Raw genomic sequence first — 144,179 nt, forward strand, 5'->3', positions numbered from 1 at the left:
TGCAAAGATATTTGCAGCACCTCTTCCTGCATTGCACACGCCAACTCATTATAACTAAGCCATTATACTAGCAAACACTCAGTGTACCTAGTGGCATCCTAAACGTGGCTATTGGACTTTTGTCTAGTCCCACTAGTGCAAAGATATTTGCAGCACCTCTTCCTGCATTGCACACTCCAACTCATTATAACTAAGCCATTATACTAGCAAACACTCAGTGTACCTAGTGGCATCCTAAACATGGCTATTGGACTTTGCTATAGTCCCACTAGTGCAAAGATATTTGCAGCACCTCTGCCTGCATTGCACACTCCAACTCATTATAACTAAGCCATTATACTAGCAAACACTCAGTGTACCTAGTGGCATCCTAAAGGTGGCTATTGGACTTTTGTCTAGTCCCACTAGTGCAAAGATATTTGCAGCACCTCTTCCTGCATTGCACACTCCAACTCATTATAACTAAGCCATTATACTAGCAAACACTCAGTGTACCTAGTGGCATCCTAAACGTGGCTATTGGACATTTGTCTAGTCCCACTAGTGCAAAGATATTTGAAGCACCTCTTCCTGCATTGCACACTCCAACTCATTATAACTAAGCTATTATACTAGCAAACACTCAGTGTACCTAGTGGCATCCTAAACGTGGCTATTGGACTTTGCTATAGTCCCACTAGTGCAAAGATATTTGCAGCACCTCTGCCTGCATTGCACACTCCAACTCATTATAACTAAGCCATTATACTAGCAAACACTCAGTGTACCTAGTGGCATCCTAAACGTGTCTATTGGACTTTGCTATAGTCCCACTAGTGCAAAGATATTTGCAGCACCTCTTCCTGCATTGCACACTCCAACTCATTATATCTAAGCCATTATACTAGCAAACACTCAGTGTACCTAGTGGCATGCTAAACGTGGCTATTGGACTTTGCTATAGTCCCACTAGTGCAAAGCTATTTGCAGCACCTCTGCCTGCATTGCACACTCCAACTCATTATAACTAAGCCATTATACTAGCAAACACTCAGTGTACCTAGTGGCATCCTAAACGTGGCTATTGGACTTTGCTATAGTCCCACTAGTGCAAAGATATTTGCAGCACCTCTGCCTGCATTGCACACTCCAACTCATTATAACTAAGCCATTATACTAGCAAACACTCAGTGTACCTAGTGGCATCCTAAACATGGCTATTGGACTTTTCTATAGTCCCACTAGTGCAAAGATATTTGCAGCACCTCTGCCTGCATTGCACACTCCAACTCATTATAACTAAGCCATTATACTAGCAAACACTCAGTGTACCTAGTGGCATCCTAAACGTGTCTATTGGACTTTGCTATAGTCCCACTAGTGCAAAGATATTTGCAGCACCTCTGCCTGCATTGCACACTCCAACTCATTATAACTAAGCCATTATACTAGCAAACACTCAGTGTTCCTAGTGGCATCCTAAACGTGGCTATTGGACTTTTGTCTAGTCCCACTAGTGCAAAGATATTTGCAGCACCTCTTCCTGCATTGCACACTCCAACTCATTATAACTAAGCCATTATACTAGCAAACACTCAGTGTACCTAGTGGCATCCTAAAGGTGGCTATTGGACTTTTGTCTAGTCCCACTAGTGCAAAGATATTTGCAGCACCTCTTCCTGCATTGCACACTCCAACTCATTATAACTAAGCCATTATACTAGCAAACACTCAGTGTACCTAGTGGCATCCTAAACGTGGCTATTGGACTTTTGTCTTGTCCCACTAGTGCAAAGATATTTGCAGCACCTCTTCCTGCATTGCACACTCCAACTCATTATAACTAAGCCATTACACTAGCAAACACTCAGTGTACCTAGTGGCATCCTGAACGTGGCTATAGTCCCACTAGAACAAAGATATTTGCAGCACCTCTGCCTGCATTGCACACTCCAACTCATTATAACTAAGCCATTATACTAGCAAACACTCAGTGTACCTAGTGGCATCCTAAACATGGCTATTGGACTTTTCTATAGTCCCACTAGTTCAAAGATATTTGCAGCACCTCTGCCTGCATTGCACACTCCAACTCATTATAACTAAGCCATTATACTAGCAAACACTCAGTGTACCTAGTGGCATCCTAAACGTGGCTATTGGACTTTGCTATAGTCCCACTAGTGCAAAGATATTTGCAGCACCTCTGCCTGCATTGCACACTCCAACTCATTATAACTAAGCCATTATACTAGCAAACACTCAGTGTACCTAGTGGCATCCTAAACGTGGCTATTGGACTTTTGTCTAGTCCCACTAGTCCAAAGATATTTGCAGCACCTCTTCCTGCATTGCACACTCCAACTCATTATAACTAAGCCATTATACTAGCAAACACTCAGTGTACCTAGTGGCATCCTAAACGTGGCTTTTGGACATTTGTCTAGTCCCACTAGTGCAAAGATATTTGCAGCACCTCTTCCTGCATTGCACACGCCAACTCATTATAACTAAGCCATTATACTAGCAAACACTCAGTGTACCTAGTGGCATCCTAAACGTGGCTATTGGACCTTTGTCTAGTCCCACTAGTGCAAAGATATTTGCAGCACCTCTTCCTGCATTGCACACTCCAACTCATTATAACTAAGCCATTATACTAGCAAACACTCAGTGTACCTAGTGGCATCCTAAACATGGCTATTGGACTTTGCTATAGTCCCACTAGTGCAAAGATATTTGCAGCACCTCTGCCTGCATTGCACACTCCAACTCATTATAACTAAGCCATTATACTAGCAAACACTCAGTGTACCTAGTGGCATCCTAAAGGTGGCTATTGGACTTTTGTCTAGTCCCACTAGTGCAAAGATATTTGCAGCACCTCTTCCTGCATTGCACACTCCAACTTATTATAACTAAGCCATTATACTAGCAAACACTCAGTGTACCTAGTGGCATCCTAAACGTGGCTATTGGACATTTGTCTAGTCCCACTAGTGCAAAGATATTTGAAGCACCTCTTCCTGCATTGCACACTCCAACTCATTATAACTAAGCTATTATACTAGCAAACACTCAGTGTACCTAGTGGCATCCTAAACGTGGCTATTGGACTTTGCTATAGTTCCACTAGTGCAAAGATATTTGCAGCACCTCTGCCTGCATTGCACACTCCAACTCATTATAACTAAGCCATTATACTAGCAAACACTCAGTGTACCTAGTGGCATCCTAAACGTGGCTATTGGACTTTGCTATAGTCCCACTAGTGCAAAGATATTTGCAACACCTCTGCCTGCATTGCACACTCCAACTCATTATAACTAAGCCATTATACTAGCAAACACTCAGTGTACCTAGTGGCATCCTAAATGTGGCTTTTGGACTTTGCTATAGTCCCACTAGTGCAAAGATATTTGCAGCACCTCTGCCTGCATTACACACTCCAACTCATTATAACTAAGCCATTATACTAGCAAACACTCAGTGTACCTAGTGGCATCCTAAACGTGGCTATTGGACTTTTGTCTAGTCCCACTAGTGCAAAGATATTTGCAGCACCTCTTCCTGCATTGCACACTCCAACTAATTATAACTAAGCCATTATACTAGCAAACACTCAGTGTACCTAGTGGCATCCTAAACGTGGCTATTGGACTTTGCTATAGTCCCACTAGTGCAAAGATATTTGCAGCACCTCTGCCTGCATTGCACACTCCAACTCATTATAACTAAGCCATTATACTAGCAAACACTCAGTGTACCTAGTGGCATCCTAAACGTGGCTATTGGACTTTTGTCTAGTCCCACTAGTGCAAAGATATTTGCAGCACCTCTTCCTCCATTGCACACTCCAACTCATTATAACTAAGCCATTATACTAGCAAACACTCAGTGTACCTAGTGGCATCCTAAACGTGGCTATTGGACTTTGCTATAGTCCCACTAGTGCAAAGATATTTGCTGCACCTCTGCCTGCATTGCACACTCCAACTCATTATAACTAAGCCATTATACTAGCAAACACTCAGTGTACCTAGTGGCATCATAAACGTGGCTATTGGACTTTGCTATAGTCCCACTAGTGCAAAGATATTTGCAGCACCTCTGCCTGCATTGCACACTCCAACTCATTATAACTAAGCCATTATACTAGCAAACACTCAGTGTACCTAGTGGCATCCTAAACGTGGCTATTGGACTTTTGTCTAGTCCCACTAGTGCAAAGATATTTGCAGCACCTCTTCCTGCATTGCACACTCCAACTCATTATAACTAAGCCATTATACTAGCAAACACTCAGTGTACCTAGTGGCATCCTAAACGTGGCTATTGGACTTTTGTCTAGTCCCACTAGTGCAAAGATATTTGCAGCACCTCTTCCTGCATTGCACACTCCAACTCATTATAACTAAGCAATTATACTAGCAAACACTCAATGTACCTAGTGGCATCCTAAACGTGGCTATTGGACTTTTGTCTAGTCCCACTAGTGCAAAGATATTTGCAGCACCTCTGCCTGCATTGCACACTCCAACTCATTATAACTAAGCCATTATACTAGCAAACACTCAGTGTACCTAGTGGCATCCTAAACGTGGCTATTGGACTTTTGTCTAGTCCCACTATTGCAAAGATATTTGCAGCACCTCTTCCTGCATTGCACACTCCAACTCATTATAACTAAGCCATTATACTAGCAAACACTCAGTGTACCTAGTGGCATCCTAAACGTGGCTATTGGACTTTGCTATAGTCCCACTAGTGCAAAGATATTTGCTGCACCTCTGCTTGCATTGCACACTCCAACTCATTATAACTAAGCCATTATACTAGCAAACACTCAGTGTACCTAGTGGCATCCTAAACGTGGCTATTGGACTTTGCTATAGTCCCACTAGTGCAAAGATATTTGCAGCACCTCTGCCTGCATTGCACACTCCAACTCATTATAACTAAGCCATTATACTAGCAAACACTCAGTGTACCTAGTGGCATCCTAAACGTGGCTATTGGACTTTTGTCTAGTCCCACTAGTGCAAAGATATTTGCAGCACCTCTTCCTGCATTGCACACTCCAACTCATTATAACTAAGCCATTATACTAGCAAACACTCAGTGTACCTAGTGGCATCCTAAACGTGGCTATTGGACTTTTGTCTAGTCCCACTAGTGCAAAGATATTTGCAGCACCTCTTCCTGCATTGCACACTCCAACTCATTATAACTAAGCAATTATACTAGCAAACACTCAATGTACCTAGTGGCATCCTAAACGTGGCTATTGGACTTTTGTCTAGTCCCACTAGTGCAAAGATATTTGCAGCACCTCTGCCTGCATTGCACACTCCAACTCATTATAACTAAGCCATTATACTAGCAAACACTCAGTGTACCTAGTGGCATCCTAAACGTGGCTATTGGACTTTTGTCTAGTCCCACTATTGCAAAGATATTTGCAGCACCTCTTCCTGCATTGCACACTCCAACTCATTATAACTAAGCCATTATACTAGCAAACACTCAGTGTACCTAGTGGCATCCTAAACGTGGCTATTGGACTTTTGTCTAGTCCCACTAGTGCAAAGATATTTGCAGCACCTCTTCCTGCATTGCACACTCCAACTCATTATAACTAAGCCATTATACTAGCAAACACTCAGTGTACCTAGTGGCATCCTAAACGTGGCTATTGGACTTTTGTCTAGTCCCACTAGTGCAAAGATTTTTGCAGCAACTCTTCCTGCATTGCACACTCCAACTCATTATAACTAAGCCATTATACTAGCAAACACTCACTGTACCTAGTGGCATCCTAAACGTGGCTATTGAACTTTGCTATAGTCCCACTAGTGCAAAGATATTTGCAGCACCTCTGCCTGCATTGCACGCTCCAACTCATTATAACTAAGCCATTATACTAGCAAACACTCAGTGTACCTAGTGGCATCCTAAACGTGGCTATTGGACTTTGCTATAGTCCCACTAGTGCAAAGATATTTGCAGCACCTCTGCCTGCATTGCACACTCCAACTCATTATAACTAAGCCATTATACTAGCAAACACTCAGTGTACCTAGTGGCATCCTAAACGTGGCTATTGGACTTTTGTCTAGTCCCACTAGTGCAAAGATATTTGCAGCACCTCTTCCTGCATTGCACACTCCAACTCATTATAACTAAGCCATTATACTAGCAAACACTAAGTGTACCTAGTGGCATCCTAAACGTGGCTATTGGACTTTTGTCTAGTCCCACTATTGCAAAGATATTTGCAGCACCTCTTCCTGCATTGCACACTCCAACTCATTATAACTAAGCCATTATACTAGCAAACACTCAGTGTACCTAGTGGCATCCTAAACGTGGCTATTGGACTTTGCTATAGTCCCACTAGTGCAAAGATATTTGCTGCACCTCTGCCTGCATTGCACACTCCAACTCATTATAACTAAGCCATTATACTAGCAAACACTCAGTGTACCTAGTGGCATCCTAAATGTGGCTATTGGACTTTGCTATAGTCCCACTAGTGCAAAGATATTTGCAGCACCTCTGCCTGCATTGCACACTCCAACTCATTATAACTAAGCCATTATACTAGCAAACACTCAGTGTACCTAGTGGCATCCTAAACGTGGCTATTGGACTTTTGTCTAGTCCCACTAGTGCAAAGATATTTGCAGCACCTCTTCCTGCATTGCACACTCCAACTCATTATAACTAAGCCATTATACTAGCAAACACTCAGTGTACCTAGTGGCATCCTAAACGTGGCTATTGGACTTTTGTCTAGTCCCACTAGTGCAAAGATATTTGCAGCACCTCTTCCTGCATTGCACACTCCAACTCATTATAACTAAGCAATTATACTAGCAAACACTCAATGTACCTAGTGGCATCCTAAACGTGGCTATTGGACTTTTGTCTAGTCCCACTAGTGCAAAGATATTTGCAGCACCTCTGCCTGCATTGTACACTCCAACTCATTATAACTAAGCCATTATACTAGCAAACACTCAGTGTACCTAGTGGCATCCTAAACGTGGCTATTGGACTTTTGTCTAGTCCCACTATTGCAAAGATATTTGCAGCACCTCTTCCTGCATTGCACACTCCAACTCATTATAACTAAGCCATTATACTAGCAAACACTCAGTGTACCTAGTGGCATCCTAAACGTGGCTATTGGACTTTTGTCTAGTCCCACTAGTGCAAAGATATTTGCAGCACCTCTTCCTGCATTGCACACTCCAACTCATTATAACTAAGCCATTATACTAGCAAACACTCAGTGTACCTAGTGGCATCCTAAACGTGGCTATTGGACTTTTGTCTAGTCCCACTAGTGCAAAGATTTTTGCAGCAACTCTTCCTGCATTGCACACTCCAACTCATTATAACTAAGCCATTATACTAGCAAACACTCACTGTACCTAGTGGCATCCTAAACGTGGCTATTGGACTTTGCTATAGTCCCACTAGTGCAAAGATATTTGCAGCACCTCTGCCTGCATTGCACGCTCCAACTCATTATAACTAAGCCATTATACTAGCAAACACTCAGTGTACCTAGTGGCATCCTAAACGTGGCTATTGGACTTTGCTATAGTCCCACTAGTGCAAAGATATTTGCAGCACCTCTGCCTGCATTGCACACTCCAACTCATTATAACTAAGCCATTATACTAGCAAACACTCAGTGTACCTAGTGGCATCCTAAACGTGGCTATTGGACTTTTGTCTAGTCCCACTAGTGCAAAGATATTTGCAGCACCTCTTCCTGCATTGCACACTCCAACTCATTATAACTAAGCCATTATACTAGCAAACACTCAGTGTACCTAGTGGCATCCTAAACGTGGCTATTGGACTTTTGTCTAGTCCCACTAGTGCAAAGATATTTGCAGCACCTCTTCCTGCATTGCATACTCCAACTCATTATAACTAAGCCATTAAACTAGCAAACACTCAGTGTACCTAGTGGCATCCTAAACGTCGCTATTGGACTTTTGTCTAGTCCCACTAGTGCAAATATATTTGCAGCACCTCTTCCTGCATTGCACACTCCAACTCATTATAACTAAGCCATTATACTAGCAAACACTCAGTGTACCTAGTGGCATCCTAAACGTGGCTATTGGACTTTTGTCTAGTCCCACTAGTGCAAAGATATTTGCAGCACCTCTTCCTGCATTGCACACTCCAACTCATTATAACTAAGCATTTATACTAGCAAACACTCAGTGTACCTAGTGGCATCCTAAACGTGGCTATTGGACTTTGCTATAGTCCCACTAGTGCAAAGATATTTGCAGCACCTCTGCCTGCATTGCACACTCCAACTCATTATAACTAAGCCATTACACTAGCCAACACTCAGTGTACCTAGTGGCATCCTAAACGTGGCTATTGGACTTTGCTATAGTCCCACTAGTGCAAAGATATTTGCAGCACCTCTGCCTGCATTGCACACTCCAACTCATTATAACTAAGCCATTATACTAGCAAACACTCAGTGTACCTAGTGGCATCCTAAACGTGGCTATTGGACTTTTGTCTAGTCCCACTAGTGCAAAGATATTTGCAGCACCTCTTCCTGCATTGCACACTCCAACTCATTATAACTAAGCCATTATACTAGCAAACACTAAGTGTACCTAGTGGCATCCTAAACGTGGCTATTGGACTTTTGTCTAGTCCCACTAGTGCAAAGATATTTGCAGCACCTCTTCCTGCATTGCATACTCCAACTCATTATAACTAAGCCATTATACTAGCAAACACTCAGTGTACCTAGTGGCATCCTAAACGTGGCTATTGGACTTTGCTATACTCCCACTAGTGCAAAGATATTTGCAGCACCTCTGCCTGCATTGCACACTCCAACTCATTATAACTAAGCCATTATACTACCAAACACTCAGTGTACCTACTGGCATCCTAAACGTGGCTATTGGACTTTGCTATAGTCCCACTAGTGCAAAGATATTTGCAGCACCTCTGCCTGCATTGCACACTCCAACTCATTATAACTAAGCCATTATACTAGCAAACACTCAGTGTACCTAGTGGCATCCTAAACGTGGCTATTGGACTTTGCTATAGTCCCACTAGTGCAAAGATATTTGCAGCACCTCTGCCTGCATTGCACACTCCAACTCATTATAACTAAGCCATTATACTAGCAAACACTCAGTGTACCTAGTGGCATCCTAAACGTGGCTATTGGACTTTGCTATAGTCCCACTAGTGCAAAGATATTTGCTGCACCTCTGCCTGCATTGCACACTCCAACTCATTCTAACTAAGCCATTAAACTAGCAAACACTCAGTGTACCTAGTGGCATCCTAAACGTGGCTATTGGACTTTTGTCTAGTCCCACTAGTGCAAAGATATTTGCAGCACCTCTTCCTGCATTGCACACTCCAACTCATTATAACTAAGCCATTATACTAGCAAACACTCAGTGTACCTAGTGGCATCCTAAACGTGGCTATTGGACTTTTGTCTAGTCCCACTAGTGCAAAGATATTTGCAGCACCTCTTCCTGCATTGCACACTCCAACTCATTATAACTAAGCCATTATACTAGCAAACACTCAGTGTACCTAACATGAAAAAATCCAGTTTTTCATTTTTAATGAAGATATTTTTTATGCTAACTCCTTTAGAGACCTTAGAATGATAGAGTTGGAGTAATTACACATATTTATATGATACAAAAAGATATATTTTATTGATACAAAATTACACTCATAATAAACCCAATTAAAAAACATTTAAAAATTGAAGTATTACAGCGTATGATGCACACAAAAATGGAGGAAAAACACCGCGGTTAAACCTCTGATTTCACCTAGGTACACTGAGTGTTTGCTAGTATAATGGCTTAGTTATAATGAGTTGGAGTGTGCAATGCAGGAAGAGGTGCTGCAAATATCTTTGCACTAGTGGGAGTATAGCAAAGTCCAATAGCCACGTTTAGGATGCCACTAGGTACACTGAGTGTTTGCTAGTATAATGGCTTAGTTATAATGAGTTGGAGTATGCAATGCAGGAAGAGGTGCTGCAAATATCTTTGCACTAGTGCGACTAGACAAAAGTCCAATAGCCACGTTTAGGATGCCACTAGGTACACTGAGTGATAGAGTTGGAGTAATTACACATATTTATATGATACAAAAAGATATATTTTATTGATACAAAATTACACTCATAATAAACCCAATTAAAAAACATTTAAAAATTGAAGTATTACAGCGTATGATGCACACAAAAATGGAGGAAAAACACCGCGGTTAAACCTCTGATTTCACCTGTGTTGATTACAATAGGGTACACATAGTTGTCATGTCATGGATCTTTAATATAAAAAGAAGTCAATGTATGATCAGGACTGAAGTTCACACCCCAAAAAATATCTTAAAGTATCTATAATGTTAATACATTAAAGCATATTAGCTATTTGTGAGCTGTCACTACACATATAAAATATTGGGGCAATGAAAAGAAGCCCAGTCTGTACAGCCATGCTGATACAACTTGCCCACAAACTAGTTTTAGAGTTATTGAAAATTATAACTGAGTAGCAGCAGAAAAATCACACACTCCTGTTTAAATCGTATACAATGATTGTGCTCTATAAACACATATTCAACAGCCTTAATTATAACAGGGTGACATAAGGCAGCAACTCTAAATGTAAAAGAGGCAGTGATTCCATTACAATTGTGGCAGGCAAGGCTGAAATAACACTAGGTGTGTCCGTTTCCCAGAGACTGGATTTCACTGCAGTGTGAGGGACTCCGATCCTGAACAGTCAAATGCAGTCAAATGCAATACAAATGTGAAGAAGTCCCTAAAACACATAAGATCTACTTGATTGTATTCATGTGAAATCAAAAGGGTTATACCATACCCATGTTGGTGTATAGCAGGTGTCCCCTCCTATGCCCCGATGCGCATTTCACATCGAGCTTCCTCAGGGGGCTGCTGGTTAATCGGAACTCCTCGTCTTATGTAGCCACCATATTCCTATCAGATCAGCTGTAGTTCATTAGCGGCGCGCGCATGCCGCCGTCCGCCCACCGCCCCAGACCCGCCGCTAGTCAGCGGTGAAGGCATGCACGCGCCGACCATGCTTGGCCAGCGCGCACACGCCGTCCCATAGACAGCAGCGCAGCTCCGGGCGGGAGGCGGAGTGCGGCAGGCACGCGCACAGAGCCACAGTGACTTTACAACCACCGTACCCCAGATCATGGCACATGCCCACTAGTCCAGCGAATAGAGACCACAGGTAACGTTAACCCTGTGTATAAATATACAGGTAAGAGTCCATAATGGGCAAATTTACAAACACCAGGGTCAACAAAAGTATACTGGATACCACTGTATAGGCACTCACATGTGACAATCAGAAGTAAAGAGAAATAAGGCTCATATTACATATTTGTACTATATTGTCCATGCATCCGGCATTACTAATCACTTGATTGGGTCGCATATCCCATCATGGCACAAATATATACGGTTCCTCAATAGGTGCTCTGTTCACTGTATTCTTGAACGGCAGAAGTCACTAATTGACATAGGGAGTTATATCCAGTCCGCAGTGGGTAGTCAGCGGGGGTACGGAAAAATTGTGGGGGATGACAGAAAACTGCAATAAATATGAATAAAAAGGCGTGTTAAAAACCGATTAAAAACATGACAACAGAAAACAATAGAGAGATTACGCAGCGGATTCAGATACTAAACATGAAACACTGGTATGAAAAAATGGTAAGTGTTGAACAGGGGGTCATCTAGAGAAAACAGGCAAAGGAGTTTGTTTCATTGAGTCCCAGGGGAGACATAGTCCCCAGCATTGTGATCCATTTACATTCTTGCTGGAGCAATTTCCTTTTGATATTGCCCCCTCTGGTGCCCATAGTTACATGTTCTATTCCGATAACTCGGAAAGATCTAGGATCACAATTATGTTTTAATTTATAATGCCGAGGGATAGTTTTCAATTCATCAATGTTTATAACGTTCTTAGCGGCAATGATATCCCTGACATGTTCCCTGGTCCTTACTCTCAATTGTCTGGATGTCAATCCTACATATATAAGGCCACAGCCACACGTAGCATAATATATCACCTGTATGGTTGTACAGGTGATATATTGATTTATTTTGAACTCTTTGTCCCCTCCAGATGACCAAAAAGTTTTAGCTCTAGACATGTTGGCGCAGGCCATACAATCTCCACAAGGGAAACACCCCTTCACTGGTGGGCCTGTACCCAGAAGCCTCTGGGCTTTAGCCACATAGTGGCTCTTAACCAACATGTCTTTAAGGTTCTTTCCCCTCCTATAGGTCATCTGGGGGTAGTTCAAAAGATGACTCTGTAGGCTGGGCTCAGTTTGTAGTATAGGCCAGTGTCGCTGCAGGATTTCCTTTACCTTATTACATTGCGGGTTATAAGAAGTGATAAATCTAATGTTATTACCCTCATTTTTGGGCTTAGGAGAGGGTTGAAGGAGTGACTCACGTGTTGATTTCTTCGCCCTATTGTATCCCTGTTTGATGGACCTTCTACTGTATCCTCGTGACTCGAACCGTTCCCTTAATTCATTTGCTTGATGTTCAAATTTTTCCAGGGTGGAGCAGATGCGTCTCGTCCTCAGGTATTGCCCAACTGGGATGGCTTTGATGGTACTATAGTGATGGCTAGACCCCGCATGCAGCAGGGAATTGACTGCGGTGGGCTTCCTGAACAGGTCCGTCTGTATCCGTCCATTGGTATCGACCTCAATCCTAATGTCCAGAAAGTCCACCACCTCCCTGCTGCACACATGGGTCAATTTGATGTTTAAATTGTTCATATTAAGGTGCTTCATGAACTGCCGAAGTCCATCCTCACCCCCTTGCCAAATAAACAAAATATCATCTATGTATCTTATCCAGAGGGGTACATGGTCAGCGGCCTGTGCACCCTCGCCCCCCCACAAACCCCTCTCCCAAAACCCCAGGAAGAGGTTTGCAAACGAAGGCGCACAGGCCGCCCCCATTGCTGTACCCCTCCTCTGTAGATAATGTTGTTCCTTGAAAGTAAAATAATTATGTGTGAGGATGAACTCCAGCAGTCCAAGCACCAATTCACATATTGAGCCATCCCAGTTACTGCCACCGAGGAAGAAACGCACCACTTCCAAACCCTGTCCATGATCAATACACGTGTAAAGGGATTCCACGTCCGCTGTCACGAGGTACATGTCCTCCTCTAGATGTATCCCATCAAGCCTAGCCAGCACGTCCGTGGAATCACGGACGTACAATGGTAGGGCCTCTGCCAGGGGCTTCAGATAGAAGTCCACAAATTTACTTACTGGGTCACTGAGTCCTTCCAAACCCGACACTATGGGCCTCCCTGGTGGATCTATAGAATTTTTGTGGACTTTGGGTATGAAGTAAATTGTCGGTGTCCTAGGGTGTTTAACAGTGAGACCATCATAGATATTTTTGGGGATTATCCCCTGTGTGAAAGCATCATACAGCATCAAGTCAAGTTCTGCTGCATATGCTGCCGTGGGGTTACCTGACAGCTTTGTATAAGTTGTCTTGTCTCTAAGCTGCTTTAATGCCTCCCTTTCATACAGCAACTTGGGCCATAGCACGACGTTCTCTCCTTTGTCTGCCGGTTTTATTACTATATTATCCAATGATTGCAATTCGTGGAGAGCTCTACGTTCTGCTTTTGAGAGGTTATCTGAGCGTTTTGTCGCTGAGATTTCCCTTAGGTCACGTATGACCAAGTTCGTAAAGATCTCCACAGCTGGACTTAATGCCAAAGGAGGGAACGTCTGTGATTTGGGGTACAAATGCTTGGGGTAATTACCTCTACTTGTATAGTCCTGCTCGTCCAACAGAGAGTTCAAATTCCTGAGTGTTTCCTCTTCTATAGAGGCTTCTGATGTAGTTATGGATCCCTCGGATTTCTTATGATGCAGCTTTTTTAGGATTAATTTTCTTGAAAAAAGATTAACATCCTTTATGGCTGTGAAGAGATCAAAGCCGTTAGTAGGGGCAAAAGTTAATCCCTTCTCAAGTAGCTGTTTTTGGGCATATGTTAAGACATGCTCAGATAGGTTAATTACCTGTAGTTTATTCTGGTTATTCCTCCTATACCCCTTTCGCTGTGTCCCACCAGCCATGCTTTTATCCACATCATTGTATCTCCTGTCCATAGATCTCAGGACCACGCCATTGCTTGTTGTAGATTCCTGGTTAGTTGAACTCTCATTGGACGTACAGGACGTGAGGGAGCCTGTTCTAGATCTCACATTCTTCCATTTACCTCTCTGCTTCCTTTGCCATCTGTACATGTTGTTTTGATTGCGATCTAGTGTATCCCTTTGAAATTTTTTTGTTTTTATATCACTAATCTCTTTTTCCCACTTGCTCGAATCCTCCTCAATTTCCATGTTGAGTTTGGTTAATGCCTCACTGGATAAACTATCCTGCAATTTTTTCTGTACCGCCTCTATCTCAGTGTCCATTTCACTGACTGACTGTTTATCGTGCTGTATAAGCAATTGCATAAATTCCCTAGAGCAGGAAGTGGCTGCTTCTTCCCATTTGGTCTTAAAGGATTCCTCCGAAACCTCAAACGCTGGGAATACTTGAATCCTTAACCCCCGTGGTATGAGTTTTTTCTCTAAATATTTCTCTAGGAACGCCCTGTTCCACCAGATTCTCATTCTTTTCCGTAATAATTCCTTGTATCTGAATATAGACTGCTGTATCTCTCCACTGCTCTCCGCTGTCAATGTTGTGGGCTCATCGCTGAACACTTCGTTCATTCTTGAAAGCCATACTTTTTCTCTGGCTCGGTAATCCATTTTATTCTTACTGGTTGCTGTGGATAACACAGTATAGATTAACAAACATGAAAAAATCCAGTTTTTCATTTTTAATGAAGATATTTTTTATGCTAACTCCTTTAGAGACCTTAGAATGATAGAGTTGGAGTAATTACACATATTTATATGATACAAAAAGATATATTTTATTGATACAAAATTACACTCATAATAAACCCAATTAAAAAACATTTAAAAATTGAAGTATTACAGCGTATGATGCACACAAAAATGGAGGAAAAACACCGCGGTTAAACCTCTGATTTCACCTAGGTACACTGAGTGTTTGCTAGTATAATGGCTTAGTTATAATGAGTTGGAGTGTGCAATGCAGGAAGAGGTGCTGCAAATATCTTTGCACTAGTGGGACTAGACAAAAGTCCAATAGCCACGTTTAGGATGCCACTAGGTACACTGAGTGTTTGCTAGTGTAATGGCTTAGTTATAATGAGTTGGAGTGTGCAATGCAGGCAGAGGTGCTGCAAATATCTTTGCACTAGTGGGACTATAGCAAAGTCCAATAGCCACGTTTAGGATTCCACTAGGTACACTGAGTGTTGGCTATTGTAATGGCTTAGTTATAATGAGTTGGAGTGTGCAATGCAGGCAGAGGTGCTGCAAATATCTTTGCACTAGTGGGACTATAGCAAAGTCCAATAGCCACGTTTAGGATGCCACTAGGTACACTGAGTGTTTGCTAGTATAAATGCTTAGTTATAATGAGTTGGAGTGTGCAATGCAGGAAGAGGTGCTGCAAATATCTTTGCACTAGTGGGACTAGACAAAAGTCCAATAGCCACGTTTAGGATGCCACTAGGTACACTGAGAGTTTGCTGTAAAGTCACTGTGGCTCTGTGCGCGTGCCTGCCGCACTCCGCCTCCCGCCCGGAGCTGCGCTGCTGTCTATGGGACGGCGTGTGCGCGCTGGCCAAGCATGGTCGGCGCGTGCATGCCTTCACCGCTGACTAGCGGCGGGTCTGGGGCGGTGGGCGGACGGCGGCATGCGCGCGCCGCTAATGAACTACAGCTGATCTGATAGGAATATGGTGGCTACATAAGACGAGGAGTTCCGATTAACCAGCAGCCCCCTGAGGAAGCTCGATGTGAAATGCGCATCGGGGCATAGGAGGGGACACCTGCTATACACCAACATGGGTATGGTATAACCCTTTTGATTTCACATGAATACAATCAAGTAGATCTTATGTGTTTTAGGGACTTCTTCACATTTGTATTGCATTTGACTGCATTTGACTGTTCAGGATCGGAGTCCCTCACACTGCAGTGAAATCCAGTCTCTGGGAAACGGACACACCTAGTGTTATTTCAGCCTTGCCTGCCACAATTGTAATGGAATCACTGCCTCTTTTACATTTAGAGTTGCTGCCTTATGTCACCCTGTTATAATTAAGGCTGTTGAATATGTGTTTATAGAGCACAATCATTGTATACGATTTAAACAGGAGTGTGTGATTTTTCTGCTGCTACTCAGTTATAATTTTCAATAACTCTAAAACTAGTTTGTGGGCAAGTTGTATCAGCATGGCTGTACAGACTGGGCTTCTTTTCATTGCCCCAATATTTTATATGTGTAGTGACAGCTCACAAATAGCTAATATGCTTTAATGTATTAACATTATAGATACTTTAAGATATTTTTTGGGGTGTGAACTTCAGTCCTGATCATACATTGACTTCTTTTTATATTAAAGATCCATGACATGACAACTATGTGTACCCTATTGTAATCAACACAGGTGAAATCAGAGGTTTAACCGCGGTGTTTTTCCTCCATTTTTGTGTGCATCATACGCTGTAATACTTCAATTTTTAAATGTTTTTTAATTGGGTTTATTATGAGTGTAATTTTGTATCAATAAAATATATCTTTTTGTATCATATAAATATGTGTAATTACTCCAACTCTATCACTCAGTGTACCTAGTGGCATCCTAAACGTGGCTATTGGACTTTTGTCTAGTCGCACTAGTGCAAAGATATTTGCAGCACCTCTTCCTGCATTGCATACTCCAACTCATTATAACTAAGCCATTATACTAGCAAACACTCAGTGTACCTAGTGGCATCCTAAACGTGGCTATTGGACTTTGCTATACTCCCACTAGTGCAAAGATATTTGCAGCACCTCTGCCTGCATTGCACACTCCAACTCATTATAACTAAGCCATTATACTACCAAACACTCAGTGTACCTAGTGGCATCCTAAACGTGGCTATTGGACTTTTGTCTAGTCCCACTAGTGGAAAGATATTTGCAGCACCTCTTCCTGCATTGCACACTCCAACTCATTATAACTAAGCCATTATACTAGCAAACACTCAGTGTACCTAGTGGCATCCTAAACGTGGCTATTGGACTTTTGTCTAGTCCCACTAGTGCAAAGATATTTGCAGCACCTCTTCCTGCATTGCACACTCCAACTCATTATAACTAAGCATTTATACTAGCAAACACTCAGTGTACCTAGTGGCATCCTAAACGTGGCTATTGGACTTTGCTATAGTCCCACTAGTGCAAAGATATTTGCAGCACCTCTGCCTGCATTGCACACTCCAACTCATTATAACTAAGCCATTACACTAGCCAACACTCAGTGTACCTAGTGGCATCCTAAACGTGGCTATTGGACTTTGCTATAGTCCCACTAGTGCAAAGATATTTGCAGCACCTCTGCCTGCATTGCACACTCCAGCTCATTATAACTAAGCCATTATACTAGCAAACACTCAGTGTACCTAGTGGCATCCTAAACGTGGCTATTGGACTTTTGTCTAGTCCCACTAGTGGAAAGATATTTGCAGCACCTCTTCCTGCATTGCACACTCCAACTCATTATAACTAAGCCATTATACTAGCAAACACTCAGTGTACCTAGTGGCATCCTAAACGTGGCTATTGGACTTTTGTCTAGTCCCACTAATGCAAAGATATTTGCAGCACCTCTTCCTGCATTGCATACTCCAACTCATTATAACTAAGCCATTATACTAGCAAACACTCAGTGTACCTAGTGGCATCCTAAACGTGGCTATTGGACTTTGCTATACTCCCACTAGTGCAAAGATATTTGCAGCCCCTCTGCCTGCATTGCACACTCCAACTCATTATAACTAAGCCATTATACTACCAAACACTCAGTGTACCTACTGGCATCCTAAACGTGGCTATTGGACTTTGCTATAGTCCCACTAGTGCAAAGATATTTGCAGCACCTCTGCCTGCATTGCACACTCCAACTCATTATAACTAAGCCATTATACTAGCAAACACTCAGTGTACCTACTGGCATCCTAAACGTGGCTGTTGGACTTTGCTATAGTCCCACTAGTGCAAAGATATTTGCAGCACCTCTGCCTGCATTGCACACTCCAACTCATTATAATTAAGCCATTATACTAGCAAACACTCAGTGTACCTAGTGGCATCCTAAACGTGGCTATTGGACTTTGCTATAGTCCAACTAGTGCAAAGATATTTGCAGCACCTCTGCCTGCATTGCACACTCCAACTCATTATAACTAAGCCATTATACTAGCAAACACTCAGTGTACCTAGTGGCATCCTAAACGTGGCTATTGGACTTTGCTATAGTCCCACTAGTGCAAAGATATTTGCAGCACCTCTGCCTGCATTGCACACTCCAACTCATTATAACTAAGCCATTTTACTAGCAAACACTCAGTGTACCTAGTGGCATCCTAAACGTGGCTATTGGACTTTGCTATAGTCCCACTAGTGCAAAGATATTTGCAGCACCTCTGCCTGCATTGCACACTACAACTCATTATAACTAAGCCATTATACTAGCAAACACTCAGTGTACCTAGTGGCATCCTAAACGTGGCTATTGGACTTTGCTATAGTCCCACTAGTGCAAAGATATTTGCAGCACCTCTGCCAGCATTGCACACTCCAACTCATTATAACTAAGCCATTATACTAGCAAACACTCAGTGTACCTAGTGGCATCCTAAACGTGGCTATTGGACTTTGCTATAGTCCCACTAGTGCAAAGATATTTGCAGCACCTCTTCCTGCATTGCACACTGCAACTCATTATAACTAAGCCATTATACTAGGAATTGATGCTGCCAGTTTAAGGGCCGTAGTTGCATTGTCAGGGATATTTATTCTTTATTATTCTGCTGTTAAGAAAGCTAGACCACCGCTGCAATCTACACCACCTCTCAATTTTTACTACCACATTTTCAGTGCACAATCTTGTCGCAATCAACATGAGTGGCAAAATGACAAATGCTGGTGGAAAGGGGAAGAGGCGTGGTGGAAAAGGGAAAAAAGGGTTTGTCCGTGGGGAAGGTGGCAAAGCTCCATTATCATCTGCTGAAGAGAGACCATCTACCAGCAAAAGTAAGATGTCTACTACTTACCGTGGACAATCCGATGTGCTCCCTTTTTTACGGACACGAACAACAGGAACAAAGGTAGATGATGGCCAAAAAAGGAAAATGCTTGAATGGATCTCAAGTGGTCCAACAAGTGCCCTCTCAGCCACTTCAAGTACCGCATCCAAAAAACACCAGTCCTCTGAGTTGTCATCCCAATCAAACTTGCTTTCTCCCAGCTCTGAAGTCTCCATCAGCCCTGCACAGTATGGTGGAACTGAGATGGCTGAGTCTGCAGAGCTGTTCAGTCACACTATAGCCTGGGAATCAGAGGTCTGCTCCCAAGCTACAGTGAGTACAGAACAGGAAATGGTCTGCAGTGATGCCCAGAACCTTTGTGACTCTGATTCAGGCCGTGAGAACCACGTTTCTGAGCATAATGTTGACCCTTTGTCACAAACTGTAACACCTGTGGTTATAGACAATGAGGAACATACTGATGAAGATGAGACGCAGATACCCGATTGGGATGACAACTTAAATATTCGGCCAGGGCAAGAAGAGGCTCGGTCTGAGGGGGAGGGGAGTGCAAACACAACAATTGATGATGAAGTTCTAGATCCCACCTACTGTCAACCCACAGTCAGGCACTCGAGGAGGTCAACAGAGGTGGTGGAGGAGGATGCAACTGATGACGAAGTTACCTTGCGCCTTCCTGGACACAGTCGGAGTACAGGTAGCACGTCTACAACTGCATCCTCAGCCACCACTCTGCCTCTGAGCATTATTCGGGGTGGATCAACAGGTCGCATGGCCTCTAAGCCTTGCCTAGCCTGGTCCTTTTTTGACATAGAAAAAGATCGCCCAAATTATGTGATCTGTAAAATTTGTCATGGTTCTCTTAGTAGAGGTCAAAACCTCAGCAGTTTGACAACTTCTTCCATGAATCGTCACATGAATAAATATCATATGTCCCGGTGGGAAGCTCACCGTGCTGCAATGCGGCCTAGCGGAGCGAACCATCCACCGCCTGCCCCTTCCAGTGCATCCGCGCGCTCTTCATCTTCTAGGACTGTGGGGACAGCTGTCACACCTGTTTTTCCACCCACAACTTCCACCACTGTAACCGCAACAGGCAGTTTGCTTGGTAGGTCATCAGTTGGTTTGGAAGGGGAAACAAGTGAGTGTGTACAGCTCTCTCAGACATCGATAGCACCAACGTTGGATGAAGGCAACATCATGTCTCCGCCTGCACTTTCCTCACAAACCTGCATTTTTCCAGGGACACCCTACTCAACACCGTCTACACACAGCAGCCAGATCTCTGTCCCTCAGATGTGGTCAAATAAAAGGCCACTTCCTGCGACCCATGACAAAGCTAAGAGGTTGACTCTATCGCTCTGTAAGCTGTTGGCTACCGAAATGCTGCCTTTCCGCCTAGTGGACACACAGGATTTTAGGGACCTTATGTCTGTCGCTGTGCCCCAGTACCAGATGCCTAGTCGCCACTACTTCTCTAAGAAAGGTGTGCCCGCGCTACACCAGCATGTCGCACACAACATCACCGCTTCCTTGAGAAACTCTGTGTGTGAACGGGTGCATTTCACCACCGATACTTGGACCAGTAAGCATGGACAGGGACGTTACATGTCGCTGACTGGGCACTGGGTAACTATGGTGATAGATGGTGAAGGGTCTGCTGCACAAGTCTTGCCGTCCCCACGACTTGTGTGTCAATCCTCTGTCTGTCTAAGTTCCGCCACTGCTTCTGCATCCTCCACCTCATCTGGGTCCTCCACCTCCGCCCCAAGCCTGCCTGGTCAGGCCACCAGCGTTCTCACTGCGCAGAAGGAATCACGCACCCCTCATTACTATGCTGGCAGCAGAGCGCAACGGCATCAGGCGGTCTTTAGCTTGACATGTCTTGGGAATAAGAGTCACACAGCTGAGGAGTTGTGGTCAGCTCTGCGGTCCGAGTTTAATAAATGGTTGTCTCCACTCAACCTGCAGCCTGGTAAGGCCGTGTGCGACAATGCTGCAAACCTGGGTGCGGCCCTTCGCCTGGGCAAGGTGACACACGTACCTTGTATGGCTCATGTGTTGAACCTTGTCGTCCAGCAATTTTTAACACACTATCCCGGCCTAGATGGCCTTCTGAACAGGGCACGAAAACTGTCTGCTCACTTCCGCCGTTCAAGCGCCGCAGCTGATCGACTTGCATCGCTCCAGAAGTCTTTCGGCCTGCCGGTTCATCGCCTGAAATGCGATGTGGCGACACGCTGGAATTCAACTCTCCACATGTTACAGCGACTGTGGCAGCACCGCCGAGCCCTTGTGCAATACGTCATGACGTATAGCCTGGGCCAACGAGATGCAGAGGTGGGTCAGATCACCCTGATGGAGTGGTCTCAGATCAAGGACCTATGCACCCTTCTGCACAGTTTCGACATGGCGATGAATATGTTTAGCGCTGACAATGCCATTATCAGCATGACGATTCTAGTCATCTACATGCTGGAGCACACGCAAAACACTATTCGGAGTCAGGGGGTGGGACAACAGGAAGGGGATGAACTACAGGAGGATTCATATGCGCAAGACACAACAACATCACCAAGGTCCAGACGTTCATCATCACCAAGGCGCCAGGCATGGGACCATGGGGGACAGGGATCAAAAAGGGCGCATGGTAGCAGACGAGATGTTGAGGAAGGTGCAGGAGAACATGAAGAAATGGAGGACGAACTGTCCATGGACATGGAAGACTCAGCAGATGAGGGAGACCTTGGTCAAATTTCAGTTGAAAGAGGTTGGGGGGAGATGTCAGAGGAAGAAAGAACGGTTAGCACCTTTATGCCACAAACACAGCGTGGACTTGGTCCGCATGGCTGCGCAAGACACATGAGTGCCTTCTTGTTGCACTACCTCCAACATGACCCTCGTATTGTCAAAATTAGAAGTGATGATGACTACTGGCTTGCCACACTATTAGATCCCCGGTACAAGTCCAAATTTTGTGACATAATTCCAGCCATAGAAAGGGACGCACGTATGCAGGAGTATCAGCAGAAGCTGTTACTCGATCTTAGCTCGGCTTTCCACCAAACAACCGTGCAGGTGCAGGGAGTGAATCTCCCAGTTGTAACTTGACAAACATGGGACGGTCTCGTCATCTTCAACAGTCTACCCATACCAGTAGGACCGTATCTGGTGCTGGTAACAGCAATTTTATGGAATCTTTTCATAATTTTTTTAGACCCTCTTTTGCAAGGCCACCAGAGACAACAAGTCTGACACATAGTCAACGGCTGGAGAGGATGATACAGGAGTATCTCCAAATGAACATCGATGCCATGACTTTGCAAATGGAGCCTTGCTCCTTTTGGGCTTCAAATCTAGAAAAATGGCCAGAGCTCTCCAGTTACGCCTTGGAGATTTTGTCGTGTCCAGCTGCCAGCGTTGTCTCTGAACGTGTCTTCAGTGCTGCTGGGTGTGTGCTGACAGATAAGCGCACGCGTCTGTCCAGTGACAATGTGGACAGACTGACGTTCATCAAAATGAACAAGTCATGGATCCAGAAGGAATTTACTACCCCTGTGTCATCCTGGGGAGAGTAAATGCTTGTGGATTTGGAATGTGCTTGATGCAAATCAAAACATCCTGTTTGCAACTAGGGCACAACTGCTGCCACTGAAGGGGTGGGTGTGTGTGGGGCCCAATTTTTGGAAAAAAGGGAGACTCCGCTTGGAGTAACCCTTGCTTACATTGTTTTTAAAAGAAGCCAAGATGAACAGAGCTGGGATCAGGAAAGACTTTGCTACCTACCCTGGTGTCATCCTGGGGATGGTTAATTATGGCGTATTTTTGAATGTGCTTGATGCAAATCTAGCTGTGAAGTGTACAACTGGGGCACAACTGCTGCCACTGAATGGGTGGGTGTGTGTGGGGCCCAATTTTTGGAAAAAAGGGAGACTCCGCTTGGAGTAACCCTTGCTTACATTGTTTTTAAAAGAAGCCAAGATGAACAGAGCTGGGATCAGGAAAGACTTTGCTACCTACCCTGGTGTCATCCTGGGGACGGTTAATTATGGCGTATTTTTGAATGTGCTTGATGCAAATCTACCTGTGAAGTGTACAACTGGGGCACAGCTGCTGCCACTGAAGGGGTGGGTGTGTGTGGGGCCCAATTTTTGGAAAAAAGGGAGACTCCGCTTGGAGTAACCCTTGCTTACATTGTTTTTAAAAGAAGCCAAGATGAACAGAGCTGGGATCAGGAAAGACTTTGCTACCTACCCTGGTGTCATCCTGGGGACGGTTAATTATGGCGTATTTTTGAATGTGCTTGATGCAAATCTAGCTGTGAAGTGTACAACTGGGGCACAACTGCTGCCACTGAAGGGGTGGGTGTGTGTGGGGCCCAATTTTTGGAAAAAAGGAAGACTCCGCTTGGAGTAACCCTTGCTTACATTGTTTTTAAAAGAAGCCAAGATGAACAGAGCTGGGATCAGGAAAGACTTTGCTACCTACCCTGGTGTCATCCTGGGGACGGTCAATTATGGCGTAGTTTTGAATGTGCTTGATGCAAATCTAGCTGTGAAGTGTACAACTGGGGCACAACTGCTGGCACTGATTGGGTGGGTGTGTGTGGGGCCCAATTTTTGGAAAAAAGGGAGACTCCGCTTGGAGTAACCCTTGCTTACATTGTTTTTAAAAGAAGCCAAGATGAACAGAGCTGGGATCAGGAAAGACTTTGCTACCTACCCTGGTGTCATCCTGGGGACGGTTAATTATGGCGTATTTTTGAATGTGCTTGATGCAAATCTAGCTGTGAAGTGTACAACTGGGGCACAACTGCTGCCACTGAAGGGGTGGGTGTGTGTGGGGCCCAATTTTTGGAAAAAAGGAAGACTCCGCTTGGAGTAACCCTTGCTTACATTGTTTTTAAAAGAAGCCAAGATGAACAGAGCTGGGATCAGGAAAGACTTTGCTACCTACCCTGTTGTCATCCTGGGGACGGTCAATTATGGCGTATTTTTGAATGTGCTTGATGCAAATCTAGCTGTGAAGTGTACAACTGGGGCACAACTGCTGGCACTGATTGGCTGGGTGTGTGTGGGGCCCAATTTTTGGAAAAAAGGGAGACTCCGCTTGGAGTAACCCTTGCTTACATTGTTTTTAAAAGAAGCCAAGATGAACAGAGCTGGGATCAGGAAAGACTTTGCTACCTACCCTGGTGTCATCCTGGGGACGGTTAATTATGGCGTATTTTTGAATGTGCTTGATGCAAATCTAGCTGTGAAGTGTACAACTGGGGCACAACTGCTGCCACTGAATGGGTGGGTGTGTGTGGGGCCCAATTTTTGGAAAAAAGGGAGACTCCGCTTGGAGTAACCCTTGCTTACATTGTTTTTAAAAGAAGCCAAGATGAACAGAGCTGGGATCAGGAAAGACTTTGCTACCTACCCTGGTGTCATCCTGGGGACGGTTAATTATGGCGTATTTTTGAATGTGCTTGATGCAAATCTAGCTGTGAAGTGTACAACTGGGGCACAACTGCTGCCACTGAAGGGGTGGGTGTGTGTGGGGCCCAATTTTTGGAAAAAAGGGAGACTCCGCTTGGAGTAACCCTTGCTTACATTGTTTTTAAAAGAAGCCAAGATGAACAGAGCTGGGATCAGGAAAGACTTTGCTACCTACCCTGGTGTCATCCTGGGGACGGTTAATTATGGCGTATTTTTGAATGTGCTTGATGCAAATCTAGCTGTGAAGTGTACAACTGGGGCACAACTGCTGCCACTGAATGGGTGGGTGTGTGTGGGGCCCAATTTTTGGAAAAAAGGGAGACTCCGCTTGGAGTAACCCTTGCTTACATTGTTTTTAAAAGAAGCCAAGATGAACAGAGCTGGGATCAGGAAAGACTTTGCTACCTACCCTGGTGTCATCCTGGGGACGGTTAATTATGGCGTATTTTTGAATGTGCTTGATGCAAATCTAGCTGTGAAGTGTACAACTGAGGCAAAACTGCTGCCATTGAAGGGGTGGGTGTGTGTGGGGCCCAATTTTTGGAAAAAAGGGAGACTCCGCTTGGAGTAACCCTTGCTTACATTGTTTTTAAAAGAAGCCAAGATGAACAGAGCTGGGATCAGGAAAGACTTTGCTACCTACCCTGGTGTCATCCTGGGGACGGTTAATTATGGCGTATTTTTGAATGTGCTTGATGCAAATCTAGCTGTGAAGTGTACAACTGGGGCACAACTGCTGCCACTGAATGGGTGGGTGTGTGTGGGGCCCAATTTTTGGAAAAAAGGGAGACTCCGCTTGGAGTAACCCTTGCTTACATTGTTTTTAAAAGAAGCCAAGATGAACAGAGCTGGGATCAGGAAAGGCTTTGCTACCTACCCTGGTGTCATCCTGGGGACGGTTAATTATGGCGTATTTTTGAATGTGCTTGATGCAAATCTAGCTGTGAAGTGTACAACTGGGGCACAACTGCTGCCATTGAAGGGGTGGGTGTGTGTGGGGCCCAATTTTTGGAAAAAAGGGAGACTCCGCTTGGAGTAACCCTTGCTTACATTGTTTTTAAAAGAAGCCAAGATGAACAGAGCTGCGATCAGGAAAGACTTTGCTACCTACCCTGGTGTCATCCTGGGGACGGTTAATTATGGCGTATTTTTGAATGTGCTTGATGCAAATCTAGCTGTGAAGTGTACAACTGGGGCACAACTGCTGCCACTGAATGAGTGGGTGTGTGTGGGGCCCAATTTTTGGAAAAAAGGGAGACTCCGCTTGGAGTAACCCTTGCTTACATTGTTTTTAAAAGAAGCCAAGATGAACAGAGCTGGGATCAGGAAAGACTTTGCTACCTTCCCTGGTGTCATCCTGGGGACGGTTAATTATGGCGTATTTTTGAATGTGCTTGATGCAAATCTAGCTGTGAAGTGTACAACTGGGGCACAACTGCTGCCACTGAAGGGGTGGGTGTGTGTGGGGCCCAATTTTTTGAAAAAAGGGAGACTCCGCTTGGAGTAACCCTTGCTTACATTGTTTTTAAAAGAAGCCAAGATGAACAGAGCTGGGATCAGGAAAGACTTTGCTACCTACCCTGGTGTCATCCTGGGGACGGTTAATTATGGCGTATTTTTGAATGTGCTTGATGCAAATCTAGCTGTGAAGTGTACAACTGGGGCACAACTGCTGCCATTGAAGGGGTGGGTGTGTGTGGGGCCCAATTTTTGGAAAAAAGGGAGACTCCGCTTGGAGTAACCCTTGCTTACATTGTTTTTAAAAGAAGCCAAGATGAACAGAGCTGGGATCAGGAAAGACTTTGCTACCTACCCTGGTGTCATCCTGGGGACGGTTAATTATGGCGTATTTTTGAATGTGCTTGATGCAAATCTAGCTGTGAAGTGTACAACTGGGGCACAACTGCTGCCACTGAATGGGTGGGTGTGTGTGGGGCCCAATTTTTGGAAAAAAGGGAGACTCCGCTTGGAGTAACCCTTGCTTACATTGTTTTTAACAGAAGCCAAGATGAACAGAGCTGGGATCAGGAAAGACTTTGCTACCTACCCTGGTGTCATCCTGGGGACGGTTAATTATGGCGTATTTTTGAATGTGCTTGATGCAAATCTAGCTGTGAAGTGTACAACTGGGGCACAACTGCTGCCACTGAAGGGGTGGGTGTGTGTGGGACCCAATTTTTGGAATAAAGGAAGACTCCGCTTGGAGTAACCCTTACTTACATTGTTTTTAAAAGAAGCCAAGATGAAGAAGTCATGTTTCAGCAAAGACTTTGCTACCTACCCCGGTGTCATCCTGGGGACGGTTAAGAATAGCATATTTTTGAATGTGCTTGATGCAAACCTAGCTGTGAATTGTCTAACTGGGGCACAACTGCTGCTACTGAATGGGTGGGTGTGTGTGTGGCCCAATTTTTGGAAAAAAGGAAGACTCCGCTTGGAGTCACCTTGCGGTGTTTTATATGATTTTAGAAGGGCGTGCCATGCCTATATCTGTGTCTCCTCCTCTTTTTCCTTGTCCTGCTCTTTTGTTTTCACATGAGTATATGTCCTTGTCACTTTCTCATGTGTTTGTGTTGTGTTGTGAGTTGTTTGTCACCTTTTGGACACCTTTGAGGGTGTTTTCTATGTGTTTTTATGTGTTTGTGAATGCCTGCCATTGTTTCCTATGCGGTTCGAGTTCGGTTCGTCGAACGTTCGACGAACCGAACTCGAACGGGACTTCCGTTCGGCGAACCGACCTCGAGCCGAACCGGCTCATCTCTAGCCTCTTCTTCTGCGCCGCCCGCCATTCCGGTCACGGTCGGGCGGGTTGCCGGGGCAGACACCATCCCGCGGCAGGTGGGCCGCTGTCAGCTGCCGCGCGGGTAATTACTACCGCATTCTCGGGTCCCGCGGCTTCTGCGACCGGAGCAGGGGCTGCAGCCATCTCACCATCCTTTGCCCCCGCGGGCGCCGCCACTCCATCAGGCAGTTCGGGACTAGCATCAGACCCGGGAGCCGACATCTTCCATCCCGTTCCCCCTTAGTCTCTTTCCGGCTCCTATTCTACAGGGGTGGGGTTTTGGCCTTCGCGCCTCTACTACTCGAGGAGACGCTCAAGCGGGAATTCTTCGCGCCCAAGATGGCGGCTTCACAAATTTTTCGGCCGGACACCTCCGGTGGTCACACAAGGCGCACTTCCACCAGTTGGTAGAACGGTAGGATCCTGTTCATGACGCCAAGTTGTCGCGGGCGGAGGAGGGGACGCTGCGCTCTCCCACTGCTCGGGTCCAGCTGCTGCTGCGGCTGTTCGGTGGTGGCTCGAGCGGTGGGCCAGATCCCGGGGACTCGAGCGGCGTTCCTCGCCCGTGAGTAGAGATGAGCGAACCGGTCCCGGTTCGGCTCGAGGTCGGTTCGCCGAACGGAGGTCCCGTTCAAGTTCGGCTCGTCGAACGTTCGACGAACCGAACTCGAACTGCATAGGAAACAATGGCAGGCAATCACAAACACATAAAAACACCTAGAAAACACCCTCAAAGGTGTCCAAAAGGTGACAAACAACTCACAACACAACACAAACACATGGGAAAGTGACAAGGACATATACTCATGCGAAAACAAAACAACTGGACAAGGAAAAAGAGGAGGACACACAGATATATGAGTATATGCAAGAAAACATCGATTCCATTATTGTGCAACTTGAGCCCTGCTCATTTTAGGCTTCCAATCTTGATAAATTGCCTGAGCTCGCCACGTACGCCTTGGGGATCTTGTCGTGTCCTGCAGCCAGCGTTCTCTCGGAACCTGTCTTCAGTGCTGCTGGGGGTCTGCTGGCAGATAAGCACACGTGTCTGTCCACTCACAATGTGGACATGGCTCTCAGAGGACTTTTCTTCCCCTGGCTCAGCTAGGGGAAGCGAAAGGCACGCGTATTTTTGAGAGTGCTTCATGCAAAGCATCTTTTTCTTTTTTCAAAAGGGGGCTCAACCGATGCCAGTCAAGTGGGGTGTGTGTGGCCCAGTTAGTGGAAACGAGGGAGACTGTGGTTGGAGTCCCCTCGCTGTGTTTCTAAAAGAACCAAGATGAACAAGTCATGGCTCTCAGAGGACTTTTCTTCCCCTGGGTCAGCCAGGGGACGGGAAAGGCACACGTATTTTTGAGAGTGCTTCATGCAAAGCATCTTTTTCATCTTGAAAAGGGGGGCTCAACCGATGCCAGTCAAGTGGGGTGTGTGTGGCCCAGTTAGTGGAAACGAGGGAGACTGCGGTTGGAGTCCCCTCGCTGTGTTTCTAAAAGAACCAAGATGAACAAGTCATGGCTTTCAGAGGACTTTTCTTCCCCTGGGTCATCCAGGGGACGGGAAAGGCACGCGTATTTTTGAGAGTGCTTCATGCAAAGCATCTTTTTCTTTTTCAAAAGGGGGCTCAACCGATGCCAGTCAAGTGGGGTGTGTGTGGCCCAGTTAGTGGAAACGAGGGAGACTGTGGTTGGAGTCCCCTCGCTGGGTTTCTAAAAGAACCAAGATGAACAAGTCATGGCTCTCAGAGGACTTTTCTTCCCCTGGGTCATCCAGGGGACGGGAAAGGCACGCGTATTTTTGAGAGTGCTTCATGCAAAGCATCTTTTTCATCTTGAAAATTGGGTCAACTGATGCCAGTCAAGTGGGGTGTATGTGGCCCAATTTTTGGAAACAAGGGAGACTGTGGTTGGAGTCCTCTTACTGTGTTTTACATGCTTTTAAAAGGGCATGACATGGCTTAGAGGTTGACTTTCAGCATCTGGAAACTGTTGGCTACCAAAATGCTGACTTTCCAACCTTTTTAACCGAGGATTTTCGAGACCTTATGCCCATCGCAGTGCCCCAAGAGCCGATGCCCAGGCGCCACTCCTTCTCCAACAAAGGCGTGCACGCGCTACACCAGCATGTCGCACTAAACATCACTGATTCCTTGAGAATATCTGTGTGACAGGGTGCATTTCACCACAGATAATTGGCCCAGTAAGCATGGACAGGGGCGTTACATGTCGCTGACTGGGCAATGGATTACTGTGGGGAGAGATGGAGAAGGGTCTGCTGTACAAGTCTTGCCGTCCCCACGAGTTGTTTCAATCCTTCTTCTGTATGTAGAAGTTAATACACTGCTTCTGCCTCTACAACCTCGTGTGGGTCCTCTACCTTGGCGCAAACCCTGTGTGGTCAGGCCACCCTTCCTTGTAACTGCGCACAAGGAATACCACACACCTCCTTACTATGCTGGCAGCAGAGCTCAATGCCATCAGGCGGTCAAAGGTTTACTTTGAAATGTATGGGAAATGTGAGTCACACCGCTGAGAAGTTGTGGACGGTTAGCTCTGGAGACCGAGTTTCATCAATGGTTGTCTCCACTCAACCAGCAGCCAGGGAAGGCCGGGTGCGACAATGATGCAAACATGGGTGCGGCCCTTCGCTGTGACAATGTGACACACGTGCCTTGTGTGGTTCACGTGTTGAACCTGGTTGTCCAGCAATTTTTAAAGCACTATCCTGGCCCACATGGCCTTCTGCAGAGAGCACGGTGTAACGCCTTCCTTGATCCACACACTCAGATGGGCTGTAAATGATAGGCTAGAGGGAAGCCACTCACCAAGCAGGACCCCTAGAACCCTGAAACCCTTTAACCCCTATACAGGGATTAGGAATTACACAGGGCCCAAGGTGATTAATACCTGTGGAAGGCTGCAGTTCCAGAGAATAGTAGTCAGGCAAGGTCAAAACATTAATTGAGGAACAGGAACAGAATGGGACGGCCAGGACTTAATCAGAAAACAAGCAGAGGTGAAATGCGGATCGGCCAACAAGGTACATAAACAGCAAGCAGGAAAAGTAGTCAGGTAACAAGCACACAAAATCATAAAACTGAACTGGGGGTAAAATTAACAAGAGGTTCATAGCTATGTCTGGCAGTGGTCTGCAGACAGGATGGGCATAAAAAAGGGTGTGGTGTCTTCCCATTGGTTGTAGCTGAATGATGGTACTTCATCTGTGAGATACCCACCAGCTACATTCAGCCAGAGATTCTGCATCTGTCAAGGTAATGCAGCCCAGTGGGTGAGCATAACCTGCGTCCACCTGCGACGCTGGCATCGACTCCTCTCCCATCATCAGCACTATGCATGAAAGGAACACGTTGTCACCTGGCGACCGGAGTACAAATTGACGGAGCGTACTCCGTTGGTGACTTAACAGCCGTGTGCGGCAATGATGCAAACCTGGCTGCGGGCCATCGTCAGGGCAATGTGACACACGTGCCTTGTATGGCTCACGTGTTGAACCTAATTCTCCAGCAATTTTTAAAACACCATCCCGGCCTACATGGCCTTGTGCAGCGGGCACGCTCGCTATGTGCTCACTTCCATCGTGCGCACACAGCAGCTCAACAACTTTCGTCGCTACAGAAGTCTTTAGGTCTGGTGGTTAAACGCCTGAAATGCGATGTGCCGACACGCAGGAATTTGAATCTGCACATGTTGCAGCGTTTGTGGCAGCACCGCCGAACCCTGCTGCAATACGTTATGACATATAGCCTGGGATAACTTGATCCAGAGGTGGTGCAGATCACGCTGCTGGAGTGGTGTCAGATCAAGGACCTATGCACCCTGCTACACAGTTTACAAATGTCGACGAAGATGTTTAGCACTGGCAATGTCATTCTCAGCGTGACAATTCTGGTCATCTACATGATGGAGCACACTGTATGCATTATTCGGAGTCAGGTGTTGGGACAAGAGGAAGGAGAGGAAGTACAGGAGGAGTCATATGCGGAAGGGATAACAAGATCTACGAGGTCCAGATGGTCAGCGGCACCTATGCGGCAGTCATGGTGAGGGAGAGGGATTAACAAGGGCGCATAGTATCAGCAAAAAGTGTTGAGGAAGGTGCAGGAGCCCATGAAGAAATGGAGGACGAACTGGCGATGGGCATGGAAGACTCAGCAGATGAGTGAGAGCTTGCTGACATTTCGGTTGTGCGAGGTTGTGGGGAGAGGGCAGAGGAAGGAGGCACGATTCTCACCTCTCTGCCACCAACACACCAAGGACTTGGTCCTCCTGGATGCACAAGACACATGAGCGCCTTCTTGCTGCACTACCTACAACATGACCCTCGGATTGTACGAATTCAAAGTAATCCGGAATACTGGGTTGCCACACTGTTAGATCCCCGGTACAAGACAAAATTTGGCGAAATAATTCCTGCCATAGAAATGGACGCACGTATACAGGAGTATCTGCAGAATGTGGTACGCAATCTTAGATCTGCTTTTCCACTGAACACCAGTGCTGCACAGAGTGAATCTCAACGCTTTGTCATGGATAGGAGGAAATGGTCTTTTACTTGTCCACATCTGAGGGACCGAGGGCTGGCTGCTTTGCTGAGATGGCGTTGAGTACGGTGTCCCTGCAGAGTTGCACTTTTGGTCATATACCAAAATGAGTTGAAAAAGGACAGATGCTGGTGGAAAGGGGAACAGGTGTGTTGAAAAGGGGAAAAAAGTTTTGGTCCGTGGATTTGGGGGTTAAGCAACAGTAACATTTGCTGAAGAAACACCATCTGTTACAGTGGGACTGGCAGATTTGGATAAGGTGGTATATACTATGTTACCGCTATATAACGAAAATTAATAAGAAAAGAAAGAGAAAGGTATATATCCCCATCAGCAGTCAGTGTCCACCGTGCTCCCAGTTGGAAAAGGAGAGGTTGGCAACTGGAAGGTTTGGTGGAGGATACAGAGCTGTGTGGCTATGAAACTAATAGTAGCCTGAACCGAGTTAGACGCCATTCGGATTTGGAGACTGGGAGCCCTGTTAGCGTCACAGGGTCCACATGCCCACCCAGCCCAGGAACTCCCTGTTAACAACACAGGGGCCATTGAGTACACTGACCGTGTGCGTAGGGGCCACACCTGTGGACAGCAGGTGCATCAGCAGCAGCAGGCCTGTTAATGCCACTGGGCTGCACAAGCAGGACTGGTAGGACAGGAGCTGGTCTTAACCGTTCTGCGTTACCAACTGTGGTGGTGGCCTGCATCGACACCCTATCCCTGCCTACCTCTGGCCTAAAGCCGCAATGGGTTCAACACATGGAGGTGTGCTCTTTCGGAGCATAATAGAAGACTGCGCACCTCCTTGTTGGCTCCAGCCCCTTTTATAACCTGGGTCCGCCCCAAACCAGGGTGAACCACAATGCACCTCCTGGAGACAAAAGTAGAGTGACACGTCATGAGTGGCATAACTAGCGTCCTATTTGGAACCACAACTTCAATGATGACCTCATGGCTGCCATGACCCAAACACCTCACCAGTCATCGTCTGACCATCAATAATGCGGTGACAAGTCATAGGGGTGGGCCTCTGCAAGCCATTTGGGAGGACACCTGATGCCCTGTGGTCTATATGGGTCCCCCACATCAGGGGCAGGGCCAAAGAGTTCATTACCGGACCTAGTCTCTGATGCAGTAAGTGCCTGAGCATGCTCAGTAGCATGAAATACAGTCTCTGAAAAAAGACTATCAGCTTTAGCATGGTGTCTAGGCACAAAACAGGACTTAGACCCGGCACGGAATGCAAGTACCTGTGCAAAGAGGCTTTTCACACTTTGTGTGGGAGCATGCGCTGTATCCCGAAATGAAGACTTAGCGTCAGGAATGGCACAGTCAGGCTGAGCATACTCACTAGGCGAAACACTGTAGTTAGGCTGCAGCTGGGGTAAATCGGCACACGCATGCGCACTAGCTGCCTCTCCACACTTAGACGTGGAGGAGAAATTGCTCTTCAGGTGTGGACTTGGAGATGCTGTCTATGAACAGAAGGAAAAGCTAAAGGAAGCCTCACTTTCTATCCCTCCGAATTATCAAATGCAGCAATGAATTCCCTGAGTTTGCTATAACATTAGCGTAGCAAAATGTGCATGAGGGTGTCATGCACAGGTGCTAGAAATAGCTTGGCACCAGTGGGGCACTAATGGAATACAACAGCCAGTTCTATGATGCCACTAAATGGCAGTATTTTTTGCTATCATTATAGCTTATTAAAAACAGAGCAGGAGGGTGTCATGCAGAGGTGCTGCACATAGATTTGCACTAGTGTGAGTAGACAAAAGTCCAATAGCCACGTTTAGGATGCCACTAAGTTTCCTCAGTGTTTGCTAGTATAATGGCTTAGTAACAATGAGTTTAAGTGTGCAATGCAGGCAGAGGTGCTGCAAATATCTTTGCACTAGTGGGACTATACAGAAGTCCAATAGCCACGTTTAGGATGCCACTAGGTACACTGAGTGTTTGCTAGTATAATGGCTTAGTTATAATGAGTTGAAGTGTGCAATGCAGGTAGAGGTGCTGCAAATGTCTTTGCACTAGTGGGACTATAGCAAAGTCCAATAGCCACGTTTAGGATGCCACTAGGTACACTGAGTGTTTGCTAGTATAATGGCTTAGTTATAATGAGTTGAAGTGTGCAATGCAGGTAGAGGTGCTGCAAATGTCTTTGCACTAGTGGGACTATAGCAAAGTCCAATAGCCACGTTTAGGATGCCACTAGGTACACTGAGTGTTTGCTAGTATAATGGCTTAGTTATAATGAGTTGAAGTGTGCAATGCAGGTAGAGGTGCTGCAAATGTTTTTGCACTAGTGGGACTATAGCAAAGTCCAATAGCCACGTTTAGGATGCCACTAGGTACACTGAGTGTTTGCTAGTATAATGGCTTAGTTATAATGAGTTGAAGTGTGCAATGCAGGTAGAGGTGCTGCAAATGTCTTTGCACTAGTGGGACTATAGCAAAGTCCAATAGCCACGTTTAGAATGCCACTAGGTACACTGAGTGTTTGCTAGTATAATGGCTTAGTTATAATGAGTTGAAGTGTGCAATGCAGGTAGAGGTGCTGCAAATGTCTTTGCACTAGTGGGACTATAGCAAAGTCCAATAGCCACGTTTAGAATGCCACTAGGTACACTGAGTGTTTGCTAGTATAATGGCTTAGTTATAATGAGTTGAAGTGTGCAATGCAGGTAGAGGTGCTGCAAATGTCTTTGCACTAGTGGGACTATAGCAAAGTCCAATAGCCACGTTTAGGATGCCACTAGGTACACTGAGTGTTTGCTAGTATAATGGCTTAGTTATAATGAGTTGGAGTGTGCAATGCAGGCAGAGGTTCTGCAAATGTCTTTGCACTAGTGGGACTATAGCAAAGTCCAATAGCCACGTTTAGGATGCCACTAGGTACACTGAGTGTTTGCTAGTATAATGGCTTAGTTATAATGAGTTGGAGTGTGCAATGCAGGCAGAGGTGCTGCAAATTTCTTTGCACTAGTGGGACTATAGCAAAGTCCAATAGCCACGTTTAGGATGCCACTAGGTACACTGACTGTTTGCTAGTATAATGGCTTAGTTAAAAAGAGTTTGAGTGTGCAATGCAGGCAGACGTGCTGCAAATATCTTTGCACTAGTGTGACTAGACAAAAGTACAATTGCCACGTTTAGGATGCCACTAGGTACACTGCCTGTTTGCTAGTATAATGGCTTAGTTAAAAAGAGTTTGAGTGTGCAATGCAGGCAGACGTGCTGCAAATATCTTTGCACTAGTGTGACTAGACAAAAGTACAATAGCCACGTTTAGGATGCCACTAGGTACACTGACTGTTTGCTAGTATAATGGCTTAGTTAAAAAGAGTTTGAGTGTGCAATGCAGGCAGACGTGCTGCAAATATCTTTCCACTAGTGTGACTAGACAAAAGTACAATAGCCACGTTTAGGATGCCACTAGGTACACTGACTGTTTGCTAGTATAATGGCTTAGTTAAAAAGAGTTTGAGTGTGCAATGCAGGCAGACGTGCTGCATATATCTTTCCACTAGTGTGACTAGACAAAAGTACAATAGCCACGTTTAGGATGCCACTAGGTACACTGACTGTTTGCTAGTATAATGGCTTAGTTAAAAAGAGTTTGAGTGTGCAATGCAGGCAGACGTGCTGCAAATATCTTTCCACTAGTGTGACTAGACAAAAGTACAATAGCCACGTTTAGGATGCCACTAGGTACACTGACTGTTTGCTAGTATAATGGCTTAGTTAAAAAGAGTTTGAGTGTGCAATGCAGGCAGACGTGCTGCAAATATCTTTCCACTAGTGGGACTATAGCAAAGTCCAATAGCCACGTTTAGGATGCCACTAGGTACACTGAGTGTTTGCTAGTATAATGGCTTAGTTATAATGAGTTGGAGTGTGCAATGCAGGCAGAGGTGCTGCAAATTTCTTTGCACTAGTGGGACTATAGCAAAGTCCAATAGCCACGTTTAGGATGCCACTAGGTACACTGAGTGTTTGCTAATATAATGGCTTAGTTATAATGAGTTGGAGTGTGCAATGCAGGTAGAAGTGCTGCAAATGTCTTTGCACTAGTGGGACTAAAGCAAAGTCCAATAGCCACGTTTAGGATGCCACTAGGTACACTGACTGTTTGCTAGTATAATGGCTTAGTTAAAAAGAGTTTGAGTGTGCAATGCAGGCAGACGTGCTGCAAATATCTTTGCACTAGTGTGACTAGACAAAAGTACAATTGCCACGTTTAGGATGCCACTAGGTACACTGCCTGTTTGCTAGTATAATGGCTTAGTTAAAAAGAGTTTGAGTGTGCAATGCAGGCAGACGTGCTGCAAATATCTTTGCACTAGTGTGACTAGACAAAAGTACAATAGCCACGTTTAGGATGCCACTACGTACACTGACTGTTTGCTAGTATAATGGCTTAGTTAAAAAGAGTTTGAGTGTGCAATGCAGGCAGACGTGCTGCAAATATCTTTCCACTAGTGTGACTAGACAAAAGTACAATAGCCACGTTTAGGATGCCACTAGGTACACTGACTGTTTGCTAGTATAATGGCTTAGTTAAAAAGAGTTTGAGTGTGCAATGCAGGCAGACGTGCTGCATATATCTTTCCACTAGTGTGACTAGACAAAAGTACAATAGCCACGTTTAGGATGCCACTAGGTACACTGACTGTTTGCTAGTATAATGGCTTAGTTAAAAAGAGTTTGAGTGTGCAATGCAGGCAGACGTGCTGCAAATATCTTTCCACTAGTGTGACTAGACAAAAGTACAATAGCCACGTTTAGGATGCCACTAGGTACACTGACTGTTTGCTAGTATAATGGCTTAGTTAAAAAGAGTTTGAGTGTGCAATGCAGGCAGACGTGCTGCAAATATCTTTCCACTAGTGGGACTATAGCAAAGTCCAATAGCCACGTTTAGGATGCCACTAGGTACACTGAGTGTTTGCTAGTATAATGGCTTAGTTAAAAAGAGTTTGAGTGTGCAATGCAGGCAGAGGTGCTGCAAATATCTTTCCACTAGTGTGACTACACAAAAGTACAATAGCCACGTTTAGGATGCCACTAGGTACACTGACTGTTTGCTAGTATAATGGCTTAGTTAAAAAGAGTTTGAGTGTGCAATGCAGGCAGACGTGCTGCAAATATCTTTGCACTAGTGTGACTACACAAAAGTACAATAGCCATGTTTAGGATGCCACTAGGTACACTGAGTGTTTGCTAGTATAATTACTTAGTTATAATGAGTTGGAGTGTGCAGAGGACAGGAGTGTACAGTGCTAGGATTGTGGGGCTCTGGGTAGAGGAATGGAAGCCTGCCTTTCTATTCCCTCCTAATGGGGAAATGCAGCGACGAAATCCCTGACCTTGGCTACACAGACGCTGTCTCTGTTTTCAGGACCTGTCACATATGGCTCTGACCCTGCCGGTACGAGCCCTTAAAAGGACTGATAGAAAGTGCTATCCCTAAGCTGTCTAGCGCTGTGTATGGAGCGCATACAGCAATATCGGCGATAGGACAAAGGACGGAGCTGCGCCAGTGATGTCTGACACCAAGGACGCAGAAGAGATAATGGCGTCCTGGAGGAAAATGGCCGGTTTTATAATGCAGGGACATGTGACATGGACATCCTATCACACATGCCATTGCTTCTCTGGCTAAAAGTCCACTTAGCTGTGTGTGTGTCTGGGATTGGCTGACATGCTGGCCCGCCCCACAAGACGCGCGCGCTTAGGGAAGGAAGACAAGGAAAAAAAAAAAAAATGGCGATCGCCATTATACAAACAGCAGTGATCTGAAGGCGCTGTTCCCGCACATTATACACTGAAATGTCATAATAGTGTGAGTCACAGAGTGACTTACACTATTACAGCGGAAAGCCAGCTAGGAATTAGCTGTTTTTTTGCTGCTTGAACCGTTCTCGAACGTTTCTAGAACTATCGAGCTTTTGCAAAAAGCTCGAGTTCTAGTTCGATCTAGAACAGGCCCCAAAATCACTCGAGCCTAGAACTGGAGAACCTCAAACCGCGAACCGCGCTCAACTGTACCCGTGAGTGAAAAGGGGAGATTTTGATTGTGGGGATTTGATTATTGTCCGTGACTCCACCCACGGTTGTGGTGAAGTTAGTGACTGCACCGCTGCTCTGGACGGGGATCCCGGGAGCGGTGACAGGGAGCAGCTTTGATGTTAGTTCTCCCCTCCGTGGGTAGGGGGGTTGGTTGTCCCGGGGCCCGGTGATGGGGGTAGGGATGGATGACAGGCGGGTTACAGGGCCTGGAGAGGTGCAGGGTCGCGGGGGCAGCGCTGTGCCGCACGGCACGGTGGTACTCACTCAGCCAATGATGAGGACACAGTTCTCGGTAAAACACACGGCTGGATGGACGGGTCCCACAGACGGCGTCGGTGTTGTTTCTCCCGGCAGGTTGATGATGACTGCCTTTCCCTGCAACTATGTACGGTAGATGGTTCCAATGGGTTCCCACCGGTAACCTGCTCCCCAGCTTGGATATGGGCTGGAGGAGCCCCTTTTGCCCGCAGGCTCTGGCCCTGGGAAACGGTTGCCTTGGCGGTGGCGGTGTCTCCCTCTCTTGGTTGGACTGTTGCCTTCTGTCAGGACTTGGCTGCTGGGAAACGCAGGAGGTTCCCTTCACTAACGAATTCGGCAAATTCACGGCGACTCCTAACCTTGCCGGGGTCCGTAAGCCCCTGCCAGATGGTGCTGGCTTCTCTTTGCGTACCGGTCCGGTACCGCTTGGCCACCGCCCATCCACGGTCATTACGGTAAGCTCAGATAGGCCACTCCTGCAGACGGTCACCACCGTCTGCCAACCTTGCTGCTCCGTCCGGGCCACACACCCGGACCAACTTCAGTCTGCTCAGCTGCAACTTCACTCCTCTCACTTTCGCTTCCTAAACTGATCTCCTCACTTTTCCCGCCTCCAGGACTGCGAACTCCTCGGTGGGCGGGGCCAACCACCTGACCCACCCCCTGGTGTGAACATCAGCCCCTGGAGGAAGGCAACAAGGGTTTTGTGTCTGACTTCGGTGTGCCTGACCAGGAGTGTAGGGTGTGTGGGTGTTGTGCTCTGTGGCCCCTGGCTTGTCCAGGGCGCCACACCTCCACTGCACGTTGTGATGGGATGAGGCTGGGCTGTGTGTTATCACCCACACCCACTACTGTTTCTTGCGCCAACTCATCGCGCTTCGCCTGCAATGCATCATGTTTGTTTTTGAGCAGAGACCGTTTTAGAAGGCAGAGAAGCGGTATGGTGACGCTAATAATGGCGTCATCGCCGATCACCATCTTGATGGGGTCCTCAAAGTTTTGGAGGATGGTACATAGGTCGGACATCCATCTCCACTCCTCCGGTGTTATGTGTGGAGTTTGACCCATTTCCCGACAGCTTAGGTGATGTAGGCACTCAACAACTGCCCTCTTCTGCTCCCATTTCCTGACCAACATGTTCAGAGTTGAATTCCAAAGCGTGGGGACATCACACACCAGTCTGTGAGCCGGAATATGCAAACGGCGCTGAAAGCCGGCAAGGCCGTCTGAAGCAGTAGGTGACTTTCGAAAATGTGCAGACAGGCGGCGAACATTTACCACCAGATCAGACAGCTCTGGGTATGACTTTAGAAACCGCTGAACCACGAGGTTGAGCACATGGGCCACGCATGGAACATGTGTCAGCTGGCCTCGCCTCAAAGCCGCCACCAGGTTCTGGCCATTGTCACACACGACCTTTCCTGGCTTTAGGTTCAGAGGTGTGAGCCAGTGATCTGCCTGCTGTTTCAGAGCTGTCCACACCTCTTCTGCATTGTGGGGTTTGTCACCTATGCAGATTAGCTTCAGCACAGCCTGTTGCCGCTTCGCCGAGGCAGTGCTGCAGTGCTTCCAGCTTGGGACTGGTGTGGAGGGTAAAGTGGATGAGGATGCGCAGGAGGAGGAGGAGGCTGAGGAGCATGACATTCCGGAGCTGTAGAGTGTGGGTGAAACCCTGACTGAGGTAGGGCCTGCAAACCTTGGTGTGGGAAGGACGTGTTCTGTCCCTCGCTCAGACTGGGTCCCAGCTTCCACAATATTAACCCAGTGTGCCGTCAACGAGATGTAGCGGCCTTGCCCACAAGCACTTGTCCACGTGTCTGTGGTTAGGTGGACTTTGGCTGAAACAGCGTTGTTCAGGGCACGTGTGATGTTTCGTGACACGTGGTTATGCAATGCGGGGATGGCACACCGGGAGAAATAGTGGCGGCTGGGGACCGAGTAACGTGGGACAGCTGCCGACATCAGGTCGCAGAATGCTTCTGTCTCCACCAGCCTAAAAGGCAACATTTCCAGCGCAAGCAGTCGCGAAATGTTAGCATTTAGAACTGTAGTATGTGGGACGTTGGCAGTGTATTTGCGCCTGCGTTCAAAGGTTTGCTGAATGGATAACTGAATGCTGCGCTGGGACAAGGATGTGCTTGATGATGGTGTTATTTCTGCGTGGGCAACTGCAGGTGCAGGGCCGGAGGAGGCTTGTTCGCGGGCAGCATGGACAGGGGATTGGCTCGCATGCACAACAAGCGAAGACATAGCAGTAGAGATGAGCGAACCGGTCGCGATTCGGCTCGAGGTCGGTTCGCCGAACGGAGGTCCCGTTCGAGTTCGGTTCGTCGAACGTTCGACGAACCGAACTCGTACCGCATAGGAAACAATGGCAGGCAATCACAAACACATAAAAACACCTAGAAAACACCCTCAAATGTGTCCAAAATGTGACAAACAACTCACAACACAACACAAACACATGGGAAAGTGACAAGGACATATACTCATGCGAAAACAAAAGAGATGGACAAGGAAAAAGAGGAGAAGACACAGATATATGAGTATATACAAGGAAACATCGATGCCATTACTGTGCAACTTGAGCCCTGCTCTTTTTAGGCTTCCAATCTGGATAAATTGCCTGAGCTTGCCACGTATGCCTTGGGGATCTTGTCGTGTCCTGCAGCCAGCCTTCTCTCAGAACCTGTCTTCAGTGCTGCTGGGGGTCTGCTGGCAGATAAGCACACGAGTCTGTCCACTGACAATGTGGACATGGCTCTCAGAGGACTTTTCTTCCCCTGGGTCAGCTAGGGGAAGCGAAAGGCACGCGTATTTTTGAGAGTGCTTCATGCAAAGCATCTGTTTCATTTTGAAAAGGGGAATCAAGTGATGCCAGTCAAGTGGGGTGTGTATGGCCCAATTAGTGGAAACGAGGGAGTCTGTGGTTGGAGTCCCCTCGCTTTTCAAAAAAGAACCAAGATGAACAAGTCATGGCTCTCAGAGGACTTTTCTTCCCCTGCGTCAGCCAGGGGACGGGAAAGACACACGTATTTTTGAGAGTGCTTCATGCAAAGCATCTGTTTCATTTTGAAAAGGGGGATCAAGTGATGCCAGTCAAGTGGGGTGTTTGTGGCCCAATTAGTGGAAACGAGGGAGTCTGCGGTTGGAGTCCCCTCGCTTTTCAAAAAAGAACCAAGATGAACAAGTCATGGCTCTCAGAGGACTTTTCTTCCCCTGCGTCAGCCAGGGGACGGGAAAGACGCGTATTTTTGAGAGTGCTTCATGCAAAGCATCTTTTTCTTTTGCAAAAGGGGGTCAACTGATGGCAATCAAGAGTGGTGCGTGTGGCCCAATTAGTGGAAACGAGGGAGACTGTGGTTGGAGTCCCCTCGCTTTTCAAAAAAGAACCAAGATGAACAAGTCATGGCTCTCAGAGGACTTTTCTTCCCCTGCGTCAGCCAGGGGACGGGAAAGACACGTGTTATTTTGAGAGTGCTTCATGCAAAGCATCTTTTTCTTTTGCAAAAGGGGGGTCAACTGATGCCAATCAAGTGGGGTGCGTGTGGCCCAATTAGTGGAAATGAGGGAGACTGTGGTTGGAGTCCCCTCGCTTTTCAAAAAAGAACCAAGATGAACAAGTCATGGCTCTCAGAGGACTTTTCTTCCCCTGCGTCAGCCAGGGGACGGGAAAGACACGCTTATTTTTGAGAGTGCTTCATGTAAAGCATCTTTTTCTTTTGCAAAAGGCGGGTCAACTGATGCCAATCAAGTGGGGTGCGTGTGGCCAAATTAGTGGAAACGAGGGAGACTGTGGTTGGAGTCCCCTCGCTTTTCAAAAAAGAACCAAGATGAACAAGTCATGGCTCTCAGAGGACTTTTCTTCCCCTGCGTCAGCTAGGGGATGGGAAAGACACGCGTATTTTTGAGAGTGCTTCATGCAAAGCATCTTTTTCTTTTGCAAAAGGGGGGTCAACTGATGCCAATCAAGTGGGGTGCGTGTGGCCAAATTAGTGGAAACGAGGGAGACTGTGATTGGAGTCCCCTCGCTTTTGAAAAAAGAACTAAGATGAACAAGTCATGGCTCTCAGATGACTTTTCTTACCCTGGGTCATCCAGGGGACGGGAAAGGCACGCGTATTTTTGAGAGTGCTTCATGCAAAGCATCTTTTTCTTTTGCAAAAGGGGGGTCAACTGATGCCAATCAAGTGGGGTGCGTGTGGCCAAATTAGTGGAAACGAGGGAGACTGTGGTTGGAGTCCCCTCGCTTTTGAAAAAAGAACTAAGATGAACAAGTCATGGCTCTCAGATGACTTTTCTTACCCTGGGTCATCCAGGGGACGGGAAAGGCACGCGTATTTTTGAGAGTGCTTCATGCAAAGCATCTGTTTCATTTTGAAAAGGGGGATCAAGTGATGCCAGTCAAGTAGGGTGTGTGTGGCCCAATTAGTGGAAACGAGGGAGACTGTGGTTGGAGTCCTCTCGCTGTGTTTTACATGATTTTCGAAGGGCATGACATGCCTAAGAGGTTGAGTTTCATCATCTGCAACTTGTTAGCAACAGAAAAGCTGCCTTTACACCCTTTTGAGACCGAGGATTTTTGAGACCTTATGCCCATTGCAGTGCCCCAAGAGCCGATGGCCAGTCGTCACTCCTTCTCCAAGAAAGGCGTGCCTGCGCTACCACAGCAGGTCGCACACAACCTCACCGATTCCTTGAGAAACTCTGTGTGTGACAGGGTGCATTTCACCACAGATACTTGGACCAGTAAGCATGGACAGGAGAGTTACATGTTGCTGACTGGGCACTGGGTAACTTTGGTGAGAGATGGAGAAGGGTTTGCTGTACAAGTCTTGCCGTCCCCACGACTTGTGTGTCAATCCTTCCTCTGTATGTACAAGTTCCTCCACTGCTTATGCCTCCTTAACCTCGTGTGGGTCCTCCACCTCGGCCCAAACCCTGTAAGGTCAGGCCACCCTTCCTTGTAACTGCGCCCAAGGAATCCCACACACCTCCTTACTATGCTGGCAGCAGAGCTCAAGGCCATCAGGCGGTCAAATGTTTACTTTGAAATGTAGGGGAAATGTGAGACACCGCTGAGGAATTGTGGACGGTTAGCTCTGGAGAGTGAGACCGAGTTTCATCAATGGTTGTCTACACTCAACCAGCAGTCAGGGAAGGTCGGGTGCGACAATGATGCAAACCAGTCTGCGACCCTTCTTCAGGGCAATGTGACACACGTGCCTTGTATGGCTCACATGTTGAACCTGGTTGTCCAGCAATTTTTAAAACACTATCCCGGCCTACATGGCCTTCTGTAGAGGGCACGGTGTAACGCCTGCCTGGATTGACACACTCAGATTTGCTGTAAAGGATAGGCTAGAGGCAAGCCACTCACCAAGCCGGACACCCAGAACCCTGAAACCCTTTAACCCCTATACAGTGATTTGGAATTACACAGGACCCAAGTTGATCAATACCTGTGGAAGGCTGCAGTTCCAGAGAATAGTAGTCATGCAGGGTCAAAAACATTAATTGAGGAAGAGGAACAGAATGGGATGGCCAGGACTTAATCAGAAAACAAGCAGAGGTGAAATGCGGATCGACCAACGAGGTACATAAACAGCAAGCAGGAAAAGTAGTCAGGTAACAAGCACACAAACTCATAAAACTGAACTGGGGGTAACAGTAACAAGAGGTTCATAGCTTTGTCTGGCAGTGGTCTGCAGACAGGAGGGGCCTAAAAAAGGGTGTGGTGTCTTCCCATTGGTTCTAGCTGAATGATGGTACTTCATCTGTGAGATACCGACCACCTACATTCAGCCAGTGGTTCTGCATCTGTTAAGGTAACGCAGCCCAGTGGGTGAGCATAACCTGCGTCCACCTGCGCCGCAGGCATCGACTCCTTTCCCATCATCAGCACTATGCACGAAAGGAACACGTTGTCACCTGGCGACCGGAGTACAAATTGATTGAGTGGACTACGTTGGTGACTTAACAGCCGTGTGCGGCAATGATGCAAACCTGTCTGCGGCCCTTCGTCAGGGCAATGTGACACACGTGCCTTGTATGGCTCACGTGTTGAATCTGATTCTCCAGCAATTTTTAAAATACCATCCCGGCCTACATGACCTTGTGCAGCGGGCACGCTGCTATGTGCTCACTTTCATCCTTCGCACCCAGCAGCTCAACAACTTTCATCGCTCCTGAAGTCTTAGGGTCTGGCGGTTAAACGCCTGAAATGCGATGTTCCGACACGCAGGAATTTGAATCTGCACATGTTTCAGCGTCTGTGGCAGCACCGCAGAGCCCTGCTGAAATATGGTATGACGTATACCCTGGGCTAACTTGATCCAGAGGTGGTGCAGATCACGCTGCTGGAGTGGTGTCAGATCAAGGACCTATGCACCTTTCTACACAGTTTACAAATATCGACGAAGATCTTTAGCACTGGCGATGCCATTCTCAGCGTGACAATTCTGGTCATCTACAAGATGGAGCACACTGTATGCATTATTCGGAGTCAGGTGTTGGTCCAAGAGGAAGGGGAGGAAGTACAGGAGGAGTCATATGCAGAAGGGATAATAAGATCTACAAGGTCCAGACGGTGAGCGGCACCTAAGCGGAAGTCAAGGGACGGTGGGGGAGAGGGATTAACAAGGGCGCATAGTTTCAGCAAAAATTGTTGAGGAAGGTGCAGGAGCCCATGAAGAAATGGAGGACAAACTGGCGAAGGGCATGGAAGACTCAGCAGATGAGTGAGAGCTTGCTCACATTTCGGTTGTGCGAGGTTGGGGGGAGAGGGCAGAGGAAGGAGGCACGATTCTCACCTCTCTGCCACCAACACACCAAGGACTTGGTCCTCCTGGATGCACAAGACACATGAGCGCATTCTTGCTGCACTACCTACAACATGACCCTCGGATTGTACGAATTCGAAGTAATGGTAACTACTGGGTTGCCACACTGTTAGATCCCCGGTACAAGACAAAATTTGGCGAAATAATTCCTGCCATAGAAAGGGACGCAAGTATACAGGAGTATCTGCAGAAGGTGGTACGGATTCTTAGATCTGCTTTTCCAGTAAACACCAGTGCTGCACAGAGTGAATCTCAACGCTTTGTCATGGATAGGAGGAAATGGGCTTTTACTTGTCCACATCTGAGGGACCGAGGTCTGGCTGCTGTGCTGAGATGGCATTGAGTACAGTGTCCCTGCAGAGTTGCACTTTTGGTCATATACCAAATGAGTTGAAAAAGGACAAATGCTGGTGGAAAGGGGAACAGTTGTGTTGGAAAGGGGAAAAAAGTTTTTGTCCGTGGGTTTGTTGGTTAAGCAAAAGTAACATTTGATGAACAAACACCATCTGTTACGGTGGGACTGGCAAATTTGGATAAGGTGGTATATACTATGTTACCGCTATATAACGAAAATTAATAAGAAAAGAAAGAGAAAGGTATATATCCCCATCAGCAGTCAATGTCCACCGTGCTCCCAGATGGAAAAGGAGAGGTTGGCAACTGGAAGGTTAGGTGGAGTATACAGAGCTGTGTGGCTATGACACTAATAGTAGCCTGAACTGAGTTAGACGCCACTCGGATCTGGAGACTGGGAGCCCTATTAGCGTCACAGGGTCATCACGCCCACCCAGCCCAGGAACTCCCTGTTAACATCACAGGGGCCATTCAGTACGCTGACCGTGTGCATTGGGGCCACACCTGTGGACAGCAGGCGCATCAGCAGCAGCAGGTCTGTTAATGCCACTGGGCTGCACAAGCAGGACTTGTAGGACAGGAGCTGGTCTTAACCGTTCTGCGTTACCAACTGTGGTGGTGGCCTGCATCGACGCCCAATCCCTGCCTACCTCTGGCCTAAAGCCGCAATGGGTTCAACGCATGGAGGTGTGCTCTTTCGGAGCATAATAGAAGACTGCGCACCTCCTTGTTGGCTCCAGCCCGTTTTATAACCTGGGTCCGCTGCAAACCAGGGTGGACCACAATGCACTTCCTGGAGACAAAAGCAGAGCGACACGTCATGAGTGGCATAACTAGCGTCCTATTTGGAACCACAACTTCAATAATGACCTCATGGCTGCCACGACACAAACACCTCACCAGTCATCGTCTGACCATCAATAATGAGGTGACAAGTCATAGGGGCGGGCCTCTGCAAGCCATTTGGGAGTGGCCTGGCCACATCGTCAGGACACCTGATGCCTTGTGGTCCATATGGGCCCCGCCACATCAGGGGCAGGGCCAAAGAGTTCATTACCGGACCTAGTCTCTGATGCAGTAAGTGCCTGAGCATGGTCAGTTGCATGAAATAGAGTCTCTGAAAAAAGACTATCAGCTTTAGCATGGTGTCTAGGTACAACACAGGACTTAGACCCGGCACGGAATGCAAGTACCTGTGCAAAGAAGCTTTTCACACTAAGTGTGGGAGCATGCGCTGTATCCCGAAATGAAGACTTAGCCTCAGGAATGGCACAGTCAGACTGAGCATACTCACTAGGCGAAACACTGTAGTTAGGCTGCAGCTGGGGTAAATCGGCACACGCATGCGCACTAGCTGCCTCTCCACACTTACACGTTGAGGAGAAATTGCTCTTCGGGTGTGGACTTGGAGATGCTGTCTATGAACAGAAGGAAAAGCTAAAGGAAGCCTCACTTTCTATCCCTCCGAATTATCAAATGCAGCAATGAATTTCCTGAGTTTGCTATAACATTAGCGTTGCAAAATGTGCATGAGGGTGTCATGCAGAGGTGCTAGAAATAGCTTGGCACCAGTGGGACAATAATGAAATAAAACATCCAGTTCTATGATGCCACTAAATGGCAGTATTTTTTGCTATCATTATAGCTTATTAAAAACAGAGCAGGAGGGTGTCCTGCACAGGTGCTAGAAATAGCTTGGCACCAGTGGGACAATAATGAAATACAACATCCAGTTCTATGATGCCACTAAATGGCAGTAATTTTTGCTATCATTATAGCTTATTAAAAACAGAGCAGGAGGGTGTCCTGCACAGGTGCTAGAAATAACTTGGCACCAGTGGGTCAATAATGAAATACAACATCCAGTTCTATGATGCCACTAAATGGCAGTATTTTTTGCTATCATTATAGCTTATTAAAAACAGAGCAGGAGGGTGTCCTGCACAGGTGCTAGAAATAGCTTGGCACCAGTGGGACAATAATGAAATACAACATCCAGTTCTATGATGCCACTAAATGGAAGTATTTTTTGCTATCATTATAGCTTATTAAAAACAGGGCAGGTGGGTGTCATGCAGAGGTGCTGCACATAGATTTGCACCAGTGGGGCACTAATGGAGTACAACAGCCACTTCATGTATGCCACTAAGTTCAATCAGTGTTTGCTAGTATAATGGCTTAGTAACAATGAGTTTGATTGTGCAATGCAGGCAGAGGTGCTGCAAATATCTTTGCACTTGTGGGACGATACAGAAGTCCAACAGCCACGTTTAGGATGCCACTAAGTTCACTCAGTGTTTGCTAGTATAATGTCTTAGTAACAATGAGTTTGAGAGTGCAATGCAGACAGAGGTGCTGCAAATATCTTTGCACTTGTGGGACGATACAGAAGTCCAACAACCACGTTTATGATGCCACTTAGTTCACTCATTGTTTGCTAGTATAATGGCTTAGTAACAATGAGTTTGAGTGTGCAATGCAGGCAGACGTGCTGCAAATATCTTTGCACTTGTGGAACGATACAGAAGTCCAACAGCCACATTTATGATGCCACTAAGTTCACTCAGTGTTTGCTAGTATAATGGCTTAGTAACAATGAGTTTGAGTGTGCAATGCAGGCAGAGGTGCTGCAAATATCTTTGCACTTGTGGGGCGATACAGAAGTCCAACAGCCACGTTTATGATACCACTTAGTTCACTCAGTGTTTGCTAGAATAATGACTTAGTAACAATGAGTTTGAGTGTGCAATGCAGGCAGACGTGCTGCAAATATCTTTGCACTAGTGAGACTATACAGAAGTCCAATAGCCACGTTTAAGATGCCACTAAGTTCACTCAGTGTTTGCTAGTATAATGGCTTAGTAACAATGAGTTTGAGTGTGCAATGCAGGCAGACGTGCTGCAAATATCTTTGCACTTGTGGGACGATACAGAAGTCCAACAGCCACTTTTATGATGCCACTAAGTTCATTCAGTGTTTGCTAGCATAATGGCTTAGTAACAATGAGTTTGAGTGTGCAATGCAGGCAGACGTGCTGCAAATATCTTTGCACTAGTGGGACTATACAGAAGTCCAATAGCCACGTTTAGGATGCCACTAAGTTCACTCAGTATTTGCTAGTATAATGGCTTAGCAACAATGAGTTTGAGTGTGCAATGCAGGCAGACGTGCTGCAAATATCTTTGCATTTGTGGGACGATACAGAAGTCCAACAGCCACTTTTATGATGCCACTAAGTTCACTCAGTGTTTGCTAGTATAATGGCTTAGTAACAATGAGTTTGAGTGTGCAATGCAGGCAGAGGTGCTGCAAATATCTTTGCACTTGTGGGACGATACAGAAGTCCAACAGCCACTTTTATGATGCCACTAAGTTCACTCAGTGTTTGCTAGTATAATGGCTTAGTAACAATGAGTTTCAATGTGCAATGCAGGCAGACGTGCTGCAAATATCTTTGCACTAGTGGGACTATACAGAAGTCCAATAGCCACGTTTAGGATGCCACTAAGTTCACTCAGTGTTTGCTAGTATAATGGCTTAGTAACAATGAGTTTGAGTGTGCAATGCAGGCAGACGTGCTGCAAATATTTTTGCACTTGTGGGACGATACAGACAACCAACAGCCACTTTTATGATGCCACTAAGTTCACTCAGTGTTTGCTAGTATAATGGCTTAGTAACAATGAGTTTGAGTGTGCAATGCAGGCAGACGTGCTGCAAATATCTTTGCACTTGTGGGACGATACAGAAGTCCAACAGCCACTTTTATGATGCCACTAAGTTCACTCAGTGTTTGCTAGTATAATGGCTTAGTAACAATGAGTTTGCATGTGCAATGCAGGCAGACGTGCTGCAAATATCTTTGCACTTGTGGGAGGGACGATACAGAAAACCAACAGCCACTTTTATGATGCCACTAAGTTCACTCAGTGTTTGCTAGTATAATGGCTTAGTAACAATGAGTTTGAGTGTGCAATGCAGGCAGACGTGCTGCAAATATCTTTGCACTTGTGGGACGATACAGAAGTCCAACAGCCACTTTTATGATGCCACTAAGTTCACTCAGTGTTTGCTAGTATAATGGCTTAGTAACAATGAGTTTAAATGTGCAATACAGGCAGACGTGCTGCAAATATGTTTGCATTTGTGGGACGATAAAGAAGTACAACAGCCACTTTTATGATGCCACTAAGTTCACTCATTGTTTGCTAGTATAATGGCTTAGTAACAATGAGTTTGAGTGTGCAATGCAGACAGAGGTGCTGCAAATATCTTTGCACTTGTGGGAAGATACAGAAGTCCAACAGCCACTTTTATGATGCCACTAAGTTCACTCAGTGTTTGCTAGTATAATGGCTTAGTAACAATGAGTTTGCATGTGCAATGCAGGCAGACGTGCTGCAAATATCTTTGCACTTGTGGGAGGGACGATACAGAAAACCAACAGCCACTTTTATGATGCCACTAAGTTCACTCAGTGTTTGCTAGTATAATGGCTTAGTAACAATGAGTTTGAGTGTGCAATGCAGGCAGACGTGCTGCAAATATCTTTGCACTTGTGGGACGATACAGAAGTCCAACAGCCACTTTTATGATGCCACTAAGTTCACTCAGTGTTTGCTAGTATAATGGCTTAGTAACAATGAGTTTAAATGTGCAATACAGGCAGACGTGCTGCAAATATGTTTGCATTTGTGGGACGATAAAGAAGTCCAACAGCCACTTTTATGATGCCACTAAGTTCACTCATTGTTTGCTAGTATAATGGCTTAGTAACAATGAGTTTGAGTGTGCAATGCAGACAGAGGTGCTGCAAATATCTTTGCACTTGTGGGACGATACAGAAGTCCAACAGCCACTTATATGATGCCACTAAGTTCACTCAGTGTTTACTAGTATAATGGCTTAGTAACAATGAGTTTGAGTGTGCAATGCAGGCAGACGTGCTGCAAATATATTTGCACTAGTGGGACTATACAGAAGTCCAATAGCCACGTTTAGGATGCCACTAAGTTCACTCAGTGTTTGCTAGTATAACGGCTTAGTAACAATGAGTTTGAGTGTGCAATGCAGGCAGAGGTGCTGCAAATATCTCTGCACTTGTGGGACGATACAGAAGTCCAATAGCCACGTTTAGGATGCCACTAAGTTCACTCAGTGTTTGCTAGTATAATGGCTTAGTAACAATGAGTTTGAGTGTGCAATGCAGGCAGAGGTGCTGCAAATATCTTTGCACTTGTGGGACTATACAGAAGTCCAATAGCCACATTTAGGATGCCACTAAGTTCACTCAGTGTTTGCTAGTATAATGGCTTAGTAACAATGAGTTTGAGTGTGCAATGCAGGCAGACGTGCTGCAAATATCTTTGCATTTGTGGGACGATACAGAAGTCCAACAGCCACTTTTATGATGCCACTAAGTTCACTCAGTGTTTGCTAGTATAATGGCTTAGTAACAATGAGTTTGAGTGTGCAATGCAGGCAGACGTGCTGCAAATATCTTTGCACTAGTGGGACTATACAGAAGTCCAATAGCCACGTTTAGGATGCCACTAAGTTCACTCAGTGTTTGCTAGTATAATGGCTTAGTAACAATGAGTTTGAGTGTGCAATGCAGGCAGACGTGCTGCAAATATCTTTGCATTTGTGGGACGATACAGAAGTCCAACAGCCACTTTTATGATGCCACTAAGTTCACTCAGTGTTTGCTAGTATAATGGCTTAGTAACATTGAGTTTGAGTGTGCAATGCAGGCAGACGTGCTGCAAATATCTTTGCACTTGTGGGACGATACAGAAGTCCAACAGCCACTTTTATGATGCCACTAAATTCACTCAGTGTTTGCTAGTATAATGGCTTAGTAACAATGAGTTTGAGTGTGCAATGCAGGCAGACGTGCTGCAAATATCTTTGCACTTGTGGGACGATACAGAAGTCCAACAGCCACTTTTATGATGCCACTAAGTTCACTCAGTGTTTGCTAGTATAATGGCTTAGTAACAATGAGCTTTAGTGTGCAATGCAGGCAGAGGTGCTGCAAATTTCTTTGCACTTGTGGAACGATACAGAAGTCCAACACCCACTTTTATGATGCCACTAAGTTCACTCAGTGTTTTCTAGTATAATGGCTTAGTAAAAATGAGTTTGAGTGTGCAATGCAGGCAAACGTGCTGCAATTATCTTTCCACTTGTGGGACGATACAGAAGTCCAACAGCCACTTTTATGATGCCAATAAGTTCACTCAGTGTTTGCTAGTATAATGGCTTAGTAACAATGAGTTTGAGTGTGCAATGCAGGCAGAGGTGCTGCAAATATCTTTGCACTTGTGGGACGATACAGACGTCCAATAGCCACGTTTAGGATGCCACTAAGTTCACTCAGTGTTTGCTAGTATAATGGCTTAGTAACAATGAGTTTGAGTGTGCAATGCAGGCAGACGTGCTGCAAATATCTTTGCATTTGTGGGACGATACAGAAGTCCAACAGCCACTTTTATGATGCCACTAAGTTCACTCAGTGTTTGCTAGTATAATGGCTTAGTAACATTGAGTTTGAGTGTGCAATGCAGGCAGACGTGCTGCAAATATCTTTGCACTTGTGGGACGATACAGAAGTCCAACAGCCACTTTTATGATGCCACTAAATTCACTCAGTGTTTGCTAGTATAATGGCTTAGTAACAATGAGTTTGAGTGTGCAATGCAGGCAGACGTGCTGCAAATATCTTTGCACTTGTGGGACGATACAGAAGTCCAACAGCCACTTTTATGATGCCACTAAGTTCACTCAGTGTTTGCTAGTATAATGGCTTAGTAACAATGAGCTTTAGTGTGCAATGCAGGCAGAGGTGCTGCAAATTTCTTTGCACTTGTGGAACGATACAGAAGTCCAACACCCACTTTTATGATGCCACTAAGTTCACTCAGTGTTTTCTAGTATAATGGCTTAGTAAAAATGAGTTTGAGTGTGCAATGCAGGCAAACGTGCTGCAATTATCTTTCCACTTGTGGGACGATACAGAAGTCCAACAGCCACTTTTATGATGCCAATAAGTTCACTCAGTGTTTGCTAGTATAATGGCTTAGTAACAATGAGTTTGAGTGTGCAATGCAGGCAGAGGTGCTGCAAATATCTTTGCACTTGTGGGACGATACAGACGTCCAATAGCCACGTTTAGGATGCCACTAAGTTCACTCAGTGTTTGCTAGTATAATGGCGCACAGCCATGGATTACCTCTCCATCCACATCTTGTATTCATGATCCTTCAGCCTCCTGATGATCCTTGTATCCTGGAAGGGGAAACGCGTCGAGGCGATACAGAGCATGTAATTAAAGGGAAGTAACCATCATCTCTTTCCTCTGAACGTATCTTGTTCATCTTTATATGCTTGGCTTATTAACTGTTTATTTGGTTGTCCTTGGACACTGCACTGTTTGTATACACTTTGCCTAGATTGGGGTTGTGCAGTGTCTACTGAGATAATTCATGTTTATGATGAGTGTTTCCATGCATGATGGCCACAATGTATCAGGACAAAGGAGGGAGTAGAATCACCATCTGATGGAACGGCACACATTGTGTTCAGTTGTGATTCTCCTCTTTTTGGTCCTGTTTAGTTGTTTTCAACTTTTTGGAAGTAATTTATAGTCTGACACACATAGAAAATTGTCATTTTTTTCTTCCAATTTTTTGGAAGCATTCTGTAGTCTGACATATATTGAAAATTACCAATATCTTGTATGCATGATTACTAGTGTGTGACCACCAAGAGTGTAATTTATATTAAATTCACTAATTAGTTAGGGCATAGTGAGGGACAGCCGACGTGGAACGGGGGCGCCCAAAACAGTTACAGGGTCAAACCCTCCATTGGCAGGTAGGAGCAAGGTCCCCTTAGGGAGTTGTAGGGACCCCATACATTTCAGCTCCCCCTCTTATGTGACCCTACGTGTGCAATATCACTGGGTGTTCTTTTCATTTTTTAATATATATCAATAAAGATAATCATTTTAATTGGAATTTGAGGTTATTCCGTTTACTTACATATAATGGCTTAGTAACAATGAGTTGGAGTGTGCAATGCAGGTAGACGTGCTGCAAATATGTTTGCACTTGTGGGACGATACAGAAGTCCAACAGCCACTTTTATGATGCCACTAAGTTCACTCAGTGTTTGCTAGTATAATGGCTTAGTAACAATGAGTTTGAGTGTGCAATGCAGGCAGAGGTGCTGCAAATATCTTTGCACTTGTGGGACGATACAGAAGTCCAACAGCCACTTTTATGATGCCACTAAGTTCACTCAGTGTTTGTTAGTATAATGGCTTAGTAACAATGAGTTTCAGTGTGTAATGCAGGCAGAGGTGCTGCAAATATCTTTGCACTTGTGGGATGATACAGAAGTCCAACAGCCACTTTTATGATGCCACTAAGTTCACTCAGTGTTTGCTAGTATAATGGCTTAGTAACGATGAGTTTGAGTGTGCAATGCAGGCAGACGTGCTGCAAATATCTTTGCACTTGTGGGATGATACAGAAGTCCAACAGCCACTTTTATGATGCCACTAAGTTCACTCAGTGTTTGCTAGTACAATGGCTTAGTAACAATGAGTTTAAATGTGCAATACAGGCAGACGTGCTGCAAATATGTTTGCATTTGTGGGACGATACAGAAGTCCAACAGCCACTTTTATGATGCCACTAAGTTCACTCAGTGTTTGCTAGTATAATGGCTTAGTAACAATGAGTTTGCATGTGCAATGCAGGCAAACATGCTGCAAATATCTTTGCACTTGTGGGATGATACAGAAGTCCAACAGCCACTTTTATGATGCCACTAAGTTCACTCATTGTTTGCTAGTATAATGGCTTAGTAACAATGAGTTTGAGTGTGCAATGCAGACAGAGGTGCTGCAAATATCTTTGCACTTGTGGGACGATACAGAAGTCCAACAGCCACTTATATGATGCCACTAAGTTCACTCAGTGTTTGCTAGTATAACGGCTTAGTAACAATGAGTTTGAGTGTGCAATGCAGGCAGAGGTGCTGCAAATATCTCTGCACTTGTGGGACTATACAGAAGTCCAATAGCCACGTTTAGGATGCCACTAAGTTCACTCAGTGTTTGCTAGTATAATGGCTTAGTAACAATGAGTTTGAGTGTGCAATGCAGGCAGACGTGCTGCAAATATCTTTGCACTTGTGGGACGATACAGACGTCCAATAGCCACGTTTAGGATGCCACTAAGTTCACTCAGTGTTTGCTAGTATAATGGCTTAGTAACAATGAGTTTGAGTGTGCAATGCAGGCAGACGTGCTGCAAATATCTTTGCATTTGTGGGACGATACAGAAGTCCAACAGCCACTTTTATGATGCCACTAAGTTCACTCAGTGTTTGCTAGTTTAATGGCTTAGTAAAAATGAGTTTGAGTGTGCAATGCAGGCAGAGGTGCTGCAAATATCTTTGCACTTGTGGGACTATACAGAAGTCCAATAGCCACGTTTAGGATGCCACTAAGTTCACTCAGTGTTTGCTAGTATAATGGCTTAGTAACAATGAGTTTGAGTGTGCAATGCAGGCAGACGTGCTGCAAATATCTTTGCACTTGTGGGACGATACAGACGTCCAATAGCCACGTTTAGGATGCCACTAAGTTCACTCAGTGTTTGCTAGTATAATGGCGCACAGCCATGGATTACCTCTCCATCCACATCTTGTATTCATGATCCTTCAGCCTCCTGATGATCCTTGTATCCTGGAAGGGGAAACGCGTCGAGGCGATACAGAGCATGTAATTAAAGGGAAGTAACCATCATCTCTTTCCTCTGAACGTATCTTGTTCATCTTTATATGCTTGGCTTATTAACTGTTTATTTGGTTGTCCTTGGACACTGCACTGTTTGTATACACTTTGCCTAGATTGGGGTTGTGCAGTGTCTACTGAGATAATTCATGTTTATGATGAGTGTTTCCATGCATGATGGCCACAATGTATCAGGACAAAGGAGGGAGTAGAATCACCATCTGATGGAACGGCACACATTGTGTTCAGTTGTGATTCTCCTCTTTTTGGTCCTGTTTAGTTGTTTTCAACTTTTTGGAAGTAATTTATAGTCTGACACACATAGAAAATTGTCATTTTTTTCTTCCAATTTTTTGGAAGCATTCTGTAGTCTGACATATATTGAAAATTACCAATATCTTGTATGCATGATTACTAGTGTGTGACCACCAAGAGTGTAATTTATATTAAATTCACTAATTAGTTAGGGCATAGTGAGGGACAGCCGACGTGGAACGGGGGCGCCCAAAACAGTTACAGGGTCAAACCCTCCATTGGCAGGTAGGAGCAAGGTCCCCTTAGGGAGTTGTAGGGACCCCATACATTTCAGCTCCCCCTCTTATGTGACCCTACGTGTGCAATATCACTGGGTGTTCTTTTCATTTTTTAATATATATCAATAAAGATAATCATTTTAATTGGAATTTGAGGTTATTCCGTTTACTTACATATAATGGCTTAGTAACAATGAGTTGGAGTGTGCAATGCAGGTAGACGTGCTGCAAATATGTTTGCACTTGTGGGACGATACAGAAGTCCAACAGCCACTTTTATGATGCCACTAAGTTCACTCAGTGTTTGCTAGTATAATGGCTTAGTAACAATGAGTTTGAGTGTGCAATGCAGGCAGAGGTGCTGCAAATATCTTTGCACTTGTGGGACGATACAGAAGTCCAACAGCCACTTTTATGATGCCACTAAGTTCACTCAGTGTTTGTTAGTATAATGGCTTAGTAACAATGAGTTTGAGTGTGTAATGCAGGCAGAGGTGCTGCAAATATCTTTGCACTTGTGGGATGATACAGAAGTCCAACAGCCACTTTTATGATGCCACTAAGTTCACTCAGTGTTTGCTAGTATAATGGCTTAGTAACGATGAGTTTGAGTGTGCAATGCAGGCAGACGTGCTGCAAATATCTTTGCACTTGTGGGATGATACAGAAGTCCAACAGCCACTTTTATGATGCCACTAAGTTCACTCAGTGTTTGCTAGTACAATGGCTTAGTAACAATGAGTTTAAATGTGCAATACAGGCAGACGTGCTGCAAATATGTTTGCATTTGTGGGACGATACAGAAGTCCAACAGCCACTTTTATGATGCCACTAAGTTCACTCAGTGTTTGCTAGTATAATGGCTTAGTAACAATGAGTTTGCATGTGCAATGCAGGCAAACATGCTGCAAATATCTTTGCACTTGTGGGATGATACAGAAGTCCAACAGCCACTTTTATGATGCCACTAAGTTCACTCATTGTTTGCTAGTATAATGGCTTAGTAACAATGAGTTTGAGTGTGCAATGCAGACAGAGGTGCTGCAAATATCTTTGCACTTGTGGGACGATACAGAAGTCCAACAGCCACTTATATGATGCCACTAAGTTCACTCAGTGTTTGCTAGTATAACGGCTTAGTAACAATGAGTTTGAGTGTGCAATGCAGGCAGAGGTGCTGCAAATATCTCTGCACTTGTGGGACTATACAGAAGTCCAATAGCCACGTTTAGGATGCCACTAAGTTCACTCAGTGTTTGCTAGTATAATGGCTTAGTAACAATGAGTTTGAGTGTGCAATGCAGGCAGACGTGCTGCAAATATCTTTGCACTTGTGGGACGATACAGACGTCCAATAGCCACGTTTAGGATGCCACTAAGTTCACTCAGTGTTTGCTAGTATAATGGCTTAGTAACAATGAGTTTGAGTGTGCAATGCAGGCAGACGTGCTGCAAATATCTTTGCATTTGTGGGACGATACAGAAGTCCAACAGCCACTTTTATGATGCCACTAAGTTCACTCAGTGTTTGCTAGTTTAATGGCTTAGTAAAAATGAGTTTGAGTGTGCAATGCAGGCAGAGGTGCTGCAAATATCTTTGCACTTGTGGGACTATACAGAAGTCCAATAGCCACGTTTAGGATGCCACTAAGTTCACTCAGTGTTTGCTAGTATAATGGCTTAGTAACAATGAGTTTGAGTGTGCAATGCAGGCAGACGTGCTGCAAATATCTTTGCATTTGTGGGACGATACAGAAGTCCAACAGCCACTTTTATGATGCCAATAAGTTCACTCAGTGTTTGCTAGTATAATGGCTTAGTAACAATGAGTTTGAGTGTGCAATGCAGGCAGACGTGCTGCAAATATCTTTGCACTAGTGGGACTATACAGAAGTCCAATAACCACGTTTAGGATGCCACTAAGTTCACTCAGTGTTTGCTAGTATAATGGCTTAGTAACAATGAGTTTGAGTGTGCAATGCAGGCAGACGTGCTGCAAATATCTTTGCACTTGTGGGACGATACAGAAGTCCAACAGCCACTTTTATGATGCCACTAAGTTCACTCAGTGTTTGCTAGTATAATGGCTTAGTAACAATGAGTTTGAGTGTGCAATGCAGGCAGAGGTGCTGCAAATATCTTTGCACTTGTGGGACGATACAGAAGTCCAACAGCCACTTTTATGATGCCACTAAGTTCACTCAGTGTTTGTTAGTATAATGGCTTAGTAACAATGAGTTTGAGTGTGTAATGCAGGCAGAGGTGCTGCAAATATCTTTGCACTTGTGGGATGATACAGAAGTCCAACAGCCACTTTTATGATGCCACTAAGTTCACTCAGTGTTTGCTAGTATAATGGCTTAGTAACGATGAGTTTGAGTGTGCAATGCAGGCAGACGTGCTGCAAATATCTTTGCACTTGTGGGATGATACAGAAGTCCAACAGCCACTTTTATGATGCCACTAAGTTCACTCAGTGTTTGCTAGTACAATGGCTTAGTAACAATGAGTTTAAATGTGCAATACAGGCAGACGTGCTGCAAATATGTTTGCATTTGTGGGACGATACAGAAGTCCAACAGCCACTTTTATGATGCCACTAAGTTCACTCAGTGTTTGCTAGTATAATGGCTTAGTAACAATGAGTTTGCATGTGCAATGCAGGCAAACATGCTGCAAATATCTTTGCACTTGTGGGATGATACAGAAGTCCAACAGCCACTTTTATGATGCCACTAAGTTCACTCATTGTTTGCTAGTATAATGGCTTAGTAACAATGAGTTTGAGTGTGCAATGCAGACAGAGGTGCTGCAAATATCTTTGCACTTGTGGGACGATACAGAAGTCCAACAGCCACTTATATGATGCCACTAAGTTCACTCAGTGTTTGCTAGTATAACGGCTTAGTAACAATGAGTTTGAGTGTGCAATGCAGGCAGAGGTGCTGCAAATATCTCTGCACTTGTGGGACTATACAGAAGTCCAATAGCCACGTTTAGGATGCCACTAAGTTCACTCAGTGTTTGCTAGTATAATGGCTTAGTAACAATGAGTTTGAGTGTGCAATGCAGGCAGACGTGCTGCAAATATCTTTGCACTTGTGGGACGATACAGACGTCCAATAGCCACGTTTAGGATGCCACTAAGTTCACTCAGTGTTTGCTAGTATAATGGCTTAGTAACAATGAGTTTGAGTGTGCAATGCAGGCAGACGTGCTGCAAATATCTTTGCATTTGTGGGACGATACAGAAGTCCAACAGCCACTTTTATGATGCCACTAAGTTCACTCAGTGTTTGCTAGTTTAATGGCTTAGTAAAAATGAGTTTGAGTGTGCAATGCAGGCAGAGGTGCTGCAAATATCTTTGCACTTGTGGGACTATACAGAAGTCCAATAGCCACGTTTAGGATGCCACTAAGTTCACTCAGTGTTTGCTAGTATAATGGCTTAGTAACAATGAGTTTGAGTGTGCAATGCAGGCAGACGTGCTGCAAATATCTTTGCATTTGTGGGACGATACAGAAGTCCAACAGCCACTTTTATGATGCCAATAAGTTCACTCAGTGTTTGCTAGTATAATGGCTTAGTAACAATGAGTTTGAGTGTGCAATGCAGGCAGACGTGCTGCAAATATCTTTGCACTAGTGGGACTATACAGAAGTCCAATAACCACGTTTAGGATGCCACTAAGTTCACTCAGTGTTTGCTAGTATAATGGCTTAGTAACAATGAGTTTGAGTGTGCAATGCAGGCAGACGTGCTGCAAATATCTTTGCACTTGTGGGACGATACAGACGTCCAACAGCCACTTTTATGATGCCACTAAGTTCACTCAGTGTTTGCTAGTATAATGGTTTAGTAACAATGAGTTTGAGTGTGCAATGCAGGCAGACGTGCTGCAAATATCTTTGCACTTGTGGGATAATACAGAAGTCCAACAGCCACTTTTATGATGCCACTAAGTTCACTCAGTGTTTGCTAGTATAATGGCTTAGTAACATTGAGTTTGAGTGTGCAATGCAGGCAGACGTGCTGCAAATATCTTTGCACTTGTGGGACGATACAGAAGTCCAACAGCCACTTTTATGATGCCACTAAGTTCACTCAGTGTTTGCTAGTATAATGGTTTAGTAACAATGAGTTTGAGTGTGCAATGCAGGCAGAGGTGCTGCAAATATCTTTGCACTTGTGGGACGATACAGACGTCCAATAGCCACGTTTAGGATGCCACTAAGTTCACTGAGTGTTTGCTAGTATAATGGCGCACAGCCATGGATAACCTCTCCATCCACATCTTGTATTCATGATCCTTCAGCCTCCTGATGATCCTTGTATCCTGGAAGGGGAAACGCGTCGAGGCGATACAGAGCATGTAATTAAAGGGAAGTAACCATCATCTCTTTCCTCTGAACGTATCTTGTTCATCTTTATATGCTTGGCTTATTAACTGTTTATTTGGTTGTCCTTGGACACTGCACTGTTTGTATACACTTTGCCTAGATTGGGGTTGTGCAGTGTCTACTGAGATAATTCATGTTTATGATGAGTGTTTTCATGCATGATGGCCACAATGTATCAGGACAAAGGAGGGAGTAGAATCACCATCTGATGGAACGGCACACATTGTGTTCAGTTGTGATTCTCCTCTTTTTGGTCCTGTTTAGTTGTTTTCAACTTTTTGGAAGTAATTTATAGTCTGACACACATAGAAAATTGTCATTTTTTTCTTCCAATTTTTTGGAAGCATTCTGTAGTCTGACATATATTGAAAATTACCAATATCTTGTATGCATGATTACTAGTGTGTGGCCACCAAGAGTGTAATTTATATTAAATTCACTAATTAGTTAGGGCATAGTGAGGGACAGCCGACGTGGAACGGGGGCGCCCAAAACAGTTACAGGGTCAAACCCTCCGTTGGCAGGTAGGAGCAAGGTCCCCTTAGGGAGTTGTAGGGACCCCATACATTTCAGCTCCCCCTCTTATGTGACCCTACGTGTGCAATATCACAGGGTGTTTTTTTCATTTTTTAATATATATCAATAAAGATAATCATTTTAATTGGAATTTGAGGTTATTCCGTTTACTTACATATAATGGCTTAGTAACAATGAGTTGGAGTGTGCAATGCAGGTAGACGTGCTGCAAATATCTTTGCTCTTGTGGGACGATACAGAAGTCCAACAGCCACTTTTATGATGCCACTAAGTTCACTCAGTGTTTGCTAGTATAATGGCTTAGTAACAATTAGTTTGAGTGTGCAATGCAGGCAGAGGTGCTGCAAATATCTTTGCACTTGTGGGATGATACAGAAGTCCAACAGCCACTTTTATGATGCCACTAAGTTCACTCAGTGTTTGTTAGTATAATGGCTTAGTAACAATGAGTTTGAGTGTGTAATGCAGGCCGAGGTGCTGCAAATATCTTTGCACTTGTGGGATGATACAGAAGTCCAACAGCCACTTTTATGATGCCACTAAGTTCACTCAGTGTTTGCTAGTATAATGGCTTAGTAACAATGAGTTTGGGTGTGCAATGCAGGCAGACGTGCTGCAAATATCTATGCACTTGTGGGACGACACAGAAGTCCAACAGCCACTTTTATGATGCCACTAAGTTCACTCAGTGTTTGCTAGTATAATGGCTTAGTAATAATGAGTTTGAGTGTGCAATGCAGGCAAACGTGCTGCAAATATCTTTGCACTTGTGGGACGATACAGAAGTCCAACAGCCACTTTTATGATGCCACTAAGTTCACTCAGTGTTTGCTAGTATAATGGCTTAGTAACAATGAGTTTGGGTGTGCAATGCAGGCAGACGTGCTGCAAATATCTATGCACTTGTGGGACGATACAGAAGTCCAATAGCCACGTTTAGAATGCCACTAATTTAACTCAGTGTTTGCTAGTATAATGGCTTAGTAACAATGAGTTGGAGTGTCCAATGCAGGTAGACGTGCTGCAAATATCTTTGCACTTGTGGGATGATACAGAAGTCCAACAGCCACTTTTATGATGCCACTAAGTTCACTCAGTGTTTGCTAATATAATGGCTTAGTAACAATGAGTTTGAGTGTGCAATGCAGGCAGAGGTGCTGCAAATATCTTTGCACTTGTGGGATGATACAGAAGTCCAACAGCCACTTTTATGATGCCACTAAGTTCACTCAGTGTTTGTTAGTATAATGGCTTAGTAACAATGAGTTTGAGTGTGTAATGCAGGCAGAGGTGCTGCAAATATCTTTGCACTTGTGGGATGATACAGAAGTCCAACAGCCACTTTTATGATGCCACTAAGTTAAATCAGTGTTTGTAGGTATAATGGCTTAGTAACAATGAGTTTGAGTGTGCAATGCAGGCAGACGTGCTGCAAATATCTTTGCACTAGTGGGACTATACAGAAGTCCAATAGACACGTTTAGTATGCCACTAAGTTCACTCAGTGTTTGCTAGTATAATGGCTTAGTAACAATGAGTTTGAGTGTGCAATGCAGGCAGACGTGCTGCAAATATCTTTGCACTTGTGGGACGATACAGAAGTCCAACAGCCACGTTTAGGATGCCACTAAGTTCACTCAGTGTTTGCTAGTATAATGGCTTAGTAACAATGAGTTTGAGTGTGCAATGCAGGCAGACGTGCTGCAAATATCTTTGCACTTGTGGGACGATACAGAAGTCCAACAGCCACTTTTATGATGCCACTAAGTTCACTCAGTGTTTGCTAGTATAATGGCTTAGTAACAATGAGTTTGAGTGTGCAATGCAGGCAAAGGTGCTGCAAATATCTTTGCACTTGTGGGACGATACAGAAGTCCAACAGCCACTTTTATGATGCAACTTTCACTCAGTGTTTGCTAGTATAATGGCTTAGTAACAAAGAGTTTGAGTGTGCAATGCAGGCAGAGGTGCTGCAAATATCTTTAAACTTGTGGGACGATACAGAAGTCCAATAGCCACGTTTAGGATGCCACTAAGTTCACTCAGTGTTTGCTAGTATAATGGCTTAGTAACAATGAGTTTGAGTGTGCATTGCAGCCAGAGGTGCTGCAAATATCTTTAAACTTGTGGGACGATACAGAAGTCCAATAGCCACGTTTAGGATGCCACTAAGTTCACTCAGTGTTTGCTAGTATAATGGCTTAGTAACAATGAGTTTGAGTGTGCAATGCAGGCAGAAGTGCTGCAAATATCTTTGCACTTGTGGGACGATACAGAAGTCCAATAGACACGTTTAGGATGCCACTAAGTTCACTCAGTGATTGCTAGTATAATGGCTTAGTAACAATGAGTTGGAGTGTGCAATGCAGGCAGACGTGCTGCAAAAATCTTTGCACTTGTGGCACGATAACGAAGTCCAACAGCCACTTTTATGATGCCACTAAGTTCACTCAGTGTTTGCTAGTATAATGGCTTAGTAACAATGAGTTTGAGTGTGCAATGCGAGCAGAGGTGCTGCAAATATCGTTGCACTTGTGGGACGATACAGAAGTCCAACAGCCACATTTATGATGCCACTAAGTTCACTCAGTGTTTGCTAGTATAATGGCTTAGTAACAATGAGTTTGAGTGTGCAATGCAGGCAGAGGTGCTGCAAATATCTTTGCACTTGTGGGACGAGACAGAAGTCCAACAGCCACTTTTATGATGCCACTAAGTTCACTCAGTGTTTGCTAGTATAATGGCTTAGTAACAATGAGTTTGAGTGTGCAATGCAGGCAGAGGTGCTGCATATATCTTTGCACTTGTGGGACGATACAGAAGTCCAATAGCCACGTTTAGGATGCCACTAAGTTCACTCAGTGTTTGCTAGTATAATGGCTTAGTAACAATGAGTTTGAGTGTGCAATACAGGCAGAGGTGCTGCAAATATCTTTTCACTTGTGGGACGATACAGAAGTCCAACAGCCACTTTTATGATGCCACTAAGTTCACTCAGTGTTTGCTAGTATAATGGCTTAGTAACAATGAGTTTGAATGTGCAATGCAGGCAAACGTGCTGCAAATATCTTTGCCCTTGTGGGACGATACAGAAGTCCAACAGCCACTTTTATGATGCCACTAAGTTCACTCAGTGTTTGCTAGTATAATGGCTTAGTAACAATGAGTTTGAGTGTGCAATGCAGGCAGAGGTGCTGCAAATATCTTTGCACTTGTGGGACGATACAGAAGTCCAACAGCCACTTTTATGATGCCACTAAGTTCACTCAGTACTTGCTAGTATAATGTCTTAGGAATAATGAGTTTGAGTGTGCAATGCAGGCAGAGGTGCTGCAAATATCTTTGCACTTGTGGGACGATACAGAAGTCCAACAGCCACTTTTATGATGCCACTAAGTTCACTCAGTGTTTGCTAGTATAATGGCTTAGTAACAATGAGTTTGAGTTTGCAATGCAGGCAGACGTGCTGCAAATATCTTTGCACTTGTGGGACGATACAGAAGTCCAATAGCCACATTTATGATGCTACTAAGTTCACTCAGTGTTTGCTAGTATAATGGCTTAGTAACAATGAGTTTGAGTGTGCAATGCAGGCAGACGTGCTGCAAATATCTTTGCACTAGTGGGACTATACAGAAGTCCAATAGCCACGTTTAGGATGCCACTAAGTTCACTCAGTGTTTGCTAGTATAATGGCTTAGTAACAATGAGTTGGAGTGTGCAATTCAGGCAGACGTGCTGCAAATATCTTTGCACTTGTGGGACGATACAGAAGTCCAACAGCCACTTTTATGATGCCACTAAGTTCACTCAGTGTTTGCTAGTATAATGGCTTAGTAACAATGAGTTTGAGTGTGCAATGCAGGCAGAGGTGCTGCAAATATCTTTGCACTTGTGGGACGAGACAGAAGTCCAACAGCCACTTTTATGATGCCACTAAGTTCACTCAGTGTTTGCTAGTATAATGGCTTAGTAACAATGAGTTTGAGTGTGCAATGCAGGCAGAGGTGCTGCAAATATCTTTGCACTTGTGGGACGATACAGAAGTCCAATAGCCACGTTTAGGATGCCACTAAGTTCACTCAGTGTTTGCTAGTATAATGGCTTAGTAACAATGAGTTTGAGTGTGCAATGCAGGCAGACGTGCTGCAAATATCTTTTCACTTGTGGGACGATACAGAAGTCCAACAGCCACTTTTATGATGCCACTAAGTTCACTCAGTGTTTGCTAGTATAATGGCTTAGTAACAATGAGTTTGAATGTGCAATGCAGGCAAACGTGCTGCAAATATCTTTGCCCTTGTGGGACGATACAGAAGTCCAACAGCCACTTTTATGATGCCACTAAGTTCACTCAGTGTTTGCTAGTATAATGGCTTAGTAACAATGAGTTTGAGTGTGCAATGCAGGCAGAGGTGCTGCAAATATCTTTGCACTTGTGGGACGATACAGAAGTCCAACAGCCACTTTTATGATGCCACTAAGTTCACTCAGTACTTGCTAGTATAATGTCTTAGGAATAATGAGTTTGAGTGTGCAATGCAGGCAGAGGTGCTGCAAATATCTTTGCACTTGTGGGACGATACAGAAGTCCAATAGCCACGTTTAGGATGCCACTAAGTTCACTCAGTGTTTGCTAGTATAATGGCTTAGTAACAATGAGTTTGAGTGTGCAATTCAGGCAGACGTGCTGCAAATATCTTTGCACTTGTGGGACGATACAGAAGTCCAACAGCCACTTTTATGATGCCACTAAGTTCACTCAGTGTTTGCTAGTATAATGGCTTAGTAACAATGAGTTTGAGTGTGCAATGCAGGCAGAGGTGCTGCAAATATCTTTGCACTTGTGGGACGATACAGAAGTCCAACAGCCACTTTTATGATGCCACTAAGTTCACTCAGTGTTTGCTAGTATAATGGCTTAGTAACAATGAGTTTGAGTGTGCAATGCAGGCAGAGGTGCTGCAAATATCTTTGCACTTGTGGGACGATACAGAAGTCCAACAGCCACTTTTATGATGCCACTAAGTTCACTCAGTGTTTGTTAGTATAATGGCTTAGTAACAATGAGTTTGAGTGTGCAATGCAGGCAGACGTGCTGCAAATATCTTTGCACTTGTGGGACGACACAGAAGTCCAACAGCCACTTTTATGATGCCACTAAGTTCACTCAGTGTTTGCTAGTATAATGGCTTAGTAATAATGAGTTTGAGTGTGCAATGCAGGCAAACGTGCTGCAAATATCTTTGCACTTGTGGGACGATACAGAAGTCCAACAGCCACTTTTATGATGCCACTAAGTTCACTCAGTGTTTGCTAGTATAACGGTTTAGTAACAATGAGTTTGGGTGTGCAATGCAGGCAGACGTGCTGCAAATATCTATGCACTTGTGGGACGACACAGAAGTCCAACAGCCACTTTTATGATGCCACTAAGTTCACTCAGTGTTTGCTAGTATAATGGCTTAGTAATAATGAGTTTGAGTGTGCAATGCAGGCAAACGTGCTGCAAATATCTTTGCACTTGTGGGACGATACAGAAGTCCAACAGCCACTTTTATGATGCCACTAAGTTCACTCAGTGTTTGCTAATATAATGGCTTAGTAACAATGAGTTTGGGTGTGCAATGCAGGCAGACGTGCTGCAAATATCTATGCACTTGTGGGACGATACAGAAGTCCAATAGCCACGTTTAGAATGCCACTAAGTTCACTCAGTGTTTGCTAGTATAATGGCTTAGTAACAATGAGTTTGAGTGTCCAATGCAGGTAGACGTGCTGCAAATATCTTTGCACTTGTGGGACGATACAGACGTCCAACAGCCACTTTTATGATGCCACTAAGTTCACTCAGTGTTTGCTAGTATAATGGCTTAGTAACAATGAGTTTGAGTGTGCAATGCAGGCAGAGGTGCTGCAAATATCTTTGCACTTGTGGGACGATACAGAAGTCCAACAGCCACTTTTATGATGCCACTAAGTTCACTCAGTGTTTGTTAGTATAATGGCTTAGTAACAATGAGTTTGAGTGTGTAATGCAGGCAGAGGTGCTGCAAATATCTTTGCACTTGTCGGATGATACAGAAGTCCAACAGCCACTTTTATGATGCCACTAAGTTAAATCAGTGTTTGCTAGTATAATGGCTTAGTAACAATGAGTTTGAGTGTGCAATGCAGGCAGAGGTGCTGCAAATATCTTTGCACTTGTGGGACTATACAGAAGTCCAATAGCCACGTTTGGGATGCCACTAAGTTCACTCAGTGTTTGCTAGTATAATGGCTTAGTAACAATGAGTTTGAGAGTGCAATGCAGGCAGATGTGCTGCAAATATCTTTGCACTTGTGGGACGATACAGACGTCCAACAGCCACTTTTATGATGCCACAAAGTTCACTCAGTGTTTGCTAGTATAATGGCTTAGTAACAATGAGTTTGAGTGTGCAATGCAGGCAGACGTGCTGCAAATATCTTTGCACTAGTGGGACTATACAGAAGTCCAATAGACACGTTTAGGATGCCACTAAGTTCACTCAGTGTTTGCTAGTATAATGGCTTAGTAACAATGAGTTTGAGTGTGCAATGCAGGCAGACGTGCTGCAAATATCTTTGCACTTGTGGGACGATACAGAAGTCCAACAGCCACTTTTATGATGCCACCAAGTTCACTCAGTGTTTGCTAGTATAATGGCTTAGTAACAATGAGTTTGAGTGTGCAATGCAGGCAAAGGTGCTGCAAATATCTTTGCACTTGTGGGACGATACAGAAGTCCAACAGCCACTTTTATGATGCCACTTTCACTCAGTGTTTGCTAGTATAATGGCTTAGTAACAAAGAGTTTGAGTGTGCAATGCAGGAATAGGTGCTGCAAATATCTTTGCACTTGTGGGACGATACAGAAGACCAATAGCCACGTTTAGGATGCCACTAAGTTCACTCAGTGTTTTCTAGTATAATTGCTTAGTAACAATGAGTTTGAGTGTGCAATGCAGGCAGAGGTGCTGCAAATATCTTTGCATTTGTGGGACGATACAGAAGTCCAATAGCCACGTTTAGGATGCCACTAAGTTCACTCAGTGTTTGCTAGTCTAATGGCTTAGTAACAATGAGTTTGAGTGTGCAATGCAGGCAGAGGTGCTGCAAATATCTTTGCACTTGTGGGATGATACAGAAGTCCAACAGCCACTTTTATGATGCCACTAAGTTCAATCAGTGTTTGCTAGTATAATGGCTTAGTAACAATGAGTTTGAGTGTGCAATGCAGGCAGAGGTGCTGCAAATATCTTTGCACTTGTGGGACGATACAGAAGTCCAATAGCCACATTTAGGATGCCACTAAGTTCACTCAGTGTTTGCTAGTATAATGGCTTAGTAACAATGAGTTTGAGTGTGCAATGCAGGCAGAGGTGCTGCAAATATCTTTGCACTTGTGGGACGATACAGAAGTCCAACAGCCACTTTTATGATGCCACTAAGTTCACTCAGTGTTTCCTAGTATAATGGCTTAGTAACAATGAGTTTGAGTGTGCAATGCAGGCAGACGTGCTGCAAATATCTTTGCACTTGTGGGACGATACAGAAGTCCAACAGCCACTTTTATGATGCCACTAAGCTCACTCAGTGTTTGCTAGTATAATGGCTTAGTAACAATGAGTTTGAGTGTGCAATGCAGGCAGAGGTGCTGCAAATATCTTTGCACTTGTGGGACGATACAGAAGTCCAATAGCCACGTTTAGGATGCCACTAAGTTCACTCAGTGATTGCTAGTATAATGGCTTAGTAACAATGAGTTTGAGTGTGCAATGCAGGCAGACGTGCTGCAAATATCTTTGCACTTGTGGCACGACAACGAAGTCCAACAGCCACTTTTATGATGCCACTAAGTTCACTCAGTGTTTGCTAGTATAATGGCTTAGTAACAATGAGTTTGAGTGTGCAATGCGAGCAGATGTGTTGCAAATATCGTTGCACTTGTGGGACGATACAGAAGTCCAACAGCCACTTTTATGATGCCACTAAGTTCACTCAGTGTTTGCTAGTATAATGGCTTAGTAACAATGAGTTTGAGTGTGCAATGCAGGCAGACGTGCTGCAAATATCTTTCCACTTGTGGGACGATACAGAAGTCCAACAGCCACATTTATGATGCCACTAAGTTCACTCAGTGTTTGCTAGTATAATGGCTTAGTAACAATGAGTTTGAGTGTGCAATGCAGGCAAACGTGCTGCAAATATCCTTGCACTTGTGGGACGATACAGAAGTCCAACAGCCACTTTTATGATGCCACTAAGTTCACTCAGTGTTTGCTAGTATAATGGCTTAGTAACAATGTGTTTGAGTGTGCAATGCAGGCAGAGGTGCTGCAAATATCTTTGCACTTGTGGGACGATACAGAAGTCCAATAGCCACGTTTATGATGCCACTAAGTTCACTCAGTGTTTGCTAGTATAATGGCTTAGTAACAATGAGTTTGAGTGTGCAATGCAGGCAGAGGTGCTGCAAATATCTTTTCACTTGTGGGACGATACAGAAGTCCAACAGCCACTTTTATGATGCCACTAAGATCACTCAGTGTTTGCTAGTATAATGGCTTAGTAACAATGAGTTTGAATGTGCAATGCAGGCAAACGTGCTGCAAATATCTTTGCACTTGTGGGACGATACAGAAGTCCAACAGCCACTTTTATGATGCCACTAAGTTCACTCAGTGTTTGCTAGTATAATGGCTTAGTAACAATGAGTTTGAGTGTGCAATGCAGGCAGAGGTGCTGCAAATATCTTTGCACTTGTGGGACGATACAGAAGTCCAACAGCCACTTTTATGATGCCACTAAGTTCACTCAGTACTTGCTAGTATAATGGCTTAGTAATATTGAGTTTGAGTGTGCAATGCAGGCAGACGTGCTGCAAATATCTTTGCACTAGTGGGACTATACAGAAGTCCAATAGCCACTTTTATGATGCCACTAAGTTCACTCAGTGTTTGCTAGTATAATGGCTTAGTAACAATGAGTTTTAGTGTGCAATGCAGGCAAACGTGCTGCAAATATCTTTGCACTTGTGGGACGATACAGAAGTCCAACAGCCACTTTTATGATGCCACTAAGTTCACTCAGTGTTTGCTAGTATAATGGCTTAGTAACAATGAGTTTGAGTGTGCAATGCAGGCAAAGGTGCTGCAAATATCTTTGCACTTGTGGGACGATACAGAAGTCCAACAGCCACTTTTATGATGCCACTTTTACTCAGTGTTTGCTAGTATAATGGCTTAGTAACAAAGAGTTTGAGTGTGCAATGCAGGAATAGGTGCTGCAAATATCTTTGCACTTGTGGGACGATACAGAAGTCCAACAGCCACTTTTATGATGCCACTAAGTTCACTCAGTGTTTGCTAGTATAATGGCTTAGTAACAATGAGTTTGAGTGTGCAATGCAGGCAGAGGTGCTGCAAATATCTTTGCACTTGTGGGACGATACAGAAGTCCAACAGCCACTTTTATGATGCCACTAAGTTCACTCAGTGTTTGCTAGTATAATGGCTTAATAACAATGAGTTTGAGTGTGCAATGCAGGCAGAGGTGCTGCAAATATCTTTGCACTTGTGGGACGAGACAGAAGTCCAACAGCCACATTTATGATGCCACTAAGTTCACTCAGTGATTGCTAGTATAATGGCTTAGTAACAATGAGTTGGAGTGTGCAATGCAGGCAGACGTGCTGCAAATATCTTTGCACTTGTGGGACGATACAGAAGTCCAACAGCCACTTTTATGATGCCACTAAGTTCACTCAGTGTTTGCTAGTATAATGGCTTAGTACCAATGAGTTTGAGTGTGCAATGCAGGCAAACGTGCTGCAAATATCTTTCCACTTGTGGGACGATACAGAAGTCCAACAGCCACATTTATGATGCCACTAAGTTCACTCAGTGTTTGCTAGTATAATGGCTTAGTAACATTGAGTTTGAGTGTGCAATGCAGGCAGAGGTGCTGCAAATATCTTTGCACTTGTGGGACGATACAGAAGTCCAATAGCCACGTTTAGGATGCCACTAAGTTCACTCAGTGTTTTCTAGTATAATGGCTTAGTAACAATGAGTTTGAGTGTGCAATGCAGGCAGAGGTGCTGCAAATATCTTTTCACTTGTGGGACGATTCAGAAGTCCAACAGCCACTTTTATGATGCCACTAAGTTCACTCAGTGTTTGCTAGTATAATGGCTTAGTAACAATGAGTTTGAGTGTGCAATGCAGGCAAACGTGCTGCAAATATCTTTGCACTTGTGGGACGATACAGAAGTCCAACAGCCACTTTTATGATGCCACTAAGTTCACTCAGTGTTTGCTAGTATAATGGCTTAGTATCAATGAGTTTGAGTGTGCAATGCAGGCAGAGGTGCTGCAAATATCTTTGCACTTGTGGGACGATACAGAAGTCCAACAGCCACTTTTATGATGCCACTAAGTTCACTCAGTACTTGCTCGTATAATGGCTTAGTAATAATGAGTTTGAGTGTGCAATGCAGGCAAACGTGCTGCAAATATCTTTGCACTTGTGGGACGATACAGAAGTCCAACAGCCACTTTTATGATGCCACTAAGTTCACTCAGTGTTTGTTAGTATAATGGCTTAGTAACAATGAGTTTGAGTGTGCAATGCAGGCAGAGGTGCTGCAAATATCTTTGCACTTTTGGGACGATACAGAAGTCCAATAGCCACGTTTAGGATGCCACTAAGTTCACTCAGTGTTTGCTAGTATAATGGCTTAGTAACAATGAGTTGGAGTGTGTAATGCAGGCAGACATGCTGCAAATATCTTTGCACTTGTGGGACGATACAGAAGTCCAACAGCCACTTTTATGATGCCACTAAGTTCACTCAGTGTTTGCTAGTATAATGGCTTAGTAACAATGAGTTTGAGTGTGCAATGCAGGCAGACGTGCTGCAAATATCTTTGCACTAGTGGGACTATACAGAAGTCCAATAGCCACGTTTAGGATGCCACTAAGTTCACTCAGTGTTTGCTAGTATAATGGCTTAGTAGCAATGAGTTTGAGTGTGCAATGCAGGCAGAGGTGCTGCAAATATCTTTGCACTTGTGGGACGATACAGAAGTCCAACAGCCACTTTTATGATGCCACTAAGTTCACTCAGTGTTTGCTAGTATAATGGCTTAGTAACAATGAGTTTGAGTGTGCAATGCAGGCAGACGTGCTGCAAATATCTTTGCACTTGTGGGACGATACAGAAGTCCAACAGCCACTTTTATGATGCCACTAAGTTCACTCAGTGTTTGCTAGTATAATGGCTTAGTAACAATGAGTTTGAGTGTGCAATGCAGGCAGACGTGCTGCAAATATCTTTGCACTAGTGGGACGATACAGAAGTCCAATAGCCACGTTTAGGATGCCACTAAGTTCACTCAGTGTTTGCTAGTATAATGGCTTAGTAACAATGAGTTTGAGTGTGCAATGCAGGCAGACGTGCTGCAAATATCTTTGCACTTGTGGGACGATACAGAAGTCCAACAGCCACTTTTATGATGCCACTAAGTTCACTCAGTGTTTGCTAGTATAATTGCTTAGTAACAATGAGTTTGAGTGTGCAATGCAGGCAGACGTGCTGCAAATATCTTTGCACTTGTGGGACTATACAGAAGTCTAATAGCCACGTTTAGGATGCCACTAAGTTCACTCAGTGTTTGCTAGTATAATGGCTTAGTAACAATGAGTTGGAGTGTGCAATGCAGGCAGACGTGCTGCAAATATCTTTGCACTTGTGGGACGATACAGAAGTCCAACAGCCACTTTTATGATGCCACTAAGTTCACTCAGTGTTTGCTAGTATAATGGCTTAGTAACAATTAGTTTGAGTGTGCAATGCAGGCAGGGGTGCTGCAAATATCTTTGCACTTGTGGGACGATACAGAAGTCCAACAGCCACTTTTATGATGCTACTAAGTTAAATCAGTGTTTACTAGTATAATGGCTTAGTAACAATGAGTTTGAGTGTGCAATGCAGGCAGACGTGCTGCAAATATTTTTGCACTAGTGGGACTATACAGAAGTCCAATAGCCACGTTTAAGATGCCACTAAGTTCACTCAGTGTTTGCTAGTATAATGGCTTAGTAACAATGAGTTTGAGTGTGCAATGCAGGCAGAGGTGCTGCAAATATCTTTGCACTTGTGGGACGATACAGAAGTCCAACAGCCACTTTTATGATGCCACTAAGTTCACTCAGTGTTTGCTAGTATAATGGCTTAGTAACAATGAATTTGAGTGTGCAATGCAGGCAGACGTGCTGCAAATATCTTTGCACTTGTGAGACGATACAGAAGTCCAACAGCCACTTTTATGATGCCACTAAGTTCACTCAGTGTTTGCTAGTATAATGGCTTAGTAACAATGAGTTTGAGTGTGCAATGCAGGCAGACGTGCTGCAAATATCTTTGCACTAGTGGGACTAAACAGAAGTCCAATAGCCTCGTTTATGATACCACTAAGTTCACTCAGTGTTTGCTAGTATAATGGCTTAGTAACAATGAGTTTGAGTGTGCAATGCAGGCAGACGTGCTGCAAATATCTTTGCACTTGTGGGACGATACAGAAGTCCAATAGCCACTTTTATGATGCCACTAAGTTCACTCAGTGTTTGCTAGTATAATGGCTTAGTAACAATGAGTTTGAGTGTGCAATGCAGGCAGAGGTGCTGCAAATATCTTTGCACTTGTGGGACGATACAGAAGTCCAACAGCCACTTTTATGATGCCACTAAGTTCACTCAGTGTTTGCTAGTATAATGGCTTAGTAACAATGAGTTTGAGTGTGCAATGCAGGCAGACGTGCTGCAAATATCTTTGCACTTGTGGGACGATACAGAAGTCCAACAGCCACTTTTATGATGCCACTAAGTTCACTCAGTGTTTGCTAGTATAATGGCTTAGTAACAATGAGTTTGAGTGTGCAAAGGGCAAGAGGGTACAGTGGCAGGGTTGTGGGTCTCTGGGTAGAGGAAAGGAAGCCTGCTTTTCTATCCCTCCTAATAGGGAAATGCAGCAAGGAAATCCCTGACTTTAGCTACACAGACGCTGTCATCTTGTGTAGCTGTTATACTCTGTTTTAAACTCTGTCACCTATGGCTCTGACCCTGCCGGTATGAGACCTTAAAAGGACTGATAGAATGTGCTATCCCTAAGCTGTCCAGCGCTGTGTATGGAGCGTATACAGCAGTATCGGCGATAGGAGCTGCGCCAGTGATGTCTGACACCAAGGACGCAGAAGGCAGATAATGGCGTGCTGGAGGAAAATGTCCGGTTTTATAATGCAGGGACATGTGACATGGACATCCTATCACACATGCCATTGCTTCTCTGGCTAAAAGTCTACTTAGCTGTGTGTGTGTCTGGGATTGGCTGACATGCTGGCCCGCCCCACCACACGCGCGCGCTTAGGGAAGGAAGACAAGGAAAAAAAAAAAATGGCGATCGCCATTATCCATACAGCAGTGATCTGAAAGAAAGCCATGGAACCCATAGGGTGGAGGGGCGACATGACTAGAGGGAAGGGAAGGAGTGATGGGGTTAATGGAAACAGGAATGGTTTGTTTATAAGGCAGAATAGAGGGATTGGTGGGTAGGAGGAGTTCCCTGGAGGAAGAGGTGGGACAGTTGAGGGGTGTAAGTAAAGGACTTTGACTTACCCCCTCTCTCTTGACTTCCGGATATGGAACGATCTGACTGGAGAGGTTCCTATAAGGTGTCAGGACGTCACCTTCTATTTCTCCATGGAGGAGTGGGAGTATTTAGAAGGACACAAAGATCTGTACAAGGACGTCATAATGGAGGTTCCCCAGCCCCTCACATCACCAGACTTCCGGATATGGAACGATCCGGACGTGCGACAGGATGGCTGCTACCCGGGACCAGCGAATTCATCATGGCAGTGCACGGGCCCCTGGCAGCGCGGTCCCACGCCTTGGCTGCTGGGGGTTAACCTGTTGGCACTTTCCCCTCGCTCCCCTGTCAGCTGCGGGCGGCGTCCCCCCTCCCTCATATCTCAGGTACTTGCCGTGTGCGGGGGGAGCGAGGAGGAGATGTGAGAGCCCCTTCGGGGACCCTCCGCGGTAGGACGTGGGCAGGGCAGTACTCAGCTGCTGCTCCGGCCGCGGGAGGAATCTCCGTCCGGGCCGCGGCAGCCGGGAGGGGGGCGTGGCTTGTCTGCGGCCTATTTCCGGTCCGAGCCGCGGCCTGGATTGCTGGATGCGGCGGCTCCCGGACGGGGAGAGTGCCCGGCGGTGACAGAGGCCAGCTTTACCCCTCGCGGACGGTGGGGGGGGCCGCGGAGCTGCAGCCAGTGGTGGGTCCGGCACCAGGGCAGGCGGGCCTGGGGCGACGGGTGCCCAGGAGGCGTCGGTGAGTGGGGGTGACGGCAGGGGCCCTGCGGTTTCTGCTTGGTCACCCAGATCAGGTTGCAGCTCCCAGCCGCGGCGGTCTCCCCCAGGAGGGGGAGGGCCCAGCGGACAGAGGCTTTCATGGGGCCCAGGAGGGCTGGATGCGGCGGCTCCTGGCCAGGAGAGCGCCCGGCGAGGACGGAGGCCAGCGTTACCCCCCTTCCCCCGTGGGTGGAGGGGGGGTGGCCGGGGGGCTGCAGCCAGCAAGGGGTCCGGCACCAGGGCAGGCGAGCCTGGTGCGACGGATGCCCGGGAGGCGTCGGTACGTGGGGGTGACGGCGGGGACCCTGCGGTCCCCGCCTGGTCACCCAGAGCAGGCGTGCAGCTCCCGGCAGCGGCGGTCTCCCCCAGGGGGGCGAGGACCCGGCGGACGGATGCCTTCTGGGCCCAGGTGGGCAGGAGGCTGGCGGCTCTGGATGGGAGTCTGCTGGCAGCAGGTCGGGCCACAGGTACCCCCTGTCCTTGCAGGCAGCAGGGGGGGTCGGGCCAGAAGATGAGGCCCGCGGTGGCAGCCCGTGGGTCGGGATGGTTTCCGGGGTTGTCGCCGCGGGACAGAAGATGGAGCTTGGAGGATGGTGCCCACGCGGCGTACCAGGAGGACGGCCGTGGTGGTGGCAGCGCTTCGGCGGCGTCTGCATTACATGAGCCAGAGGCGGTCGGCTCCAGCGAGGAGGAGGAGGAAGCAGCGACGGAAGAATCAGACGTCTGGATGGCGTGACTTTTATTCCGGGATACGCCGGGTCGCGGTCGGGTGAGACGGCCGTGGATTCGGCAGGGTTGGGGCGCAGTTGGTGGGGGGGGCGGCTGCGGACACGGCAGCGCCAAGTGGGTTTGTGTTTTGACAAGGTATGGGGTTTACTGCAGTGGTGTATACGGTTGTGGAGAGTGCGCATGCACCGCCGGCGGCATGGACGGGAACGGTGGGTAATAGGCGCAGGTGCGGCAGGCAGAGTGAGGGCGCATGAGGCGGCAGGGGAGCATTTTCGGGCAGAGGCGGCAAGGGCTGTGACAGAGTGAGTGGTGAGGAGCGAAGAGGGGGATGAGGTGGTGCATTGGGCTGACAGTGGTCAAGTGTGAGAGTTATGGGTGCTTCAAAGGCCCGCTGGGGGGGGGCTCACTTGCTGGAGGATGTGAGGGATAAGATTTGAATGGGGGAACGTGTAGCAATAGTTTCGCTGCTCCCCCTGGAACAGTTTCACCTGGATTAGGTTAAGCCAAGTGATTCCAGGAAGGATAAGTAGAGGGAGGGGAGCGCCGGTGGAGGCTCACCCCTCGTACATTTGCAACGTGGCTGCGGGCATTTGCGTTTTTGGCAAGGGTATCGGGGGAAGGAATTGGGTAATTGGTTCGGCATGGTTCGGTTATATGGATCCATTTGGGGTGGCTTGTTTAGGTCATATGGCGGTTTAGTCTGGCTTCAGTACGCCGTGTAATTTCAGCAAGGGAAGGTGTTGCGTGCCAGTATGCGGTAGGAGCATACGGGCACATCCTTATGGCTGCAGTGGATGGCGGCTCCTAGTCAGCCCCCCCCCTTTTGGGGGGTAGTTGGCTGTTCGGGGCGTGGAACCCCGGCGACACGGTCGATGAGGGTTTTTTGGGGGGAATAGAATGATGGGTGGTGCAGATTTGGCGCGGACGGTTGTCTTAAGCATACGTGTTGGGTTGTGGTAAGGAACATAGTAATTCTGCGTCTTTCTATTTATATTGGTGGATCTTTGCCTCCTTATTGGAAGTTTGTGCTGGGCGAGGGGACACCTGGTGGTTGTCAGTGGAAAGAGGGGTCAGGACGTGGCTTTGGGCAGGATGGGTGGGCCATTCGGGGCCCTCCTTGTCATGATTGGGTTTCTCTGTTGGTGGGTAGTGCCGGAAATGAGCTGTATATAGATGTATATATTTCGGCTTGTTCAAAACGTATCTTATCTGGAGGAGTCATCGGTGTATGCCTGCTTGGCTCCAGAATTGTCGGCGGTTTATTATGTGTCGTTGGACAGAGGGTGGGATTTGGTAAAGGCGGTGAGCCGTGGAGCATTGATGGCAAAGGTGGATTTGGAGGCGGCATTTAGGTTGTTACTGGTCCACCCTGCTAGCTAGCAGTTCTGGTGCTGCGGTGGGGAGGGGAGTTATTATTATGCTGATCGGTGGGGGCTAATGGGTTTTGTCCCATTTTATGTTCCGTTGGGGGCGGTTATTTCTTTGTGGAGTGGTTTGTGCGTGGTGTGTCCCAGCTTACACCTCTTATTCATTATAGGTTCATTCTCTTTACATCGGGTTGGCGGGTTGATGATTCGTTGAGGTTGTTTGTTTCATTGCAGATGGTGGTGGATACTCTTTTGGGCCTGTTGGCGCAGGCGAAGACTGAGGGTCCAACGCCAGTGATACAGTTTGTGGGGGATAAAGTTTGATGTTATGGTCAGAGAGGTAGGATTCGTGGGTAATGGTGTGGTCCTATGGGCTGCGATAGAGGCAGTTAGGTCAGCTAAGACGGTGCGGTTTCAGGCGGTGCAGTCTTTGCAGGGGCGGTCGAACCACGGGTGCAGAGTTACGCCGCTGGGGGGCGTGTCTGCTGGACGGCTGGCGATGGCTGCGCCAAGGGTGCAGCCATCGGATCATTTGTGTGTGGTCACGAAGGAGATCAATGACGATCTGATGGTGTAGGAGGTTTTTTCTTACGGCGATTTAGTGGCCGCGGATTGTGGCTGGGTAAGGTAGTGCCTGATGGAACGTAGCTGCGGTACTCGGATGCAGCGGGTCCAGTTGGTTTTCTGGTTGGGCATTGTGGGGTAGCGCTTCCAATCGGTGGTAGTAGTCGGGTTGGGGAGGTTGGCAGTTTTTCCAAGAGGAAGGTGTGCTGTCATTCTGACTATCAGTTGGTGGAGAATTCGATTAATAGTTGGTTTGCTAATCCTGGGGCCAAGGGTGGCGTACTTGCGACAGTTGGTTTCGCAATTGTATGCGTTTAAAAAACAAAAAAAAAAAAAAAAAAAAAATGGTATGCGTGGCGCAACCAGTACTGGGGTTCGCCAAGGGAATAGCAGCTGCTTTGTTTCCTTCCAGTTCTGCAGGTCTCGGGAGTTGAGGCCGCGTAACAGACGAGGTGGGCACGGTGTGTCCTGAGGGCTTGTGGAGTCTGGTGTGGCTGTGTTGGGGAGCGGCTCGGTGCCCAGTGACTGAGGTTATTTGGGGCTGATATCCAGAAGTGTGGGTGGCGCGGATAACGTTGTTTGGGACAATGTGTGAGGAAGGCCCGGTGGAGTATTTGGTGGGGGTGTTGGCAGTGGTGATTAACGGTTTTCAGGCTGCTAGGCCGGCGTCAGCAGTGGAGCAGAGGGTGGCGGCTGTGGCTGTCTTGTTGAGGATTAGATGTGGAGAGATGTTTTCGCAGGATCTTAGTGCGCGGCAGGCCTTGAAGGGTTTGGTCGTAAGGGTGTGAGGCAGCGGGATACAAGGGTTCGTCTCCGTTGTTTTGTGGAAGCGTTTGGTGAGTGATTTGTGGTGGCTATGTTCATCTGAGCACGAGCAGGTTTTGTTTCCCTTGTCCAAAACGGTTTGTGTTAGCCTTTTGGGAGGCTTTGAGATTGTGGGGTTGGTCAGCCCATCTACGGTTAGGAGCGGAGGTTGGATGTTGGAGGATGTGTCCGAGGTGGTGCAGTGGGTTGAGCGCCGGCTTTGTCGCTCACCGAATCAGATTAGGCGGGTGGTGAAGGTTGGTGTTGTTATACGCGGTCCCGGGTGCGGAATTTATGTTGTGAGGACGCCCAGGATCATTATTGTGTCGCGTTTGTTAAGGTACCATTTTGTGGCAGCGCTGCAGACTGGATTGCAGGTGGCGGGGGTGGGCGCCCGGAATACTACGGGTCGTCTTCCTTCTGGATTGGGCTTCCACGGAGGCCCCTCGGTGGGCTCAGAAAAGGGGTGGTGAGAAGTATTGGGAGGTGGGAGTCCTCTTGTTTCGGTGTTACGTTGGCCTCAGTTGTTATCGGGTTAAGGCCAATGGGGGCGTTTGAGTCTTTTGGGAGTGGAATGGGTTGGCGTAACAGGTTGGGGTTATCTGTGGGTTTATAACCTCTGGGTTTTGTGGTGAGGGTGTGCCTCATTTGGATATTTGGGCATTCGTTGGTTCTCGGGGCCTCGACGGTCTGAGGCTCGCCCAAATTTTGCCAGTGGGGTCTGGACGGGTCGATGGTACTGGTCCAGTGAGTGGGAGGCAGCGATTAGGTATCTCGAGAAGTTATTTATGAATGTTTTAAAAAAAAAAAAAAAAAAAATTTGTTGGTTTGTTGCATTGTGGAAGACATACCCGGGCTTAATCGTGGGGTAGTTTTTGATAGTGTGACCGGTTTGGAATGGCGTGTGGCTTGTGCGGTAGGCAGTATCAATCGAGCCTTTATTGGGGGGCGGCGCCTAAAGTTGGTGGCGCTGAACTGGTGGTTTTGGTGATGCGATGGGGGTGCATCTTAACGTTCTTGGTGCTGTTTGTGGACGCTGGGATTGCGTGGAGGTGTGGTACAAGCTTTTGGTGTGTGGCGGGTCCAGGCCACGTAAGGAGTCACGTGCCCTGTCCTGTGGCGGGGGGTAGGTCTGGTCCAGAGGCGGTTGAAGGCAATGGTAACTGGACAGAGAGACACCATCTTGGTATGGTGGCTCCAGGTTCCGGGATGTTGCAGGCACGGGGTTCTGCAAAGTTGGAGGGTTAATCCGTAGGTGATTAATACCTCATCTCTGGGTCGGTGTGTTGCGGCCAGGGATACTGGGGTGAGAAGTGGTTCCTGGACTGGGCCTACTCAGGGTTGTATATTTACTGTATTGGTTACTGTGTTACCTATTGTTATTTGTTGGGGTCGCCCGTTGGACGGCGCCCCCTTGTGTTAGTATGTAAATAATAGGTAATAAAGGCTGCTGTGGCCAATTTTAAACCAAGTCACATGCAGTTCGTGTATTATTTACAGATGGTATTGGTGGGTAACACACATACAGCACGACTGGAGAATCCTTCCTCAATGGTCAAGAAAGCCATGGAACCCATAGGGTGGAGGGGCGACATGACTAGAGGGAAGGGAAGGAGTGATGGGGTTAATGGAAACAGGAATGGTTTGTTTATAAGGCAGAATAGAGGGATTGGTGGGTAGGAGGAGTTCCCTGGAGGAAGAGGTGGGACAGTTGAGGGGTGTAAGTAAAGGACTTTGACTTACCCCCTCTCTCTTGACTTCCGGATATGGAACGATCCCCGCCCACCCTCCCTTGTGTTTAATACCGAGGGGAATTTTGTCTGGGTTGTTTCTTTGTCACAGCAGCGGGGGGTAGGTCTGGTCCAGAGGCGGTTGAAGGCAATGGTAACTGGACAGAGAGACACCATCTTGGTATGGTGGCTCCAGGTTCCGGGATGTTGCAGGCACGGGGTTCTGCAAAGTTGGAGGGTTAATCCGTAGGTGATTAATACCTCATCTCTGGGTCGGTGTGTTGCGGCCAGGGATACTGGGGTGAGAAGTGGTTCCTGGACTGGGCCTACTCAGGGTTGTATATTTACTGTATTGGTTACTGTGTTACCTATTGTTATTTGTTGGGGTCGCCCGTTGGACGGCGCCCCCTTGTGTTAGTATGTAAATAATAGGTAATAAAGGCTGCTGTGGCCAATTTTAAACCAAGTCACATGCAGTTCGTGTATTATTTACAGATGGTATTGGTGGGTAACACACATACAGCACGACTGGAGAATCCTTCCTCAATGGTCATGCGCTGTTCCCGCACACTATACACTGAAATGTCATAATAGTGTGAGTCACAGAGTGACTTACACTATTACAGCGGAAAGCCAGCTAGGAATTAGCTGTTTTTTTTGCTGCCAGAACCGTTCTCGAACATATCTAGAACTATCGAGCTTTAGCAAAAAAGCTCGAGTTCTAGTTCGATCTAGAACAGCCCCAAAATCACTCGAGCCGCGAACTGGAGAACCTCGAACAGCGAACCGCGCTCAACTCTACATAGCAGTGACATCAGCAAGCACTGCTCCTCGACTCTGTTGTACATCCCACAAAGTCGGGTGCTTGGCTGACATGTGCCTGATCATGCTGGTGGTGGTCAGGCTGCTAGTTTTGGTACCCCTGCTGATGCTGGCTTGGTAGGTGTTGCAAATGGCCTTTTTAGAATCATCTGGAGCCAACTTAAAAAACTGCCAGACTCGGGAAGACCTAACATTTGTATTGGCACCTTGTGTCGTGTTGTTGTTCCGGGGAACGGTTGCCTGACTTCTGCCTGCGGCCACCACCCTGCTTCTTACTGCCTGTTGGGATGCTACGCCTCCCTCCCCCTGTGCACTGCTGTCCTCGCTCTGCATATCCTCCTGCCAGGTTGGGTCAGTTAATGGATCATCCACCAGGTTGTCTTCCTCTTCCGCACCCTGCTCCTCCTCCTGATTTCCTGACAATTGTGTCTCATCATCGTCCACCCCTTGTTGAGACACATTGCCAACTTTGTGAGAACGTGGCTGCTCAAATATTTGGGCATCTGTAGATACGATCTCATCATGACCCACTTCAACAGGAGCTGGCGAGAGGCCAGAATGTGCGAATGGAAACGTGAACAGCTCTTCCGAGTGTCCAAGTGTGGGATCAGTAATGTCCGTGGACGTGTACTCGGCCTGGTGGTAGGAAGGAGGATCAGGTTCTGAAATGTGCAGTGCAGTATCACGGCTACTGACACTTGACCGTGTGGAAGACAGAGTGTTTGTGGTGGTGCCAATCTGACTGGAAGCATTATCCGCTATCCAACTAACAACCTGTTGACACTGGTCTTGGTTCAAGAGCGGTGTACTGCTGCGGTCCCCAAGAATTTGGGACAGGACGTGCGAGCGAGTAGATGTGGCCCTTTGTTGTGGCGAAATTAGAGCTTGCCCACGACCTCGGCCTCTGCCTGCACCACCATCACGTCCACTTCCTTGTTCGTTGCCAACGCCCTTGCGCATTTTGCAATGCTGTGCTGACGTGTATTCAAAACCACAAAGACAAGAAGGCGATCAAATAGGTCCAAATATATTTTTTATTGATAAAAAGTACAGACAAGTGGAGGGGGTCAAAAACCGGTGTACATCACTGCAGCTAACAATTGCAACCAATATGCTGAACAATATAGGATGTCAAAAATATATATATATGCACAGTCAGGCATTACACTATGCACTCAGTACAAAGAATTTTCGATTGCTGGCATACTCACAGAGAGGACATATACATCCCTTAATATAAGGTATATCTCAAGTTGATGCTAATAGATAGATAAAGAGGAAACAACTAAGGCATAGATATATGCTATAGACAGCTCAATTGCCTTCAGTGCATACAAGAGGTATAGAGTGTTATATATAGTGCCACAATATAAGTGCCACATATAAAGCTCAGGACTCTAGTCATGGAACACATTGTGAATCATAGACTTAGTCACAGCGAGCATATATTAGTCCATCCTAAAGTGCACTGAGAATAAAGCATAAGGGATATAAAAAGTGTCCGCAGACCGGAGAATCAGATATATAAAGGCAATTTGCTGCAAGGCAAGACAAGACCTACATATTACCTGAGGATATAGATAGCTGCAGTGGATTGCGCCCAATACACATTTCGGTATTAACCTAAGGTAATAACCTAAGGTTAATACCGAAATGCGCATTGGGCGCAATCCACTGCAGCTATCTATATCCTCAGGTAATATGTAGGTCTTGTCTTGCCTTGCAGCAAATTGCCTTTATATATCTGGTTCTCCGGTCTGCGGACACTTTTTATATCCCTTATGCTTTATTCTCAGTGCACTTTAGGATGGACTAATATATGCTCGCTGTGACTAAGTCTATGATTCACAATGTGTTCCATGACCAGAGTCCTGAGCTTTATATGTGGCACTTATATTGTGGCACTATATATAACACTCTATTCCTCTTGTATGCACTGAAGGCAATTGAGCTGTCTATAGCATATATCTATGCCTTAGTTGTTTCCTCTTTATCTATCTATTAGCATCAACTTGAGATATACCTTATATTAAGGGATGTATATGTCCTCTCTGTGAGTATGCCAGCAATCGAAAATTCTTTGTACTGAGTGCATAGTGTAATGCCTGACTGTGCATATATATATATTTTTGACATCCTATATTGTTCAGCATATTGGTTGCAATTGTTAGCTGCAGTGATGTACACCAGTTTTTGACCCCCTCCACTTGTCTGTACTTTTTATCAATGAAAAATATATTTGGACCTATTTGATCGCCTTCTTGTCTTTGTGGTTTTGGTAGCATTAATAGCGATCTGGTCCTTATATTGTAGTCCTCATTCTGCGTATTATACTATTACTATTGTGTCTATTGTTACATCATCGTTATGCAGAATTTTTGTATGCCATTACTTACTTGACGTGTATTCACTAGACTTGTGCGTTATATCCAAGTTTGTGCAAAACGCACACAAGTGCACCTGAACGCTGCCACCAACAGGCACACACGTGCGGTTTTTAAATGCAAGCACGGACGCACTAAGAACCTAACAGGTTTTTAGGAGCGACAATTACTGAGAAGTTTGACACTATCAGACACTGCTGACTGACATGTATTATTCACTAGACTTGTGTGTTATATCCAAGTTTGTGCAAAACGCACACAAGTGCACCTGAACGCTGCCACCAACAGGCACACACATGCGGTTTTTAAATGCAAGCACGGACACACTAAGAACCTAACAGGTTTTTAGGAGCGACAATTACTGAGAAGTCTGACACTATCAGGACTATTTTAGACTGTGTACACCAGCTCCAGATATGATGAAGGCTGGTATACGGTCACCACTAATAATGGCTATATACCCTGCCTGCCTGCCTGTATACAGCTACAATAGTCCTGAGAAAGACTCTTCTGGTCACTAGCCTGTATTCCGACCTGGCTATACCCTGCCTGCCCTGCCTGGATACAGCAACAATAGTCCTGAGAAGGACTCTTCTCCTGTACTCCGACCTGGCTATACCCTGCCTGCCTGTATACAACTACAATAGTCCTGAGAAGGACTTCTGGTCACACTCTTTGCAGCCCTGCTACGGAAATAACTATAAAGGGCCGCAAACCTTTCCCTGAAGCAGCAACACTCTCCCTGCACTGACTGTCTGGATGGCTGTGTACAGAGCACAGCGCGCCCGCCGGTATAAAGGCTCGGTCACGCTGTGCGGGCCGGTTAATCACTGCAATTCCACAACTAACAGGGCTGTGGCATTGCAGTGGTCTGCCAGCCAATCCCTGCATGAGGGCTGGCTCTCAAAAGAGCGCCAACATGTAGGGATGAAGACCACGAGTACAGCACGAGTATCGCGAGATTACTCGGTACCCGCAGAGTAGCCCGAGTACAGTGATACTCGTGCCTCGTGCGAGTACCGAGTAGTAACAAGCGAACTCGCTCATCACTAGTCTGCTGTACAAGTCTTGCTGTCCCCACGAGTTGTGTGTCAATCCTTCCTTCGTATGTACAAGTTCCTCCACTGCTTCTGCCTCCTCAACCCCGTGTGGGTCCTCCACCTCGGCCCAAACCCTGTGTGGTCAGGCCACCCGCGTTGTAACTGCGCACAAGGAATCCCACACACCTCCTTACTATGCTGGCAGCACAGCTCAACAGCATGATGCGGTCGACTCTTTACTTAGAAATGTCTGGGAAATGTGAGTCACACCGCTGAGGAGTTGTGGACGGTAAGCTCTGGAGAGTGAGACCGAGTTTCATCAATGGTTGTCTCCACTCCACCAGCAGCCAAGGAAGGCCGGGTGCGACAATGATGCAAACCAGTCTGCGGCCCTTCTTCAGGGCAATGTGACACACTTGCCTTGTATGGCTCACGTGTTGAACCTGGTTGTCCAGCAATTTTTAAGCCACTATCCCGGCCTACATGGCCTTCTGCAGAGGGCACGGTGCAATGCCTGTCTGGATCGACACACTCAGATGGGCTGTAAAGGATAGGCTAGAGGGAAGCCACTCACCAAGCAGGACACCAAGAAACCTTAAACCCTTTAACCCCAATACAGGGATTTGGAATTACCCAGGGCCCAAGGTGATCAATACCTGTGGAATGCTGCAGTCCGAGAGAGTAGTAGTCAGGCAGGGTCAAAACATTAATTGAGGAACAGGAACAGAATGGGACGGCCAGGACTTCATCAGAAAGCAAGCACAGGTGAAATGCGGATTGGCCAACGAGGTACATAAACAGCAGGCAGGAAAAGTAGTCAGGAAACAAGCACACAAAATCACAAAACAGAATTGGAGGTAACAGTAACGAGAGGTTCATAGCTATGTGTGGCAGTGGTTAGCAGACAGGATGGGCCCAAAAAAGGGTGCGGTGTCTTCCCATTGGTTGTAGCTGAATGATGGTACTTCATCAGTGAGACACCCACCACCTACAATCAGCCAGTGGTTCGCAATCTGTCAAGGTAACGCAGCCCAGTGGGTGAGCATAACCTGCGCCCAGCTGCGCCGCTGGCATCGACTCCTCTCCCATCATCAGCATTATGCACGAAAGGAACACGTTGTCCCCTGGCGACCGGAATACAAATTGATGGAGCAGACTCCGATGGTGACTTAACAGCCGTATTCGGCAATGATGCAAACCTGGCTGCGGGCCTTCGTCAGGGCAATGTGACACACGTGCCTTGTATGGCTCACGTGTGGAATCTGATTCTCCAGCAATTTTTAAACCACCGTCCCGGCCTACATGGCCTTGTGCAGCGGGCACGCTCGCTATGTGCTCACTTCCATTGTTCGCATCCAGCAGCTTAACAACTTTCCTCGCTCCAGAAGTCTTTTGGTCTGGCGGTTCAACGCCTGAAATATGACGTGCCGACACACATGAATTTGAAACAGCACATGTTGTAGCATCTGTGGCAGCACCGCCGAGCCCTGCTGAAATACGTTATGACATATACCCTGGTCTAACTTGATCCAGAGGTGGTGCAGATCACGCTGCTGGAGTGGTGTCAGATCAAGGACCTATGCACCCTGCTACACAGTTTACAAATGTCGACGAAGATGTTCAGCACTGGCGATGCCATTCTCAGCGTGACAATTCTGGTCATCTACATGATGGAGCACACTGTAAGCATTTTTCGGAGTCAGGTGTTGGGACAAGAGGAAGGGGAGGAAGTACAGGAGGAGTCATATGCGTAAGGGATAACAAGATCTCCAAGGTCCAGACGGTCAGCGGCACCTAGGCGGCAGTCATGGGACGGTGGGGGAGAGGGATTAACAAGGGCGCATAGAATCAGCAAAACTGTTGAGGAAGGTGCAGGAGCCCATGAAGAAATGGAGGACGAACTGGCGATGGGCATGGAAGACTCAGCAGATGAGTGAGAGCTTGCTCACATTTCGGTTGTGCGAGGTTGGGGGGAGAGGGCAGAGGATGGAGACACGATTCTCCCCTCTCCGTCACCAACACACCAAGGACTTTGTCCTCCTGAATGCACAAAACACATGAGCGCCTTCTTGCTGCACTACCTACAACATGACCCACGGATTGTACGAATTCCAAGTAATGGTAACTACTGGGTTGCCACACTGTTAGATCCCTGGTACAAGACAAAATTTGGCGAAATAATTCCTGCCATAGAAAGGGACGCACGAATGCAGGAGTATCAGCAGAAGGTGGTACACAATCTTAGATCTGCTTTTCCGCTAAACACCAGTGCTGCACAGAGTGAAGCTCAACGCTTTGTCATGAATAGGAGGAAATGGTCTTTTACTTGAACACATCTGAGGGACCGAGGGCTGGCTGCTGTGCTGAGATGGCGTTGAGTACGGTGTCCCTGCAGAGTTGCACTTTTGGTCATATACAAAATGAGTTGAAAAAGGACAGATGCTGGTGGAAAGGGGAACAGGTGTGTTGGAAAGGGGAAAAAAGTTTTTGTCCGTGGGTTTGGTGGTTAAGCAACAGTAACATTTGCTGAAGAAAGACCATCTGTTACGGTGGGACTGGCAGATTTGGATAAGGTGGTATATACTATGTTACCGCTATATAACAAAAATTAATAAGAAAAGAAAGAGAAAGGTTTATATCCCCATCGGCAGTCAGTGTCCACCGTGCTCCCAGATGGAAAAGGAGAGGTTGGCAACTGGAAGGTTAGGTGGAGGATACAGAGCTGTGTGGCTATGAAACTAATAGTAGCCTGAACCAAGTTAGACGCCACTCGGATCTGGAGACTGGGAGCCCTGTTAGCGTCACAGGGTCCACACGCCCACCCAGCAGCCAGGAACTCCATGTTAACAACACAGGGGCCATTGAGTACGCTGTCCGTGTGCGTAGGGGCCACACCTGTGGACAGCAGGTGCAACAGCAGCAGGCCTGTTAATGCCACTGGGCTGCACTAGCAGGACTGGTAGGACAGGAGCTGGTCTTAACCATTCTGCGTTACCAACTGTGGTGGCGGCCTGCATCGACGCCCTATCCCTGCCTACCTCTGGCCTAAAGCCGCAACGGGTTCAACACATGGAGGTGTGCTCTTTCAGAGCATAATAGAAGACTGCGCAGCTCCTTGTTGGCTCCAGCCCCTTTTATAACCTGGTTCCGCTGCAAACCAGGGTGGACCACAATGCACCTCCTGGAGACAAAAGCAGAGTGACACGTCATGAGTGGCATAACTAGCGTCCTATTCGGAACCGCCACTTCAATGATGACCTCATAGCAGCCACGACCCAAACACCTCACCAGTCATCGTCTGACCAACAATAATGAGGTGACAAGTCATAGGGGCGGGCCTCTGCAAGCCAGTTGGGAGTGGCCTGACCACATCGTCAGGACACCTGATGCCCTGTGGTCTATATGGGCCCCCCACATCAGAGGCAGGGCCAAAGACTTCATTACCGGACCTAGCCTCTGATGCAGTAACTGCCTGAGCATGCTCAAAAGCATGAAATACAGTCTCCAAAAAAAGACTATCAGCTTCAGCATGCTGTCTAGGCACAACACAGTACTTAGAACTGGCACAAGTGCAAGTACCTGTGCAAAGAGGCTTTTCGCACTAAGTGTGGGAGCATGCGCTGTAGCCCGAAATGAAGAGTAAAGCCTGCTTTACATGTTACGATTAAGCATACGATATCGTATGCGATCGTAACTGCCCCCATCGTATGTGCGGCACGTTCAATTTGTAGAACGTGTCGCACAATCGAGTAACCTCCCCGTCACACGTACTTACCTACCATACGACCTCGCTGTGGACGGCGAACATCCACTTCCTGGAGTGGGAGGGACGTTCGGCGTCACAGCGACGTCACGCAGCAGACGGCCAATAGAAGTGGAGGGGCGGAGCTGAGCGGGACGTAAACATCCCGCCCACCTCTTTCTTTCCGCATTGCCACCGGGAGCCACGGGAGGCAGGTAAGATCTGTTCAATGTTCCTGGGGTGTCACACACTGCGATGTGTGCTGCCTTGGGAACATTGAACAACCCGACGTGCAATATTTCAGGATTCAACGACGTGTATGCGATGAACGTTTTACCGTTCAATCGCAATCGCACGTAGCTGTTACATGCTGCAATGTAACTTACGATGCCGGATGTGCGTCACTTACGACGTGACCCCGCCGACACATCGCAAGATATATTGTAGCGTGTAAAGCGCCTTTTAGCCTCAGGAATGGCACAGTCAGGCTGACCATACTCAGTAGGCGAAACACTGTACTTAGTCTGCGGCTGGGGTAAATCGGCACACGCCTACGCACTAGCCGCCTCTTCACATTTATACATGGAGGAGAAAGCAGCCAGCTGAACAAGCCGAGGCATAGCCCTAAATAGCAGCTGACGCCTGGGCACAACTGGAACCGCAGCAGGCTGCTTGCATTTAAGGCGGCACCGTTTCGTAACAACAAATACCAGCCAAAAGAACAGGTGTACTTCTTCCCATGGATAATCTGATATGATCCCTTTTTTCACGGACACGACCATCGCTAACAAATGTAGATGAGGCACCAAAACAGCAGCTGCTTCAATGGATCTCAAGTGCTCCATAAAGTGGCCTCTCCTCCACCTCAAGTTCAAGATCCTAAATACTCCATTCTTCTGTAGTGTCAACCCAATCGCACTTGCTTCCTAACAGCTCTCAAGTTTCCACCAGCCCTGCTGAGTATGGGGTAACAGAGATGGTTGAGTCTGCAGAGCTGTTCATTCACACTATAGCCTGGTAATCAGAGGTGTGCTCCAAAGCTGCAGTGAGTACAGAGAAACAGAGAAAGAAATTATTATTATTATTATTTATTTATAGAGCACCATTGATTACATGGTGCTGTACATGATAAGGGGTTTACATACAGAATACATATACAAGTAAAAATAGACAGACTGGTACAGAGGGAAGAGGCCCTGCCCTTGTGGGATTACATTCTAAAGGATTTTTGGGAGGAGACAGTAGGTGTGGTGTAGGTTGGGCGTCAGGTACGCACGGTGGTGGTGTCATTCAAGGTTATAGTCATTTCTGAACAGATGAGTTTTCAGATTCCGTTTGAAGCTTGCGGGTGTAGCAGATAATCTGACGTGTTGAGGTAGTGAGTTCCAGGAGACAGGGGAAATGATCTGCACAGATGGCCAGAAGCTTTGTGAGTCCGATCCAGGCCCTGATGAAGAAGGTGCTGAGCCTAATCTACACCCTCATTTCCAAACAGTAAATCCTCCTGGTGGAGACAATGGGGAACATGATGAGGAGACACAGATACCTGATTGGAACGACAACTTTACTATTCGGTCAGGGCAGGAAGAGGTTGTCTCGAGGACTCAGGACGAGGGGAATGAAAACACACAGGGTGATTGATGAGCTTGGAGACCACACTTACTGTCAAACCAAAGTCAGCCAGTCGATGAGGTCAGCAGAGGAGGTGGAGGAGGATGCTACTGACGACGAGGTTACGTTGCGTCTTCCTGGCCAGAGACAAAGTACTGGAATTACGTCAACAACTGAATCCTGGGCCACAACTTTGCCTCTGAGCAGAAGTCATGTTGGCTATGCAGGTCGCATGGGCTGTAAGCCTTGCCTAGCCTGGGACTTATTGGACATCGCAAAGGATCACCCAAGTCATGGAATCTGTAAGATTTGTAAACAATCTCTAAGTAGAAGGCAAAAACTCACACCTTTGACTACTTCCTCCATGAAGTGTCACATGGATATGAATTGATAGCGTGAAGCTGTATTGCTCAGCTTTAGCCACTGTCAATTTTGATCACCCAGTCCTGTACTATGCTTAGTTGTTTTGTATTGACATTCTGGTGGTCCAAATGTGTGTGTTTTTAAATGCTTTTAATTGTATATGTTCATTGTGTGGGTTTCCTTGACACCTAGTGTCTGGTGTGTGTTTTTTTGCAAGCATCAATAAAAACTATTTTTATGCACTTCTACATATTGTGCCTGGTTGATCCCTCATTCTATGGCCTTTTTTCTCTTGTTTTTCATTTGCCAAATTCTGCTATGGAGCCCCATAATTTCTATGTGTGCTCCTGCTCAGCGCTAGCAGTGTGGTGACAGGAGTAGCTGCCGGGAGTGGAAGTCCGGGAATGGGGTGAGTACAGGCAGTGATCGTAGTTGACATTAGTTGCAGTCACCAGCAGCTCCTCCTATCACTGTAGTCAGCGCAAGGAGAGCTGCAGAACCTCGCCATACTCACTTTAGCTGTTGCAGATCCTCTTCATACAAAACACAGCTGCTACAGAATATCACCATACACAACACAGCTGCTGCAGAACCTCCTCATACACCATCCAGATGCTACTTACCCTAATAATACACACCTCAGCTGCTGTAGAATCTCATCATACACACCTCAGCTGCTGCAGAACCTTATAATATAGATATCAGCTGCTGCAGAACCTCATAATTCACATATCAGCTGGTTCAGAACCTTATAAGACACCTCAGCTGCTGCTGTACTGTAGAACCTCATAATATACATCTCAGCTGCTGCAGAACCTCATAATACACTTCAGCTGCTGCAGACCCTCATCATACACAACCCAGATGCTGCAGAACCTCATCATATAAACCCTGCTAGAGCCTGTGCATCGCAAGAGCAGCAAATGAAAGTGAATTGCTGTTTCCCTGCAGTGCCCCCTCTACATTCTGTGTGCCGGCTTGCACCAGTCCGCACATACAGTGGCTATCGAAAGTATTCGGCCCCTTTGAATTTTTCAACCTTTTCCCACATTTCAGGCTTCAAAACATAAAGATAAAAAATTTAAATTTTATGTTGAAGAATCAACAATATAATATTGTATTTATAAAAAAATACTAAACTGAAAATTGGGGCGTGCAATATTATTTGGCCCCTTTAAGTTAATACTTTGTAGGGCCGCCTTTTGCTGTGATTACAGCTGCAAGTCGCTTGCGGTATGTCTCTATCAGTTTTGCACATCGAGAGACTGTATTTCTTGCTCATTCTTCCTTTGCAAACAGCTCAAGCTCAGTGAGGTTGGATGGAGAGCGTTTGTGAACAGCAGTTTTCAGCTCTTTCCACAGATTCTCGATTGAATTCAGGTCTGGACTTTGACTTGGTCATTCTAACACCTGGATATGTTTAATTGTAAACCATTCCATTGTAGATTTTGTTTTATGTTTTGGATCATTGTCTTGTTGTAAGACAAATCTCTGTCCAAGTCTCGGGTCTTTTGCAGACTCCAACAGGTTTACTTCAAGAACGGTCCTGTATTGGGCTCCATCCATCTTCCCATCAATTTTAACCATCTTCCCTTTCCCCGCTGAAGAAAAGCAGGCCCAAACCATGATGCTGCCACCACCATGTTTGACAGTGGGGATGGTGTGTTCAGGGTGATGAGCTTTGTTGCTTTTACGCCAAACATATCGTTTGGCACTGTGCCCAAAAAGTTCAATTTTGGTTTCATCTGACCAGAGCACCTTCTTCCACATGTTTGGTGTGTCTCCCAGGTGGCTTGTGGCAAACTTTAAACAACACTTTGTATGGATATCTTTGAGAAATGGCTTTCTCCTTGCCACTCTTCCATAAAGGCCAGATTTGTGCAGTATACGACTGATTGTTGTCCTATGGACAGATTCTCCCACCTCAGCTGTAGATCTCTGCAGTACATCTAGAGTGATCATGGGCCTCTTGGCTGCATCTCTGATCAGTCTTCTCCTTGTTTGAAATGAAAGTTTGGATGGACGGCCAGGTCTTGGTAGATTTGCAGTGGTATGATACTCCTTCCATTTCAATATGATTGCTTGCATAGCGCTTCTTGGGATGTTTAAAGTTATGGAAATCTTTTTGTGACCAAATCCGGATTTAAACTTCTCCACAACAGTATCACGGACCTGCCTGTTGTGTTCCTTGGTCTTCATGATGCTCTCTGTGCTTTAACACTAGAACTACTGGACTCGTGACACCTACAGTTAGGTCCAGAAATATTTGGACAGTGACACAATTTTCGCGAGTTGGGCTCTGCATGCCACCACATTGGATTTGAAATGAAACCTCTACAACAGAATTCAAGTGCAGATTGTAACGTTTAATTTGAAGGTTTGAACAAAAATATCTGATAGAAATTGTAGGAATTGTACACATTTCTTTACAAGCACTCCACATTTTAGGAGGTCAAAAGTAATTGGACAAATAAACCAAACCCAAACAAAATATTTTTATTTTCAATATTTTGTTGCAAATCCTTTGGAGGCAATCACTGCCTTAAGTCTGGAACCCATGGACATCACCAAACGCTGGGTTTCCTCCTTCTTAATGCTTTGCCAGGCCTTTACAGCTGCAGCCTTCAGGTCTTGCTTGTTTGTGGGTCTTTTCGTCTTAAGTCTGGATTTGAGCAAGTGAAATGCATGCTCAATTGGGTTAAGATCTGGTGATTGACTTGGCCATTGCAGAATGTTCCACTTTTTTGCACTCATGAACTCCTGGGTAGCTTTGGCTGTATGCTTGAGGTCATTATCCATCTGTACTATGAAGCGCCGTCCGATCAACTTTGCGGCATTTGGCTGAATCTGGGCTGAAAGTATATCCCTGTACACTTCAGAATTCATCCGGCTACTCTTGTCTGCTGTTATGTCATCAATAAACACAAGTGACCCAGTGCCATTGAAAGCCATGCATGCCCATGCCATCACGTTGCCTCCACCATGTTTTACAGAGGATGTGGTGTGCCTTGGATCATGTGCCGTTCCCTTTCTTCTCCAAACTTTTTTCTTCCCATCATTCTGGTACAGGTTGATCTTTGTCTCATCTGTCCATAGAATACTTTTCCAGAACTGAGCTGGCTTCATGAGGTGTTTTTCAGCAAATTTAACTCTGGCCTGTCTATTTTTGGAATTGATGAATGGTTTGCATCTAGATGTGAACCCTTTGTATTTACTTTCAAGGAGTCTTCTCTTTACTGTTGACTTAGAGACAGATACACCTACTTCACTGAGAGTGTTCTGGACTTCAGTTGATGTTGTGAACGGGTTCTTCTTCACCAAAGAAAGTATGCGGCGATCATCCACCACTGTTGTCATCCGTGGACGCCCAGGCCTTTTTGAGTTCCCAAGTTCACCAGTCAATTCCTTTTTTCTCAGAATGTACCCGACTGTTGATTTTGCTACTCCAAGCATGTCTGCTATCTCTCTGATGGATTTTTTCTTTTTTTTCAGCCTCAGGATGTTCTGCTTCACCTCAATTGAGAGTTCCTTAGACCGCATGTTGTCTGGTCACAGCAACAGCTTCCAAATGCAAAACCACACACATGTAATCAACCCCAGACCTTTTAACTACTTCATTGATTACAGGTTAACGAGGGAGACACCTTCAGAGTTAATTGCAGCCCTTAGAGTTCCTTGTCCAATTACTTTTGGTCCCTTGAAAAAGAGAAGGCTATGCATTACAGAGCTATGATTCCTAAACCCTTTCTCCGATTTGGATGTGAAAACTCTCATATTGCAGCTGGGAGTGTGCACTTTCAGCCCATATTATATATATTATTGTATTTCTGAACATGTTTTTGTAAACAGCTAAAATAACAAAGCTTGTGTCACTGTCCAAATATTTCTGGCCCTGACTGTATATAGAAATACATAGTGCAAAGTAGTAAAAATGACTACCTCAGTAGTTCTAGTGTTAAACAGAACACTGAGACTATCACAGAGCAGGTGCATTTATACGGAGACTTGATTACACACAGGTGGCTTATATTTATCATCATCAGTCATTTAGGACAACATTGGATCATTCAGAGATCCTCAATGGACTTCTGGAGAGAGTTTGCTGCACTGAAAGTAAAGGGGCCGAATAATATTGCATGCCCCAATTTTCAGTTTATTCTTTTTTAAAAAAGTTTAAAATAAACAATAAATTTCGATCAACTTCACAATTGTGTTCCACTTGTTGTTGATTCTTCACCATAACATTAAAATTGTTATCTTTATGTTTGAAGACTGAAATGTGGGAATAGGTTGAAAAATTCAAGAGGGATGAAAACATTCGCAAGGTACTGTAGCTAAAGCCGACCATGTTAGGATCACTTTCTAGTCCCTACCAAAATGGCTGCGCACTATGATCCTAAATTTTATGCTCCCTGATCCTTTTGCAAATACCCAGAAGGAGAGCGGAGGTGTGACATTGTCTCGGGCGGAGGAGGGGACGCTGCGCTCTCCCACTGCTCGGGTCCGGCCGCTGCTGCTGCGGCTGCTCGGTGGTGGCTCAAGCGGTGGGCTGGATCCCGGGGACTCGAGCGGCGCTCCTCGCCCGTGAGTGAAAAGGGTGGGGATTGGATGGTGGGGATTTGGTTATTGTCCGTGACGCCACCCACGGTTGTGGTGATATTGGTGACACCACCGCTGCTCTGGACGGGGATCCCGGGAGCGATGACTGGGAGCAGCCTGGATGTTAGTTCTCCCCTCCGTGGGTAGGGGGTTGGTTGTCCCGGGGCCCTTTGATGGGGTAGGGATGGATGGCAGGCGGGTTACGGGGCCTGGCGAGGTGCAGGGTCGCGGAAGCAGCACTGTGCCGCACGGCACGGTGGTACTTACTCAGCCAATGATGAGGACACAGTTCTCGGTAAAACACACGGCTGGATGGACGGGTCCCACAGGCGGCTGCGGTGTTTCTCCTCCCGGCAGGTTGATGGTGACTGCCTTTCCCTGCACCTATGTAGTGTAACGGTTCCAATGGGTTCCCACCGGTAACCCGCGCCCCAGCTTGGATGAGTGCTGAAGGAGCCCCTTTTGCCCGCAGGCTCTGGCCTTGGGAACTTTAGCCTTGGCGGTGACTGTGTTTCCCTCTCTCGGTTGGACTGTTGCCTTCTGACGGGACTTGGCTGCTGGGAAACCCAGGAGGTTCCCTTCGCTAACGGATTTGGCAAATTCACGGCGACTCCTAGCCTTGCCGGGGTCCGTAAGCCCCTGCCGGATAGTGCTGGCTTCTCTTTGCGTACCGGTCCGGTACCGCCGAGCCACCGCCCGTCCACGGTCCTTACGGCTGGCTCCAATAGGCCTCTCCTCCCGACGGTCACCACCGTCTGCCAACCTTGCTGATCCGTCTGGGCCACACACCCGGACCAACTTCAGGCTTCTCTACTCCACTTTCCTTCCTCTCACTTCCACTTCCAAACTGATCTCTCTGCTTCTTTTCCCGCCTCCAGGACTGTGAACTCCTCGGTGGGCGGGGCCAACCGCCTGGCCCACCCCCTGGTGTGAACATCAGCCCCTGGAGGAAGGCCACAAGGGTTTTTGTCTGACTTCGGTGTGCCTGACCGAGAGTGTGGGGTGTGTTGGTGTTGTTCTTGTGACGTCCTGGCTTGCCCAGGGCGCCACAACATCACACACACATGAGAGCAGATTCTGCCCACTTTTACTGCAGTTGTAATCCAGTAATTCTACACTTGGTTTTCATCAACTGCTCCCCCTAGTGTTTAAAAGTGTAACATAAACTTTTGTAATTATTTTTTCATATTTTGCCACATTAAAACAAATTATAATATTTAAAAACAAGACATTAAAACATTAATAGTTTATTTTTTTAGTTATTTTTTTTTATGGCACCTTCCCATTAAGGGATTAATGTGTGCCATATAATAGAATTTATTGACACCTGAATCAGTGTTGGCTATCATCATTTCTTATATTAATTTTCATGTGGCAGATACATGGGAAATGGGGTATTGATATGAAGTATGACCACTGTCATCTTCCTCATTAAATGTGACTACCCAAAGACAGGTATCTGTTATCCACGTACATAGTAGTGCTGTCATTTTTAGTGCTTATTTGATAAATAGGTGTGCGTCCGATTGGATTTCCATAATTGCTAGATACTTAATGGATACCTCCATTTGATCAGTGGTTGAAACGAACATCTTAGTTTTTGTTTTTGTTGATATTTGTAATCAATAGTTATTACAGCTATATCTTAATACCTCTCATTTTACTGCTGTGTTCAGCGATCTATATTGTGAGTTGTTATACATCTGTGCATCTATCTGTATCTTGATGTTTCACATCTGCAAGAAGCATAAACTGTTAAACAAGATAAACTGTTCAGTGTGTTTTTGTTCATTGCTAAACTTCACTGCTGTGTTCCACTTCTTGGTTGATTAAATACTAGATTATACCTTTAGCCATGATTAAATCAGAAATACAAAATAAAAGACAAAAGTAATCAGTTCAGCCTATGAAAACAATCGATGAATTCTATTCGCATTGGCGTCATGAACGTCACAAATATTGTTACCGATATCGCTATCATCTTCGTACTTCTATGGTCAGCTCTGCTGTTCTTTAAAGTAAGTTGGTTTCAAAATGTCTTTTTCCTTAAAAATAGTTAATCAACTTTAAACTGTGGTAGAGTCTTGAGAACAAGCGTTAGTAGCAGGGGAAGTGCGGGCAGCTATAGAGCTATTGCTGCTGACTCTCACCAGAGTGTGGTCACCTCACCTTAGCTGAACATGCAGTTGGGACAGCAGTAAATATTTCTGTCAATATTCGAGATGCAGAAATACAGCTGGAACATTTCATAAGACGCCTTTTAAACTATGGAAATTTCCAGTAGGTTGTAGTATAAGTCGGAAAAAAAAATGTTTCTAATCAAAAAGAACATAGGTTGATCTACGAACACTATTGTACTAGTATAAATAGATGTTATCTAGAAAGTCATGGAATTTTGCAAATACATTACATATTTTACCTTACATTAGAGGAAATTTGCATCTATATTACCGATCAGAGAGACATTCTGCTTGGTTTCCATTGGAATTAGTTAGTGAGCTTGTAGAAATGAAGGTTATGCTTCCATGTATAAAGCTTTCTCCTTTCAAGTCTATGGGAATTAGAAGTTTGCCAAGGATTTCCATAGGTACGATAATGTGAAAGAGAAAAGTCAGGCACTGCAGCCTATGTTGCCATACAGTGGAGCCATACTCACAGTTCTGGAGCGTTCAGCTGTTTTATGACTTCATATGTTCCTGGGCTGATGATGCCAACCCAAGTGGTGCTCAGCGAACAACATAAACAAAATTCCAGTAATCCGAAGGAAGGAAGCGGCAGCTCACAAGGTAGGTGGCCAAACAACTTTATTCTGCTGTAGCAGACAAGCTCAGGAACAGTGGGAAGAGGAAGGATTGCAGGGACGAGGAACGGACCTCGTCCCTGCACTCATTCCTCTGCCCACTGTTCCTGAGCTTGTCTGCAACAGCAGAATAAAGTTGTTTGGCCACCTACCGTGTGAGCTGCCGCTTCCTTCCTTCGGATTACTGGAATTTCCATGGGAACCTTCTGTCCCAAAAGTGCATATGCCATGAAAATGTACAGTGAAGTCACAGTATAAGAGTTATGGGTACCACAATACATAGTACAGGAATCGAATAAAAAAAATCTCAAAGGAGAAGGTACCCCTTGTATGGTAATTGAGTTCTAACCAAAATACGTGTCAAACGTCATTCAAAAAGGATTGTGCGTACAAAAAAGTGATTTCACTTCTTAAATCTAATATATAAAGCTCAGTGTATGTGTGTATGTGTGTATGTGTGTGTGTGTATGTGTGTGTATGTGTGTGTGTGTGTGTGTGTGTGTATATGTGTGTGTATGTGTGTATGTGTGTGCATGTGTGTGCATGTGTGTGCGTGTGTGTGTATGTGTGTGTATGTGTGTGTATGTGTGTGTATGTGTGTGTATGTGTGTGTGTATGTGTATATGTGTGTATGTGTGTGTGTATGTGTGTATGTGTGTTTGTGTGTGTGTGTGTATGTGTGTGTGTATGTGTGTATGTGTGTGTGTGTATGTGTGTGTGTGTATGTGTGTGTGTGTATGTGTGTGTGTGTATGTCCGCTAAAGGAATCCGCACCGTCGCATGTACAATCATGAAACTTTGCGCATACACTCCATGTGACTCAGGGAACGTCATAGACTATATGTTTGGGCGGGTAAATTTAACCCCGTCCTTTCCAGTTACTCTACAAAAATCCTGCAGCCATTAAACTGAATGGAGCTGGGAGCTGCAGGATATAAATAGCAACTGTCAGTGGTTGCTATAGGAACAAAATAAACTGTTAGTATACGAAGCTGTGTGAGGTAAAAAGATGTCGGTGGTGAGACGGATAGAGAGAGATAGAGAGAGATAGAGAGAGACACAAAGACAGCCCTGGAAAGAGACAGCCGAGCAAAGAGACAGACGGGCAAAGAGACAGACCTGGAAAGAGACAGAGCGGGAAAGAGACAGAGCGGGAAAGAGACAGCCCGGGAAAGAGACAGCCCTGGAAAGAGACAGCCGGGCAAAGAGACAGCCGGGCAAAGAGACAGCCGGGCAAAGAGACAGCCGGGAAAGAGACAGACGGGGAAAGAGAAAGAAAGGAAAAGAGACAGATGGGTAAAGAGACAGACGGGCAAAGCGACAGACGGGTAAAGAGACAGAGCGGGAAAGCGACAGAGCGGGAAAGCGACAGAGCGGGAAAGAGACAGACGGGCAAAGAGACAGACGGGCAAAGAGACAGACGGGCAAAGAGACAGACGGGAAAAGAGACAAACCTGGAGAGAGACAGCCCTGGAAAGAGACGGACGGGCAAAGAGAAAGACGGGCAAAGAGACAGACGGGCAAGGAGACAGATGGGAAAAGAGACAGAGCGGGAAAGAGACAGACCTGGAGAGAGACAGCCCTGGAAAGAGACAGCCCTGGAAAGAGACGGACGGGCAAAGAGAAAGACGGGCAAAGAGAAAGACGGGCAAAGAGACAGACGGGCAAGGAGACAGACGGGCAAGGAGACAGACGGGCAAGGAGACAGCCCTGGAAAGAGACGTCCCTGGAAAGAGACATCCCTGGAAAGAGACGTCACTGGAAAGAGACAGCCCTGGAAAGAGACAGCCCTGGAAAGAGACAGCCAGGCAAAGAGACAGCCAGGCAAAGAGACAGTCCGGGAACGAGACCTTCTGGGAAAGAGACAGTCCGGGAAAGAGACAGTCCGGGAAAGAGACAGCCCTGGAAAGAGACAGACGGGCAAAGAGACAGATGGGCAAAGAGACAGACGGGCAAAGAGACAGACGGGCAAAGAGACAGACTGGCAAAGAGACAGACGGGCAAGGAGACAGATGGGCAAGGAGACAGACGGGCAAGGAGACAGACGGGCAAAGAGACAGCCCTGGAAAGAGACAGCCCTAGAAAGAGAAAGCCCTGGAAAGAGACAGCCCTTGAAAGAAACAGACCTAGAAAGAGACAGACCTAGAAAGAGACAGCCCTGGAAAGAGACAGCCCTGGAAACAGACAGACGGGCAAAAAGACAGTCCGGGAAAGAGACAGTCCAGGAAAGAGACAGTCTGGGAAAGAGACATTCCGGGAAAGAGACATTCCGGGAAAGAGACATTCCGGGAAAGAGACATTCCGGGAAAGAGACAGTCCAGGAAAGAGACAGCCGGGCAAAGAGACAAATGCCCAAAGAGACAAATGCCTAAAGAGACAGACGGGCAAAGAGACAGACCTAGAAAAAGACAGACCTGGAAAGAGACAGACCTGGAAAGAGACAGACCTGGAAAGAGACAGACCTGGAAAGAGACAGAGCGGGAAAGAGACAGAGCGGAAAAGAGACAGAGCGGGAAAGAGACAGAGCGGGAAAGAGACCGAGTGGGAAAGAGACAGGGTGGGAAAGAGGCAGACCTACAAAGAGACAGACCTAGAGAGAGACAGACCTAGAAACAGACAGCCCTGGAAAGAGACAGCCCTGGAAAGAGACAGCCCTGGAAAGAGACAGCCCTGGAAAGTGACAGCCCTGGAAAGTGACAGACCGGGAAAGAGACAAACCGGGAAAGAGACAAACCGGGAAAGAGACAAACCGGGAAAGAGACAGACCTAGAAACAGACGGCCAGGCAAAGAGACAGCCAGACAAAGAGACAGCCGAGCAAAAAGACAGCCGGGCAAAAAGACAGCCGGGCAAAAAGACAGCTGGACAAAAAGATAGACGGGCAAAGAGAGAGAGAGACAGACAGATGCAGAGATTGAGACAGATAGACTGATGCAAATACAGACAGAGAGATAGAAACAGACACACAAGGAAAGAGACAGACAGCGAGACAGACAGACAGCAACACACAGACAGAGACTGGGAGAGACAGAGAGACAGTTATTATCCCGGGCAATGCCCGGGTACTACAGCTAGTCTAATATATTAAGCTGAATGTGTGTATGTATGTATGTATGTATGTATGTGTGTATGTCCGGTATTGGCATCTGCCCCGTCTCAGCTACAGCCACAAAATTTTTCACACTCACACGTCTGGACCCCGAGAACGTCATAGGCTATGTTGTGAGGCGAAATTTTAACCCCGCGCGTTCCAATTTACCAATCAATTTTGCCACTATCTACATAATGGGGAAAAAGTGAAACGAAAAGTGTATCCGCACCGTCGCATTTACAATCACAAAATTTTGCACATACACCTCATGTGACCCAGGGAACGTCAAAGACTATTTTTGACAGGAAAATGTAACCCCGCGCTTTACAGTTACTCTCCAAAAAACATGCCTTCATTAAAGTAAATGGAGCCTGGAACTACAGGTTATTAGTAGGAGCTGTGAGTGGTTGCTATAGGAACAAAACACATTCATAGTATAAGAAGCTTATATGTGAGGTAATAAGATGTCAGTGTGGAGACGGATAGAGAGAGACAGACAGAGACAGACAGAGAGAGACAGACAGAGACAGACAGGGAAAGAGACAGACAAAGACAAATGGTGAAAGAGACAGACAGAGACAGACGGGGAAAGAGACAGACAAAGACAGACCTGGAAAGAGACAGATGGGGAAAGAGACAGACAGACATGCAGACAGGGACAGAGACAGGCAGACAGGGAAGGAGGAGATAGCCAGAGAGACAGACAAAGATAGATGGGGAAAAATATATAAGAAAAGACAGAAGTCTTTAAATTTGCCTAAATATATCCATACATCCCATGATCACAAAGATAAACAGGAATAAGCTCTATAATGAACATAGAAATTTATTTGAACATAGAGTACATGGGATATAAAAGTACAAAGAAATATATCATGACCAGGAAAATGACACAAAAAGGTGAAAAACACCCCATGTGGGGCCACATGTCAAGACAATGTATATACTTGCTCCCTGTGCTGAGTGAGAAAATCACATATACAAGTAAGAAAGCCGTTTGCAGCAAAGCACCTTACTACATACACTGAACAGAGTCAGAGGGCTGCATGCTGCAAAACAGTAAAGCATGAGTATCACCACAGCACTACACTTAAAATAAGGGAGCTTACCAGGATAAAACACCTTGCATGTGGACACACATGGGGACAAGTCCCAACACGTGTTTCGTGTGACTTCCTCAGGGGACCGTGGACAACAGTAAGACAAGGTGGGTATATACAGTTAGGTCCAGAAATATTTGGACAGTGACACAAGTTTTGTTATTTTAGCTGTTTACAAAAACATGTTCAGAAATACAATTATATATATAATATGGGCTGAAAGTGCACACTCCCAGCTGCAATATGAGAGTTTTCACATCCAAATCGGAGAAAGGGTTTAGGAAGCATAGCTCTGTAATGCATAGCCTCCTCTTTTTCAAGGGACCAAAAGTAATTGGACAAGGGACTCTAAGGGCTGCAATTAACTCTGAAGGCGTCTCCCTCCTTAACCTGTAATCAATGAAGTAGTTAAAAGGTCTGGGGTTGATTACAGGTGTGTGGTTTTGCATTTGGAAGTTGTTGCTGTGACCAGACAACATGCGGTCTAAGGAACTCTCAATTGAGGTGAAGCAGAACATCCTGAGGCTGAAAAAAAAGAAAAAATCCATCAGAGAGATAGCAGACATGCTTGGAGTAGCAAAATCAACAGTCGGGTACATTCTGAGAAAAAAGGAATTGACTGGTGAGCTTGGTAACTCAAAAAGGCCTGGGCGTCCACGGATGACAACAGTGGTGGATGATCGCCGCATACTTTCTTTGGTGAAGAAGAACCCGTTCACAACATCAACTGAAGTCCAGAACACTCTCAGTGAAGTAGGTGTATCTGTCTCTAAGTCAACAGTAAACAGAAGACTCCATGAAAGTAAATACAAAGGGTTCACATGTAGATGCAAACCATTCATCAATTCCAAAAATAGACAGGCCAGAGTTAAATTAGCTGAAAAACACCTCATGAAGCCAGCTCAGTTCTGGAAAAGTATTCTATGGACAGATGAGACAAAGATCAACCTGTACCAGAATGATGGGAAGAAAAAAGTATGGAGAAGAAAGGGAACGGCACATGATCCAAGGCACACCACATCCTCTGTAAAACATGGTGGAGGCAACGAGATGGCATGGGCATGCATGGATTTCAATGGCACTGGGTCACTTGTGTTTCTTGATGACATAACAGCAGACAAGAGTAGCCGGATGAATTCTGAAGTGTACCGGGATATACTTTCAGCCCAGATTCAGCCAAATGCCGCAAAGTTGATCGGACGGCGCTTCATAGTACAGATGGACAATGACCCAAAGCATACAGCCAAAGCTACCCAGGAGTTCATGAGTGCAAAAAAGTGGAACATTCTGCAATGGCCAAGTCAATCACCAGATCTTAACCCAATTGAGCATGCATTTCACTTGCTCAAATCCAGACTTAAGACGGAAAGACCCACAAACAAGCAAGACCTGAAGGCTGCGGCTGTAAAGGCCTGGCAAAGCATTAAGAAGGAGGAAACCCAGCGTTTGGTGATGGCCATGGGTTCCAGACTTAAGGCAGTGATTGCCTCCAAAGGATTCGCAACAAAATATTGAAAATAAAAATATTTTGTTTGGGTTTGGTTTATTTGTCCAATTACTTTTGACCTCCTAAAATGTGGAGTGTTTGTAAAGAAATGTGTACAATTCCTACAATTTCTATCAGATATTTTTGTTCAAACCTTCAAATTAAACGTTACAATCTGCACTTGAATTCTGTTGTTGAGATTTCATTTCAAATCCAATGTGGTGGCATGCAGAGCCCAACTCGCGAAAATTGTGTCACTGTCCAAATATTTCTGGACCTAACTGTATACTTGCCGTAGCCTAATGGGATCTGTAACACCTGTCGCAGTTGGGCGGTGCAGGGATTCATTGCATCAGCATGGGCGGCTACTCCGGCATCCACTGGGTTAAGGGAAATCCCACACATGACGTCAGATTACCCAGAGGACGCTGGGAGGAGAGCCGCCCATACTGAGCATGCTCAGTCCCCGAACCCGGAAGTGTGACAACAAATGCCATATTAGGTACTGGCAAAGGTAAGGGCAGATCACATAACTAAAGAAAACCCACGCAATCATATGCATGCATAGAAACAGCAGAGAATGCATTAAAACAGCGCAACAGCAAAGGCACAAGACTAATTATTACAATTTGGATCAGAAATTATGCATTAGAATAAATAGTTGCAAAATATTAGCACAATGTCAGTATTCATTATACAACAATCAGCCAAACAGCATGATATGATGATCGCAGCTGGGTTTATTTCTGAGCAATAGGACGTCAGTTTCAGAAGACAGGGAACATCCGGCAAGGATATAAGACACAGGACAAAGTGGACTGTGAACAAGAAAAGGACACAAAAGGTCATATTAAAAATGAGCATTTAAAAAAGCTAAAAGACTCAAAAAATGCGATAACACTAGAGCCCTACAAACCAAATAGAAAATCCAATATAAATTGGTTCAAGAATTCAACAGCAGAATGAGTATGGGGATTACAAAAAGGACGCAAAAGTCTGTCTCTCATTTAGCCCGTTGGGTGCTACTGTCCCAAGGAGAAAAATCCAGCGGCACTCAACACGCGCCAGCACTTTATGGATGTCCCCACCCCTTATTCCAAGATGCACACGATCGAGCCCCCTGACCTTGAGGCCAGAGGGATCAGACCCATGATGCATCCCGAAGTGGCGGGGAATGGTTTTGAGGGTATCAACATCCTCAGGTTTAGTCTGCCTAGCGGCGACTATATCCCTAGTATGTTCCCTCGTCCAGATCCTCAACTCCTGGCTTGTGAGCCCGACATATATTAAACCGGAACCACACGTAGCATAATAAATTACGCCTGTGCTGCTGCAGGAAATGTAATGTCGGATTTGAAAAGTTTTGGATCCGTTGGAGGACTCAAATGATGTGGCCCTGATGATGTTACCGTGGCGGCACGCAAGGCAAGAACCACAGTGGTAGGACCCCCACATGGGGCGTCCCGTGGCAAAAGGCAGGCTAGTCTGCGTGACATAAGGGCTATGAACCAGCGTGTCACGCAAACTCCGGCCCCGGCGAGACGTCATGAGAGGTCGCTCAGGCAACATGTCTCTCAACACTGGTTTGGTTTGTAAAACCGGCCAGTGTTTAGTAAGAATTTGTCTTATTTGGTCCCATTTATGGTTGAAGGACGAGATGAACCGAACCTTAGGCTCGGTCGATTGTGTCCTTCCAGGGTTAAATCTCAGAAGGAGTTGGTCACGTGGTGCCGATTTGGCGCGTTTATACGCCTTTTTAATGGATCTTCCGCTATACCCTCTCTCCCTGAATCTGTCACGCGTTTCCTTGGCCCGATCCTCAAATACACTTATTTCGGAACAAATTCGCTTCAATCGAATGAATTGTCCAGTTGGTACAGCATTAATAGTGGATTTGGGATGGCCAGAGGATGCATGCAACAGTGCATTCACGGAGGAGGGCTTACGATAGATATCGGTGGTTAACACCCCGTGATCACTAATGGATATCGTAAGATCCAAAAAATCAATTTTAATTGGGTCATACCGAAATGTAAGGTAGATGTTGTAGGGATTGGAGTTCAAGTGGCACACAAAGTCCTCAAGCTCCGGGGCGGTTCCCCCCCAGATGACGAAAATGTCATCAATGAAGCAGAGCCAGCACTGCACATGGGAGCTAGCAGGCACACCGCCGCCGAAAACCTCCCTCTCCCAGAAGCCCAGGAAGAGGTTTGCGTACGCCGGTGCGCAAGCCACCCCCATCGCAGTGCCGCGCTGCTGGAGGAAGAACCGCTGGCCGAAGGTGAAGACATTGTGCGTCAGTACAAACTCCAATAATTCAAGGATGAGACATCGCAGGGAGGATTCCCAATTGCTCATACTCAGAAAATACTCCACTGCCTGAAGACCATCTTCGTGACAGATATTAGTATTTAATTTCTCAACATCCAGTGTCACCAGTGACACTCCACCATCCACCGTTATGCCATTAAGCCTCCTAAGGATGTCCTAGCTGTCTCTAACATGGGAGGGCAGCGTCTCAACCAGTGGCTGAAGATAAAAATCAATGAACTTACAGACTGCATCGCATAGCCCTCCGATGCCAGAGACAATCGGACGTCCAGGGGGAACCCGAGGGTTCTTGTGAATTTTTGGCAATAGGTAGAAGGTGGGTGTCACCGGCATCTTTGGAAGGAGACCGTCATAGATCTTTTTATTGATGGTACCAGAGGCAAGAGCATTTTCGAGTATTAAGGTCAATTGGGTGTGGAATGCATCAAGCGGATTTGAAGGGAGTGCCTGGTAGAAATCAGCATTCTTCAGTTGTTTAAACACTTCGCGCTCATACATGGCGGTCGGCCAGACCACCACGTTGCCCCCTTTATCCGCCGGTTTAATCACTACCCCATCCAGATTTCTGGATGGGGTACAAATCTAGATGGGGAAAGACACAGACCTTGATAAAAACAGACAGGGAAAGAGATAGAGAAATAGAGACAGACAAAGACAGGCAGACAGGGAAAGAGACAGACAGGAAAAGACACAGACAAGGAGACGGGGAGACAGACGGGGAAAGAGACAGACCTGGGAAAAAGACAGACCTGGAAAGAGACAGATGGGGAAAGAAGCAGAGAGATAGAGACAGACAAAGAAAGAGACAGACAGAGACAGGCAGATGGGGAAAGAGACAGATGGAGAAAGAGACAGATGGGGAAAGAGACAGACAGAGACAGACAGGGAAAGAGATAGACGGGGAAAGAGACAGATGGGGAAAGAGGCAGATGGGGAAAGAGGCAGACAGGGAAAGAGGCAGACGAGGAAAGAGGCAGACAAGGAAAGAGGCAGACGAGGAAAGAGGCAGACGAGGAAAGAGGCAGACGAGGAAAGTGACAGCCCTGGAAAGAGACAGCCCTGGAAAGAGACAGACCGGGAAAGAGACAGACCGGGAAAGAGACAGACCAGAAAAGAGACAGACCAGGAAAGAGACAGACCTAGAAACAGACAGCCAGGCAAAGAGACAGCCGGGCAAAGAGACAGCCGAGCAAAAAGACAGCCAGGCAAAAAGACAGCCGGGCAAAAAGACAGCCGGACAAAAAGACGGACGGGCAAAGAGAGAGAGAGAGACAGACAGACAGACAGATGCAGAGATTGAGACAGATAGACTGATGAAAATACAGACAGAGAGATAGAAACAGACACACAAGGAAAGAGACAGACAGCGAGACAGACAGACAGCGACACACAGACAGAGACTGTGAGAGAGACAGAGAGACAGTTACTATCCCGGGCAATGCCTGGGTACTACAGCTAGTCTAATAAATAAAGCTGAATGTGTGTATGTATGTATGTATGTGTGTGTGTATGTCCGGGATTGGCATCTGCACCGTCTCAGCTACAGCCAGAACATTTTTCACACTCACACGTCTGGACCCCGAGAACGTCATAGGCTATGTTGTGAGGTGAAATTTTAACCCCGTGCGTTCCAATTTACCAATAATTTTTTCCCCTATCTACATAATGGGGAAAAAGTGAAACGAAAAGTGTATCCGCACCGTCGCATTTACAATAACAAAATTTTGCACAGACACCTCATGTGACCCAGGGAACGTCGTAGACTATGTTTTGACAAGAAAATTTAACCCCGCGCTTTACAGTTACTCTCCAAAAAACATGCCTTCATTAAAGTAAATGGAGCCTGGAACTACAGGTTATTAGTAGGAGCTGTGAGTGGTTGCTATAGGAACAAAATACATTCATAGTATAAGAAGCTTATATGTGAGGTAATAAGATGTCGGAGGGGAGACGGATAGAGAGAGACAGAGAGAGACAGAAAGAGAGAGAGACGGACAGAGACAGAAAGGGAAAGAGACAGAGAGAGAGACAGACAGGGAAAGAGACAGACAGAGAGAGATGGTGAAAAAGACAGACAGAGACAGATGGGGAAAGAGACAGACAGAGACAGACCTGGAAAGAGACAGACCTGGAAAGAGACAGATGGGGAAAGAGACAGACAGATATGCAGACAGGGACAGAGACAGGCAGACAGGGAAGGAGGAGATAGCCAGAGAGATAGACAAAGATAGATGGGGAAAGACACAGACCTTGATAGAGATAGATGGGGAAAGAGACAGAGAAATAGAGACAGACAAAGACAGGCAGACAGGGAAAGAGACAGACAGGATAAGACACAGACAAAGAGACAGGGAGACAGACGGGGAAAGAGACAGACCTGGGAAAGAGACAGATGGGGAAAGAAGCAGAGAAATAGAGACAGACAAAGAAAGAGACAGATAGAGACAGGCAGACAGGGAAAGAGACAGACGGGGAAAGAGACAAATGGGGAAAGAGGCAGATGGGGAAAGAGGCAGATGAGGAAAGAGGCAGACAAGGAAAGAGGCAGACGAGAAAAGAGGCAGACCTGGAAAGTGACAGACCTGGAAAGTGACAGACCTGGAAAGAGACATATCTGGAAAGAGACAGACGTGGAAAGAGACAGACCTGGAAAGAGACAGACGGAGCCCATTTCTTGGCCAATTTAGTTAAATCTGTGTGGAATATCTGTGGTGTTGAAATTATATGTTGTGAAATGCTTCTATTAGCTTAGTTTTTGCCTTTTAATAATTACATTTCTATCTATTTGTTTTGTGGTTTTTGTGTGCAGAATACATTTCTGTTAATACATTCTTTTTTGTTAACAGCAGTTATTAACCCGGGCAAAGTAGTAAAGCTAGTTTAAACTATATAAATCTTTTTAATATAGCAAACACAAAGCCTACACAAGATAAGTAAAAACATTTAAAAAATGTGCACATTGTACCAAAACCTGTTTCCTATGCCAAAGCCTGGCACGGGTATTTAACCTATATGTACAGCATGATAACCAAGAAAGCCATATAAATATAATGAATATATGAAATGAGTATAAATATACAGTACACTACTCCTAAAGTAATGTCAAAGTGTTCAAAAATGAAAAAAGGTGCAATATACATGTACTTATGATAATACATTAAGGTGGAAAGTGTGAGCTGTAGCCAACACACATTTGTGAAACTCTCCCTTCTGAAGGATGCAGCCTTCGATATCTCCATAAGGCCGAAATCACATTTACTGTATCTTACGCAAGTCTCACATCACATCACCCACCATGGCTACACACTGTCCTGACAGGAGCAGGTCGGTTGCATATATCTCTATGCAGCTGAGCTGCTACTGTTCGGAGAGTGTCAGGCCGTGCCGGGTGATGCGATGTGAGACTCACGTGTGTGAATCTGGCCTAACTCAGAGAATGGAGAAAGTCCATACAGCCAACTCTCCTACAGTATGTAGAGATGTTATGGGAAATCTGGTGGGCTTTAAATCTCTGGGCAGGGCCCTCAATCACATTTTTTGTCCATGTGTCTCCCCCAACCTTAATCCCACTGTCTTATCCCTATGTTACTTATTAGTGATGAGCGAATAGTAACTATTTCGGTTCGGAATATTTGTACTGAATACTTAGTACTATTCCAGTATTTAAGAGCTAACAGAGTTAAATAGATGGGTAGAGTGCTCAAAAAGGGACTAACATGTAATCTCAACCCTATTTTAAAATGTGCAATTTTTATTAATATTCATTAAAATGTACCCACAAACAGACACACAAACATATATATGAGAATGGATCACGTTATCCTTGTAAATAACCAAGGAGTTTTATATACACACTCACTTTAGGAAAGGGAAGGGAAACTAATATAGCCCAATAAGGGTAGTGTATCCCTACCTAACAACGGAGGGTATGACACCATAAGTTACCGGGCGCCCCCGTTCCACGTCAGCTCTCCCTCTCCCTGACCCCGATATAGGGATGGGATGGAAAGCCCTATAGTGGTGCTTGCACAGTACAATATATATGAGTTCCCAAATGGTAATACTCCTCCCTGTATTGTTTTCCTTAGATCAAGAAGGTATCAATTTACTGATCTATAACCAGGAATTCCTATTCATGATACTAGCACTGTACAAGACGTATAGACTTCTATTCCTAATAAATTATCTTTATGCAAGGTAGTGATCCATACGAGTTATTTACAACCACATATGTTACAGGGTGGTATACCCCAAAAGTATATTACAGTCACGTAGAGCCATATCACAAGGGGCTCAGATAATCTCCCCATTATACCCCAGGAGCTGAAAGAAAAATGGGATACAGACACCCCTGCAAATTACTGCAAAATAGAAAAGGTTGCTCCAATCATATTCTATATAATATAGTATAACAGGGAGAAAAGATGAATTACTTCCCTGAGAAGCAGGAATCCAGGCCTGTCTGTGTCCCATTTTTCTTTCAGCTCCTGGGGTATAATGGGGAGATTATCTGAGCCCCTTGTGATATGACTCTAGGTGATTGTAGTATACTTTTGGCGTATACCACCCTGTAACATATGTGGTTGTAAATAACTCTTATGGATCACTACCTTGCATAAAGATAATATATTAGGAATAGAAGTCTATACATCTTGTACAGTGCTAGTATCAGGAATAGGAATTCCTGGTTATAGATCAGTAAATTGATACCTTCTTGATCTAAGGAAAACATACAGGGAGGAGTGTTACCATTTGGGAACTCATATATATTGTACTGTGCAAGCCCCACTATAGGGCTTTCCATCCCATCCCTATATCAGGCAAATAAGAAAGCCGCGGAGACACCATCACGTGTTTCTCAACGCTGGCAGGAAACTAGCCAGGTCTTTCACCGGGAAGGAACAACCACGGGAAGGGCAGTCTCCAGTCAAGGAGACCACCTATACCAAACATGGTATCCATCCACAGACAGCCGTTTCGGGGTATTTGCCCCTCATCAGTGTGGAGTAGGAATCTGGCTAGTGGGGGCAATGCCTAGTATAAGACTACTTAAGCAAGCATTGTTGACCTTAGGGAGATCAACATATCCACTGCGGAGACACCATCACGTGTTTCTCAACGCAGTGATTCTAGAGCATTGATGGCTAGTGGGGGCAATGCCTAGTATAAGACTACTTAAGTTTCAGTTTACTCCAGAATCCAATCACAGACGCCCACTCTGTGACAGTGTCTGTGATTGTCTGTTATTTTAACAGTAAATTAAAACAACAACACAGAGAAAACAATTTTTTTCATTAGAAATAAAATAGAAGACATTTAGGACTCCATCTTTATTACCCAAAAAAACCTCTCCAACATAGTCCAAAGGCAGGCGAGCATCTTCAGCTCTGCTACATCAGTGCAAGGAGACAAACACAGGTCTGCTCACACAGACTCAGCTGAGAGCTGTCAGAGCCATCACCTGAGTGCACAGCTGAGGCCGGTCAGCTGTGCCCCTGTGTAATCTCGACTGACGTCACTGCAACACTGCCATAAAATGAGCGCTTGTCGACAGTGAGAGGGCTGAAATCAGAGTCGGGGGTTAGCTGAGGGCAAAGCTGACGTCACCACTTTCCCCGCTGACAAGAGCTCACTTTCGGCAGTGTTGCAGTGACGTCACAACAACATTCACACCATACTGGTCATATGGCTATGACGTCATCGAAGGTCCTGTAACCCACGAAGTAACAACATTCACACCAGACTGGTCACATGGCTATAACATCATGGAAGGTTCTGTAACCCACAATTTAACAAATTCACACCAGACTTGTCACATGGCTATGACGTCATGGAAGGTCCTGTAACCCACTAGGTAACAACATCCACACCAGACTGGTTACATGGCTATGACGTCATGGAAGGTCCTGTAGTCAGTGGAAGTTACCCGGGGGCACAGCTGACGGTGCCTGCTCGTCTGTGTGAGCAGACCTGTGTTTGTCTCCTCGCACAGACGTAGCAGAGCTGAAGAGATGCTCGCCTTTGAACTATGTTGTAGGTTTTTTTTTACAGCCCCTGGACCAGAACTGGACTTGAACTGGACCCGAACTGGACCCGAACGGTAACACAAAGCTCCTGTTTGGGAACTTGTGCACAAACACTATGTGTTCGGTACAAACCCCGAATTTTACAGTTCGGGTTTGCCCATCCCTATTGTTTAGCTATTAGTTGCCTCTGTTCCCCAATACACAGGAATGCTTAGCTTAATAAAACACTTGTCCAGGCTTTTCACAAAAGTCTACAATCATGCTATGTGACTTAGGCTGGTGTCACACTTGCTAGTGACACGTGCGAGTCTTGCATCGCATAACCCGGTAGGCCCGCACACTCTCCGAACATGAACATCTCAGCTGCATAGAAATACATGCAGCCGTTCCGCATCTGTCAGGACAGTGTGCGGCCGTGCCGGATGATGCGATGCGAGACTCGCACGTGACACTTGCTTGTGTGACTCCGGCCTTAGACTCATGAACCTTCACACTGTGCGCAGCATGAACTATGATGATTTTTTGGTGCTGGCGGTGAGACCAAGCAGTCATGTATACGATATGCATACTTCTGGTCACATTCTGAGTAGACATGCGCAGCCTCGTTCAATACAAGGGAGACATTTTATTAATAACAAGTTATACAGTTTATATCAGTAAAAAAAGTTCCGCTTGCACGTTTATCAAGAGATGTGTCATTTAATTGGTCCTTTAGTTTATTTGAACAGTGTATATGAAATTACATATTTGCAAAATGAGGACCATGTATTTTTCATTTTACTGAGGTCTTATAAAAGTAAAACTTGTGATAAAAACAAGTATGTCTAAGGTCCTATTGCCACAAATAGCAGCAGTAATCTATTCTGAGAAAGCCTTACAGCTCTTTGATGCGGTTCACAGGATGAACTCATTTTGCTGACCAAATTTCCAAAACACTAAAGACCACTAAACTTAAAAGAGCAACTGTCATTTCTATTCCTTTTACTTTAATGAATGGAGCATGTGACTTACATTAAATTGCAATATGATTTCCTATGTCCCATAAATTACCATTCATATGCACCCAACATGGCATCCACTGCTAGTCTGCCAATCTGTCAGTGGGAAAATGGATTTCATGGATTAGATGTCAGGCTATAGCTCATTCAATGATGAGTTATGATGCATAAGTCTGTATAGATGCAGTCATCAGACACATATGAGCTTTTCATGGAAGAAATATAACTGGTTGTTGCAAGGTTTGGAAACCTTAGAGTCTTTGAGATCAACGGTGATAACTTCGGGTCTTGAGAATTGCTTAGTACTGAGTTGCATCAAGACTACTACGAGAGTTGTGTGACAGTTGTCTGAGGCATTACTAGGGCTCTAAATATACTGCCCATTTATAGACATTACTCTCTAAATTAAATTTGGCACTACAGACTAGAATGATGTAACTGACTCAAATAGTTGTATTTTCTCACCTTTGTCATTTGGCTCAGATCACCACGAACATATCTCCTAACTGTGTCTTTTCTTCTGAGTTTGCTGCACCAATGTGTTAGGTGGCTCACAATTCCAATAGCTTTCATTACCTTCTCAAGAAGAACTCCTCATTTTGGTGCCCTAATACTCTCATCCTTCTGATACCCATACTATTGTTGCTGCTGTACTAATCAGAGCCCAAAAAATAAGTGGTGCAGACATACAGTGATATATTTATAATCTCCCCAAAAATATTGCCAAACAGATAATAATCCAAAAACTAGGACTAACAAGGTCTGTATCCACAAGGATGAATAGTAGGACACAGAGTTAATGGTTCCTAAAGTTCTGATGCAGCAGAGGAGTATCTAGGTTTTCCGCCCCCCCCCCCATGCAGGTTTAGAAGTCGTCATGTGAGGACTCATTCACATGCGATTTACACAGTTACAGTCAAGTGCAAGTGAGCTGCTCTTCAAAATTCTCTCAATGTTCAGTGGAAAACAATAACTCCTACTTCATAGAGAGAAGCAGGAAGAAAAGCTAGATGTCACCTGACCGTAAGAATAAATTTCACTTGAGTGTATTGGCCATGTGATGACTGCTGGAACCAGCAAGCAAAGCCGAATCTCTACAGTGAGTATATTACATTTTATTAGGATTGGGCATGCTGCAGTGCTTCATTTTATAATTAAAGGGACTGTCTAGGTTTTTGCTGAAAGTCTGCAATCACTCTAGATGACTACAGACTTCTGAATTTTTACCTTGTGCGTGTGACGCCCTGACAAAATCAGGTTGTCACAGAAGACTGCATCCATCTTCCAGATGCAGGATTCTCTCCTCCTAGTCTTCCAACACAACCCCACACAGGTACAAACACCAGCCACAAAAGCCTAGTCACCCCCCAGGACAATAGGGACACACCAGTGGGTGGGGCTAGGCAGATGGTGATGCCCACCTAGGGGTTCTGAGTAGAGTTGAGCGCGGTTCGTGGTTCTCCAGTTCGCGGTTCGAGTGATTTTGGGGGCAGTTCTAGATCGAACTAGAACTCGAGCTTTTTGCTAAAGCTCGATAGTTATAGTTACGTTCGAGAACGGTTCTAGCAGCAAAAAGCCAAGCTAATTACTAGCTGGCTTTCCGCTGTAATAGTGTAAGTCACTCTGTGACTCACACTATTATGAAATTTCAGCGTATAGTGTGCGGGAACAGCGCATTCAGATCACTGCTGCTGAGATCCCTTGTCTTCCTTCCCTAAGCGCGCGCGTGTAGTGGGGAGGGCCAGCATGTCAGCCAATCCCAGACACTCACACAGCTAAGTGGACTTTTAGCCAGAGAAGCAACGGCATGTGTGATAGGATGTCCATGTCACATGTCTCTGAATTATAAAAACGGGTATCTGCCCGTCAGGACGCCATTATCTGCCTTCTGCGTCTGGGTGTCAGTCACCGCTGGCGTAGCTCCTGTCTCCGATACTGCTGTGTACGCTCTACACACAGCGCTATACAGAAGAGGGATAGAAGTTTCTTTTAGCCCTTGTAAGGGCTAATAACAGCTGGTTCAGAGCCATAGGTGACAGTCAGGTCTGTGGAAACAGATTTTAACAGCTACTGATAAGAGCATTTGTGTAGCAAAGGTCAGGGACTTCCTCGCTGCATTTCTCCATTAGGAGGGATATAAAGTGAGGCTTACTTTCCTCTACACAGACCCACAACCCTGCCACTGTACCCTCCTGTCCTTTGCACACTCCAGCTCATTGTTACTAGAGTTGAGCGCGGTTCGCGGTTCGTGGTTCTCCAGTTCTAGGCTCGAGTGATTTTTGGGCTGTTCGAGATCGAACTAGAACTCGAGCTTTTTGCTAAAAGCTCGATAGTTCTAGATACGTTCGAGAACGGTTCTAGCAGCAAAAAGCAGGGCTTTTTACAGCTACAGTGTGCAGGAGCCATCGCTGGCAGCCTGCCACAAGCTGGTAACCAAGATAAACATCGGGTATCCAAGCAAAGCGCTTTGGTTAGTAACCCGATGTTTATCTTAGTTACGTGCAGGAAGCCCACACTTCCCGCTCAGCTCACTCCGCCCCCTCCTGCCCGCGGCATGTATACATACATATACACACACACACTCTCACTCACGCACACCCCCCCCCTCCCAGCTACAGTGTGCAGGAGCCATCGCTGGCAGCCTGCCACAAGCTGGTAACCAAGATAAACATCGGGTATCCAAGCAAAGCGCTTTGGTTAGTAACCCGATGTTTATCTTAGTTACGTGCAGGAAGCCCACACTTCCCGCTCAGCTCGCTCCGCCCCCTCCTGCCCGCGGCATGTATACATACATATACACACACGCATACACACTCTCACCCCCCCCCCCCCGGCTTACCTGCGGTGATGAAGTCCCGCCATCCCGACCTCAGCGCTGTCACTGTCCTCCATGGCCGCCGCTTGTCACATCACCTATCGCTTCCGACCCGAGACTGACACTGGCGGTGACGTTACGGACCTCTCGCGATACTTGATGTGAAGGCGCCGGTCATTGACCTCAGTGACAGGGGCTGTCAGTGTGCTGGAGATCAGCGCAGGTAATGTACCTCGCTGACAGCAGCACTTGTCATCCCCTGCAGTGACCTGGGCTGACCCATTGATGTTAGCTCAGGTCACTGCATTGCTCTCCCAGCCAATGGGGAACATCCTGCTCTTCATTGACTGGGACAGTGTGGATCGTCATGGCAACCCCTTGGATTACACCAGACCTGGATTTGTTTTTCTTTCTAATAAATTGGTTAAAGAGGGAATGTTTTGGGGAGTGTTTTTTCAAATAAAAATGTGTTTGTCGTCTATTTTTTTTATTACTGACTGGGTTGGTGATGTCGGGTATCTGATAGACGCCTGACCTCACCAACCCCAGGGCTTGATGCCAGGTGACATTACACATCTGGTATTAACCCCATATATTACCCCGTTTGCCACCGCACCAGGGCGCGGGATGAGCTGGGGCGAAGCACCAGGATTGGCGCATCTAATGGATGCGCCACTTCTGGGGCGGCTGCGGCCTGCTATTTTTAGGCTTGGGAGAGTCCAATAACCATGGACCTCCCTAGTCTGAGAATATCAGGCCCCATGTTACGGTTGCTGCGAGCACTGGAGACTATGTCCAGATTTCTTGCTACTGCACATGTGCGAGCGCTGGAGACTAAGTCCAGATTTCTTGCTACTGCACATGTGCGAGCGCTGGAGACTAAGTCCAGATTTCTTGCTACTGCACATGTGCGAGCGCCGGAGACTAAGTCCAATCCTGGAGCCATTGCACATGTGCGGGTGACATCATCGCTGACACGAGGTCACATGTCTCTGACACCTTCTATGCCGATTGTTCGCTGGTCATGTGCTTGTGACGTCTTGCTCGGTGATAGGCCAGCATGACGTCACTCCTGTCGTTCTGGAAGCGGATTGGCTCTGGTGTCCTCCATCTTGGATGAGGCACAGAGTCTATATAAGACCCTGACACACGCCGCATGGTGCTCAGTCCTCTTGGTTCATGCATATGAGTAGACGCTCTGTGCGCGTTCCTCTAGGCATTCCTCTGTCTATGCTAGGTGAGCGCTACCGGCAGGGTAGCGTTCTTATACCTTACAGCTTCGGCTGCTGTCCGTATCCTTACCTCTTAGGGGAGCGGACATAGGCAGGTGCCTGAGGCACATGGTCTGGCTGGGCCTTGTGATTGTACTCGTAGGTGGACGTTGCCGCTAGGGTAACGTTCCTTATACTGCGTCTGGCAGTTGTTCGTATCCTCGCACACTAGGGGAGCGAACAGAGGTAGGAGCTTTGTGCGGCTTACGCTGCTGTTCGTCTCTTTTGCACCACTAGAAGAGCGGACCTAGGCAGGTGCCATATCTAGTGGTTCGTGTCCTCGCACACTAGTGGAGCGAACGCAGGTAGGAGCTTTGTGCGGCTTACGCTGCTGTTCGTCTCTTTTGCACCACTAGAAGAGCGGACCTAGGTAGGTGCCATTTCGCACACATTGCCTTTGTCTCTGTGATTATTAACAGAGATCATTCCACACACCCTCCAAGTAAGGGAGGAATTGCTTTACTTTCTTATTATATCCTTCTGTGAGTTAACAGAGGTATTGCACTCTGCCATAGTCTGCAGCAAAGTCTTTGCACGGTGGACCCTGACTGTCTGATACTCCTTTCGGTTATTATCAGACAGCCCCCCGTAACACCCCAGCTATCTGCTTTACCTTGGCTGGTGATCCAATTTTGGGGGACCCCTACGTGTTTTTTTTTTTAAATTATTTATTTAATTTAAAATAACAGCGTGGGGTGCCCTCAGTTTTGGATTACCAGCCAAGGTGAGGTTGCCAGCTGCGGTCTGCAGGCTGCAGCCGTCTGCTTTACCCTAGCTGGCTACAAAACTAGGGGGAACCCTACGTCATTTTTTTTTTCATTTTTTTGGCTAAATACAAAGCTAAGCACCCCTTAGTGCCACATGAAAGGCACCAAAGGGTGCGCCACTTTTTCTCCATTTTTTCTCCACTTTTTCTCCACTTTTTCTCCACTTTTTCTCCACTTTTTCTCCACTTTTTCTCCACTTTTTCTCCACTTTTTCTCCACTTATTCTCCACTTATTCTCCACTTTTTCTCCATTTATTCTCCACTTTTTCTCAATTTATTCTCCACTTTTTCTCCACTTTTTCTCCATTTTTTTCTCCACTTTTTCTCCACTTTTTCTCCACTTTTTCTCCACTTTTTCTCCACTTTTTCTCCACTTTCTCTCTACTTTTTCTCCTCTTAATCTCCACTTTTTCTCCTCTTATGCTCCACTTTTTCTCCACTTTTTCTCCACTTTTTCTCCACTTTTTTCTCCACTTTTTCTCCTCTTATGCTCCACTTTTTCTCCACTTTTTCTCCTCTTAATCTCCACTTTTTCTCCTCTTATGCTCCACTTTTTCTCCGCTTTTTCTCCACTTTTACTCCACTTTTTCTCCACTTTTTCTCCACTTTTTCTCCACTTTTACTCCACTTTTTCTCCTCTTATGCTCCACTTTTTCTCCACTTTTTTCTCCACTTTTTCTCCACTTTTTGTCCTCTTATGCTCCACTTTTTCTCCTCTTAATCTCCACTTTTTCTCCTCTTATGCTCCTCTTTTTCTCCACTTTTTTCTCCACTTTTTCTCCACTTTTTCTCCTCTTATGCTCCACTTTTTCTCCACTTTTTCTCCACTTTTTCTCCACTTTTAATCCCCTTTTTCTCCACTTTTTCTCCTCTTATGCTCCACTTTTTCTCCACTTTTTCTCCTCTTAATCTCCACTTTTTCTCCTCTTATGCTCCACTTTTTCTCCACTTTTTTCTCCACTTTTTCTCCTCTTATGCTCCACTTTTTCTCCACTTTGTCTCCACTTTTTCTCCACTTTTTCTCCACTTTTTCTCCACTTTTTCTCCTCTTATGCTCCACTTTTTCTCCACTTTTTTCTCCACTTTTTTCTCCACTTTTTCTCCACTTTTTCTCCTCTTATGCTCCACTTTTTCTCCTCTTATGCTCCACTTTTTCTCCACTTTTTCTCCTCTTAATCTCCACTTTTTCTCCTCTTATGCTCCACTTTTTCTCCTCTTAATCTCCACTTTTTCTCCTCTTATGCTCCACTTTTTCTCCACTTTTTCTCCACTTTTTTCTCCACTTTTTCTCCACTTTTTCTCCTCTTATGCTCCACTTTTTCTCCACTTTTTCTCCACTTTTTCTCCACTTTTACTCCACTTTTTCTCCACTTTTTCTCCACTTTTTCTCCTCTTATGCTCCACTTTTTCTCCACTTTTTCTCCACTTTTTCTCCACTTTTTCTCCACTTTTTCTCCACTTTTTTCTCCACTTTTTTCTCCACTTTTTCTCCACTTTTTCTCCTCTTATGCTCCACTTTTTCTCCTCTTATGCTCCACTTTTTCTCCACTTTTTTCTCCACTTTTTCTCCACTTTTTCTCCTCTTATGCTCCACTTTTTCTCCACTTTTTCTCCACTTTTTCTCCACTTTTTCTCCACTTTTTCTCCACTTTTTTCTCCACTTTTTTCTCCACTTTTTCTCCACTTTTTCTCCTCTTATGCTCCACTTTTTCTCCACTTTTTCTCCACTTTTTCTCCTCTTATGCTCCACTTTTTCTCCACTTTTTCTCCACTTTTTCTCCACTGTTTCTCCACTTTTTCTCCTCTTATGCTCCACTTTTTCTCCACTTTTTTCTCCACTTTTTCTCCACTTTTTCTCCTCTTATGCTCCACTTTTTCTCCTCTTAATCTACACTTTTTCTCCTCTTAATCTACACTTTTTCTCCTCTTATGCTCCACTTTTTCTCCACTTTTTCTCCTCTTATGCTCCACTTTTTCTCCACTTTTTTCTCCACTTTTTCTTCACTTTTTCTCCTCTTATGCTCCACTTTTTCTCCACTTTTTTCTCCACTTTTTTCTCCACTTTTTTCTCCACTTTTTCTCCTCTTATGCTCCACTTTTTCTCCTCTTATGCTCCACTTTTTCTCCTCTTAATCTCCACTTTTTCTCCTCTTATGCTCCACTTTTTCTCCACTTTTTCTCCACTTTTTCTCCTCTTATGCTCCACTTTTTCTCCACTTTTTTCTCCACTTTTTTCTCCACTTTTTCTCCACTTTTTCTCCTCTTATGCTCCACTTTTTCTCCACTTTTTCTCCTCTTAATCTCCACTTTTTCTCCTCTTATGCTCCACTTTTTTTCCACTTTTTCTCCTCTTAATCTCCACTTTTTCTCCTCTTATGCTCCACTTTTTCTCCACTTTTTCTCCACTTTTACTCCACTTTTTCTCCACTTTTTCTCCACTTTTTCTCCACTTTTACTTCACTTTTTCTCCACTTTTTCTCCTCTTATGCTCCACTTTTTCTCCACTTTTTTCTCCACTTTTTTCTCCACTTTTTCTCCACTTTTTCTCCTCTTATGCTCCACTTTTTCTCCTCTTAATCTCCACTTTTTCTCCTCTTATGCTCCTCTTTTTCTCCACTTTTTTCTCCACTTTTTCTCCACTTTTTCTCCTCTTATGCTCCACTTTTTCTCCACTTTTTTTCCACTTTTTCTCCACTTTTACTCCACTTTTTCTCCACTTTTTCTCCACTTTTTCTCCTCTTATGCTCCACTTTTTCTCCACTTTTTCTCCTCTTAATCTCCACTTTTTCTCCTCTTATGCTCCACTTTTTCTCCACTTTTTTCTCCACTTTTTCTCCTCTTATGCTCCACTTTTTCTCCACTTTTTCTCCTCTTAATCTCCACTTTTTCTCCTCTTATGCTCCACTTTTTCTCCTCTTAATCTCCACTTTTTCTCCTCTTATGCTCCACTTTTTCTCCACTTTTTCTCCACTTTTTTCTCCACTTTTTCTCCACTTTTTCTCCACTTTTTCTCCTCTTATGCTCCACTTTTTCTCCACTTTTTCTCCACTTTTTCTCCACTTTTACTCCACTTTTTCTCCACTTTTTCTCCACTTTTTCTCCTCTTATGCTCCACTTTTTCTCCACTTTTTCTCCACTTTTTCTCCACTTTTTCTCCTCTTATGCTCCACTTTTTCTCCACTTTTTTCTCCACTTTTTTCTCCACTTTTTCTCCACTTTTTCTCCTCTTATGCTCCACTTTTTCTCCTCTTATGCTCCACTTTTTCTCCACTTTTTTCTCCACTTTTTCTCCACTTTTTCTCCTCTTATGCTCCACTTTTTCTCCACTTTTTCTCCACTTTTTCTCCACTTTTTCTCCACTTTTTCTCCACTTTTTTCTCCACTTTTTTCTCCACTTTTTCTCCACTTTTTCTCCTCTTATGCTCCACTTTTTCTCCACTTTTTCTCCACTTTTTCTCCTCTTATGCTCCACTTTTTCTCCACTTTTTCTCCACTTTTTCTCCACTGTTTCTCCACTTTTTCTCCTCTTATGCTCCACTTTTTCTCCACTTTTTTCTCCACTTTTTCTCCACTTTTTCTCCTCTTATGCTCCACTTTTTCTCCTCTTAATCTACACTTTTTCTCCTCTTATGCTCCACTTTTTCTCCACTTTTTCTCCTCTTATGCTCCACTTTTTCTCCACTTTTTTCTCCACTTTTTCTTCACTTTTTCTCCTCTTATGCTCCACTTTTTCTCCACTTTTTTCTCCACTTTTTTCTCCACTTTTTTCTCCACTTTTTCTCCTCTTATGCTCCACTTTTTCTCCTCTTATGCTCCACTTTTTCTCCTCTTAATCTCCACTTTTTCTCCTCTTATGCTCCACTTTTTCTCCACTTTTTCTCCACTTTTTCTCCTCTTATGCTCCACTTTTTCTCCACTTTTTTCTCCACTTTTTTCTCCACTTTTTCTCCACTTTTTCTCCTCTTATGCTCCACTTTTTCTCCACTTTTTCTCCTCTTAATCTCCACTTTTTCTCCTCTTATGCTCCACTTTTTTTCCACTTTTTCTCCTCTTAATCTCCACTTTTTCTCCTCTTATGCTCCACTTTTTCTCCACTTTTTCTCCACTTTTACTCCACTTTTTCTCCACTTTTTCTCCACTTTTTCTCCACTTTTACTTCACTTTTTCTCCACTTTTTCTCCTCTTATGCTCCACTTTTTCTCCACTTTTTTCTCCACTTTTTTCTCCACTTTTTCTCCACTTTTTCTCCTCTTATGCTCCACTTTTTCTCCTCTTAATCTCCACTTTTTCTCCTCTTATGCTCCTCTTTTTCTCCACTTTTTTCTCCACTTTTTCTCCACTTTTTCTCCTCTTATGCTCCACTTTTTCTCCACTTTTTTTCCACTTTTTCTCCACTTTTACTCCACTTTTTCTCCACTTTTTCTCCACTTTTTCTCCTCTTATGCTCCACTTTTTCTCCACTTTTTCTCCTCTTAATCTCCACTTTTTCTCCTCTTATGCTCCACTTTTTCTCCACTTTTTTCTCCACTTTTTCTCCTCTTATGCTCCACTTTTTCTCCACTTTTTCTCCACTTTTTCTCCACTTTTTCTCCTCTTATGCTCCACTTTTTCTCCACTTTTTCTCCACTTTTTCTCCTCTTATGCTCCACTTTTTCTCCACTTTTTCTCCACTTTTTCTCCTCTTATGCTCCACTTTTTCTCCACTTTTTTCTCCACTTTTTTCTCCACTTTTTCTCCTCTTATGCTCCACTTTTTCTCCTCTTATGCTCCACTTTTTCTCCACTTTTTCTCCTCTTAATCTCCACTTTTTCTCCTCTTATGCTCCACTTTTTCTCCACTTTTTCTCCTCTTAATCTCCACTTTTTCTCCTCTTATGCTCCACTTTTTCTCCACTTTTTTCTACACTTTTTCTCCACTTTTTCTCCTCTTATGCTCCACTTTTTCTCCACTTTTTCTCCACTTTTTCTCCACTTTTTCTCCACTTTTACTCCACTTTTTCTCCACTTTTTCTCCACTTTTTCTCCACTTTTTCTCCTCTTATGCTCCACTTTTTCTCCACTTTTTCTCCACTTTTTCTCCACTTTTTCTCCTCTTATGCTCCACTTTTTCTCCACTTTTTTCTCCACTTCTTTCTCCACTTTTTCTCCACTTTTTCTCCTCTTATGCTCCACTTTTTCTCCACTTTTTCTCCACTTTTTTCTCCACTTTTTCTCCACTTTTTCTCCTCTTATGCTCCACTTTTTCTCCACTTTTTCTCCACTTTTTCTCCACTTTTACTCCACTTTTTCTCCACTTTTTCTCCACTTTTTCTCAACTTTTTCTCCACTTTTTTCTCCACTTTTTTCTCCACTTTTTCTCCACTTTTTCTCCTCTTATGCTCCACTTTTTCTCCACTTTTTTCTCCACTTTTTCTCCACTTTTTCTCCTCTTATGCTCCACTTTTTCTCCACTTTTTCTCCACTTTTTCTCCACTTTTACTCCACTTTTTCTCCACTTTTTCTTTTCTTATGCTCCACTTTTTCTCCACTTTTTCTCCACTTTTACTCCACTTTTTCTCCACTTTTTCTCCACTTTTTCTCCACTTTTTCTCCACTTTTTCTCCACTTTTTTCTCCACTTTTTTCTCCACTTTTTCTCCACTTTTTCTCCTCTTATGCTCCATTTTTTCTCCACTTTTTCTCCACTTTTTCTCCTCTTATGCTCCACTTTTTCTCCACTTTTTCTCCACTTTTTCTCCACTTTTTTCTCCACTTTTTTCTCCACTTTTTCTCCACTTTTTCTCCTCTTATGCTCCACTTTTTCTCCACTTTTTTCTCCACTTTTTCTCCACTTTTTCTCCTCTTATGCTCCACTTTTTCTCCACTTTTTCTCCACTTTTTCTCCTCTTATGCTCCACTTTTTCTCCACTTTTTCTCCACTTTTTCTCCACTTTTTTCTCCACTTTTTTCTCCACTTTTTCTCCACTTTTTCTCCTCTTATGCTCCACTTTTTCTCCACTTTTTCTCCACTTTTTCTCCGTTCTTTTTCTATGGTCGGTCTACCCATTAGCTCTGCCATGCATACTGTAGCTCTACACCTACTGCACATGTTACTTTATGATTGACATCTCTTTCGTACCAGAGCTGTCTAAGCCTACTCTGACCCCATATTTGTCATTACTATATTGTCCTTGTACTGTATTATGACATTTGTATCATGTGTTTCATTTCTTGCTGTGTTGCAATTTTTTTGCTGCATCCCAATTGTACCTCTACATTGTTCGAGTTTATGTTATTGTTCTCTCACTCTTATGTGATACTGATTATTGTCATTTTTCATGATTACATGCAGATAAGTCCAATCTGACGAAGGCTCAGGCCGAAACGTCATTTGTAACTTGTTTTGGACAAAAACATATATGCTTATGAAAAAAAAAAATTCTTAATACGGACCAATAAAGAGTGATTTTGCATTACTATCCATTGTGACTTACTGACTTAGTCTGGGAGATATAGAGTGCCGAGGTTACTCACTAATTTTATCTATTATTACCTCTGAGCACCTATATACCAGTGAGCAGAGCTTCCTCTACAGTAGTTCTCCTGATTAGGCATGCCCTTACCTCATGAGCAGGGCATTGCAGCTTTGGTAGCAACCATTACGACATGGACTCTGCTGCTGTGGACCCGGGGAGAGTGAGTGCAGATTCATTGCACCCACACTCCTCACATGAAGGGTCCGCACTCCTAGAAAATGGGGGATACGTTCCCTGAGTGTCTCCCCCCCATATTCTAGACGGTCCAGAGTCGTCGTGGGACCCCTTTATTTTTTTTCTTACAATAAATTGGTGAAAGAGGAAATGTTTTGGGGACTGTTATTTCAAATAAATTTCTTTTGTCGATTTTTTGTTTTTGTTAGTACTGACAGTTTATGATGTTGGGTATCTAATAGACGCCATGACATCACAAACTGCTGGGCTTGATCTCAGGTGACTTTACAGCTAGTATCAACCCGATTTATTACCCCATTTGCCACTGCACCAGGGCACGGGATGAGCTAGGGTGAAGCGCCAGGATTGGCGCATCTAGTGGATGCGCCACGTCTGGGGTGCCTGCGGCCTGCTATTTTTAGGCTGTGAAGGCCCAATAACTATGGACCTTCCCACCCTGAGAATACCAGACCACAGCTGTCCGCTTTACCTTGGCTGGTGATCCAATTTGGGGGGGACCCTACTTTTATTGTGTAATTATTAATATTTATAAAATAATTATAAAAAAGAGCCTGAGGGGACCTCCACATTGGATCCCCAACCACGGTAAAGCTGCCAGCTGTGGTTTTCAGGCTACAGCTGTCTGCTTTACCCTAGCTGGCTATCAAAAATGGGGGGACCCAACGTAATTTTTTTTTTTTAACTATTTTTTAAATAGAAAAAATTAATGGGCTTCCCTGTATTTTGATTGACAACCAAGGTAACGGCAGGCAGATGGGGGTGGCAACCCATAGCTGTCTGCTTTATCTGCGCTGAGAATCAAAAATACCGCGGAGCGCTACGTCATTTTTTTAAAGATTTATTTTTACAGCACTGTGATGTCCAGCAATCAAAATACAGGGAAGCGCATTTTATTTTTAGTTATTTAAATAAATAATTAAAAAAAATATATATGGGCTCCCGCTGCATTTTTTGTATTGCTAGCTAAGGGTAATCCAAGCAGCTACTGGCTGCTAACCCCCACTGCTTGGTGTTACCTTCACTGGCAATGGAAAATCCAGGGAAGCATTTTTTATTTTTTTTGCCAAAAAACTACAAAAAAAGGACATGAGCTTCGCCATATTTTTGTATGCTAGCCAGGTATAGCAGGCAGGTGCTGGAAGAGTTGCATACAGCGCCAGAAGATGGCGCTTCTATGAAAATGCCATTTTCTGAGGTGGCTGCAGACTGCAATTCGCAGCAGTGGGGCCCAGAAAGCTCAGGCCAACCGGTGGTTGGTGCGGATTCCAATCCCCAGCTGCCTAGTTGTACCTGGCTGGACACAAAAATGGGGCAAAGCCTACGTCATTTGTTTTCTAATTATTTCATGAAATTCATGAAATAATAAAAAAAGGGCTTCCCTTTATTTTTGGTTCCCAGCCGGGTACAAATAGGCAACTGGGGGTTGGGGGCAGCCGTACCTGCCTGCTGTATCTGGCTAGCATACAAAAATATGGCAAAGCCCACATAATTTTTTCAGGGGGCAAAACACTTCTGCATACAGTCCTGGATGGAGTATGCTGAGCCTTGTAGTTCTGCAGCTGCTGTCTGTCTGTATGGAGAAGAGCAGACAGCAGCTGCAGAACTACAAGGCTCAGCATACTCCATCCAGGACTGTATGCAGAAGTTTTTTGCCCACCAAAAAAATGACGTGGGCTTCGCCATATTTTTGTATGCTAGCCTAGTACAGCTGGCAGCCACGGGCTGCCTCCAACCCCCAGTTGCCTATTTGTACCCGGCTGGGAACCAAAAATATAGGGAAGCCCGTTTTTTTTAATTATTTCACTTATTTCATGAAATAATTAAAAAACAAATGACGTGGGCTTCGCCCTATTTTTGTGTCCAGCCGGGTACAACTAGGCAGCTGGGGATTGGAATCCGCAGCACAGGTTAGCCCGAGGTTTGTGGGCGCCTCTGCTGCGGATTTCAGTCCGCAGCCGTCCCAGAAAATGGCGCTCTCATAGAAGCGCCATCATCTGGCGCTGTATCCAACTCTTCCAACAGCCCTGGAGCCGGGTGGCTTGTTGGGTAATCATGAGTTAATACTGGCTTTGTTTTACCAGCCAGTATTAAGCCAGAGATTCTTAATGTCAGGCACGTTTGACCCGGCCATTAAGAATCTCCAATAAAGGGTTAAAAAAAGACACCACACAGAGAAAAAATACTTTAATAGAAATAAATACACAGACACATTAGAGACTCCATCTTTATTACCCCCTGTCAGCCCTCCACGATCCTGCTCTTCTGTCTTCTTTCTTTCTAGTGTAGTAGTAGTGACGATTGTAGTGAGGAAGGATGAGATTCACCAGCTCATCACTTGGGGCTGGGGAACCTCCATCCTCATTACAATGCTCACTACAATCGTGAAGCAGCGTGCAGCCTTCACTCCGTGAGTGATCACTGCTGGCTGCTAGCGGTAACGCTGACAGACGCGTTACCATAGCAACGGTGCTCTCGGAGCCGCGGTTAGCGGTGACGTCACCGCTAACTGCGTTGCTATGGCAACGGTGATCTCCGTTAATGACCGGCTGTGTCAGCCGGTCCCTAACGGAACGGGGAGTCGACCGTGTGCTAGAGCATGTCGCCGGTACACGGCGATACACATATGTGCACCGTGTACCGGAGAGATGCACTCGCAGGTCCTACATGACGTGTCATAGTCATGTGACCAGTCTGTAGCCAATGAGATAATAGCCACGTGACTGGTCACATGGCTATTTTGACGTCACGATAGGTCCTGCATCTCTGCTGGCAGTGCAGGTCACCGGGAGGATTCAGCGATCATCGGATGGAATAGCGGCAGGAGACAGAGTGCAGAAGGGATCGCGAGGACCGGTAAGTGTTATGGCAATGTTTATTAACTGTTTATGTACATTTATAATGCATTTTTATGTGTTTGTGATTGCCTCCCATTATAGCCTATACGTTCGAGTTCGGTTCGTCGAACGTTCGACGAACCAAACTCGAACGAGACCTCCGTTCGGCGAACCACCTCGAGCCGAACCGCGACCGGTTCGCTCATCTCTAATTGTTACTAAGCCATTATACTAGCAAACACTGAGTAAACTTAGTGGCATCCTTAAAGTGGCTGTTAGACTTCCATTAATGTCCCACTAGTGCAAATCTATTTGCAGCACCTCTGCATTGCACACTCAAGCTCATTGTTACTAAGCCATTATACTAGCAAACACTGAGTAAACTTAGTGGCATTCTAAAACTGGCTGTTGGACTTCATTATTGTCCCTCTGGTGCAAAGCTATTTGCGGCACCACTGCACTGCACACTCAAACTTACTTTTACTAAGCCATTTTACTAGCAAACACTGAGGATACTTAGTGGCATCCTAAAAGTGGCTGTTGGACTTCATTATTGTCCCACTGGTGCAAAGATATTTGCAGCACCACTGCATTGCACACTCAAACTCATTGGTACTAAGCCATTATACTAGCAAACACTGAGGAAACTTAGTGGCATCCTAAAAGTGGCTGTTGGACTTCCATTAGTGTCCCACTAGTGCAAATCTATTTGCAGCACCTCTGCATTGTACACTTAAGCTCATTGTTAATAAGCCATTATACTAGCAAACACTGAGGAAACTTAGTGGCATCCTAAAAGTGGCTGTTGGACTTCCATTAGTGTCCCACTAGTGCAAATCTATTTGCAGCACCTCTGCATTGCACACTCAAGCTCATTGTTAATAAGCCATTATACTAGCAAACACTGAGGAAACTTAGTGGCATCCTAAAAGTGGCTGTTGGACTTCCATTAGTGTCCCACTAGTGCAAATCTATTTGCAGCACCTCTGCATTGCACACTCAAGCTCATTGTTAATAAGCCATTATACTAGCAAACACTGAGGAAACTTAGTGGCATCCTAAAAGTGGCTGTTGGACTTCATTATTGTCCCTCTGGTGCAAAGCTATTTGCGGCACCACTGCACTGCACACTCAAGCTCATTGTTACTAAGCCATTATACTAGCAAACACTGAGTAAACTTAGTGGCATCCTAAAAGTGGCTGTTGGACTTCATTATTGTCCCACTGGTGCAAAGATATTTGCAGCTCCACTGCATTGTACACTAGAACTCATTGGTACTAAGCCATTATACTAGCAAACACTGAGGAAACTTAGTGGCATCCTAAAAGTGGCTGTTGGACTTCCATTATTGTCCCACTGGTGCAAAGCTATTTGCAGCACCACTGCATTGCACACTCAAACTCATTGTTACTAAGCCATTATACTAGCAAACACTGAGGAAACTTAGTGGCATCCTAAAAGTGGCTGTTGGACTTCCATTAGTATCCCACTAGTGCAAATCTATTTGCAGCACCTCTGCATTGCACACTCAAGCTCATTGTTAATAAGCCATTATACTAGCAAACACTGAGGAAACTTAGTGGCATCCTAAAAGTGGCTGTTGGACTTCATTATTGTCCCTCTGGTGCAAAGCTATTTGCGGCACCACTGCACTGCACACTCAAACTTACTTTTACTAAGCCATTATACTAACAAACACTGAGGATACTTAGTGGCATCCTAAAAGTGGCTGTTGGACTTCCATTTTTGTCCCACTGGTGCAAAGCTATTTGCAGCACCACTGCATTGCACACTCAAACTCATTGTTACTAAGCCATTATACTAGCAAACACTGAGGAAACTTAGTGGCATCCTAAAAGTGGCTGTTGGACTTCATTATTGTCCCTCTGGTGGAAAGCTATTTGCGGCACCACTGCACTGCACACTCAAGCTCATTGTTACTAAGCCATTATACTAGCAAACACTGAGTAAACTTAGTGGCATCCTAAAAGTGGCTGTTGGACTTCATTATTGTCCCACTGGTGCAAAGATATTTACAGCTCCACTGCATTGTACACTAGAACTCATTGGTACTAAGCCATTATACTAGCAAACACTGAGGAAACTTAGTGGCATCCTAAAAGTGGCTGTTGGACTTCCATTATTGTCCCACTGGTGCAAAGCTATTTGCAGCACCACTGCATTGCACACTCAAACTCATTGTTACTAAGCCATTATACTAGCAAACACTGAGGAAACTTAGTGGCATCCTAAAAGTGGCTGTTGGACTTCCATTAGTATCCCACTAGTGCAAATCTATTTGCAGCACCTCTGCATTGCACACTCAAGCTCATTGTTAATAAGCCATTATACTAGCAAACACTGAGGAAACTTAGTGGCATCCTAAAAGTGGCTGTTGGACTTCATTATTGTCCCACTGGTGCAAAGCTATTTGCGGCACCACTGCACTGCACACTCAAACTTACTTTTACTAAGCCATTATACTAACAAACACTGAGGATACTTAGTGGCATCCTAAAAGTGGCTGTTGGACTTCCATTTTTGTCCCACTGGTGCAAAGCTATTTGCAGCACCACTGCATTGCACACTCAAACTCATTGTTACTAAGCCATTATACTAGCAAACACTGAGGAAACTTAGTGGCATCCTAAAAGTGGCTGTTGGACTTCCATTAGTGTCCCACTAGTGCAAATCTATTTGCAGCACCTCTGCATTGTACACTTAAGCTCATTGTTAATAAGCCATTATACTAGCAAACACTGAGGAAACTTAGTGGCATCCTAAAAGTGGCTGTTGGACTTCCATTAGTGTCCCACTAGTGCAAATCTATTTGCAGCACCTCTGCATTGCACACTCAAGCTCATTGTTAATAAGCCATTATACTAGCAAACACTGAGGAAACTTAGTGGCATCCTAAAAGTGGCTGTTGGACTTCATTATTGTCCCACTGGTGCAAAGATATTTGCAGCTCCACTGCATTGTACACTAGAACTCATTGGTACTAAGCCATTATACTAGCAAACACTGAGGAAACTTAGTGGCATCCTAAAAGTGGCTGTTGGACTTCCATTATTGTCCCACTGGTGCAAAGCTATTTGCAGCACCACTGCATTGCACACTCAAACTCATTGTTACTAAGCCATTATACTAGCAAACACTGAGGAAACTTAGTGGCATCCTAAAAGTGGCTGTTGGACTTCCATTAGTATCCCACTAGTGCAAATCTATTTGCAGCACCTCTGCATTGCACACTCAAGCTCATTGTTAATAAGCCATTATACTAGCAAACACTGAGGAAACTTAGTGGCATCCTAAAAGTGGCTGTTGGACTTCATTATTGTCCCACTGGTGCAAAGCTATTTGCGGCACCACTGCACTGCACACTCAAACTTACTTTTACTAAGCCATTATACTAACAAACACTGAGGATACTTAGTGGCATCCTAAAAGTGGCTGTTGGACTTCCATTTTTGTCCCACTGGTGCAAAGCTATTTGCAGCACCACTGCATTGCACACTCAAACTCATTGTTACTAAGCCATTATACTAGCAAACACTGAGGAAACTTAGTGGCATCCTAAAAGTGGCTGTTGGACTTCCATTGGTGTCCCACTAGTGCAAATGTATTTGCAGCACCTCTGCATTGCACACTCAAGCTCATTGTTACTAAGCCATTATACTAGCAAACACTGAGGAAACTTAGTGGCATTATAAAGTGGCTGTTGGACTTCCATTAGTGTCCCACTAGTGCAAATCTATTTGCAGCACCTCTGCATTCCACACTCAAGCTCATTGTTAATAAGCCATCATACTAGCAAACACTGAGGAAACTTAGTGGCATCCTAAGAGTGGCTGTTCGACTTCCATTAGTGTCCCACTAGTGCAAATCTATTTGCAGCACCACTGCATTGCACACTAAAAAACTCATTGTTACTAAGCCATTATACTAGCAAACACTGAGTAAACTTAGTGGCATCCTAAAAGTGGCTGTTGGATTTCATTATTGTCCCACTGGTGCAAAGATATTTGCGGCACCTCTGCACTGCGTACTGAAACTCATTGTTACTAAGCCATTCTAATAGCAAACTATGCTGCCAGTTTAAGGGCCGTAGTTGCATTGTCAGGGATAGTTATTGTTGTTTATTCTGCTGTTAATAAAGCTAGACCACCGCTGCAATCTACACCACCTCTCAATTTTTACTACCACATTTTAAGTGCACAATCTTGTCGCAATCAAAATGAGTGGCAAAATGACAGATGCTGGTGGAAAGGGGAAGAGGCGTGTTGGAAAAGGAAAAAAAAGGGTTTGTCCGTGGGGAAGGTGGCAAAGCTCCATTAACATCTGCTGAAGATAGACCATCTTACAGGAAAAGTAAGATGTCTACTACTTACCATGGACAATCCGATGTGCTCCCTTTTTTAGGACACGAACAACTGGAACAAAGGTAGATGATGGCCAAAAAAAGAAATTGCTTGAATGGATCTCAAGTGGTCCAACAAGTGCCCTCTCCGCCACCTCAACTACCGCCTACAAAATACACCAGTCCTCTGAGTTGTCATCCCAATCACACTTGCTTTCTCCCAGCTCTCAAGTCTCCATCTGCCCTGCACAGTATGGTGGAACTGAGATGGCTGAGTCTGCAGAGCTGTTCAGTCACACTATAGCCTGGGAATCAGAGGTCTGCTCCCAAGCTACAGTGAGTACAGACCAGGAAATGGTCTGCAGTGATGCCCAGAACCTTTGTGACTCTGATTCAGGCCGTGAGGACCAAGTTTCTGAGCATAATGTTGACCCTTATTCACAAACTGTAACACCTGTTGTTATAGACAATGAGGAACATACTGATGATGATGAGATGCAGATACCAGATTGGGATGACAACTTAAATATTGGTTCACGTCAGGAAGAGGCTCGGTCTGAGGGTGAGGGGAGTCCAAACACAATGCTTAATGAGGAAATTCTACATCCCACCTACTGTCAACCCACAGTCAGGGACTCGAGGAGGTCAACAGAGGCGGTGGAGGAGGATGCTACTGACGACGAAGTTACCTTGTGCCTTCCTGGACAGAGGAGTAGTACTGGTAGCACGTCTACAACTGCATCCTCAGCCACCACTCTGCCTCTGAGCACTAGTCGGGGGGGCTCAGCAGGTCACATGCCCTCTAAGCCTTGCCTAGCCTGGACCTTTTTTGACATGGCAAAAGATCGCCCAAATCATGTGATATGTAAAATTTGTCGTGATTCTGTTAGTAGAGGGCAAAACCTCAGGAGTTTGACAACTTCTTCCATGAATCGTCACATGAATAAATATCATATGTCCCAGTGGGAAGCTCACCATGCTGCAATGCGGCCTAGCGGAGCGGACCATCCACCGCCTGCCCCTTGCAGTGCATCCGCACACTCTTCATCTGCTAGGACTGTGGGGACAGCTGTCACACCTGGTTTTCCACGCACAACTTCCACCACTGTAACCGCAACAGGCAGTTTGCTTGGTAGGTCGTCAGTTGGTTTGGAAGGGGAAACAAGTGCGTGTGTACAGCTCTCTCAGACATCGATAGCACCAACGTTGGATGAAGGCAACATCATGTCTACGCCTGCACTTTCCTCACAACCTGCATTTTTCCAGGGACACCCTACTCAACACCGTCTACACACAGCAGCCAGATCTCTGTTCCTCAGATGTGGACAAATAAAAGGCCATTTCCTGCGACCCATGACAAAGCTAAGAGGTTGACTTTATCCCTCTGTAAGCTCTTGGCTACTGTAATGCTGCCTTTCCGCCTGGTGGACACATAGGATTTTCGAGACCTTATGTCTGTCACTGTGCCACAGTACCAGATGCGCAGTCGCCACTACTTCTCTAAGAAAGGTGTGCCTGTGCTACACCAGCATGTCGCACACAACATCACCGCTTCCTTGAGAAACTCTGTGTGTGAACGGGTGCATTTCACCACCGATACTTGGACTAGTAAGCATGGACAGGGACGTTACATGTCGCTGACTGGGCACTGGGTAACTATGGTGATAGATGGTGAAGGGTCTGCTGCACAAGTCTTGCCGTCTCCACGACTTGTGTGTCAATCCTCTGTCTGTCCAAGTTCCGCCACTGCTTCTGCCTCCTCCACCTCGTCTGGGTCCTCCACCTCCACCCCAAGCCTTCCTGGTCAGGCCACCAGCGTTCTAACTGCGCAGAAGGAATCACGCACCCCTCATTACTATGCTGGCAGCAGAGCGCAATGGCATCAGGCGGTCTTTAGCTTGAAAAGTCTTTGAAATAAGAGTCACACAGCGGCTGAGTTGTGGGCAGCTCTGGAGACTGAATTTAATAAATGGTTGTCTCCACTCAACCTGCAGCCTGGTAAGGCCGTGTGCGACAATGCTGCAAACCTGGGTGCGGCCCTTCGCCTGGGCAAGGTGACACACGTGCCTTGTATGGCTCAAGTGTTGAACCTTGTTGTCCAGCAATTTTTAACACACTATCCCGGCCTAGATGGCCTTCTGAACAGGGCACGAAAACTGTCTGCTCACTTCCGCCGTTCAACCACCGCTGCTGAGCGACTTGCATTGCTCCAGAAGTCTTTCGGCCTGCCGGTTCATCGCCTGAAATGCGTGATGCCGACACGCTGGAATTCGACTCGCCACATGTTACAGCGACTGTGGCAGCACCGTCGAGCCCTGATGCAATACGTCATGACGTGTAGCCTGGGCCAATGAGATGCAGAGGTGGGGCAGATCACCCTGATGGAGTGGTCTCAGATCAAAGACCTATGCACCCTTCTGTACATGGCGACGAATAGGTTTAGCGCTGACAATGCCATTATCAGCATGACAATTCCAGTCATTTACATGCTGGAGCACACGCTAAACACTATTCGGAGTCAGGGGGTGGGACAACAGGAAGGGGAGGAACTACAGGAGGATTCATATGCGCAAGAGACAACAACATCACCAAGGTCCAGACGTTCATCATCACCAAGCGCGGCAAGCATGGGACCATGGGGGACAGGGATCAACAAGGGCGCATGGTAGCAGGCGAAATGTTGAGGAAGGTGCAGGAGAACATGAAGAAATGGAGGACGAACTGTCCATGGACATGGAAGACTCAGCGGATGAGGGAGACCTTGGTCAAATTTCAGTTGAAAGAGGTCGGGGGGAGATGTCAGAGGAAGAAAGAACGGTTAGCACCTCTATGCCACAAACACAGCGTGGACTTGGTCCGCTTGACAGCGCAAGACACATGAGTGCCTTCTTGCTGCACTACTTCCAACATGACCCTCGTATTGTCAAAATTAGAAGTGATGATGACTACTGGCTTGCCATACTATTAGATCCCCGGTACAAGTCCAAATTTTGTGACATAATTCCAGCCATAGAAAGGGAGGCACGTATGCAGGAGTATCAGCAGAAGCTGTTACTCGACCTTAGCTCGGCTTTTCCACCAAACAACCATGCAGGTGCAGGGAGTGAATCTCCCAGTTGTAACTTGACAAACATGGGACGGTCTCGTCATCTTCAGTCTACCCGTACCAGTAGCACCGTATCTGGTGCTGGTAACAGCAATTTTATTGAATCTTTTCATAATTTTTTTAGACCCTCCTTTGCAAGGCCAACAGAGACAATAAGTCTGACACATAGTCAACGGCTGGAGAGGATGATACAGGAGTATCTCCAAATGAACATCGATGCCATTACTTTGCAAATGGAGCCTTGCTCATTTTGGGCTTCAAATCTTGAAAAATGACCAAAGCTCTCCACTTATGCCTTGGAGATTTTGTCGTGTCCAGCTGCCAGCGTTGTCTCTGAACGTGTCTTCAGTGCTGCTGGGTGTGGGCTGACAGATAAGCGCATGCGTCTGTCCAGTGACAATGTGGACAGACTAACGTTCATCAAAATGAACAAGTCATGGATCCATGAGGAATTTACTACCCCTGTGTTATCCTGGGGAGAGTAAATGCTTGTGGATTTGGAATGTGCTTGATGCAAATGTACCTGTGAAGTGTACAACTAGGGCACAAGTGCTGCCACTGATGGGGTGTCTGTGTTTCCCAATTTTTGGAAAAAAGGGAGACTCTGCTTGGAGTAATCCTTGCTGTGTTTTTTAAAAGGAGCCAAGACGAACAGAGCTGGGATCAGGAAAGACTTAGCTACCTACCCCGGTGTCCTCCTGAAGACGGTTAAGGATGGCGTATTTTTGAATGTGCTTGATGCAAATCTAGCTGTGAAGTGTACAACTGGGGCACAAGTGCTGCCACTGAAGGGGTGGGTGTGGGTGTGTGTGTAGCCCAATTTTTGGAAAAAAGGGAGACTCCGCTTGGAGTAACCCTTGCTTGCTGTGTTTTTTAAAAGGAGCCAAGATGAACAGAGCTGGGATCAGGAAAGACTTAGCTACCTACCCCGGTGTCATCCTGGGGACGGTGAAGGATGGCGAATTTTTGAATGTGCTTGATGCAAATCTACCTGTGAAGTGTACAATTAGGGCACAAGTGCTGCTGTGGCGCCCTGGACAAGCCAGGACGTCACAAGTACTACACCAACACACCCCACACCCCGGCTAGGCACACCTAGGTCAAACACAAATCCTTGTTGCCTTCCTCCAGGGGCTGATGTCCACACCAGGGGGTGGGCCAGGTGGTTGGTCCCGCCCACCGAGGAGTTCACAGTCCTGGAGGCGGGAAGAGTTTCAGATGAGTTTTGAAGAGTGAAGTGGTAGTAGAGGAGACTGACGGTGTCCGGGTGTGTGGCCCGGGCACATACAGCAAGGTTGGCAGATGGTGGTGACCGTCTGCAGGAGAGGATGGTTGGAGTGAACCGTACGGACCGGGGACGGGCGGTGGCCCGCCGGTACCAGATCGGGTAGTGAAGAGAAGCCAGCACCATCCGGCAGGGCCTACGGACCCCGACCAGGCTAGGAGTCGCTGTAAAACCGGTCAAATTTGTTAGCGAAGGGAACCTCTGGAGTTTCCCAGCAGTCAAGACCCGATTGAAGGCAACAGCTCACACCGTAGAGGGAAACACAGTCACCGCCAAGGCTACAGTTCCCAGGGCCAGAGCCTGCGGGCAAAAGGGGCTCCCTCAGCATCCATCCAAGCTGGGGAGCGGGTTACCGGTGGGAAGCCATTGGAACCGTAAACACAACACAGGGGCAGGGAAAGGCAGTCACCATCAACCTACCGCAAGGAGAACAACCGCAGCCGCCTGTGGGACCCGTCCATCCAGCCGTTTGTTTGACCAGAGACTCCGTGTAAATTACTGGCTGAGTGAGTACCACCGTGCCGTGCGGCACAGCGCTGCCCCCGTGACCCTGCACCTCACCAGGCCCCGTAACCCGCCTGTCATCCCCAAACCCTCACCGGGGCCCCTGGACAACCAACCCTCCTACCCACAGAGGGGAGAACCAACATCCAAGCTGCTCCCTTTCATCGCTCTCGGGATCCCCGTCCAGAGCAGCGGTGGTGTCACAACTTCACCACAACCGTGGGTGGCATCATGGACAATATCCCCAAAACCACACACCACCCCCCTTTCACTCACGAGCGAGGAACGCCGCTCGAGTCCCCAGGATCTGGCCCACCGCTCGAGCCACCACCGAGCAGCAGCAGCAGCCGGACCCGAGCAATGGGTGAGCGCAGCGTCCCCTCCTCCGCCCGCGACACTGCCACTGATGGGGTGTGTGTGTGGCCCAATTTTTGGAAAAAAGGGAGACTCCGCTTGGAGTAACCCTTGCTTGCTGTGTTTTTTAAAATGATCCAAGATGAACAGATCTAGGGGTGTGGCCTGCACGCTGATGGCGACGGCTGCTTGAAGGAGAGCTCTGTGCTGACAGCAGGATAAACCGGCTCTTATCAGCTCACAGATAACAGGATTACCAGCTACAGGAGGTGTGAGTAACCCCAGCCCCCAGCTATGCCTAAGGGGAGACCTAAAAAAACTGGCACTCCAGACAAACTGACAGACTTCTACCCCCGGGATAGGGATCTCACCTCACCAAGCAAGATGGCGCTGGCTTCCCACTCAGCTTCTTCCCACTCCTCACAAGGAGATACAGGCTGCTTGAGAGGCTGCACAGCCATTCCTCTGACAGAGGAAACAATGCAAGCTCTGCTGAAAACGCTGAGGGCTTCCCTGCAGGCTGATCTCAGAGAAATAGTAAGAGAGCTGAAGGAAGAGATCAGGTCTCTAGTAGAGATGAGCGAACCGGTCCCGGTTCGGCTCGAGGCGGTTCGCCGAACGGGGGGTCTGGCTCGAGTTCGGCTCGTCGAACGTTCGACGAACCGAACTCGAGCCCATAGGAAACAATGGCAGGCAATCACAAACACAGTAAAACACCTAGAAAACACCCTCAAAGGTGTCCAAAAGGTGACAAACAACTCACAACACAACACAAACACATGGGAAAGTGACAAGGACATGTACTCATGCGAAAACAAAACAGCTGGACAAGGAAAAAGAGGAGGACACACAGATATAGGCATGGCACGCCCTTCTAAAGTCATGTAAAACACCGCAAGGTGACTCCAAGCGGAGTCTCCCTTTTTTCCAAAAATTGGGCCCCACACACCCACCCCTTCAGTGGCAGCAGTTGTGCCCCAGTTGTACACTTCACAGCTAGATTTGCATCAAGCACATTCAAAAATACGCCATTCTTATCCGTCCCCAGGATGACACCGGGGTAGGTAGCAAAGTCTTTCCTGATCCCAGCTCTGTTCATCTTGGCTTCTTTTAAAAACACAGCAAGCAAGGGTTACTCCAAGCGGAGTCTCCCTTTTTTCCAAAAATTGGGCCCCACACACACCCACCCCTTCAGTGGCAGCAGTTGTGCCCCAGTTGTACACTTCACAGCTAGATTTGCATCAAGCACATTCAAAAATACGCTATTCTTAACCGTCCCCAGGATGACACCGGGGTAGGTAGCAAAGTCTTTCCTGATCCCAGCTCTGTTCATCTTGGCTTCTTTTAAAAACACAGCAAGCAAGGGTTACTCCAAGCGGAGTCTCCCTTTTTTCCAAAAATTGGGCCACACAGACACCCACCCCATCAGTGGCAGCACTTGGGCCCTAGTTGCAAACAGGATGTTTTGATTTGCATCAAGCACATTCAAAAATACGCTATTCTTAGCCGTCCACAGGATGACACCGGGGTAGGTAGCAAAGTCTTTCCTGATCCCAGCTCTGTTCATCTTGGCTTCTTTTAAAAACACAGCAAGCAAGGGTTACTCCAAGCGGAGTCTCCCTTTTTTCCAAAAATTGGGCCACACAGACACCCACCCCATCAGTGGCAGCACTTGGGCCCTAGTTGCAAACAGGATGTTTTGATTTGCATCAAGCACATTCAAAAATACGCTATTCTTAGCCGTCCCCAGGATGACACTGGGGTAGGTAGCAAAGTCTTTGCTGACCCATGACTTGTTCATCTTGGCTTCTTTTAAAAACAATGTAAGCAAGGGTTACTCCAAGCGGAGTCTCCCCTTTTTTCCAAAAATTGGGCCCCACACACACCCACCCATTCAGTGGCAGCAGTTGTGCCCCAGTTGTACACTTCACAGCTAGATTTGCATCAAGCACATTCAAAAATACGCCATTCTTATCCGTCCCCAGGATGACACCGGGGTAGGTAGCAAAGTCTTTCCTGATCCCAGCTCTGTTCATCTTGGCTTCTTTTAAAAACACAGCAAGCAAGGGTTACTCCAAGCGGAGTCTCCCTTTTTTCCAAAAATTGGGCCACACAGACACCCACCACATCAGTGGCAGCACTTGGGCCCTAGTTGCAAACAGGATGTTTTGATTTGCATCAAGCACATTCAAAAATACGCTATTCTTAGCCGTCCCCAGGATGACACCGGGGTAGGTAGCAAAGTCTTTGCTGACCCATGACTTGTTCATCTTGGCTTCTTTTAAAAACAATGTAAGCAAGGGTTACTCCAAGCGGAGTCTCCCTTTTTTCCAAAAATTGGGCCACACAGACACCCACCCCATCAGTGGCAGCACTTGGGCCCTAGTTGCAAACAGGATGTTTTGATTTGCATCAAGCACATTCAAAAATACGCTATTCTTAGCCGTCCCCAGGATGACACCGGGGTAGGTAGCAAAGTCTTTCCTGATCCCAGCTCTGTTCATCTTGGCTTCTTTTAAAAACACAGCAAGCAAGGGTTACTCCAAGCGGAGTCTCCCTTTTTTCCAAAAATTGGGCCACACAGACACCCACCCCATCAGTGGCAGCACTTGGGCCCTAGTTGCAAACAGGATGTTTTGATTTGCATCAAGCACATTCAAAAATACGCTATTCTTAGCCGTCCCCAGGATGACACCGGGGTAGGTAGCAAAGTCTTTCCTGATCCCAGCTCTGTTCATCTTGGCTTCTTTTAAAAACACAGCAAGCAAGGGTTACTCCAAGCGGAGTCTCCCTTTTTTCCAAAAATTGGGCCACACAGACACCCACCCCATCAGTGGCAGCACTTGGGCCCTAGTTGCAAACAGGATGTTTTGATTTGCATCAAGCACATTCAAAAATACGCTATTCTTAGCCGTCCCCAGGATGACACCGGGGTAGGTAGCAAAGTCTTTCCTGATCCCAGCTCTGTTCATCTTGGCTTCTTTTAAAAACACAGCAAGCAAGGGTTACTCCAAGCGGAGTCTCCCTTTTTTCCAAAAATTGGGCCACACAGACACCCACCCCATCAGTGGCAGCACTTGGGCCCTAGTTGCAAACAGGATGTTTTGATTTGCATCAAGCACATTCAAAAATACGCTATTCTTAGCCGTCCCCAGGATGACACCGGGGTAGGTAGCAAAGTCTTTCCTGATCCCAGCTCTGTTCATCTTGGCTTCTTTTAAAAACACAGCAAGCAAGGGTTACTCCAAGCGGAGTCTCCCTTTTTTCCAAAAATTGGGCCACACAGACACCCACCCCATCAGTGGCAGCACTTGGGCCCTAGTTGCAAACAGGATGTTTTGATTTGCATCAAGCACATTCAAAAATACGCTATTCTTAGCCGTCCCCAGGATGACACTGGGGTAGGTAGCAAAGTCTTTGCTGACCCATGACTTGTTCATCTTGGCTTCTTTTAAAAACAATGTAAGCAAGGGTTACTCCAAGCGGAGTCTCCCCTTTTTTCCAAAAATTGGGCCCCACACACACCCACCCATTCAGTGGCAGCAGTTGTGCCCCAGTTGTACACTTCACAGCTAGATTTGCATCAAGCACATTCAAAAATACGCCATTCTTATCCGTCCCCAGGATGACACCGGGGTAGGTAGCAAAGTCTTTCCTGATCCCAGCTCTGTTCATCTTGGCTTCTTTTAAAAACACAGCAAGCAAGGGTTACTCCAAGCGGAGTCTCCCTTTTTTCCAAAAATTGGGCCACACAGACACCCACCACATCAGTGGCAGCACTTGGGCCCTAGTTGCAAACAGGATGTTTTGATTTGCATCAAGCACATTCAAAAATACGCTATTCTTAGCCGTCCCCAGGATGACACCGGGGTAGGTAGCAAAGTCTTTGCTGACCCATGACTTGTTCATCTTGGCTTCTTTTAAAAACAATGTAAGCAAGGGTTACTCCAAGCGGAGTCTCCCTTTTTTCCAAAAATTGGGCCACACAGACACCCACCCCATCAGTGGCAGCACTTGGGCCCTAGTTGCAAACAGGATGTTTTGATTTGCATCAAGCACATTCAAAAATACGCTATTCTTAGCCGTCCACAGGATGACACCGGGGTAGGTAGCAAAGTCTTTCCTGATCCCAGCTCTGTTCATCTTGGCTTCTTTTAAAAACACAGCAAGCAAGGGTTACTCCAAGCGGAGTCTCCCTTTTTTCCAAAAATTGGGCCACACAGACACCCACCCCATCAGTGGCAGCACTTGGGCCCTAGTTGCAAACAGGATGTTTTGATTTGCATCAAGCACATTCAAAAATACGCTATTCTTAGCCGTCCCCAGGATGACACCGGGGTAGGTAGCAAAGTCTTTCCTGATCCCAGCTCTGTTCATCTTGGCTTCTTTTAAAAACACAGCAAGCAAGGGTTACTCCAAGCGGAGTCTCCCTTTTTTCCAAAAATTGGGCCCCACACACACCCACCCCTTCAGTGGCAGCAGTTGTGCCCCAGTTGTACACTTCACAGCTAGATTTGCATCAAGCACATTCAAAAATACGCTATTCTTAACCGTCCCCAGGATGACACCGGGGTAGGTAGCAAAGTCTTTCCTGATCCCAGCTCTGTTCATCTTGGCTTCTTTTAAAAACACAGCAAGCAAGGGTTACTCCAAGCGGAGTCTCCCTTTTTTCCAAAAATTGGGCCACACAGACACCCACCCCATCAGTGGCAGCACTTGGGCCCTAGTTGCAAACAGGATGTTTTGATTTGCATCAAGCACATTCAAAAATACGCTATTCTTAGCCGTCCACAGGATGACACCGGGGTAGGTAGCAAAGTCTTTCCTGATCCCAGCTCTGTTCATCTTGGCTTCTTTTAAAAACACAGCAAGCAAGGGTTACTCCAAGCGGAGTCTCCCTTTTTTCCAAAAATTGGGCCACACAGACACCCACCCCATCAGTGGCAGCACTTGGGCCCTAGTTGCAAACAGGATGTTTTGATTTGCATCAAGCACATTCAAAAATACGCTATTCTTAGCCGTCCCCAGGATGACACTGGGGTAGGTAGCAAAGTCTTTGCTGACCCATGACTTGTTCATCTTGGCTTCTTTTAAAAACAATGTAAGCAAGGGTTACTCCAAGCGGAGTCTCCCCTTTTTTCCAAAAATTGGGCCCCACACACACCCACCCATTCAGTGGCAGCAGTTGTGCCCCAGTTGTACACTTCACAGCTAGATTTGCATCAAGCACATTCAAAAATACGCCATTCTTATCCGTCCCCAGGATGACACCGGGGTAGGTAGCAAAGTCTTTCCTGATCCCAGCTCTGTTCATCTTGGCTTCTTTTAAAAACACAGCAAGCAAGGGTTACTCCAAGCGGAGTCTCCCTTTTTTCCAAAAATTGGGCCACACAGACACCCACCACATCAGTGGCAGCACTTGGGCCCTAGTTGCAAACAGGATGTTTTGATTTGCATCAAGCACATTCAAAAATACGCTATTCTTAGCCGTCCCCAGGATGACACCGGGGTAGGTAGCAAAGTCTTTGCTGACCCATGACTTGTTCATCTTGGCTTCTTTTAAAAACAATGTAAGCAAGGGTTACTCCAAGCGGAGTCTCCCTTTTTTCCAAAAATTGGGCCACACAGACACCCACCCCATCAGTGGCAGCACTTGGGCCCTAGTTGCAAACAGGATGTTTTGATTTGCATCAAGCACATTCAAAAATACGCTATTCTTAGCCGTCCACAGGATGACACCGGGGTAGGTAGCAAAGTCTTTCCTGATCCCAGCTCTGTTCATCTTGGCTTCTTTTAAAAACACAGCAAGCAAGGGTTACTCCAAGCGGAGTCTCCCTTTTTTCCAAAAATTGGGCCACACAGACACCCACCCCATCAGTGGCAGCACTTGGGCCCTAGTTGCAAACAGGATGTTTTGATTTGCATCAAGCACATTCAAAAATACGCTATTCTTAGCCGTCCCCAGGATGACACCGGGGTAGGTAGCAAAGTCTTTCCTGATCCCAGCTCTGTTCATCTTGGCTTCTTTTAAAAACACAGCAAGCAAGGGTTACTCCAAGCGGAGTCTCCCTTTTTTCCAAAATTGGGCCACACAGACACCCACCCCATCAGTGGCAGCACTTGGGCCCTAGTTGCAAACAGGATGTTTTGATTTGCATCAAGCACATTCAAAAATACGCTATTCTTAGCCGTCCCCAGGATGACACCGGGGTAGGTAGCAAAGTCTTTCCTGATCCCAGCTCTGTTCATCTTGGCTTCTTTTAAAAACACAGCAAGCAAGGGTTACTCCAAGCGGAGTCTCCCTTTTTTCCAAAATTGGGCCACACAGACACCCACCCCATCAGTGGCAGCACTTGGGCCCTAGTTGCAAACAGGATGTTTTGATTTGCATCAAGCACATTCAAAAATACGCTATTCTTAGCCGTCCCCAGGATGACACCGGGGTAGGTAGCAAAGTCTTTCCTGATCCCAGCTCTGTTCATCTTGGCTTCTTTTAAAAACACAGCAAGCAAGGGTTACTCCAAGCGGAGTCTCCCTTTTTTCCAAAAATTGGGCCACACAGACACCCACCCCATCAGTGGCAGCACTTGGGCCCTAGTTGCAAACAGGATGTTTTGATTTGCATCAAGCACATTCAAAAATACGCTATTCTTAGCCGTCCCCAGGATGACACTGGGGTAGGTAGCAAAGTCTTTGCTGACCCATGACTTGTTCATCTTGGCTTCTTTTAAAAACAATGTAAGCAAGGGTTACTCCAAGCGGAGTCTCCCCTTTTTTCCAAAAATTGGGCCCCACACACACCCACCCATTCAGTGGCAGCAGTTGTGCCCCAGTTGTACACTTCACAGCTAGATTTGCATCAAGCACATTCAAAAATACGCCATTCTTATCCGTCCCCAGGATGACACCGGGGTAGGTAGCAAAGTCTTTCCTGATCCCAGCTCTGTTCATCTTGGCTTCTTTTAAAAACACAGCAAGCAAGGGTTACTCCAAGCGGAGTCTCCCTTTTTTCCAAAAATTGGGCCACACAGACACCCACCACATCAGTGGCAGCACTTGGGCCCTAGTTGCAAACAGGATGTTTTGATTTGCATCAAGCACATTCAAAAATACGCTATTCTTAGCCGTCCCCAGGATGACACCGGGGTAGGTAGCAAAGTCTTTGCTGACCCATGACTTGTTCATCTTGGCTTCTTTTAAAAACAATGTAAGCAAGGGTTACTCCAAGCGGAG

Source organism: Anomaloglossus baeobatrachus, chromosome 5 (assembly GCF_048569485.1).
Source record: "Anomaloglossus baeobatrachus isolate aAnoBae1 chromosome 5, aAnoBae1.hap1, whole genome shotgun sequence".
Taxonomy (NCBI): Eukaryota; Metazoa; Chordata; class Amphibia; order Anura; family Aromobatidae; genus Anomaloglossus; species Anomaloglossus baeobatrachus.